Here is a 128,225-nt window from a genome sequence, read left to right on the forward strand (position 1 = left end):
TAAGTTTACATAGGAACAATGCAAAAAAACTGAAATTCCTTTATAACGAAATTTCGTTATAACGAAGTGATTTCTCCGGTCTCTTGGAGTTCGTTATAACGGGATTCGACTGTACTTATATTAGATGGCAATTCAAGCATTTATCATCTTCAATTCAAAATACGAAACAGTGATCTTGAGTGTATGTGAGCGATCAAAACAGTTTATTAGCATGTGAGTGACCAAAACGGTGCCCTGGAGAGTGAGGGACTAAAATCGTGACTTAGAGAATTCATAAGTATAGGAGTGACAGAAATAGTGATCTAGAGAGAAAAGGGACAAGTCAATGAACGGCTTAAAGAGTGACCAAGCATTTTTTAAAGCATGTGAGTGACGAAAAGTAATATGGAGCGTGTGCAAGCATGTGAGTAACCCAAATAGTGGTGAAACATGTGAATGACCAACATAGAACGTACACAATCATGTGAAAGACAAGAACATCCATAGTATGCTCAAGCTTGTGAACTACCAAACGGCATTCAAGCACGTGAGCTACCAAACGGCATTCAAGCACGTGAGCTACCAAACAGCGTGCAACTATATGAGTAATCGAAAGAGTGACTTAGAGTACGACCAGATAAGTGAGCCAACAAAAAGAGTGACCCAGATAGCCTGTGAGCATAGGAGAGGTCTGGAGAGTGTGGAACCAGGTCAGTGAACAAGCAAACGAGTAACTAAAAACGACCAAGTAATTGTTTATGGGTGATAGTTAGCAAAATAGTGACTTGGAGACATAAGCATATTTATAGGGGCGGGAGGGGGGCTACGCGGGCGATGTCCCAGGTCGGCGTATTCGAAGATCGATTGGTCAAGAAAGTTGGACTAGAATGGGAGAAGGGTGGCAAAATTTATGTAGCCCACAGACGACAAAGCCATGAATCCAGGTCTGCAGCTAGGCCATGAAATGTAGTGTAACTCAGATTAAATAAATATTACTTTGAATGTCAGAACTATTATTTGAATTGAAAAATAAATAAAATATGTACTAAATATATGTATGAAGAATATTCATACACCGAATACAATACATACATTCATTCATTCACCGAGCATTTGATGATAAACAGTTTCTTGTTCCCCGCGAGAAAGATAATCAAGTATTCTTTCAAAATCAATATAAAAATACACGATATTAAGAGTAATGACACGGCAAAAATAGCATCTCTTCGAGACAAACATTTTTATTAATTACTTCGCGTACGGAATTAAGGTAACCTTCGCGAATATACATTCAAATTTTATTCAAACAGTGTGTATCACCCACTAATTTATTCCCACGTTGGTTGGTATATTTTTCGGTACGTCATTTCGTAGATCAATAACATTATACGTATGTACGCGACATCTACCTTGGCCATACGTATTTTATTGAACAGTAGTATCGGTGAAAAATCTCACCGAAGAGTATCCAGCCTGCGATTAACGCATATGGACATCGATTCAACGATTTCGTGGCTATCATGTGCAGCAACTGATACTATTTTTCACGGGGGAGAAAAACATTTTTGTAAACTTTTCTTCAATTTTCGGATGACATGAGAACTGTTTCCACCAAAAAATCGATTATCGATCAATTTTGTACGATTTAAACGTCCATTGTTTGGAAATTGTTTTAACGCATTTCCAAAATTATAAATGATTTTATGTAAATGTATTAAATTATCCGTGCCTTTCAATATCAAATTCTCATCGATATTGAAATTTTCTTCACGATAAACAGTTTTGTTTGTTGCTTCCCGTCTACGGTCAAGGAATAAACGAAATTCACATAGTTTTTGATGTTATTTTTTTTATATAACGTATCATTAATTTATTTCATTAATTAATTAATTTTTCAACAGTAAATCTTATGAGCGATGGCTTTCTTCTCAGCCCAAGATATCAAGGAAACGTATATCTTCTGGATATTGTGCCGAGGTGAACTCGAAAAGAAACGTCACCTGGTCTCTGCCGGTACCTGAACACAGGCCCTCTTGCAAATCGGGCAAGCATGCTACCAATTACAACACTGGAGACACGACCCTGCCTTTCTAATTTCACGCACTGTGGCGTGAGGCGCTGAAGCAGTCATCTGCTGGAGTTGAGAGGCTACTATTGCCACTACTTCAATGACTCGGCCTCCAGGGCGTGAAATAAGGAAGACGGGGTCGTGTCTCCAGTGGTGCAGATGGTAGCATGTGTGCCCGGCTTGAGAGAGAGCCTGGGTTCGAGTCCTGGTGGAACGAGCTGGGTTTTTTTTCCCGAGTTCACCTCGGTCTGATATCTAGAAAATATGTATTTCCATAGTAAATCTTGTGTTTTACAGACTCGTACCATCGTTTTAAAAACTCGCCTCCTTGCGAAGCTCGTGTCGTCATTGAAGAAGTTATTTCACCTATAGTCATTGGATATACTGCAAAAAAATTTAAAGATATCGCATGCGCCCGCCTGCTATATCCAATGACTACAGGTAAAATAACTTCTTCAGTGACGTCAAAGCTTCACGTGGAGGCCTTCTGTTATAGATGGTGTTGCACACACACACGTACGCGCGTACGATTCTAAAATAGACTTGAAAAGCTCGAGTTCATTCTCTTCTGGCATTTATCTTGTACAGTAGAGATCTGGATTAATTTTCATGATTTTTCCCCTTTATTTCCCCTTTGACCTTTTAGTTTAGAAATATCAAACGAAAAGTTCATGACAAAAAATATTTTCTGTACAGTTTCTGAATTTTCCCCTATGCCCATAGAGAAAACATTAATATTAAAAAAAATTAAATTGTATTCTTTCTTAAAATGAGTGATTAAGAAATATAAAATGTATGACATAAAAACAGAAACAAATGAAATTTTCGTTTTGTAAATTGAGTTCGGAATCTCTCACGTTTTCAAGGGGAAAAAATAAAATGCTTCCATGAGTGAAAAATATTTCTTTCCTAATTAAGAAAATGATTGATATTGAATTTTATCATTATAAAATGCAGTTTGAATAAACTTTTGCAACAGCGTTGCAGCTTTATTGGCGAAAAATTTGTATAAAATTCCAAGGCTTTTGAATTGATTTCCAATAGAACTTCGTCACTGTGTGATACCTGGCTTATTACAACACATTTTCATCGGGTTTATGCAACACGAGTTTAATAGGAGTCACAAATCGCGTAAGTTGTTCTCTTAGGCCGGTATCACACTATAAAAGTTTGATAAAATCCATTTTATAAAACTTTAAAAATCTAACCAATAAGGATATTGGTTACATTCTAGAAAATGAAATCGTTGACTTTATTGGCTGCATTTTTCAAGTTTTATAATAGGACTTTTATCAAACTTTTATAGTGTAATACCAGCCTTATACAATGTTTATTGTAAAACAACCACGCCAGAGGAAATTTTTGAGCATTTAAATTTGAAATCAAAATTTCTGACATTTAGTTTCATAAAAATGTTTCTGATCATTTTCATATTTTTTTATTCATCTTTTTAATGAGATGATGAAACATTTTTCTCACCCATAATAGAATCGTTAGAGAGGAAAAGAATGAGAAATATCCGTATGAATGAATACAATATCATAAAGAAGGTCTTAAAACAATAATACAGCTCAAATATTTACAGTAGATTGTTTTATTTGATATTTATGGCAGATTTTTATGAATTTTATTACAGGGTAGAAAGAGAGAGAGAAACTGTTTTTTTAAAAAAAGCTAGAATTTTTAATGACTTCGTCTGCTTTGGTTAAATAAAAGAAAATGTTATTCAACTTTGTCGTTAAAAAAATTAAACCGTAGAAATACCGTATATTGTATTGTGAATTTTGTCTGTTTTCCAACAAAAAAAACCTCTATATATTATATGTATAATTATAATTATTTATTTACTTTTATCTCGATTGAGTTGAATCGGTTCAATGTACACAAAGTTTTCTTTTGAAATTATTATTTAAAATCAGATAACGTTACGTTATTAAGTATTTATGCATCCAATTAGCATTGAATAATGTAGCACCTGTATGTATCTATATATATACAGTCGAATCCCGTTTTAACGAATACCGTTATAGCAAATATTTCGCTTTAACGGACGCTTTTCTAATCCCACAAATAAGTTTACATAGGAAAAATGCAAACACCTGGAATTCCTTTATAACGAAATTTCATTATATATAACGAAGTGATTTCTCCGGTCTCTTCGAGTTCGTTATAACGGGGTTCGACTGTATATATATATATATATATATACACACACACACACAATTGACTTTTCTTATAGTTCCCTGTATATGTTTTTATTCATCTATTTATTCATTCACTCAGTACAAATATTTTATACATGTAAAATCTTTTTGATTGACCTTCGCTAATTCTTGCTTATGTATCAAACAGGATTCGACCTGAACGATGAGCTCTGGTAAAACTTTTGAAATCTCGGTATATGTATCTCGAATTGTCCAACAACTGTCGACAGTAACGGTTTCTCTGCTTCAATGATGACTTAGGGCAGTGGTGAGCAACCTTTTTGGAGGGCGACCCCCTTTTGACCAAAAAATTTATCGGGACCGCTACATAGGCTGGCCATATGTCTCGATTTCCCGGGACATCTTCAGTTTTTGCCGGTAAACGTTCTGTCGCGAAAGCTCTTTTCGGAACGCGTGTTTCGATTTCGATTAAGCGATATTAACTTCCAAAGATATTCAATATTTTTAAATATCATATAAATATTTACTTTGTTTTTGATACACTTAGTGTCCCTTATGCACGACTGAAGTGTAGCGAGGTGTATAGTCCTTGATATTCGTATACAGGGTGATTAAGGAAGAATCATTCGATTTCAGAATGATTCTACATTTAAAATCGACCATTAAGAAAAATTGTTCATAAAACGTAAACGTATTTTCCCCCGTATATTCACATATCATTCCCGTATCATTCTCTTCTGTGTTTTTAATTTTTAAGAAATATACAATTTTGAAATAGGGTGATTCTAAGTCACCCTGTGAAAGTACTAATTTGATATCGTCTGTCACATGCCAGAAGCACGAATGTACAAATTTTCCTCTTTTTTATCAACTGTTTGAATACCTTGTTTTGCTGTCCTAAGTTGTTGGAACGCGAATGTAAATTAAAAATGTAACGTAAAAACGTGAATGTAACACACGTGTGGTTCAATAATGCCCTAATTAAACACACGTTACAAACATTTTAGGAAAACAACTTGCATAGAGTAACATGGGTAAAGTGAACATTCAAACGTCATTTCCCACGCTCTTTTTTTTTTTTTTTTGCAAAGGACATTGCAAATTCGTGGATCCGGCATCTGACGGAGCCGATAATATTAATTATTGTAGAAGTAGAATTTGTTAAAATTACCTTGTTTGATACATGGTGAATAGCTCGGCTGAATGAACGCATTTTGACATATTAAAAAAAATGAATTTCTTATTTGGAAATTTTTATTTTGGATAATCTCTTGCGACCCCGCTAGTTCGTTGACCGACAATCATCAATTCAACCCACGGTTTGCGCATCACTGACTTAAGGAATGAGTATTATACTAACAAAATTGTTTTCAAACAATAGTTATCTAACTAAACGATGCAGGGGCGTATGTCTTTTTAACATCGGATACTTACTTTTTTGATGCTTCTAGTTAGCGGAAAACCCGTGTAACTCATGGGATTTTTCAGTAGTAGTAGATAAAAATTGAATGTTGTCACTATGCATTCGTGTTCATTCTCATGTTTATAATATAATTTATAATACTAATAAAAATAAATAAAATTCATCTGGCTCTACTTTGAAAAGTTATAAAAAAATTATGTATAATAAAAAAAATCTCTCAGAATATTTCAATTGGTTCATTGGCTACACACAATTAAGTCATGTTAACAGTTCCATAATTACCACTGAACAGGATCTTTCACTGAACGTAACACACACTAAATATCAATACACATGTAAATTGCACTTAATAAATGTTACCTGAAGAATTATGGTCAACAGTTAATATAAAGTATAAAAAAGTTGAGGGAAAATAAATAAAAAGTTAACGTTTATTTTTTCATTAGGATAATTTATTTTAAAAAAGGAAAAATTTAATTACGTTAGAAATATTTTTAAATTCAAAACAAATGTCTTACGGTTAAAAAAACGCCTGTTCATGAATCTAATTATGAATGTAATTATTTTCTCGATTAATTTTATTTTTTCTACAATTATGAAGAACATTGATTTAAAAAATCACACAAAAAAGCGAAATAAAAAATCTCTGAATTTTTGTTTTGAATTGGCTTGCAAAAAAGAAAGATGCGAAATTCGTTGTCATTCACTCGATTTCTTTAAAATCTGCGAGTTTCGTGAAATCGAAATCAGGTAAAATAAATAATAATTTTTTTATTCAATTCGAGCAAAATAAATATTTTTTGAATTTATTAAAAGACAAATCAATCATTTCGAATCAATTCAACTTCACACGCCGCGAATAATTAATCAAGAAATAACCAATATCCAATACGTTCTGTGTGTGAGACAAATAAAATATTATTCCCTCCCTCCTCCATAGGAGCTTTCACAAGCGTCCGATCAAATAAATAGTTTGGAAAAGCAAAGCGCCAACCAGAATCCAACGGAAACTTAACAACGCACTTATACTTAAAATTTTCGCCAGGGGTTTCCCATTTTTTTTTCTTTAGCCTCGGATAAATAGATAGAAAATTGATTTGAAGAGTTTGGCGACCTTCCCGCCGTTGTTTTGGCGAGACGATTCTCTCTCCGCCGATCTGCGAAAAACAGAAAAAGGAGGGATGACCCTATGGAAGACCTTTACCACCATCAAGCAGCAGGATTCATAACAAACTAGATGCCGCCTGTAGGCCGACCGCGTGCTAAATTCTCTCTCTCATCTCATCTCGGATGATAAGCGCGGAAATGCCTGACAGTGATCAGGTGGTTTGATCTTCGGAAAAAGATTTTCAGTGTTAAGACATTAATCATATAAGAACTCATAATATTATTCATTGGTATTTCGTGATTGGATTTGCTATATTCTACCGCTGTTTTTTTCCTCTTCTTAAATTGGAGCGGCTGTGTTGTTTTATTTTAAAGAAAGGTATAAAACTTGAGAAAATTGTCTCGTAGGGACACTGCCGGTGTTATTATGACGAGCGCGGCAGACTTGCCGGTGCCGCGCCGCTTCAGACGTGGCTATCCCCGGGTCGGCGAGAGGGACATGTCCGTTAAGCAAGACCCTGATGATGACATAAAGGTAGGACACCTTAACTAATCACACATCGTTATTTTTAAATTCACTTTAAAAGTGACTTATAGAGAATAATTAAAAATTTTAAAAGCGACAAAACATTCGGAAAAAAAGATTTCTAATGTTCTCTGGAATTTTACTTGAAATCATTAACCCTTTAATTGCCAAGCATGGAAATATGCAGGAGAGAAAAATTTTGATGGGGGGGGGGGGGGTTATATTAAGCAAATGAGGTACCCTGAATATTTTTCATGACAAAAAAAAAATTTAGTGTCAATATTTAAAAAAATATGGTGTTTGGAGTTTTTTAAGCAATACACTGTATTTATATGGTTTGCATAGATTAAAATAGTGCAAAAATGTCATTTATTGCTTGTCATCTTACTTTTCTATAATTGTTGAAATGCAAGGGTTAAAAATCGCTTTTGCTTTGGCTTGTCAAGAAATACGAGCCACGTGTAGCTATGAGCCATTCTGTTGGTAATTTATAGAAACTGCATGAACAACTAACTCACAAGGAATGTTCGGGAGTTGCTTAGACACATAAATGCCGAAACAAGCTCAAAATATAAAATGCCTTTATTTAAAAAATAGGAGAAATCCGTGTTGATTTTGAGAGCAATAAGTCAGTTTATGCAAAAAAAGTTTGATTTTAATTGAAAACCTAGGTAAAAAATTTATTACAGCTTTTTTACACTTACTAAAACAGCTCCATAATGATTAATAATAATTGTTCATAAATAATTAGAATCGAATTCGCAGTTAAATTTATTGCACATGAATTCAAGTAGAAAATGGGATGCATTTTAACCAGTCTTCTCCTCATTAAAATTTTTAATAATTTTTCTCTAATGGAAATACCAACGCAAAGGCCACAGCAGGGATTCAAATGGTATAATAAGGTCACTAAAATAAAATTAAAAACAATTTAATTAATTAATTTTTGATTAATTTTTTCAAAAATTATTTCTGGGGAACCATGTCATTTTGAATTTAACTTGTCTACTAACAATATCAACTCGTATAGTTAGGGTGGAAAAAATATGTAAAGTCGTATCAATCAAGTGCTAATTTTATGATTAAAAAATTTTTATTAACTGTATTAAAAGAAAGCGTATAATTTTGAATAAATATCAGCTATAGCTATTTATATGCTATTAAGTAACATAGAAAAAATATAAAGAGTTCAAGTTGTGTGTGCAATTTAAATTCAAACATTCAATTTAAACCATTAAAACTAATTGGAATGGAATATATTGATAAATTGGGGAAAAAAATTAAATATCATTCGAAAGTGAGCAAATAAATTAATGAAGTGTCTTATTATCAAATTTTTTATTACAAATACAAACAACGACCGCAACGAACAAATTTCCCAATGAGGAGTAGCTGTAATAAATAAGAAAAAAAGGGGATTTTAAGGATATCGAATTTTAAAAATAATATTTTTTCTTTTATTAAATTTCAAGATGAAATTAAAAAACGAAATTCAACAGATAGTCAAAGCATAGAAGAGTATCTGCTGAGAGTACACACATTGCGTGTTTTTTTCCCCCGATAGAACCTTATGTTCTATTTCGTGGGAGAAGTTATTGTGCTTGACCTATGGCCACTAGATGGTGCTTAAGATGCTAAACAGCAGTCACGCATCTAAACCGATAATCTGGAAAACTCCGGTAAATAATAATAAAAAAAACATTGTCAATGATAGCTTATATTATACTACAATAGAAAAAAAAATGAGATTTCTCATCTTGAAAAACCGATTGTTGAAGGAAAAGAACAAAAAAAAAACTTTGGGAAAAAAAACAATAGCACATCACGCCATTGACCCAATCTTTTATAATATTTACAAGTACTTTAGCATCAATAAAACAAGAAAGAAAAGTAATCCTATAAAAAAAATGGCGTGAAAATGCGAAAAAATTCAGTTTTTATACTTAATTAATCTTGGGTCTATATTAGCTTAAAAATTTAAAATAAAAGTAAATTCGGATTCTAAAGAACCAAAACCGGTCGAAATAAAATTTATTTCAAACTTATTGAACGTGTTAAGTATTTTTCACCTTAAAAATTTCTATCTCTTGAATAAAAAAAAAATTTACAGCGTAAAAAAAATTGTTTCATCAAAGATTAATAGCACAGGAAGTCACATGGTTTGCAGATCAAGCACCGGTTTGACATGTCTTAGTTCGAATCTCAAAAGAAAAATATTCATTTAAAGAGGTTCAATCTAATTAGAAATGACTATGGTATGAATGAGAAACGATTAAATGAAAATCAAAAAAGTATCTCACTTCTCTAACACCGAAACTGGGAAACCAGTAGTGATATGAACATGAAATCATGCATCTTTAAAATAGTTGAAAATAAGCAAAATGCACGTATTCCAAAACTAACTTCATTGCATCCACTAGAGAAGGAAAAAGACACAATATCTGATATTATTGAATTTGAAAGGCAATACTTAGGGAAAATTCTGTATGCGCTAATGATTAAAAGAACTAATAAATATGTAGTATAAAAGTACGTACTTATATTTTCAAAATATGTAGTCCATGAGATTTTAGTATACAGTTTTTCATATTAATTTTTTATTTTTGTCCATTCATATAAAAAGAGTTTTTAATTTAATTTTCATTCCGTGAAATACTTGAAAGTTGGACATCTGAATGAAATGCTTCTTTTCTTTTTCAATTCAATTAGACGTATTGTATAATTAATATCAACATTATTTCTTCCTTATTTTGAAGAAGAATCTTTGAATTTCCCATTTCTTATTATTTTCAATCTAATTTGATTTTTTTTCGTTCAAATTACTTCATTCACTGATTTATGTACGTATACAAACGATGGATATATTTTCTAAATAGAAGCTAATAATAACAGTCGAATTACTCGTCAAAGTTATTTAAACTTTAAAGTTTCCTTTTTTCTGCTCTAATTTTTTACTTGGTATCTAGTTGATTTGGAGTTTCGTTGAATCCTAATTGAAGAAACCTAATTGCCTGCATATAAATACTCACAATGAACCAAACTCGAAAAGTTATTTCCTATTTTGTATTACGGATATCTACATAATCTATTTGATACTCACTTTTTTTTCCTCAAATGGTATATCTTGAACCATTTTATCAAACCTGATTCCATAGTTAAAAAAAAATTATAAAAACAGTGTGTTTCGTCTTCCTTGATTTTCATTTGATCTTCCCATCTCTAATTGGCGTAATTACGTGTTATCGGAAATAAATGAATTTGTTTATATGAATTTTCTAACCGAATTTTACCGTAAACGAGGTTACTAAGCATCTTATTACGACTCTGAATAGTTTTTCTTTCAAAAGCTTTTCCTGAACTTTAAGATACCGATTTTATAACTTCATGTGGACTTGTGTAAATGATAAAGTACTACATTGAGATGATAACAAAACATATTTTCATGTGATGTTACAAAACTTTTACAGAATTCGAATGGTATTTGTTATATGCACTATATTTTTCTAAACACATCAGCTATCGATTTCTTCAATTAATACCAAATATTCTCAATCTAAGAACTGAAATTTAGTAGTGCGAGCAATATTTTCTTGAATATTCAGTAATATTCTAGGATCAATTATTTCTTTTAACTAATATCAAAAATTATTTTTACTTAATTTCTTGTATTGTAGTCTGTATAAAGTAATAAATTTCGAATTACAAAAAACATGATAAAAAGTTTTGTAAATTACCATGGAGAAAACGTGGTTGAACATGGCAGATTATAAATTGTGAAATAGAAATCCATGTGCATCTCGAAGGGTTAAAAACTTGAATTTTACCGAGGAAATTATGTTTTATATAAAAAGAAAATTTTTTATTTATTGTATTATCTATGTATATGAAATTGATTTTCTGTCTGTCTGTCTCTGTGTAATGTTCCCCATACAAACCTACAAAATTTTAGACTGATCTTCACTAAATTTAGCATATGCACTAAACAGGATCGAACTTGAACGATAGGTTACTTTAAAAGTTCATCAGACCTGGGCAAGCCCGAAATGGGCAAAAAACCTTCGGGCCACAATAGTTCGGGGGCCTGAACTTTTGGAATGTTTTCTTTGGTTGGCGGGGTTCCCAAACAATGCGTTTCAGACGTGTTTATTCCTTTACTTATGTTTTAGTCCTAATTGTTTGCAACTTCTTTAACGCTCCCAGTAAAAAAACAGAAAACTCTGGCAGTGCCGGGTATTATAGCTAGTTACATAATAAAAATAGACAAATCTGTGGAAAACCTTCAAAAATAAATTTAATTTAGGATTCATTTGACCGTTTGATGACATTTAGACTGATATAATTCAAGAAAATTAGGTGATATTGTAGAATTTATAGATCTCGTTAATGTCAATCTGTTTTAACTTCTACAAAACAGTTTGGTAATTAATTTTTTTTTCAAGCAAAGAATCAAGATTTACAATTTTCTGATGTGCAACAAGCCGACAAAATAATTTGAAAATCACACAATATCATATTTAAAATACCTATTTCTTTAAGATTAATTTACGTGCAGTGTTTTGATTACAGATCATGTTTATTTTAGCAATGACGAGCCCAGATATTTTGCAAAGTTGATTTTTTTCACATTTCACCTGTATTCCTAAGTTTGCATCTACTAAAAGTCGTGGAAAGCCTGAAAAGACTATGACATTTTAAAGGGGAAGGTTTAGTGGTTTCTGTTATACTGCTTAAAGGGATCAAGTCCGTGTTTGGGAAGAGGACTCCGCCTCCACGGAATATTGGAAAATGACATACGCATATGCAATCACATAGTAGGTCTTTGTGAATTACTGTACTCTCAGTTCACTCTCCCTCCCCGATAAAAATTTCTGGCAACTGCCCTCAATTTATTATCACATCAGGATGTGGTCGATGACCGTAAAACATTTTGATCAAAATTTTTTATAAATATTTACCATATTGAACATTTTTCTTGCGAATTTATTATTTATTGTTAATTTATCTTTATACAGGGTTCATAGCTAACTCATCGAACCGCAAATTACTAGTGAGCCGTTGACCCTAAAGGCATACTTGCAGTTATGAAAAGATCCATATAACGTGTGTACTTCAGATACGTTATTTATATTGCACAAGGTTTGTATACAACAAAATAAATTACCAATTTTCTAAGTGCAATATTCGCTGAGGTATTTGAATTCAGAAAATGGAGAAATATTTGGAAAAAATTTCATAAAATAACGAAAAATATTTTCCCCTCTCATTCATGACGTTCCTCCGAATTTTTCTCATTTTTAAATTCAAATATCTCGGTAAATATTGTACTTAGAAACGCGGAATTTCTTTTGCTGGCCTCCGGAGAGACAGGACATTGGGTATTTGAGCATAGGGTGTCCGTATATAAAGTCAATTTTCAAATTTTAATAGGTATACAACCCCCCCTTGCAATACGAATGGCGTATCTGAAGTCCACAGTTATTTGGATACTTATTTTTTTGCCTGTAGGATCAACGGTTCGTCAGTAATTTGCGGTTCGAGAAGTTAACAATGCACCCTATATAGACCGCAATCGATTTCTAGCTGAAAATAACGAAGTCCTGATTCATATAAACGAGAATCTCAGTAGTAACAGAAAATTTCGAAAACCATCGTATATGTCATTGATCCCATAGCATGAAAGATCAATCGGAGACCGATTGGGAACCAAAAAAAAGAACAATAATCAAAGGGTAGAGAAAAATCTTTTCAAATGTCTCGCACAGTGGAGAAAAAAATAAATATTTTTGAAATTTTCACATTCGAAAACAAGACGCGAAAAAAAAGGAACATCACACATCAATTGATGGATTATCATTGCAGCTTCGATCTGAAGCATTTTCACGCTTCAAGTAATTTTTAAGAATGTGGGAAACTTTTTAGGGGTGAAATAAACATCCGTAAAATGATAATAGAATATACATGTATATATTAAAAAAATACCCATATATATACGGGGTATCGTTTCTTTTAAGTGAATCAAGAGGTTCACAGACACATTTTTTTTGTCGCCTTCAACTCGGGTGGTTTCACTGAATGATAAGCAGTTCTGTGAACGAGGACTAAACACTGAATAAAATTAAAAATAGAAAATAAGCTGACATATATAGCATTAAAAAAAAAGTGAAGTCCATTATAAGAATGAAAATTTTCTTAGTGTCTCCGTGTCACGACTGGTTGCACAGAAAGAGAGACGTACCCTAGTCTGCGTATTCCACATGTTAAACTTGAATATACAGAGGCAGGTGAACGATTTCCGAACAACACGACGCCTACCTTACGGATTTCGAGGAAAATGTAGCATATGGTTGAATAGCTTCGGGATTTAATTTAATTTCTGCTCTTGCAAATTCGAATGCAATTAATCTTGTGACAGAAATGATTATCTATGGTCATCTGAAACGATTTCCAGCGAGTAGTTATTTTTTCTTAATAATCAAATTTTTAATTTAAGTTTGAATGACATATTATGGCTATATTTTTACTAAATTGTCATTTTATCATTTTTGAACATTTAGTAGAGAGAAAAAAATAGTGGTTTTTGATGGATGATTTTTTCCACGATTTGATGGTTTTTGGTTTGAATCCAACATGACGTGTCAATGTCAATTCTATTTCAAAACCCTCACAAAAAAAGAAAAACATGCAAGGCAATCATAAAAGAAATTTGAAAAATAAGTTTTACACATAGATAAATTACTTACATGTGAGTTTGTAGTACGTACTATATATCGTTTTTTAAGTACGTTTGTATTTATCTTTTAAGTTTTTTTGTAAAGTCCAAAACCTAACTCGTCCGGCAGATATTAATGAGATAATACAGTTTCCGCCAAGCACATCAAAATGTCTATTCCAAATGATATGATCACCACGGATGCCGTGATCTGTGTTTCAAGGTAGGCGAAATAGAAATAAACACTATAAAAAACAGGGGTTCTTAACCTTTTTTAGTCCAAAATCCAACGACATGACCAATTTCACGACCCATCTGTAAATTTTTAATTAAAAAATTCTTAGTAAATATTTCCCTTGTGATGTAAGTGAAACCAGACCATGATGTCTTAACAGGTGGGCCAGCGGGGCCTGAATCCAGGGACCCAAATCAAACTGCGGGGTCCCCAAATCATTAAAAGCTCTCTCTATTCCTAATTTTTCATTAATTTTAGAATTCCTTTTCAGTAATTACACATTTTAATAAATTAAAAATATATAATTAATTAACTACTATTCATTCACTAGTTATCAGTAATTTGAAAAAAAAAATTTAAAAAGTTCTTTCTCTACTTCTGAAGTTATTTCATTCATACAAATTCTGGAATTTTTTGTTCTTTTCATTTAAGGATTATATTTCATTAATTAATTTCTGCAATTTTAAAATGAATTAATTTTAAAATTCATTAATTTTTATTTTTATTATGGTTTTGTATAGATAACCAATCAGCAAATTTGTGCATTCTATAATAATGCCATACCATCTTGGATGTCGAAAAATACTTTACATGAAATCATGACTCGAGAGGGCCCCGGAGTCCAGGCCAGTGCACTAAAATCCTTAAGACGCCCCTGAAACCAGTGGTGCAACAAATGGATTTATAACTGGATTATAGGCGGATTCATGCGATTCATCTCATTAGCCCCTGCAACCCGAATGTGGGTCGCGACCCATAGGTTAAGAACCCCTGATAAAAATAGATAGGCTCAATTCAATTCTTTTCAAGATGGTGCCCCGTGTCACCGGAGTATAAAAGTTGGTGAACACACTTCGATGAAAATCTGTCTTGATGTTCGGATAGGCCAATAATTAAACACGAAGGTTATGCTGACAGGTTTGCCTCAAAGAATAAGATATCTATGAAGGAAATGCAAATGCAAAGGCCACAACAGGTTAAAAGACCAACGAGGTGGCTGAAAAAAAAGATGCCTATTAAAAAAATATGGCTGTCGACAATGGCGTATTTACGGAGGGGCTTAGCGGGCTATAGCCCTGGGCGGAAACTTCAGACAGGTGGCAAATTTAAGGAATGAGCAGTCAAGAAAATCAATAGAATGGGAGAAGGGCAGCAAAATTTTTATGGCCCTAAATCAGTCCACCTCCGCCGAGACAGTAAGGAACTAGGTCAGTGAGTGATCAAGAGAGTTTGCAAACACATGAGTGAGGAAAAGAGTGACTTTGACTTGGAGCGTAAGCAAGCATGTGAGTGAGCAAAATAGTGACCTAAAGAGTGAGTGACCAGGTCAATGAGTAACCTAGAGCATCTGCAAGCATGTGAATGACCAGAAGAGTGATCTAGAGCACGTGAAAACATGTGATGACCAAAAATATGTCATAGAGCATGTGTAAACGTGTAAATGATCGAAACAGTAACCCATAAAGCAAGGAACCATATCAGCGAGTGATCAAAAGAGTGACCCAGGGCGTATGCAATTATGCGAGTGAATAAAGAGTGTGTAATCATGTGAATGACCAAAACAGTGTGTAATCATGTAAGTGACCAAAACCGTGTAATCATGTAAGTGACCAAAACCGTGTAATAATGTGAGTGACCAAAACAGTGTTTACGCATGCGAATGACTTAGAGAGTGTGTGAGCATGGGAGTGAGCAAAAGAGTGACTTAAAGACACGGGTGTACTTGCAGGAGTGGTGGGGAGAGGGGGAAGAACCAAACAGGGTTGCGAGTTTGAGGAATGAGTGGTCAAAAAAATTAGACTAGGTTGGAGGAACGGAGGCAAAATTCGTGTAGCCTAAGGACGACAAAATTATAATTGTGTCCCTGGTTAACCTAGGTTACCCTGGTAGTTTAAGGATCTCCACCAAAGACCTACGGACGTTACATACTGTATCTATCTTTATAGTGTTCTGTGGATGACAGAAATTCTACCCCGCTCACTTAGTTTGAATTTTTTTAACTATGCTGAAATTCAGCAACCAGCATCACAGCAGCTGAGGCGAGTGCAGAAAATGAAGTGGTCAAGAGCAAAGATTTTCATCATTTTAGTTCATCGTGGGACTATTAATGGTCTCATAATGAAATACTTCTCCAGTATAGATATTTTTATTACGTTCTCCTAAGTTATGATTTATCAAATGCTACAATTTTTGAGATGACATTTTCTCATAGCCCAATACATCGAGAAAATATACCTTTACTGGATATTATGTCGAGTAATGACCTTTCTGTATAATGCACTCTGCTTAATATCTAGAAAAGGTCTATTTCCTTGTAACAGTGTTTGATAGAGTAGAGTCAACGGCAGACACTCGCGAATTCCTAAGGTTTCCATGGAGTATCAGTTGGAATTTTACGCTTTAGAAGTGTCGAACAGAAACTAGATTATTGCATTGATATTGGCCAGGTGACTAGTTCGAAAATAAAGAACATTTATTTGTAATTGACTTAAAAAAATCATTAGATTCCACATGGAATTTGAATCTGTCTTGAAAAAATCCAGCGTGAATGGGAAACGATAATTTACTGTTTGAACCATATGGCAAAAATTTGAATAGAGTATACAAGCGAATTCAGCTAATTTGAACTGGATTAATTCGAATTTAAGGAATTCCCCTTGAGTTATCCGTTCAATTCGAATGTTTTCCATAATGCTTTGGATAATTCAAAGTTTGATTCAAACACGTCACTTGCAAAAAGTTTCTTTTCTACGAATTCTTGGATAACTTTGTCATCTTTTTCGTTATTCCGTGGTTTACTAATATTTTCCAGAATATAACATGTAGCCTTTTTTTTTTTTTTCTAAACCGAGCACAACTCAGGTCTATTGCCATAGGCAATTTACTACCTAGTGAGTTGTGCCGGAAGTGTAAGTGCGTGTACCTAACAGTCTGAGTGCGTATCTAGTGTTGTGCATGATTTTTCAGTGCTGCCATCTATATCTCAGAAGTGATGTGTAGTGACTGAATATTTGTACTGTTTGTAGGCCTGTTGCTCTCTGTGGCGAGACTTTTTAACGGGGAGATCGGCTCACATTTGCGCCTCGAAGTTGGGAACCACAGAAAACCAACTTCAGCCGACCACCACTGTGGTGACGGTGGAGCTCGAACCCGGGTCCCCGCGATGCGAGTCCGTCACTATGACCACTCGACCACCACAGCGGCAACATGTAGCCTGCATTAAAAAGTTGCAGTTCAACAAAATTTGATGCTAAGAGGCTATGATTTTGTTACTAGTTTCGCAGACTGGCTTTTGTCTTCCAGCTGTAGCTTGTGTTTTTACCGGATCTTGAATTCCTTCTTTACACCCACCAATGTTAGATTCATTACTGGATGATGGTATTGTACTCAGGGAATACGAAAGTGTGTGTGGTGATCTTTGAGAGGTTGAGTGCTGAAACTACAGTTTATTGACTGATAAAATGTGTTGAAGATTCGTGTCTCCCTAGAGTTATTCTTAGTTTATTTTGGAAAATTCGATGCAACTTAGAAACACTTTTTTGCCATTCCCAAACGAGGTTCATACTTATGTTCAACAAGAACATACGGATATTTCTTTCGGACATTTCTTTCTTTTCTCCTGGAGAAAAGAAAATGTGGTTAACTTACGGATACGGACGTTGTTGGAGGAGTAGAGAATATAAAGTAACATTAAATGTCCTCATGAAGAGGATGAAAACAAATCTAAGAAAATAACGAAAGTCCATATTCCAGCACTTTCAGAGGCTACGGACATGTTTGAAAAAAAAAAAACGGCTGTTGAAGCCCGAAAATCGTATCTTTCCTTTTCTGAATCGACTTGAAGGTTTTGTGCAATATTTAAGAACATCCAAAAGATAATAAATTACAAATGAAATACTTGTAGAAAGGAAAGAATTTTTTCTGGATATTATGCCAAGCTGTGAACTCGAAAAGAAAAGTCTACTGGTTTCCACCGGAAATCAAACCCGGTCCTCTTGCAAACCGGACAAGCGTGCTATCCGTATACACCACAGGAGACAATTCTTTCCTTATTTACGCACTGTGGCGTGACTCGCTGAAATAGAGGCTTAAAGATGCTTAAGCTCTACAAATACTTGCAGTTTTCGTGATCGTTTGCGTTTTATTCAAGTATTAGTTACAACAACGATGAAACTGGCACAGAAAGTGGTAGCATTCAATACATTATTATAATTATTAAAACGTTTAATTTTATTAAATTACACTTACCTTATATTAATGAATAGAATATTTCGAATTTTGAATAATTTGAACTTTTGCTTTACTATCACTCCAACTACATACTATAATATTTATGAAACATTAAAACTTAATTTTTTTACATTAGAATAATTTCAAATAGTCATCCATATGATAAGATATGTAGGTCGTCCCTGTAAGTGCTAATGCGGCCTTTATCTCACCAACCATTGTGTAATAAAATGAAAAAAATCTAAATTTTTATACAGTCACCCTGCCCTGTAACTTCCAGTTGAAAAGTTGTCGCCCTGTCTCTCCTGAAGCAAACAAAAGAAAATCCAATTTTCCAAGTGTAATAATCGCTGAGATATTCAAATTCGAAAATCGAAGAAAAGTTTGGAAAATGCAGCAATAAATAACGGGAAAGAGCGTAAAAACTATAAGGGGTTTTGCTGTTCTTTCATGACGTTTCCTCGATTTTTGAATTTATACATCTTAGTGAATATTGAATTCAGAGACACTGATTTTTTTTCTGTTGGCTCAAGGAGATACAATGCAGCAACTTTTTAACTGGAAGTTAGAGGACAAGGGGGATCGTATAAAAATTTAATTTTTTTTTTGCTTTATGACACTGTATTTTCACTCTCAAAACTGGTAAAGGATGATTTTTGAATGTCTTTTGAGAATTTTTTTAATTGGAATCATACCACGCTGACGGACGGTTGATGAGATAAAGGCTGCATTAGCACTTACAGGAAATCGAAAAAGAATATCGAAACAGGATATCTATAATACAGGATATCGGAACGAAAAAAGAAAAAAGTACTTATAGGACACCCTCTGCATGACAGTTACATTATTAGTTATTTTTCTTAATTCTCAATATAGAAACTCACCAATAGAGTACTTAAACCTTAACGAAAAAAAAAAGCAAACAATTTTTTCAGAGAGTATAATTCCATCTCATTTCTCCCAAAAAAAAAAACGAAAAAACAATCAATTTCACTTATTATATTATCAAGCTTCAAGAAATGCAAAAAATAAAAATATAGACGCGATATTGATATCATGTTCACAATCGACTACAGTTACATGCGATGACGTACTTTAATAATGTAATATCAGAAGTAGAGGGAGGGAAAAGACAGAGGCTGAGGCAAAAAAAACCCAATATTTTTAATGCTGAAATCTGCATATCATAACTTAAGACTCAATAATTCTGATTGTGCCATATGATGCTACGAATTTGAGCTCCAAAGGAGCAGAGAGAGAGAGGGGGTGGATGAATGAAAACGAAAAAAAAAATGTGGAAGGGTTTTGGTGGAAAAATCTAGAACGTACACAACTCATAGTCCAACCTCCATCCATACACTCGCTCTAGAATCTTAGAGAGGGGGGTTCAAATATCGAAAGTTTCAGATAACTTCCAGAAAATCTTCGAAAGCAGTGGCAACTTGAGAAGACCAGCATCACAACGGGCAAGAGAGAGAGCGAATCCTTCTCCCTACTACGTCCACCTCAACTCCTACCAAACTAATGAGACATCAGATATCCAAGGCTAATGTTGCCATCCTCAGAAGAAGAAATATGGCAGAAATCTCGTCTGGTTTCAAATCACTTAGCGGGAGAGACGGCAAAATCGTAACTGTAAACCACCACCCTACAAACTCTCTCTCTCTCTCTCTCTCACAGTCCTTATATATATACAGTACTACCACCACCAACCAACCATTTCTTTCTTGTACCTTCCTCACTCTCTCTCCCTCGCTCTTTCTCAGTCTCTTGAGCTACACGTATTTAGGTTGCACAATTGTACATTCTAAGGCAAACAAAATCTTTCAGTAACGTAAGTAGTAGAAAAGACGGTGGGTTAAGGTGGAAGAATCAGTGTATACAGTACAGTGTATATATACTGTGAAGAATGGGGGGGGGGGGGTGAGTATAAAAAAAAATGAATGGTGTGGTGGAAGGGGTAAGAAATAGGAAGAAGAAGTAGAGGTAATAAGAAAGAATGGAATAAGAAGACGAAAAAAAAATTCCTTGGAAATAAAAATGGAATCTTTTCAAAAAGGTCCGAGAAATGGGAAACCTTTTCAAAATACTGCTAAGAAGGGAGTGTAACCCAAGAACTTTAGGAAAGTGACGCAAGAGGGTGAATGGAAACGAGATACCACTCCGCAAATATAAGTCCTGGAGAGAGGAGGAAGGAGTTTTGCCCGGACATTAATTTTAAAGTATTTTATTACTCAGAGAATGGAACAAGGATAAGATAAGAGAAAAGAAGAAGAAAAAAAAGAGATCTTTTTACGATTTTTTTCTTATTTTTCCCCTTTTTTTAATCTTCTCGGAGACTTTTATTATCATTATTATTGTTTCGAATTGTTTCAATTTTTTTTAAATATTGATTAATGATTTTTCTTCTCTCACTGGCCGTTATGCAAAGTAAGTAATTCGAGGAAAAATTAAGAAACATGATTCGTTATGGATTCGAGATTTTTTTTTTTTTTTTTTTTTTGAGATCATTTCGCTACGTGTTTTGTAAATTATGGAAATTCTTTGAGTAATTAGAGTCGATGATTAAGTGATTTTAAAATGTTTTCTAAGACTTACGTAGGTGTGTAATTATTTCCCGAAATGAGACGAAAACTCGGTGAGAAATTAGAACAGATATTTTACGCGAAATCTTAATTTGATTTAAGTTTTATCCGAAATTCTATCAAGTTTTTGTCAGAGAGTGACACTTTTATCGATATTTTGTGATTGTCTCCTTTATTGGTGCATGCGTAACAGTCTAAGCAGGGTAAAATCAAAAGATAACATTTTTGAACATAAGCTCCTCATTTTCTTAAGATTATATTTAAACAAATATTTGTTAGAAAATGCTTGATTAATACTCAGAATCAATTTCTAAATAGTTAAAACGGCAAATGTAAAGAAAAAAAAGATCTTTTTTACGATTTTTCTCTTTTTTTTAAAATTTTATCGGATATCTTTATTATTATTTCGAATTGTTTAAATTTTTTTTACATATCGATTATATAATTTTTTCTTCTCTCACTAGCCATTATGCAAAGTAAATAAGTAAGTAGTTCGAGAAGATATTGAGAAACATGATTCTTTATGGATTCAAGAATTTTTATTTTTATTTGAGATAATTTCGTTACGTGTTTTGTAAATTATGGGGATTCTTTGAATAATGAGTGTCGATGATTAAGTGCTTTTAAAATGTTTTTAAGATGTATGTAGGTGTGTGATTGTTATTGGAAATGAAACGAAAGTATCTGCGTGAAATCAGTTGGAAAGTTCCACGTGAAATCTTTATTTTATTTTAGTTTTTCCCGAAATTCTATAAAGTTTTTGTCAGAAAATGACACTTTTATCAATTCATGAATGTCACATTTATTGGTGTGAATGTCTAAGAAAACAAAAATCAAAGATAACATTTTTCAACGTGTGAGCTCCTCTCATCTCTGTCTCTCCTTAAGATTATATTTAAACAAATATTTATTAAAGAAAACGCTTTCTAAATACCCAGAACCAATTTTAATTAGTTAAAACGATAAAAGAAAGAAACATTTTTTTCCGTTTTTTTTTCTTTTTTAATCTTTTTCTCACAGACTTTATTATCATTATTATTTATTATTCCGAATTTTTTTTTTTAAATATGTTTTGATGATTTTTTTTCTCACTGACCGTTATGCAAAGTAAGAAAGTAATTCGAGGAAAGATTAAGAAACACAATTCGTTATGGATTCAAGAATTGTTATTTTCTTCCTTTGAGATCATTTTGCTACATGTTTTGTAAATTTTTGAAGTTATTTGGAAAACGGAAGTCGATGATTAAGTGATTTTAGAATGTTTTCTATGATGTATGCAGGTGCGTAGCTATGATCGGAAATGAGACGGAAAATTTGGCGTGAAATCATGTGAGGTGTTTCATATGGAATCTTAATTTTATTTTTATTTTTTTTATACGGAATTCTATCATGTTTTTGTCAGAGTGACACTTTTATTGACGTTTTGTAACTTGGTGTAAACGTTTGTCAAAGAAAACCAAAAACGAACGTAATATTTTTCAACGTGTACTCCTCATCTTTCCAGAATAAAATTTATGGGTGTGTGTCTCATACCTTTTAGTTCGGTGAAAAACTATGGTCTAGCACAGTGTTTCACAACATTTTTGATATCGTGGACCCTCTTGTAGCAAAGGTCACTCACCGCGGATTCTCCCGTAGAGTCCAAAGGTCAATTTCGACGCGCGCCTTCATAAAATGCGCCTGCTTTTTTACAATTCGCAAACCATAAAAAAAATTGAAAAATTACAATTTCACAGCACAAAATATGTCATTCATGCAATAGTAGCAAATGGAAATGATCCGGTGGATCCCTTACAGAGTAGGTACTCTCGGAACCTCCGAGGTCCGTGTACAACAGGTTGAGAAACACTGCTCTAGTATAAATATCATTGAAGTTGTTGGGACAATATTTTAACTCAGAATAAAAACAGGATAAGATGAAAGAGGAAAAATATTTTGTTACGATTTTTTTCTAATTTCTCCCCCTTTTATTAATCTTCTCATTCAACTTTTATTATCATTATTATTGTTTCGAATTGTTTCAATTTTTTTTAAATATTGATTGATGATTTTTTTTTTTTTTGTCTCATTGGCCGTTATGCAAAGTAAGTAATTCGAGGAAAGATTAAGAAACATGATTCGTTATTGATTCAAGAATTATTTTTTCTTTTTTGAGATCTTTTCGTTACGTGTTTTGTAGATTACGGAAATTCTTTGAATAATGAGAGTCGATTAAGTGATTTTAAAATGTTTTTCAAGATGTATGGAGGCGTGTAATTATTGTCGGAAATGACACAGAAAATTCGGTGTAAAATAAGTTGGGGGTATTTCAGGTGAAATCTTAATTTGATTATTGTTTTATCCGCAATTTTTTACCAAGATTTTATCGGAAACTGTCGCTATTATTGACATTTTGCAATTTTCACATTTATTGGTGTGTGAAAATTACACAGTGAAAAATATTACATGGAAGATAACATTTTTTAAATTCGTAAGCTCATGTTTTTTTTTTAAGATAAAATTTAATCAAATATTTGTTAACTTGCTGAATACGCAGAGCCAATTTTATATAAATAGCTAAAACGAATTCAACTAGTTAGTATTTTAATGTTTTATGATAAAGTTCATTTTTATAGTAGATTTCTTAGACATTTTTTTAACTGAAGTTAACGTAGACGACTCATTAGTGCAAGCACCTTTTAGTTTGTGTAATAAGCAATAAGTGTCATTCGGGGGATCGGGATCCTTAACTCAGTTTAAACTTTGAAGTCATTATGTCTTTACGTTAACAACCTTATTGGGGGGGGGGGGGGGGTCTTTGATTTTGGGGGGGGGGACTTCTGCAATTCACAGGGTCCCTTGAATAGTTATGAGGTTAAAGAACGCTTACTTATCTCGATTTTGTCTAAATTAAAATTTCGACCGGTATTATGGTAGGGCAATTCTCTGCATTGTTGTTGTTTTTTTTCAATAAAGGCGGGATAACCACTTGAAGGTAACTTCTGATTTGAATATAATACCACACTGATGTCTGAAAAACTATTATAACGGCACAGTGTCACGTCTCTTGAACGTCGTTACAACCAAGTTAGACAGTATTATATTTATAGCATTCAATGCCACGTACTAACTCATTTATGATCAAATATTTTAACTGTTATGCAAATAACATGGTATCATGTTCGCAAAGCTTGTATTACGATCCGAAGGCCGCGGGGGTAAAATTACAAGACGCTTTATGGGTAAGTTGACGGCCCCACAGAAATGGATATTCCATTTGCACATCCTATGTCTCTAGCTCCATATACGTGTATATATATACACAATATCTTTTTTTTTCTTCTATTTTTCTCATGTTACGTAACATGTGTTCAAGGGTAATACGAAACCGGCAGTCGATCATATTTCGCTCTATACGAGGGCCAGGGCGTATTTCAGAGGAAAAAAAAAGGAGAGAAATACTGAAAGTGTTGGCTGTGGCTGCTAGTGAAATGTCTTGCTCTCTTGACGTGCGCACACACATACACACATTCTTTCCGCTCCTATCTTTTATTTCCTCCCGCATCATATTCGGATGGTATCGCTATTTTCATTGCTGAGAAGGTTGAGAGGTTATAACGCACAACCTAGCAGCGAAAGGTAACGAGGGACAGAGACAGGAGCGATGAGAAGGTTCCTCGGAAACTGATCCGTAAGTGTCATTTTCCCCGCGGTACCAGCGGATTTATCCCGTTTCGGGGTCAACTGGATCTTGCCGAATTATATATATATATATATATATATATATACCCATTTTCGAAAGATAAATCCGTTTCTCTGCCTTGTGTTTCTTTTCGTGGTTTCTTCCAAGTTATCTGGTGTTAAGTGATGTCGTAGCTTTTTCCTTGTAAAAGCGTTTAGTTGCACCTTGGACACTAAATTTTAAATATTAACCCTTCAATTGGCAAACATTGCAATATCCAGAGGAAAATTTTTTGAGGAGGTTATATCAAGCAAATGAGGTATCCCGAAAGCAATAACATGACAAAAAATTTATTGTCAAAATTAAAAAAAACATGGAATGTTGCACTTCAGTTGAATTTTTAGCAGTAGCTTGAAAACGTAAGTGCTGAAACGAGCTCAAAATATAAGATGCGTTTACTCGAAAAATACAAGATGCGTTTACTCGAAAAATACAAGATGCGTTTACTCGAAAAATACAAGATGCGTTTACTCGAAAAATACAAGATGCGTTTACTCGAAAAATACAAGATGCGTTGACTCGAAAAATACAAGATGCGTTTACTCGAAAAATACAAGATGCGTTTACTCGAAAAATATAAGAAAACCGCGTTGCTTTTGAGAGAAACATTGCCATACAAAGGGTTAATACTATAACTGCTTAAAGAGGATTTGCAATTATTTATATTTTATGTGATAAAAAATAATTCATACAGAATATTTAATTTTTTCTACTTCTGGTCAGTTGATGTAAATTGAATAAAAATTCGTACACATGGAAAAATATTCTTAGTTGACATTATTAAAGATAAATTAAAAGCTTAAACGTCGTGGAATGACGTGGTTTTCCATTAAAAATTTAACTCGGGGCGAAACATCGCATGAAAAATTAAGGCAAAATTAATGAATCCCGGAAGGAAAGGAATGAATGCATCTTGCGCGGAAAGGGGGGGGGGCTTCTCTGATGAATGATATTGCGGGACTTTCGAATCAAAATTTAGCTTCTTTTCAGATAGTCTCTTTACTTCAAGGCGCAGGGAAGAAAGCATTTCTCTTTCTCGAGAGAGAGAGCACGTTGTTCACTTTTGTCCGCGCCACTTACTTTGCAGAACAACTCTTTTCGCGTCCATCAACGAAGTATATTTTCAAAACTTTTCCAAAAGCCGCGCGCGTTCTGCAACACAAAGCAAATTACCGCGGCACACGTAACTCTTTCGCCATCCCTCCACACCATCCGCGACTAAATACCGCTCGCACACACACAACAAGATAGAGAGAAAGAGCGCTCAATTCCACCCAAAACTAAAGAATTTTCCATCTGCTTCTGGTAACCTTTCTATAGGCAAAAGGCTTGTTTATCCCCAGCCCCATCCCTTTTACCTTTTACACGCGATTCTTCGGGGCCGACAGCAAACTCTTTCTCCACTCTCTTCTGCCTACACTGCAATGTGCACACTGAACTGCCTGCGCTACACAACACTACTAACAGCCTACGGTTCCATTTAAATAGTTTGGTATTTCCAAAACGTAGTTCGGTCTCTCCTCCGTGTCTGAACTTTCAGAGCGAGTTTGTGAATAGAGGATGACCGTGGTAGGGATAGGAGGGAACGGACCCCACCCTACCCCTTTCAACTATACATTCCTCATCAGAACTCTATCTATATATCAGGATGAAGGACTTGCTTGCTCCTCCCCGCCATCTTTTATCCATGGTCCCAACCGAACCATTTGTTTCCACCGAGAGAGAGCTGCTGCTGCTGGTGGTGGTGTTAATGATTCCGTGGTGGTCGGTGGGAGTTTTAGAGAGAAGAAAGCTCTTTCTCTCTCTCTCACTCTTTGGGAAACGTCTCCCCTCCCCCTCCAATCTCTTTGAATTATGAATCGAGTTGTTGGTTTTGAAGATGTTTTCACAAAGTTCGAAGGTGGGTGAAGAGAACTAGCACTTTCAGAGTGGGTCCGGAGGGAAAGGTCTTTTGCAGTTCATCAAAGAAGAGGATGACCTGCTGAAAAGGGCGACCTGTTACGAAAGCCAGTAGACAAATCTTCCCAGCCGACCGAAGATTCTTAAAATTTTTTCCCTCTCTTTTTCTCTCTAATTGAGATTTTCTATTATATTTTCTTATTATCATTAAAAAAATATATACATAATACAGTACAATGAGATCTCGATATAACGATATTCTGCAGACAGAGAAAAATATCGTTGTAGAAGGATTATCATAATATCGAGGGGCAACATCATCATCACGTATCATCAAAATTATGCTGCTGTTAGCATCATTTCTAAATCGGCGATGTTAGTACCACAAAAAAAGTGCACTTTTAAGTATTTATACGCCTCACAAAGTTTTAATTGATTAGTTGATAAACAAAATTCAATTTGATGTATTGCTCTGTAAAGGGATTTATCGTATCGGCACTGAAAACTTCGTCAAAACTTTTTATGTTCACACACACACAGGTGGTATCAAATACCGATATTATTAGACGTCCTACTAGTACTACTTGACCGTATATGCACCTTGAACACATTCTCTCTGCGGAATGTGCAATGAAGCGGTGCATGACGGAATATTTGCGTATCCGAGTGTGTGTGGCCTATAACGTATTTATGTTATTCGAGTTGTGCTTCATTCGTGTTCGTGCTGGTGTAGCCACCTGTCTTCCATATTTTGAATTGAAGATTAGAAATGTTTGAATTTGCATGTTATGTAAGTATCATGTTAAAGGTCTGCCTGCTCTCTGCGGAGAGCCTCTTTTAAATGGGAGACCGGCTCGCATTCGCGTCTTGAAGTTGGAAAACCGCAGAAAAACCAAATTCAGCCTACCACCACTGTGGCGTCAACTGAGTTCAAGCTCTCATCCTCACAATGAGAGTCCAGCACAACCCCAACACGACCGCACAGCAGCTATTAAAAGCACAGCAGCTACTAAAATATGTGATGGGTATAAAATATACTGCAGGATATTTTCCGAGCAAAATATAAAAAAATATCGTTATAATATATAAAAAAATATATGAAAAAATATTTTGTATAAAAAAATATCGTTGTAGTGATTTCAAAATCTCCTCAAAAAATATCGTTATGAAGGGGTTTATCGTGATTAAGGATATCGTTGCGCCGAGAAGATCCTAGTGATGGCCACACGATCGCACAGCGGTCCAGATATACACAGTAAATACTGTATGTGCTGTCAGTTTATGAGTCTCCTAGTAACGGATTGGTTAGTGTGTTTCCTCCAATACTAGCTTTGGAGGCTGTCAGTTTATGAAAAAAAAATGATGGAATTTGAGCTCAGAGTAAGCTTGATATTTGAGCTTTTACGACAAAATTGCCCGTGTTACCTTTCACGATATCAAGCATGGTGTACACAAATAATCGAGTTTTACTAATGCGCTGCTTATACGCCAGAGAGGGCGTCGAAAAGCTGCCTCGCACAAGGAGAATTTAATCTAGAGTTGATCGTGGATGTTTATAGGTAAATTTCCTGACACGATTGTGTTTTTTCTCTTCAAATCGACGTAGGTGCCGCTGCAGAGTAAACGCCACAGTTACTATAGTAGTGCAAAAAGTTTCGTTTCTATAAACGTAAGCGCCACAAGAGCTTTAAATACGGTGATTCATTTTTCTGAATTTGATTTATTATCTTCCAGTTGAAAAATTATACATGTGTGTGTGTATATATATATGTATATATACTGTATATATTTATTTATTTACACACACACAATTCAAATCCTCTCACCCAAACATTGCTGCCAAAAATAGTTTCGAATTATTACAGTTTATGGTTAACACCATTTATGCTTTTTAAATTCGGTATTCATGAAATTTCTCCTGGTGTAAAACACCCAGAAAACATTTTCATTTCTCTTCACACTTACTACACTATTAACAATTGCCTACTAGGAGCATCATAGTTGAAATTGTTCCGTCGTTCCTATCCTAAAAAAATTTTCAGATCTCACTGAACTTATTTTAATATAAACCAGCTGTACAACTATTTCTCTTTGACATTCTTTCCGGAGAAACAGGAAAATGTAAATTGAGGGAGAAACATTTCATTAAGCCACCATAGCCGTTGGTTGGAGCGTGTCTGCTCTCAGTATAATCATTATTATTATTTTTTTTACATCTCTCGTAACTGAATATCCGATGGTGGAATGGGATGCGTGTAGGGATAACATTCCATTTTACGGAAGGAGAGTCTCACAATGCCCTCAAGTATGTTGTCGTTAAGATTTTAAAACCTGAGAATCTGAGGTAATGGAAGCTTTTGTATGGAAGAAGGTGGACCGGAGAAGAAAAAAAAACGAAGAGAAAGAGAGGATAGGAGAGAGAAAAAAGATGCTTTCATCATTGGGGGCTCTTCGGGAAAACTCCTAGAAAATTTTCCAAGGCTTTTCTTCAAGAAAGAGAGAGAGAGAGAGCAAAATAAGGCAAAAATCCCGATTGCCCATCACCGACCTCCATCATATCCACCCCGTATTTCCTCAAAGCTGGTATCATTTAGCACGAATTTACATTAGCGCCATAATTTGAAACATGAAGCCCGCGCAAACCAGTCAATAATAAACGGGTATGGGTGTTCTCTTGGATGGTGTGCATGTAGATAGAGTGGAAGAGAAAGTGAGAGAGAGAGAGAGAGAGAGAGAGAGAGACTATTCCATACACTTCCACACACACACACACACACACACACACACCCTACGTCTGAACTCCATAATATAACACCTTCCTTCTTGCAACCTCACTGCGAAAAGAGTTTTCGAAGAATCGTCAAATTTCGTAACTGGAGAATGTTCCAGTAACATGAAGCCAAACCTAGACTCGGAGTGAGAAAGAGAAGAGTCCTGTGTGTGTATGTGTGTGCATGGTATGCATGTGTGTGAATGACGCAGAAAATAAGCGTTAGCAGCAGAACATAAGGGAGTCTCGTGTCATCAATTTGTCGACATTTGACTCTGTCCTAGTAAACCGAGTCGACTTCGATTAACAGCCAATAACAAGCTACACAGTATTGGCCGGAGAAAGAGAGAGAGAAAAAAATACATAAAAATACAGTATACATAATAATAATAATAATAATAATAAAAAGATGGAATATATTGAACGAAAAAAGATCAGTCTTTTTTTCCGTACTAGTAAAAAGAAACTATTACCATACGCGTCTTTTATTATTAAAGGAAATATTGAAAGAAAGATTGTTTTATCGGGGCTTGAGAAGGTAATATTGTTGTGAAGTAACGATTACGAGAATCTCGTGGAAATGACTAATAACTTGTTGTTAAGTGATCCCATCATTGAGGAATATTTATTATTCATGTTGAATTACCATACTTCCACGAAACTGCAATATGATAAAATTTTCATAATTCAATTTCGACAAGGCAAAATGAGAGAGAGAGGGCTGTAGAACGCAAGATGGATGTTTGTTTGAAAATTTATTGGCACGACACGACTACTACTACTGCTTTACCGTACACCAACTCCGGTCATATAGCCATAATGCCATAAAGCAATTTACTACCGATCGAGCTTAGTAGAACATGAATTCGTCTTCTGTCGGTGGTCGCCTCAGGTTCGGCAAGGAAAGAACTCGTTATCTATGTTGTTCCCCGGGATCGAATCCAAGGACTTGACAGCTGCCTTCACGGTGGTAGACGAGCATCTTGCCATTTTACCGAGTCGACTTCAATTAACAGCCAATAGCAAGCGACACAGTATTGACTATAAAAAGAGGGGGGGGGGAGAAAGAATAAAATACATAAAAATGTTATATACATAATGATAATAAGTAAAAAAATAAGGAATATATTGAACGCGAATACAATGAAAAAAATCAGACTTCTTTTCGTTTCCCCCGTTACTTGTAAAACAGAAATTATTAATATATATATATATATATATATACATATACATATATATATATCCTTTATTATTAAAGGAAATATTGAAAGAAAGATTATCTGTTTCATCGAGGCTTTAGACAGTACCGCTTTAGTACTTTTTTTTACAGTATGATAATTCTGTATTGTTAGGAAGTAACGATTATACGATTATGAAAATTTCGTGTAAATGTTACTTATTGGTAAGTGAACCCATCGTTCAAGAACTATTTACTGTTCGTGTTGAATTACCATACTTCCACGAAACTAAAATAAGATGAAATTTTCATAATTCAGTTTTAAAAACTTGTGAAAATGAACAACATGGATGTTGGTTTGGAAATGTACCGACATGACTAGACAGTCTAAAGCAGTGTTTCATTAAAATTTTTTTGTCTTTACGGACCTTTCCCCCCCCCCCTCCCAAAACAGTTTCCACGTTCCAAGGCGTTTTTGAAAAATACAACCATTTTCAACCAAGAAATTCTTAAAAGTTCTACCTGTACTTAAAGAAATATTCTTATAAAAGGTATTCATGATTAATAAAAGTCCCTGTAAAAGATATCCACAGATTGAGAAGTTCTTACGAACGATATCCATGGCTCCAGAAATGCTGAAGAACAATATCCATGGTTTAAATTTTTAAAACGGATATGTTGTAATGAATTCTTAGATGGCTATGTTCGAAAAATTTCTTAAGAATATGTTCTACGGAAATTCATATTCTAGGTTACCCTTGAACTGATATCTGTGTTCTAGATCCCTGAAACTCAAGTTCTAAAGAGTTTTCAAAAGGATATCCATGTTCTAAGGAATTCTTTAAAAATTTATTCATGCAAGGACCATGAGCAACATGTAGGATCACTTGAAATTATTTAGATATCCTCGAGGGCCTTTTGAAAAATCATTATTCGTATTCAATTATCAAAAATGATATTAATATTCTTGGAAATACTTGAATCTGTGTTCTAAGGAATCCTTGAAATAATACTAAAGTTTTTTTTAAAGGATATCCATTTTCTTTAAAAAGATGTCTATGTTCTAAGGAATTCTTTAAAATGATATTTATGTGTTCTTAGAAATTCTTAAAAAGATCATCGAGGGAATCCTCATCTCTATATTTAAAAAATTTCCGAAATAATACCTATGGGGAACCCTTGAAACAATATAAATGTTCTATGCCATTCTTTGAAGTAGGTAGGGAACCCTTGAAGTACCGTAGATGTTCTAATAATAACCTGATAAAACTTCATATTCACGACAACTCTTGGAATGATATCCGTATTCTCTACAAGATATACTTATTGGGCTACTACTACTTAATCGCACATGCATCTCGTACACATTCATCAACGACGAAATTTCTAACGAATTGGTACATGCCGGAATGTGGGTGTACGTGCTGTGAACCTAACGTGAGGTTTGTTTCTCTGTACCGCTTTGTATGTGTAGTGATGCCATCTGCTATTAATTTTTCTAACTATAAGTGAAGTGTAATGATTGAATAATTTCTCCGTTGTCGTCCGGTTGCTCTCTGCGGTGAGACTTTTTTTAAAGGAGAGATCGACTCATCGACTCACATTTGCTTCTCGAAGTTGACAACCACAGCATATAAACTTCAGCTGACCACCACTGTGGCGACGGTGGGGTTCAAACCCGCAGCTGCACTTATTGGGTTGCTAAAGACAATCTAATCCTTCTATTAACACAAACATAAAATCGAGACTATTCACAAAACAGAAATAACTGATAAAAGTCAATCATTATTTCTAATGAAAAAAAAATACGAATTATTTTTTTCCCCGCAATCCGCGATCTCATCGACAGCGAAGTATATTTTCCATTATGTAAATGAAACGAAGTTATTAAATTAGTTGAAAAAGAAAATATTTCCCAATATGCTTAAAACGAATGAAAGAGCTTTTCAATAAATGGCGACTATTCTTTAAAGACATTTCATTCATTTTGATATTTGCATTTTTTTTATATATATACTATTGACATAACTTTTTAAAATTCAGATCTTCAGTTTTTTCGGGGGGGGGGGGGGAAGAAGTTGATCGCACGTTTTCTTCTTACGCCATTTTATACGCATATTCCTTTCGCTCTTTTTTTTTATCTCTTATTTCGATCGTTTTTCCATTTTTTTTCCTCTTCTTGTCTTTCTTCATCTCTATTTCTACAATTTCTTTTTTACTATTTTATTTTATTATTATTCCAGGACCGATCATCGGCAAATGGGCGTTGCTCTCATTTTTCACTCTTCCATCTCCTTTATGTTTTACCACTGGGGTTAGGGCACTAACGAGAGGATTTATCGACTCAGCTCTCTCTCTTCTTTATTTTATTTTATCTCTTTCTTTTATTTTTTACACGCATATATATACTCAGTAGATCATTCTTTTATCTATAAACATATGTGTTCTAAAACATTTGAATCTTCCACTCAAAGATGGCGTTGAATATTTTATTGATATGGTTTTTTTTACCTATTCCTAATTCCCATTTCCTAAACTTTTGTTAGGCTTTGAATGGTTTGCTCTGTGCGACCAAGATTGACCAAGTCGTATTCTGAGAGAACAAATCCTTCTCTATGTTTTACGTGGACGATTTTTTTTTCGCGTGAGAGATCTCTTTGTAATTAGTTGAGAACGGAAGTTTAGGAATTAAAAATGATTTAAATAGGCATTCAGAGAAGCATTGAAAATTATCAAAATAGTCACTATAAAAGGCATTTGCAATCAATGAAAAAGTAAAAGCACCTGAAGCTGCGATATCAAGGGTAAAAAAAATTGCTGCACTACTATATCTACCGTATCAATGATAGCTTATAATAACTGATTTTATCAGCAAAGTTAATATTATTATGTCAAAGAAATGTTTCGTGGTCTTTAAAGGTTAGGTCAAAGTTCGATTTAATCGAATACTTAATATGAAATCAGCTGACATGCAAAATACTGTTATGCTGGCTGGAATTAGATAATAACATGTAATAACTGTAACGTTTTCATATGGAATTATTAAAAAAAACCATTTCATAAAATAACGACATATTTTATCGAGCTTTGTATTCGATCGTGTATTTGGATTTGAAAAAAAGATCCCTCAAACTCTCGCGAGGATTTTTGTATGTCTAAAATAACTTGTTATATAATTTGCAGTGCATTTATTTATGGTGTAAAAAATTTAAATAAAAACAACTTGGTCCCCCCCCCCTCCAAGGGCTAAAACCCTGTCAGCTCTCATCCCTCCCGGTTGGAGCCATGGCGCTAACCAAGCCTAGTTAGGGCCACACATATACTCAGAACACAAAATTCCTGCATGTGCCGATTCGTTAGATATTCCGTAGAGGAATGTATGCAATACTGAGCAAAACATGATCAAGACAAGTTATGTGAAACATGTGGAGAAACAGACTTCTAATTTTTGCTTGAGGGGTTGTAAATTAAATCAATGTCGTATGGAGAGGATTTGAAACCGGCAAGTGCGTTATCAAACCAGAAATAATATTAAATACAATATGTGTGCGCAAAGGTCTGAAAAAATTGAAAATATTGAGGGGGGGGGGGGCGGCTCATACCCAAATATCTCTATAGATATTGTCGAGTTGGTGCCCAATACTGAGTGGGCTCGGGTTCATGGGCCGGATACAAGTTTACACCTACGATAATTCGGCATTATATAGTTTGTTATAAGTTTATTTGTCATTGTATAGTTTTCGTTCATTATATTATACCTAGAAAAACGTAAATTTCGCCAAAAAAGTTTTAAAATCAGAAATTTTGCATTTATTCGCAAAAAAAATTTTTTATTCAGAAATTTCGCATTTATTAAAGTTTTTCTTTTTTGAATTTATTCGTAGAGTAACGAATTTCAAATGACAAATTTCACATTCATTCAAAAAAAAAAACCTCTCGAATACATAAGACATAGCTAAAATAAAAAAAAATCGTATTTTGAAAAAAAACTGGCCGTATTACTGGAAAGTGTTAAAGCACTTAGTTGAAATCCGTTGCAGTAATATATCTCTATTTTCTTCTAATTTAACATTATTTTTCTCATGCTTTTATAGCATCTTTTCTCGAAATTCCAAAAAAATTGCATATTCAGTCGAGTACACTTATAACATAACCCGGATGTAACATATGGATGTGGAATTCTTAAAATTTAGCCCATTCACGTCTATATATTTTTACCTCAGTTATAACATACTCTGCTTAACATAATATGCACTGTGGATATAACAAACCAAAAGAATGGTCTTAACCAAGAAAATAATCCGGATATAACATGCTGCAAAAAAACCTGGAAAAATCACCCAGGTACTATGACCTTATAACCGAACTCGACTGTATTCACATCTATTTTTTTTCTAATTTCCCCATGTTTTCTTCATTTTCAATAGTTTTTCATATTTGATTCTGATTACAGAACCAAACTGTAGAACATTTCTCTTTTCCAAACACTTTTCACAAAACTCATTGTTATACTGTTTTATTACTCGGCCAACCAATATTGAATGAATAAATAATAAAAATACTTTTATTTATTATCTAGCCAAGGTTTTCAGCATAAAATAATGACCATTAAGAAAATATACTAAAACATTTTCATCATCTAAACCAGCGGTTCTCAACCTTTTATGACTCGCGCGAAGCACTTTTAAGTAAAAAAATTCTATGGAGGAGCCCGTAGGCCAACTTTTTAATTATTCATCAAAGTCACTGATTTCTTTTTACTATTTAAAAATATTATAATTATATTTTTTTAATTTTCGGCCGCGGAGCCCCTAGAGAGTACACAAGGAGCCCCAAGGGCTCCGCGGAACACCTGTTGAGAACCACATGAGATCTAAACATTTAAATTCAATAACACAAAAGTCACCTTGTTTAATGATGACTTTTACTAAAGCACGATTCCGATTAATCATAAAACACAAGCCTATATTCTAAATGGAAATCTGAAGAGAAAAGGCTGATTAATCACCAAATCATGAAATGGCTTTAAATGGTCGGAATCAAATTAAAAGATGATCATGACACTTTATTATCATTTTTTCCTTGTTGATTTCAAATTCATAATGAAATCGGAAGAAATTGTACCATCCGGCAAATGATTAAGACGAGGATAACTCACAGATAATAACAATATAACGAAATAAATAGATGAAAGTAGCGCAATGGACGCTGCGCTATTCTCTAGCTATGGCAGTAGTGCTAGATGATCATTAAGAAGAAATCAATATAATCTTCAAACTTGCCAAATGATATTTCCCCCCCCCCCCCTCGTATTTTTTTTTATATTATTTTTTTCTATTCGGTGATGGACTCTCATAAAAGCTCAGGCAATAGCAATATGTATACGTACTGACGAGTAGTGGGAGCCGCCCAGTTTGGCCCTAGCATGATGGCTTTCGGGAGGGGTCGAGATGCAATTGTGATGCCAAATACCCCGAATTTCCCCCCTTTTTTTTCTATCTCGGAATACAGCATTTGGTAATGTTTTTTTTCTTTCTTTTACCCGATGGCCACGTCATACGAGATGAATATAATTGTTACGTTAGTAATTTTCAATACTTAAATAGGATTGTTATTCATATTATATTTGCACTAAGTGGCCCAAGATGAAAAACAAAACTTGATACTGATTTGAATTCGATTTGGTGAAGAAGGGTAAGGAAAAAGTTCTGTTGAAGTTTTGTGGAATGCGATGGCAGTTTAAAAAAAATTAAGAAAAAAACTACATTAGGAAAGTTAATTATAACTTCGACTGAGAGAGAAATGGATCCACCAATCTCGACGTGCTGACCAATTTAAAGATTCATTTTTTGATTGGCTTACGGATCTCAGATACAAAATCATTAAATAATTTTTTTTTTCACTTTCCTGTGCCCTTATTTTCGTATTATAATCCATAGCTATTTTAAACTGTTCAGCGCACTGATCTCGTGTACAGGGTGTGAAGAGTCATGTTTTATGACATTTTATGAGATTCAAACTGGTGGGCCACTTTGGAGAAAATGCATTGAACAGTGTTGCAGGAGTCATAATCCTTGACAGAGAGTTTTATACTCATGAGAGTGAGCATTTTTTCTCTTTACTGGTGGGGCCAAATAGAGATAGATGGTGGGACAAAAACCTCACCAGTTAACATGTTGATCATTTTTGTCACTCAACGGTCAATTTCTGCACACGAGGGCTAATTATCCGGACAAACAATTTATTGCTGATTCCGAACAGCAGCATGTAACTGATAGGCGGCATCTTCATGAATGAACAAGGAGCAAACTGGTACCGATGTACGAAATATTGGTGATTAAAAATCAACCTATGCCAAAGATTTTTTTCCTCATTATAAGCCGTGGATTATACGCTAAGAAAAACCATCTGAATTTCTTTTTATTATAAAAGCTTCAATAATAACCCCCGTTTTTATAGTCACCCCCCCCCCCTCTTTTCGGGTCGAATTTTTTTCCAGGTTGTGCGATTAACATCTCATTTCTGAATGTTCCCGTTATTGGCAATTACATAAGGTTTTCACTGTGAAGTTGGCATTGGTGGATGTTGACGTTACTGGGGAAGTTGTTTTCCCGAGCCACAAATAGCCAGCTGAAGCTTTACGAATGTTTCGGACACATAGGAGTTTGAAGAAAAATTGACGACACCAATCATCACGCCTAACGGACTGACGTGCTGCGCTCTCTACCAAAAAAATTAAAATTTTTTTTTCTTCCTCTTCCGTGAGAATACATTTTTCGCAAACCGCATCCAAATATACAATTTCCTGCAATTTGTTTGGATTCTTGAACTCCTTAGGAATTTATTTGATACCTGTATATACTGAAATTACAGATAGTATATAAATGCGAGAAGAGTCAAATACTTGATTTTAGAATATAGGACTACATGGAAGTACATGGAAATAAAATTTCATCTTAAAATAGTGCAGTACATAGCTTAATGCATATTTTTTCAATCCAATGAAAAAACAATATATTAAATTTCTTTAAGATTATGTTTTTCGAAACAAAAACTTACGCATGCGCATCGGAGTAGATGCCGCAGAGATCCAAAATCATACATATTTCGAAACGCAAGTTCCGCAGCACTTATTCCAATAACACGGTAATCCTTTTTAACATTTAAAAAAAATCTTTCGTGTTTATTAGACCTATATATATATTTTTATACAGTCGAACTTGGCTAATTCGAAGTCCAAAGCCACTGAAAAAGTTCGAATTATCCGAAATTCGAATTAATACAAATACAACGCCACAACAGGCAAATTGCCCAACGAGGCGGCTGAGTTAAGAACATCATGGATCCCGAGCCCCTACCTACTACTGCTACCCACACATGCACCCCCCCCCCGCGGAACCCCCCAACGAATCGGTACATGCGGGAATGTGCGTGTACGTGTAGTGCTACCTGACGTAAAGTTTTTTGTTTCTGTGTAATGCTTGTTATGTGTAGTGCTGTCATCTGCCCCCAGTTTTACAAACTATGAGTGAAGTGTTATGGTTGAATGATTTACCGTTGTAGGACTGTTGCTCTCTGTGGCGAGACTTTTTAACGGGGAGATCGGCTCGCATTTGCGCCTTGAAGTTGGGAACCACAGAAAACCAACTTCAGCCGACCACCACTGTGGGGTTCGAACCCGGATCCTCGCATCACGAGTCCGGCACTATAACCACTCGACCACCACAGCGGCACTCGACCACCACAGCGGCCACCACATTCGTAAAATTAGACAATTGCGACTTGAGCATCAACATTAAATTTAAAAAAAGCCGCAAAATTTGCAAATTGCCATTTTCATATTTTCCTATACTGAAAATTCATTTTTTTGAAATATCTCACTCATCATTCAAGCACTTTTGTTGGATTTATTCAACACTGATAGGCTTTTTATGGAATTAGATCACGGAGTTTTACCGGTTTCGATCAACAATGGTAATTTTTTCTGTCGAACTGAGTAGCCAAAAAAATAAATCTAACTGAAAAGCAAATTAAATTCTGACGTACGTTTCAGCATACAAAGGGCTTCGTTTTCAAAGAAAGAAGTATTCTTTTTTTTTTTATCGAAGTCTATCATAAAATACTTGGCTACACAATACTTCAAGACTGGCTCCACATTTCATTTCACGTTGATCAACAGACAGAATGTTAGCATGGCAGTTCGAGACTTTAAGATCGAAAAAACGGCATCCACAGTGTGCTGAAATTACATCCGAATTGCCAAATTATGTATTTTTGGTCTAAAACGGTGTCGTATAACAACTTGGTGGAGAGAAACAGTCTTACTGCTTGTATAATTTTTCCAAACTAAATGTTTGCTCATACAAAAACCACTATCTCTTTCCTCCAACTTCAAATTATCAGGAATCTTAAAAAATCGAATTAAGCAAGAAGTTTCAGCATTAAATTAGATAGGGAAACTCAAGGGAAGCTCGTAAAAGTTCGAATTACCCAAAATTGGAATCAAACAAGTTCCACTGTATTTATTAGTATATATAGCAAATTTTACTTTCAAATCTGCTTATACTAATAAAACCCTTACTAAAAATATCGAATGGTTATTTCAAAATTTAAATTTTCTATACAAAAATAAATTACTTTACACAATTTCCATTCAGCACGGAACAAAAAAATAATAATAACCAATCCAATCAAAGATACCAATTATATATAATTGATAATCTTCCTCCAATCCTCATCCAAGTTTTTTATGTTTTTTTTTTTTTTGACTTCCTTGATTGTGAAATTTTAACGGCATTCGCTTCTGATTAAATGTAAAATAATACGATAGATATAATTTTACACTCATTCCAAAAATAATAATAATACAAAAAACTTCCCTCCAGTTGATTAAAAACAATTCATTAGTTTTTCAGTTCGAGAAATTTATTTCATATCAATTTATTTGTTTCGTAATCTTCTAAATTTAAGTTTCTAATCGGAATTGTCGGTTCATCATTAGTGAAAATGTATTTTTAAATCTATTTGTTTAAATTATAATTTTTTTTCCTTATGTGCTGTAAATCTGATATTTCATACTATAACAGCTCCGCGATAAGATGGAATCTTCGAACTTAATGGTTCGTGAAATTATTTTGTTTGTCAGACACACATTTTTTTTCCTCTTTTAAATTTAAAGAAAAAAAAATTTAAGCATTTTTTTTTCTTTAAAGGGAATAAAATTTCTTCAAGCGTACAGACATTGAAAGGGTGGACAATTGATGGTTTGGGACAAATTTCGAGACTATTTTTTTTTTCTTTAAAGGGTCCGGCTACTACTTCTTCACCTCGAAAGAACTTGTCTGATTTTTTCTCAACTTATTCATCAAACCACGAAAATGGTTCTTACATAGCTTTTATTTAACATTCTTGTTCGTCTCGTCACCTATTTAAAATATTTTTTTTTCACATAAATATATTCAAAAATTATATGTAAAATTTGAAAAAAAAAAATTTTTTTTTTTGGTTCTCTTCTGGACCAAACAAAACGTTCTCATGTGTGACGGCTATTCCTCTTTCAAAATTACTAGTTTTGTCGTAACTCGTGTTGTTTTGGGGCTGAGAATCAGCCTACCGTAAAATACTCATCCTTTTCTTCACGAAAGAAATTTTTTTTTGTATAGGTATTGTAATATAAAAAAATATATATATTTAAAATATGTGGTATCTGTGAAATTTAAAAAAAATAATATTCTTTAAGTTTGTAGTCTTTAAATTTTTTTTCTAATGATAAATAATCCTTCTTAAATCGAAATGATGTTTTATTATTTTCAGATGAAAAAAAATGTATTTGAATAGTTAAGCATATAGTGGACTTAATTTTTTTTTAAATCCCCAATATGGAACGAAAAAGAAAAAAAAAGAAGATAATAATGGTTGAAGGACATCTTGAAAATCTAGCAATCATCTATCGCTATTATGGCACGTTCGATTTTCACCGCATTCTAATCTTTTTTGAATTCCAAGATATCGTAACTTACCATAGTTATTATATTGCGTATGGTCTTTTGGGTCTGTAGTGTACATTACATTATGTTGTTTGTGTGTGTCTCACGAGAAGTTGTCATTAGGAGCTGGAGTAATTGGATTTGTTTCAAGGTCGTTGGTTTCCCCATTTGTTGTTTGTATGGAATTATAAATTGTTTTTTGGCATTTTTCTTTTGGGGAAACATTTTCATTTGAATTATTAGAAATGAATATTTTTTGTTTGAGAAGAGTCTTTTTAATATGGAACCATTTATTTATTTCAATTACAAAAATATTATCGGATTACGATTAAGACAGATCCAGGTCTTGGTAAACTTGGAACGTCAAGGTATAAAGCACTGTAAAATCTTGACTTTAAAAATAAATTATGAAAAAAAATATTACTTTCAACACAAGTTCTAAGAGATGTAAGAAAATTTTTCACAGTAATGCGGTTTAGACAAGATACATATACAATCGATGCTCGTTATAACGATCCCCTTCGTTCCACTCAAAACGGATCATATATTCGGAGGTCGTTATATCGAACGTTTCGAAAAATCATAAAGTTAACTTCTCCGGTAAATAAATAAATAAATATGTTGTATATATATATTCACCGGAATACAATATATACACAATATATATTATATATACTGTATAATAGAATAAAAGAAAAATATTTTATTTTGTTGCAATGTTGCAAGGAAAATGTATATCACGGGAAAAAATTTAAATACATCATACACTATGTACTTTTTACTTACGAAAATGCTATTTTTGGACTAAACATGCGTTTATTTTTTGCTACATGCAGCAAAATAATAAGTTCACATGTCTGTGCATGCTCACATTGAGAAATTAAGTAAAATTTCGCATTTAAATTTAGAATACGATAGTAAAAAATCAACCCCGTGGAAAGTGGGCCTGAGCGACCATGTGAGAAATTAAAACTTAATTGGGTAAGCAATTATTCACATAATGTGATGAAGAAAGCTGGGAACAGGGAAGGGAGCAGTCAGAGGTTCAGGTGTTTCATTCCTTTCAGCATAATAAAAATTTCGGAGACTGTCACTTCCAGTTGCATCCATCCATCGGAAGGATTCAAACTCGCGTAAGTTATGGAAACCTTGCTGCATCTGGTTCTTTCATCGACTTATATGTATGCGATATGAAAAATACTTGTCTTACAACTTATCAACGCACATTAACCCATAACACATTCTTGAATGGGACCCTTGTTGTGTGACGAGGTTCTTAATTTTATCTGCCTCATCTTATTGATATTCAATTAAATTAAACTTAAAAAAAAATTAAAACATATAAGATTGATCAGTGGGCACCCCTAGGCTATATCCTCATCAGTCACTTCCGTGTGAAGGTTATGGTCTTAGCAGCAGCATTACATCTCTGCTCTTCTACTTGAATGAAAACTCCGATCAACCCAGTTCATAATCTTGTTTGATGTATGACACATTGTTTTGCTTATGATCCTGTCAAGAATAGACACTTTTTTGCACGTGATCAATCAGGTAAGCCTATGCGTTTAAGACGACCCTGCTTGCAGGAACCCTCTAGAATAGTGTTTATTGACGATTTCTCAGAACAAGACTTTTAACGGGATCTCTAGAATGATTTTTTTGGTAGACAGGAAGAGAACTGAAAATAATTTAGCACCCGGGCTTCTAGGCTAGAGCCCTGTCTCATCCCTTGTTGAAAAAAAATGCCTACCCACACGATCCCTAAAGGCCAGTAAAACCATTTCAGCACCTGCCGAACAGCAAGTTCAGTCCTTGAGAAAGAGAGATAAACGTCCAAGTGGCGTGGTGGTAAAATGTTCGTCTACCACCGTGAAAGTTGTCGTCAGGTCCCAGTTTCGAATCGGGGGAAGAATAGAGAACAAGACATTATGCCCCTAACCTAACCTTGAGGGGGAACCAACGTGCCTTCATTTCGAATCCAACTCTTTAATGGCAAGAAATTACCGTATAGCGGCAAGGCTGAAGTTGGTGTGTGGTGAAGTAGTTCTTGAGAGAGATGAGAAACGCAAATCAGTTCCTACCCTCTTTGCTGTATCTCACATCTCTGCGATGTGAGAAATATAGAGATTATGAAAGAAAGAGGGAGAGAGATCATGAGCTATATATTTCATGTCTTATCTCTCTGAAAACCAGAATGAATAAAAAAATTCAGTTTCCTTGTAAAACCCTTCAAACACGCAGTTTTACCTCGAAACAAATTTGATCAAGTATTTCGTCACTCACCGTTTGACAGAATAATATGATTTTTGGTTCAAATGTGCGGATAAGGGACAGAGGAGAGAGCGTCATTAGTTTGTTACTCTCACAGCACGAAGCCATTTAATTAGGGTAAGTAGTAACGAAGTCTGATTGTACCATTTCATGCATCCCCTAACCGTGCGACGACTATCACGTCATCGTTCAACTCATCATTATTCATTGAACTCTTGATATCAGATACGCTGTCCGTTTTTGGGGAGGAATTCCGGTCCCCCCCTTGATTAGGAATTTTGCTTATAAATGGCGCCGATTACATCTTGCTCCGTGGTGGAAGAGGTAGTATGCGTGTATGTATATTATACAAATTTGTATTTATAAAGAGAAAAGGAAGAGAAGAACCAGTACTATTACAGGGCGTGGTTAGCACTGCATGATGGGGCGTATTTAGTCCTGACGTCATTCGCGACAAATGCAGGAACACGCCCGAAATTCTACATTAAGATTTCGACCATTAGTCTAGACAAGACATTTGGAAACGGAATTCCACCCCCCATCATTTTTTTTTCTCATGCGTATATTATATGTGCATACAAAAGCGCAGAACAATCATTTACTCGCCCCCCCCCCCGCCTTTCTCTCATTCTTTTTTCATATATTTTCTTGGGCGAGTTTATCAAAGCGACGTTTACTTTGACGTAGGTAACGACATTTTGTTTTTTGTAGAGGGGACGAACTGACGTAATGTGACTATTAGTCCCTTTGTTTCGTACACACATTGCGTATAAATATTGTTGTACTACCATGTTTTTTTCTACCATATTGTGTCCAAAAGTAATCACATTTCCGACAAACAATTTTGTATTCAAATCGATTATATGAATTCAAATCAGCAGTCAAAACTGCTACAAGTATTGAATTTATTAATTTATGATAATTTTTAACTGCAGCGAGAAAAATTAAATTTTTTTACTTCAAGTTGGCTTTTTTTTTCCGAAGAACTAACTGGACTGGATATTCTGTTATGAGACACTCACTGTCGTTTCTAGCACAAAAGTAGAAAAAAAATAGTATTCGCAACGCGTGATACACCGAACAAGTGCAAAAAAAAATTCGCACCTTTTCCCGCGTAAACGAAAAGCAGTAAAACCTGACCTTTGAAGCCGGTATATATTTGCTGTCTAATCTTTACTGAAAACTACTTTCTTTCTTTCTTTCAAACCGAGCACAACGCACGCCTATCACCACCTATGGGCGATTTATTACTGAACTACTGGATCCATCTTTAAGAAACACCGAAAACTAAAAAATGTGAAAAAGCTGGGAAATCAGTGAATTGGCGTAGAAAAACAAGCTGCCCGAGCGGCAAACGAACAATTTAGGGACGTCCCCTTTTTCAACACCCGAACGGTGTCCGGGCAAAATTGTTAAGTCGTCAAAAGGCTATTTTAATATTACAAACTAGTATTCAATACAATGATACTACCACAACTACTTAACCTGTCTCTGTTTCTTTCTTTCAAACCGAGCACAACTCAGGACTATCGTCACGGGCGCTCCCTAGTCAGTTGTACCGGAAGTGTGTATGTACCTAACAATCCGAGTGCGTATATACTGTTGTGTTTTGTTTTTGTGCTGCCATCTATATTTCAGAAGTGAAGTGAGTAAAGTATAACGATTGAATATTTGTACCATTTGTAGACCCGTTGTTCTCTGTGGCTAGACTTTTCAACGGGGAGATCGGCTCGCATTCACGCCTCGAAGTTGGGAACCCCAGAAAACCAACTTCAGTTGACCACCACTGTGGCGCTGGTAGGGTTCGAACCCGGCACTTCGCAATGCGAGCGTCACTATGACCACTCTACCACCACACCAGCTAACTACGTTGTAGGAGGTAATGGCCTATGGTCGAGCAATTGCTTCTTGCAGGTTCTAGGATATAGTGGTGACCGGGGCCTTCTGTAGTATGGACACCATCAGATTTTTCCATCATGACCGCACATTCTTTTGAATGACCAGCCTATATCTCTTGCGGGGACAGAGAGGAGTCATGAGCTCATGAGCGGCTTGTTGCCGTTTACTTTCATATTTTGAAGTGAAAATGGCAGATTCCCGAATTTTTGTGTTATGTATACATCGTGTTGAAGGTCTGCCTACTCTTCACTCGTATTTATACCTCGAAGCAAGAAAATCACAGAAAATCAACTTCAGCCAACCGTTACTATGCTCAGTAAAATGTTGCAATACAACGCAACATTTTTTTTTGGCTTTTGTGAAAGTTTGTTTTCATTCTATAAATATGAGAGAAATAAATTTCTATTGACACGTAATTAGATTGTATTTTGTAAAATCGTTTTAAGGGGTCTCATACGTTTCAAAACATCAAAAAATCTATGTTTTTCAACTATCGGAAACTTTTGCTTTCACTTTATTGCCAACTATGAAACCGCTTGCAAAAATACTGCCTAAAACGCGAGTTATGTGTGTGTGTGTGGGTGTGTGTTTAAGGTATCCTACTACCTTTCTTGCCGCTTTTCTTTAAAATGGTATTGGGGTGAGCTGATAATAATAATTTTGGATATAAAGTGTCTCAAAATAGTGAAAAAAAAAATAATTTTAAACTATATACCTATGTTACCTCATCTACCTAAGTTTTCATTTATGACTTTTTCGTAAATGAAAATTTTTATGTCAAATTTTAAACAAAATCGATTCAATTTTCGAAACACGATTGCTTTACTGCAATGAATTGATTCAATTAAATCACTTCCATGAATTGATTCCAAAAGAAATTGGTTTCATGAATAAAACCTACAGAGGAAAAGGTTCTTTCATGAATTAAATTTAAAACAAATCTAAAACAATTATTTCATCAATTGCATCTACAAAAAATTAATTTTAAGAGTTGAATCAAAAACAATCACCTCATTAGATTTATCTTAAAAACTTAGTTGCATGAATTGATTTTAAAATACAAATATGAATTAATTCTAAAAAAAATAGTTTCATGAATTAATTCTAAAAAAAATAGTTTCATGAATTAATTCTAAAAACTATCTTTATCAATTAATTATAAAAAATGGTTTATGAATTGAATCTAAAAAATAGCTTCAGGAATTAAATCTAAAAAAGTAGTTTCATAAATTTAGTCAAAAAAATATATTTATGAATCCAAAAAAAAATTGTTTCATGAATAGTTCATAAGCAATTAGTTTTATGAATTGAATCTACAAAAAATACTTACACGAATTCATTGTAAAAATATCATTTCATGGTATAAAACCGTAATCTCATGAATTCATTGTAAAAAAACATTTCATGATATAAAACCGTAATCTCATGCGTTCCTTGCAAAAGATCATTTCATGATTTTATTCGAAAAGAGTAATCTCATGAATTCATTGTGAAAAGATCATTTCACGAATCGATTCTAAAAAATTATTTCATGAATCTACTCTAAAAAATTAATCTCATGAATTGAAATTACAAAAAAATAGTTTCATGATTTCATTCTAAAACAGTAATATCATGGATTCATTGTAGAAAAAAATCATTTTTTTGAATTCAGCCATATGAATTATTAAATAAATAAATATGTATATATATATATATATATATATATATATATATATATATACAGGGTGATTATAAAAAAACTATCCCGACATATGGGCCCCTAACTATCATACCATTCACAGAAACTGAATGAAATTTTGGCATAAGGTATTTTGATGTATGCGCTCAAGAATGATATGGAAAACAATAGTGTCAATCTAACAGTTACGGTTACAGTGAGAAAATATCAAATGGCAACACCAAGTTTTTTTGTATTGGAATGTGATCTCCATTGTGAAAAACCCTGAACAGCGTTCGAACGGCAACTGTAGCATGAAAATCACCGGCGGTAGATAGGCTAAAAGTGAAGACAACCAATAAGGACAGAGAAGCAGCATAAAATAAAGCATTTTATTGTGTTTCACAAATTTTCCACATGACCTTGTGGAGGACTAATCAGGCTGGGATTTCAGCCGAAGAAACGGTGTGACGAATGAAACGAACATTAATGCTCTGGTGCACGGCAAAGTCCTTTTTACTTTTTCCTTGCCTAGCTCCGGGGATTTTCGTGCTACAGGTGCCATTCCAACGCTATTTAGTGTTTTTCAGTATGGAGATCGCATTCCAATACAAAAAAACTTGGTGTTGCCATTTGATATTTTCAAACTTTTCTCACTGTAACCGTAACTGTTAGAGTGACACTGTTGTTTTCCATATCATTCTTGATCGCATAACTCAAAATACCTTATGCCAAAATTTCATTCAGTTTCTGTGAATGGTATGATAGTTAGGGGCCCATATGTCGGGATAGTTTTTTTATAATCACCCCGTATATATATATATATTTAAAAAAAATAATTTCGTGAATAAATTTATTATTAAGTCTAAAAATTTCGAAGATATTTGAATTAAAAAAAATCCGAAAAAAATCCTACTTTTAAAAGTAATCTTGGCTGTTTTTTTAAATTATACTTAAGAAATTAAAATACCTTACTTTTTTTTCCTTTCATACTTTTTCTTCATCATGATCTTGGATAAAATTAAGACATTATTTTAAATCGTAAAAGAAAAAGACGATTCAATTTTTTGATTAAAAAAAAAAATACTTGGTAAAAAAATACTTTTAGGGACATAAGAGATGGCAGATCGTTTTCCAAGAAATTATTCTTACTTGAATCTGATATATGTCATTCTTTTATTTAATTTTAAATACAATCTTTCTTATCCTACAATGCCTCCTACTCAACTATACGAAATAAATAAACGCAAGCATCGCATTGAAGCTCAAGAATACGCTGCTATCGAGTTTCATCTTCTAGCAATGACCAGAATGTTCTAGAGAAACGTCTCTCGTGTCCTAAAACCGTTCAATGGATGTGGTTTTTTTTATTCCTCTTTTGTTCCCACATAACATGTAATATCCGTGACTGATTACAGTAATTATTATGTAATTCACGATGATTACTGTATGCATAAATAACTCTAAGTATAATGTGATGATGGTTATCAGTGTATGTATGTGTGATGCGTTTAGAACTCCCCGATTGTTGCCGAAATTGTTCGTTATCATTGTTATTATATAATTATTAGTGTTGTTTTTCTTTTACACTTTCGACGTCACAGGACTATGCGGAGACGACGATGAATGAATTGCTCGGTTGGTACGGTTACGAGAAAGTCGACAGCAAAGACACTCAAGGACTGAACTTGACGCATTTTGCATCGACGTTAGAATCGAACACATCACCTACGAACTCGGTCCAGCAGCAAGACACACAACCGAGTGACGACGAGTCCGGTGGGGACCAGCCCTCCTCGCGTCCACCGGTCGCCGCGGTCAATGGTAACAACCGCACGCCGTCAACATCGAGGGCGGGCAGCGCTAGTCCCGACGGTAAGTAAACACTGAACGAATTTTTATACCTAATCTCATCATAGTTTGTTATCAGATAAATCCATATTTAACCATGAAATTCGAAAAAAAATAGAGGGTAATGAAAAATCGCATTCTTATTTCTACGACTGAGATTACGTTTAAATGAGCGGATTATGAAATTTTCGTTTGGAAATTTAATGAGACTATTTAAGGGTCCACAGCGCTATCGACTTTAAAGCGACTGCCCTCCTTCATGGTACTTTTTTTAAATGCAATTTTGGGTAAAATGCACGTGGTTTTGGTTTGGATATAGCATAAAATTAAAAAAATAAATACTATTTCATGAATATTTTGGCAAAAAAAAATTATATATATAAAACTAGCATATTTTCAGTACTCCTGATAGATATTGTACACTAAAAACTATATCAACATGTTCACACAAATTATTGCTATGACATTTTTCTGTGCCATAAACTAAAAGTTCTAGAATAGTATGAAAACTTTTTTGAGGTATGACTATATACGTGAAAAAAAATACATATTTTTTGTTAAAAATACTTCATATTCTCAATTCAAAACATGTAAATCAAAAAGTTACCAACATATTGGTTAGTTTTTATTTAATTTCACAGAAAAAATAGTTAAAAATATGGTGGGAAAGTTTCAGAGATATTTTGAAAAATTCTAGAGACATCGAGTTTTTCGTGAAGTGAAAAAAAAATCACGCAAATGTTCAGAAAACGCATTCAAAGGTTTTATTTTCAAATAAGATCATTAAAGTCGTTTATTTAATTGGCAGTAACTTCGCTTTCAGTTATTGTACAGATTGAAATTAAACAGTTTTGGATTCTATGTTAACTTTATTTGTTCTTCCGAATGAAAAAATGAAAAACATTTCAAAAATTTTGACGAAATTCATCGTCTGAAGGAGGGCAGTCGCCTCAAGTAAAATTCACATAAATCAATTGACCGGTCAAAAAAATAATTTATCGAAAACGCTGCCCACCTCAGTTCTTTTCTAACAATGATGATTACTACTAAACCACGCATGTACCTCGTCTATATTAATCTGCGGAACCTCTAACGAATTGGTACATGTTGGAGTGTTCGTGTCCGTGTTGTGAACCTAACGTTAAGCTTGTTTCTGTGTAATGCTTATTGTAGTGCTGCCATCTATCACATATTTTTCGACTGTGAGTTAAGTGTAATGTTTGATAATTTTACCGTTAACAATGATGATTGTATTTTGCATTAATATCGAATATTTGAGAAATGTTTTAAAGTAAAATTGTTATAAATTAACTAATTAATTCGTGATAATGAAATGATACCGAATGATATATAGCTAGGACTAGCCAAAAAAATTCACGATACCTCTATTTCCTTTTTTTGATGTAATTTTTTTTTCCCACGAACAAGTATTTTTTTGAAAAAATATAATTTTATTCAAAGGTTTCCCAGTGTTCTAAAAAGTCAGGGAAAATGTAAAATATTTGCAAAAGGCAGGGAAAATGTAAAATATTTGGCAAAAATCACAGAGAAAATGTAAAATATTTGGGAAAAATCACAGAGAAATACGCGAAATAAATGATAGAAGTTGGGGAAAAGTTCTGAAGGGAAAAAACTGAAACGAAAAAAATTCGGAAGGTTAAGATTTTGAATTATATTTTTTTCTTTAGGAGTTTTGGTCAGGAAAATGATGAAGCAAATTTTGCTGGGAATCCTGTATAATCAAAATGATCATGTGTCAAAAAAATGAATTTTTTAAAATAAAATTTTCTAATAGTCAAATTGTTAATTTTAATATTTTGTGAAAAATTGTCATGCGTATTTAGGGCTTTCAGGAGTTAATTGAGAGCAATATGAATTTTTCTTGAGTTTAATGTTTAAGATGTTATTCATGCATCTTTCTTTTCTTTCACTTTAAAATTCTTTTAAACATGTGCAAATATGCAATCGAATGCTTTTTGTTTCAAATGTAAAATTTTAATACAATGTTTTCTAATACACGTTACTGATCACATGTCAATATCGTATACAGGGCGTCTTATAAGTCCTAATGCGGCCTTCATCTCATCGACCATATGATTTCAATTTAAAAAATGCTCAGTAGGTGTCCAAAAATTATCCTTTACCAGATTTCAGAGTGAGGATAAAGTGTGTTACAAATGAAAAAATCTAAACTTTTCTACGGTCTCCTTGTTCTCGAACTTCCAATTAGAAAGTAGTTTTCCTGTCTTTTCTGTGCCCAACAAAAAAATCCCATGTTTTTAACTGCAGTATTCACTGACATATTTTAATTCAAAAAATAAAAAAAAAATATGTTTGGGAAATTACAGCTAAAACTAACGGACAACGCTCTTTTCCCCCTCATTTATGCTGTCTTTTCCCAAGTTTTCTCCGTCTTTTTAATTCGAATATCTCAGCGAATACTGCCGTTAAAAACATAGGATCTCCTTTGTTAGACTCAAAAAAGACAGGGCAACAATTTTCTAACTGAGAGTTAGAGGACTAGATAACCGTATAAAAATTTAGATTTTTTACATTTTGTGACACACTGTATTCTCAATCTTAAAGCTGGTACACGGTAATTTTTGAACGTCTTTTGAACATTTTTTTTTAAAATTAGAATCATATCTCTATGACGGATGGTTGATGAGGTAAAGACCGCATTAGAACTTACAGAACAACCTGTATATTAAATTGGTATCGTGATATCCTCGCATCGCGTGATTTGATCCCCCGCAAGCGACACAGTGGTAGACTTCTCAAATTGATTTTTCTTGATACGTTAGGTGTAAAACATATACATAAAACTTTTTCTGGCATGCACTATTTCATCAAAAATTCCTCAGAAGAATATTTATGAGGTGTATGTGTAGTTAAGTAGAGTACAGTAAACAGTATACAAAGTGATTCTATAATTCCTCCCTTGCTGCACTTTACTGGCAAACCACTTCCAATTAGAAAAGGTATCCAAATAACGTGCAGAACTCAGAAACGTCATATATGTCGCGAGGGGTATCATAGCTATTAAAATATAAAAAAAATTAACTTTTTTACGGACACCCTGTTCTAAAAAATTCAATTAGAAAGTCATCGTCTCTTCCGATGCCAACAAAAAGAACTTCCACGTTCGCTAACTGCAATATTGCTTAGATATCTGAATTTAAAAAAAACGGAGAAAAGGTGGGAAAGAACAGTATAAACGAGTAAAAGAGGTATTGTCCGTGTACTCATGCTGTTCTTTCCGAACTTTTCTCCAGTTTCTGAATTAAAATATTTCAACGAAATATTTGATATATTTGAATATTTCCTTTCATTTTCCTGTGGAATATCGAATCGGCTTTGTTAAATACGGCTTGCACTTGGAAACAAAAAAAAAATTTTGGCCTCAGAAGAAACAGGGCAACGACTTCCTATTTAGGTTTTTCTGACAGGGTGTTCGTATAAAGAATTAGTATTTCATTTTAATAACTATACAAACCCGTACAACAAGAATGACGTATCTGGGTTCTACACATTATTTGGATACATTTCTAATTGGAAGATTTAATCAGTTTTGGTTCGGTGCTTTATTTTTCACGCATGTACGATACGAACTAGTAAAAACTATCTCTTAATCAGAAGAAACGATGGATATAAAAAGTACCACATGATTATTTTTTTCTCCAAATTTGGTAGATATGTACGTGTAATTATGTATGTACAGGTCAGTATATACTGTATCAATGAACGCCTTTCATTTTCCTGTGGAATATCGAATCGGCTTAGTTAAATACGGCTATGCATGTAAAAACGAATGATACATTTAACACTATAACAATTTATCCCAAATATACTCAAATAACGTGCTTGCGTGAACCTCTTCAATTACGTTAACGAGTCTATCGTTATGATAATTATTTACATATTTCTTTACAAATATTTAAGTTTTGGGTCAAGTAAGTGCTCTATAAAATGCACTTGTAATGTATATGTAACAAAGAAATTTTCTTCTCAGCAAACACGTTCGTCTTGCAACAAAACGGCTTTCCCTCACATACTAGTAGTCAATCTTTACATTCCCCGTAATTGAACATTCTGTGATATAACAATCGATTTTCCTTGGTTATTAATTAACTAGGAATTATTCATTAGTACTAAGCAGACTACCGGTCGCTGAATGCTTTAAATCAGTTGGACTCAAAATGAAACCATACGTCCCGCCTCTGCAGCCGCGAGGTATTCGCATGCGTGAAAACCCAATAAAAACCGAGCGATGGCAGGCGCTTGAAGGAGCCAAAGTGCTTTGAAAAAATATATGTGAAGAAATAAAACATTTAAGAGGAATATAGTAGAAGAAAAAGGTATGACTCTACTTTATATAATTCAATAGAATTCACTAGAGACAGACTGAGAGGTAGACCAGTTCTCCTGAGATCAGCCTTATTTATACAATTTTTGCAAGTTATAAATTTAGTCAGCGGGAAACAACAAGAATATCCTGTATAGTAGATAGAAAAGACAAAAAAAAAACAGTGCTTCAAAGTATTTCTTTCTCATGAAAAACAGCCGAAAGATGTGAAAATGTGAAACGATCAAACTCTTGAGTAGATCTCGGGTTATATGCATTAAAAATGCCCCAACTTTCACTGAAAAATCCATAAAAATTCATTAAAAAGTTCAAAATGCGCACTAAAAAACTAAGAAAATTATGCCTTTAAAAATTAAATCCTCCTCTCACTCCTTACAATGTCCCTCAATAAAGTCCCTCAGTAAAGAAAAGCAAACACGTTTTTAAAATACAAAGACTTTTCTGCCGATCATTGTTTTCGTATGTGGGGAAGAAACCGATTTTATGCGTATACTGTTATATATAGCATTATGAGTAATGTTCATTCGTTCATTCGTGTGAAAATAAAATCATATAAAATTGTGGCTTTTGTAAAACTTCAAAAATATGCACTCATTCTGAAAGCTGTTCAATTTTTTACGTATTTATATGCATTTGTACTGTCTACTCATAATATTCAGTTAGTTCTTGCCGAAGTGAATCAGGGAATAATTATATTTCTATTCCAAGAAAACTCAGTATATCTTGATCCGATTCATATACATGCGAACATTACTAAACATCTCCAAACAAATTGGAATTTCGATGAATATCATCATGCTCACCATAGAAGAGGAGAATCGCAACTTAACCGAAGGGAAGAACCAGAAATATGATCCTCGGAAACATTAAAGACTTTGATGCCTCCCTTCATTGTAGGAGTATTAAGAATAGCGACTCGAATTACCATTTCCAGGATAAGTAATCCTACGTATCGAAAATCTACGCAAGATAATAGAACATACAGACATAGTTATAGCTATTATTATTATTAGAAGTTGAGATAAAATAACTACATACAATTCTGGGAAATGGAGATACTACTATACAATAGACACTCGATATAGTAACAAGCTGAATGAACTGAAATTGTAGCAGTTATTTTCCAAGTATTAGAGCGCTTATAAAAATTGTTAAATACAGCCTAAAATTATTTATTATTATTGTAGTCTGGTTGTTATTATTTTTTACGTATGAAACTGCATCACAACCAAAATGGAGGTAGAATATCGAATTGAGTAATGTTGTCGAAACACACCACTACCAGCGCCATAGGCAGCTAAAATATGTAACGTAGTGTATATATATATATATATATATATATATACACGTACACACGTTGTAGTTAATATGTATTGTAATTTGTATTTTAACGAGGTTGTTAACCAAATTAATGATGACATAATAGGAATAAGCAAAAAAACTTATAGAAATAATTATTATGATGAGATATAGAATTAGAATGCAAAATAGTGAAGAAATGAATCTCATGCAGAATATGAAATTGAAAATTATCAAAGCCAATGTCCAAACTCTCATCGGAGGGGGGGGGGGGGAACACACCCACATAGAGTGAAGGCAGAATGTTTCTGAATGCACTTTAAGCATATAGCCTAACGAAGCACTCGAACTCCTCGATTATATGCTAAAAGTGCTCTCGGAAACGTTCTGCCTTCACTCAATGTCGGGATGTTCCTCCTGATGACAGCCCATAGATTGGCTTTGATAATTTTCATATTCTGCAAAAAAAGAAAATTTCATTGCTTCACTATTTTGCATTCAAATTCCAAGTCTTATCACAATCAATATTGCTATCAGTTTTTTTGCATATTCATTCCATGTATGACATCATTAATTTTGATATCAACCTCACTAAAACACAAATAACAATAAATATTTATTGATGCTTGAATTGTGCACCTGTGGAGTTAGAGCCTACTGGCTTGCACAGGTTTTGTATATGATAAATAAATAAATAAATAAACAATAAATAAATTGTACTTGTAGAAAGAAAAAGTAAATGTTTTTACATTTTGAGTTCAGTCAGTTCCTTTGATATTATTTGATTGCATTAGAGAAACGGTTACAACGTCCGTGATGTCAACCCTTGCTATATCTTGATCTGGTGGGTAATATAATATTTTCTCACCTCCTCTCCTAAGGGAATTCACATGGTAAAAGTTTTTGTTGGATGCATCCCACACTGTAAACTTTTTTTTTCGAACAAATTTAAGCAGGGAATAATCAAATGTGGATGGAAAAGGAGAAGTGGGTGTAGCTAGTTTTTGCAGGAGAGAGGTATGGGACAAATATTTAAAGTATAAATTGCGTTCAAACGCAAAAGATAAGTATTAACAATTAGTGTAAGTTGAGCTTTCCAAGGTAAACTCGGAAAATTTCAAGTTTTATGCTATTGCAAGGTACAATATTTTTTGTTTTAATATCAACTAGCTATATTACCCGGCGTTGCCCGGGTTTTCTTCAATAAGGCTTTTTAGATCACGTGATATCTCCCTCTTTCTTTGAGAGACGTACAAACTGTGTCCAAGTTAACCAGTATGGCAACTTCCCGCGCGACTCATTCACAGTGCTTGGTATGATTGAAGACTCAGTATGATTTATCAGGTGACCTGCAAATATTATTATTATTGAATACTTATATTAAACTTGCAATGTTAAGAGGCAAAAACTGAAGTAGGCCTACAATTTTGTTACTCCAATGTGCCTACTTCCAAAATCTCTGTCATGGTCACAGACAATGAGTTGAAACAACATGAGTTGTAGGGTTATGTATTTCCATCTCTTGAATTTCCGAAACATCAGCTTAAATGCAATAATACTCAAAACTATTTCAAGTGGTCCATGGTTTACTATGGTTAAGGTACGACAATTTCTTCAGTTTTCTATTGCTTAAGGTTAAGCAATAGAAATTATTCATTTCATTAATTATGAAATTATTTCTTTAATTGATTCTAGAATTATTTCTTTCATATTGAGAAACTATTTCTTCGACTAATTCCGAATTTGTTTCTTTCATTTATTCGGAGAAAAATATTTATTCCCATTAATTATAGAATTAATCGTCTTTCACAATATTAGCAAGCATTTTCAAAAAATGGACGGTGGGCCACGACAAATAGCTCCGAGGGCCAAATGTGGTCCGTGGGCCATACTTTGAAGACCCTCACTTTTAGTGGTTTTTTTTTTCATTTTTTATGAAAGCTCCATTTCTTGTAATTCCAAAACCAGGCCTTGTTTTGTTTACATGACACATAGAACCGAAGTTATGCTCGCTTTAGTGTTGCGTTTTTACATCGAGTAATCTGTGAATAAAAAATTTCAACGCATTTCACGAAGAATGCTATTTTTGACATTTTACTTGAGTTTGAAACAAGAATTTTAAATATCTTGATTGTTTCACCACAAAATTTTGTGTTGTCCACATATTGTTAAAATTAGAACATAGAATCTAAAACTTTCTTAAGTCTTCAATCCATGGCCCGTGGACCAAATGTGGCCCTCCAAGCTTCTTGCTATGGCTAGGCGGACTATTTATAGAAAATAGCTACTTCTCACATAGAAAAACGATTAGATTCCAAAAAAAAAAAAAGAGAAAATGGCTAAAGAGAGAAAGCTCTGGCCACTGTACTGCTGTAGTACAGATTTTGAGATTCAATAGTAATGATGTGCATTTGATACATTCAAAGGGCCACCGTCGTAACGGCAGAGGGAACCTGAGCCAAAACTGTTTCTGAGGCGTGTGATTTCTTATAGACTACATATTTCGAGAAGCCAAATTCGGCATCTAATAAGTATACGTTGTGACAGAATTTACAGAAATGCTGGAAGAAAACTTCTTAATGAAAGAAATGATTTCAGAATTATTGAAAAAAAATTCATAATAGATGAAAATTTATAGTAAAAGAAATATTAGGTAATAAAAATTACAGAAATACTGATAGAAATAATTTCAGAATAGTTATAAGCAATAATTCCATGGAAAAAAAATAAACAATTTTTGAAAGAAATAATTTCATAATTAATGAAAATTTGAAATTGGTCAAAAAATAAGTTCAGAATTATCGGGACAAATTTCAAGGTTAATTAAAGGAAGAAATAGTTGATTAAAAATAATTAAGGAATTAATGAAAGGAAGTTTTTTACAAATAAATAAAAATTCAAATTCACACACAATGAAAGAGTTAAAAACGAAAGTGTTTAATAAATTTGGAGGACATGGTTTAATAACCGAAAAATACCACGGTATGACTGGGTGGCCCGCGGGCTTCGTGGAAAGTTATGTGTGTTACTTCGTGTCTAAAATGTTGAAGACCCCTGATCTAAGGTCTGTCACAGTGTTTCGCAAAGTGAACAATATTTTCCCCTGGTGGGCGGTGGAACGGTCCGGGGGGGTGCGAGAGAAGCCACGAGTATACCATAGGTTCCTATGGGTTCGCTTGAGTCGGAGGTGATGACAGAAAACATTTTAAGGAGGCTATGGAACAAACAGTTTTGGAAACTGGTCTATCACATGTATTTGTCAACTTAGTTAGAGTCTAATTAGAGTCTAATACATGGTATGTTGAATGAAATTTCAAAAAATTCACAACAGATTTGGGTGTAACTTATGAGCACAGCCCGGAAGTTCAGGCAAAAAATGGCATACGTTTTTTTTTTTTTTTTTTTTTTTTTTTTTCTGGCTATCTTCAAACTTTTTTGTAAAAATGCTTCTTTTTCCTACCGTAAATGCCTATTTTGATATTGCTTCATGCTTATTCGTGAATTTTAGAGGCCTTATTCTGTATAACTTAGATATATATAGTATTGAGAACTTCAAAAGAGTTTTTATGAGTAAGATCTTCAACCCTTAGTACGAATTAATTAAGGGTGCTCTGTCGATTGCTATCAAAATGGAAGGGTTTGAATTTTCGTGTTGAATGACCCGCCGATCGGTCGATTTTCCGGTCTGATTTTCATCACTGTAGGCGATGAAGGAGGGGGGGAGGGTGGATTTAGAAACTTCTCAAACGTTATTCAGGTAATCATATGTAAAGATAATGTGCAGTTTGGTTAAACAATTGGAATAGCGATCAACGGGTTGATGCATGTGGTCAAGAAAGGAATGTTTTTATCAGCGTCCTCTGTCGTTGGTTTATAACACTAATTTATGAATTCATGCCCATTACAGAAACTTTTTTTATTTATTTTTTATCCGAAAAAATAACTTCGAAAGTTATTTTACTATTTCAATAAAATATATTATAGTTGAATTTAATTATAGGGAAATCTGATGCAGTCAAATATCGATTAATTTATTGTTATCTTATTTTGTTGCGGTGGACAAAAATATTATTACCTTTCGAAGCAGTTTCTAGAGTATATTGTCAAAGTGTTAAATGTTTTTTAGAAATAGTTTCGAAATTCTTTTGTTGCTGGTATTTTCATCATTGAGCAGCTACAACAAACTGAAAATGAAAAAAATGCCTGAATAAAAAATATGTAGAAGTTATTTACATATGCATATTACATATTAGAAAAGATGCAGTTTAAACACATTTTTTTTTTGCATGGTAATTTTTTACTGCATATTTTCTCACTTTTGGAACATATTTCGGAATTTTACTTTTTCAAAATATCTAGTTCATATTCAGGGGTACTTAATGCATATTTTAGGATTTTCAGTATATATTTTGGTATTTTAAGTATTTATTTTTGCATTTTTAAGTGCATATTTTTGCGTGTTTAAGGGCATATTTGCATATTTTTGCGTGTTTAAGGGCATATTTGCATATTTTGCCACTTTTTAGTGCATATAATCCGGGCTCTACTAATTACTATGTTTGGGACGTAGGAAACATCGCTGAGCAAATTTCCTGACAAGCCCAGGTCATGTAAAAATTTTGACAGGGCATACGTTCTTTTATATGCCTGTGCGTCCGCTTCGTTCGATACATAAATTTTCCATATTATACTTACTTGTATATTCCCAATCATTAACAATATTTTTGCATCACGAGAAGCACTGATTTCTTCACGGATGATTTTCCAAAGACTTCTCACCGCTTTTCTTTCGTCGTCATTGTATACACTCGATCCCGCTTATAACGTTAAAACTGGTACGTTTTCATGGGCTTAGTACGACTTATTTTCATGGTCTTAACTTTCTATAACACTCGTTGAAATTTCCCGTTTAAAACATTGCCCGCTTATAACGTTTTTTCATGATGGTTTTTTGAAAAACGTTATAAGCCAGATCGATTGTATTACCTGTCTCGAGGATATCTTCCTGCTTGTGATCATGAGCTAATTCCAAATTGTAAATTTCTTGTACCATTTTCATCGCCGTGGACTTTCGATATTTTTGTACTGTTTTTCTATATATTTCCTAAGTATATTTTCAATACTTTTTTTTCTTATTTACACTCTAATTATTATAATATATTATTGAAACAGTAGATTCAGTGAGTATTTTTCAGACCAATAATATCGTAGCTTTTCCTTTTTTCCATTAATTATAAATGTCTTTTTTTTAAGACGTATTTTAGCCATTTTTAGTACCTTTTTGCCTGCCTATTTTAACCATTTTCAGTGCCTTTCCACGTGCCTATTTTAACCATTTTCAGTGCCTTTCCACGTGCCTATTTTAACCATTTTCAGTGCCTTTCCACGTGCCTATTTTAACCATTTTCAGTGCCTTTCCACGTGCCTATTTTAACCATTTTCAGTGCCTTTCCACGTGCCTATTTTAACCATTTTCAGTGCCTTTCCACGTGCCTATTTTAACCATTTTCAGTGCCTTTCCACGTGCCTATTTTAACCATTTCTAATGTCTGAACTACCGGGCTCTACCTTACCTAAATTAAATTGTCATGAAATGCTTTAAATTTTATTTCACGACATGCAACATCACAAGCACAATGTACTATGAAAGCAGCAACTCATTTCATTCATAGAATTTTTTGCAATTAAGTTTTGAATATCACATGAATTTTGCTTAAAATTAGGCATTAAAAAAATGCCTTTTTCATAGAAAATTACATCAGGTAGTCCAATTTTTTTTCCTCCACTATTTTGAGACGCTTTCTATCAAAGAAAATGTTTTTTTAAGTTTACTCCAGTATCATTTTATGGAAAAGTGCTAAGGAAGGTAGTCGCATACCTTAATGAAGAATTTATTGAAATTTATGCGTATCTCCACTCAGAGTAGTTATTCACCGATCGTAATTCGGTACAATTTTGGAAGCCGCGTGAGGTATTTCGCGTTCCGTCTCAGATATATATACTTGGATCAGTCGATATATGCATATGTATAGGTAATAGTACTTCTAAACAAGATTTAGACAATAATTGCTTCGAATAGGGCTTCTTGCGTATCGTTATTCGTGGAATCGGCCGAAACACGGAGAAGAAAAACAGCAACAACAACATCAACCCTCTTAGACTCGGCAATCAGAGCAAAATGTGAATGATGAATGAAAGGACGGTGATGTGAGATGTAATTCGGCAGCATATATTCGGATAACGCCCGAGGTCATCCACTTAGTGATATATACGTACAGGGAAGACTAAGGAGAGACATTTATTAGACCTTACCCCCCTACTGTCTTACGCGAAAATTATTCTTGGCTGTAGCCGTAAAAACGATCGCCGGACGTCTCTTCTTGAGGTCGATGGTGCGAGAAGGAAAGGGATACGATGCAATGGGCGTTACCTGGCTGTAGTCCACCATATATACACGTGTATGTGTGTGTGTGTGTGCTTCTTTTCTTATTATTCTCAACATAGACCCCTCCTTTTTTTAGAGAAAGACACCAGGCACCGGCCTGGTATACAAGGGTAGTATGCTCAACGGGTATGTACGTACCGAGAGAACCATGTCCTGTAGTTAGATGTCTTGGCACCAGTAGCCAGTGATCCCTCCCGCCGCTGCCGCCATCACGAGTCTGTAATTAAAGTAATTATCATGAGAAACTTAGTGGGAAAAATAGTAATAATAGTTGGAGTAACTGTGTGCGATTTCTTCTCCTCATCTTCCCTTTTTCATATAAGAGGTGATTCTTTTTTTTTTTTTCTGTTCTGGTTAATGACTGGATCCTTTCGTAGTAGACGTAGACTTCGCCTGCTATGTAGTGGGGCAATATCTCTAATAAGAGGTAGTCTACTTGTCAAAGTATTATAGGGGCTTCCATTCATTTTGCATCTGCCCTCTGCCTGATTATTTTTTTTCCTGTCTCTTTCGGTGAAAATAGGCGTTTCAGCACTTCCCGTATGAAATTCAATGTTACCGAGTGACTTGTCAGTTTTTCTGCTGTATTATAGAGATTTTTTTTTTTCCTGCTGGATAGTTATTTACAGTTCCGGTTAAGGGTTTTGGGCCGTGAAAAAGATGTATTGGTTTCTATAAAAAGCATAACAAGCTAGAATAAAAGGCACCAAAACCATGATTTTATAGAATCTCTTTTGAGTAGTAATTAATTTGTGAAGATACACCTATGAAGGATTATTATTCGAAAAAATATCAGAAAGTTATGCTACGTATGTAGAATGGGTCGTACAATATTATTAAATTTTGATCTAGTAATCGATATATACCCCCCCCCCCCATATATACACAGGGTGATTCGGAAAAGATGGAAAAAACTTTGAGGTGATAGTACACACAAAAACAAATAAAATAAAAAAATTAATTAAAAAAATAAATATATATATTTGTGTGTGTGTGTGTGTGTTCTATCTATCACCTCTTAAAGTTTTTCCCATATTTTCTGAACCACCCCGTATCCTGTATATATATATATATATATATAAAATCATGAGTCTTCATTTCTTGATTCGTGATCTGTTCTTCATTCAGTTCTTCATTCGTGATCTGTTTTTCATTCAGTTCTTCATTCGTGATCTGTTCTTCATTCGTGATCTGTTCTTCATTCATGAGTCTTCATTCGTGATGTTTTTCGTAGATAGATAGATAGAACCGCTCACAACCCCGGACTAATACAAAGCAACTTATTTCCGTTACCTCAAAAGAGGCAGGGTTGTGTCGGGAAAAGTTAGCAAAGATTTATAGCAGTGGCATCCCTTGTCCCGTGCTCGCAGGTATCGAATCATTCGCGTTGTTCTCCCCATGAAGACAGCTATCAAGATGTTTCGTAGCTATCCGTCGTATTTGCATCGTTATAAAATAAAATGGTCAACCCGTCACCATCAAAAGTATATCCACAGACAACAACAGGCCGGCAATGTAAAACATCATTCATTTAACCATTCATTCACATGCCCCTTCCCTGATTTCAGATTCTAAAGACAGATGGCAGACTATAACAACTGCAACGTTGATTGGTTTATTAATGATGGTTGTAATTCGAGTAGTTTCCATGGCTCATTCACCAGAGTTTGCTTACCCTAACGCAGGGCTATGACTTGGGGGGGGGGGGCAACTGCTTTGGAGGGCAAATTTTAGAATTAATAAAAAGATACTGGTTTAAAATTATCGAATTTTTTACAATGAAGGTGTGTGTGTGTGTGTGTGTGTGTGTGTGTGTGACAAACCAAAAAAAAATTATTCCACTCAACAACTTTCTCTCGCAAAATTTACAAATACAAGTTATAAAATCAAAATATATTCTTTTAAAAGAATATATGTAAAACATTATATCAAACATATAATATCAAAATATATGTAAAACATTTCTTCAATTAATTTCTAGAAAAAATTGGCTGTTGATGAAGTAAAATCAAAATAAATACCTTCTGATGTCTTACCTTAATCGATATTTTACGACTGAAGTACCGAGTTTCGGCACTTCACGAATCGGCCAGGTTTCGGACATTTTCCATGACAGATATACGTCACGCATTTAAATAACAAAAAAAAAAAAACTATTACAAAAATAATCATGAGATTTACTCGGTTATAGATATACAGGACTCCCTCACGTTAATTCAACCAACATCAAAAGAAAATTCATAAATTCCTCTAAATCCTTCATCGTAATTGTCCGACTCTCATGGAAAATATTTCACATCGACAAATTTTTCATCCATTATCTTGTAACGAATCTTCCATAATATATTTCAGATCATTTCTCTTCGGACACGACTGATAAATTTGCGTCTGATAATAATAATAATAATGATAGTAATAAATGACAACAATAATGATCTCTCGCCATTTACCTTGATTAAGGAGAAATGAAGGAATTTCGTCCCGAGAAAAGAGATGGAAATTAAGATATCGTTTTACCAGAGAAATTTGTAAAAGTTTTCCTCGAGGAAATTTCGGGGGGGGGGGGGGGGGATGGCGAAAAAAAGAACCACCATATAGACACGTATATTACTTCTAAAAAAACAGGATATTCATTAAAAATATAAATAAACAATAAATATAGGAAGGAAAAATAAATTTTAATTGATGGTTTCGGTCCACACAATTTTTACTCTCACTCGCTTCATATCCCCCCCCCCCTCTCCTTTAAATCCGAAGAATTATGAACATCGCAATTTACTGAAAAGTGATTAACAATCTTTTTCTCAATGAAACAATAGTTACAACTACTTAGATGATGGATCCTCTGGATCCTCTAAATTCTCGTCCTGAGGATCCAGGTTCTAGCCCCGTTGACGGCACAATGGTGGTCTGCTGAAGTTGGTTTTCTGCGGTATTTCAGCTTCGATGTGCGAATGCGAACCCGTCTTCCATTTTCAAAAAGTCTCTCCGCAGAGAGCAGGCAGACCTACAACACGATATTGACATAACGTAAAAATTCTACATTTCCATCTTTACTTCAGAAAATGGAAGACTGATGGCAGTATGAACACGAAACAAGCGCAACTCGACAACATAAATAGGTTAGGGCCATGCATACACTCAGAAAACACATTCCGGCATGTGCCGATTCGTTAGAAATTCCATAGAGGAATGTGTACGAGGTGCATGTACGGTCAAGTAAATTCTTAGATGATGACTTTTGGTTTTTATATATAATAAAAAATAATAATAATGAAGGCAAAGCGGTTCTAACATTTTGCTTCGATATTTAAGGTGTGAAAATGAAAGCAAATCTACTCTTTGGTAGATACATAGCTCCACCACGTGTTATTCAAACATATAATTTTGAAGAGTAATTTTACTCCTCTCCAAAAGTTCAAGAGGTGTTTTTGTAAAAAGAGAGTTGTATTTCTTTTAAGCAATGAGAATAACTCGATTTAAAAACATTACCTAAAATTTGAAGGATTATTTTGACGCCTCAACGTATTTTTGAGGAGTGAAATTGAATTTTGCTGCGTGAATTGGCATCTAGATGCACATTGGTGAACACTAAGCTCCACATGTTATTTCAACGCAGATCAAATTCATAAATGTCATGAAATACTTAATCATAATCATCCGACTCGTACGGAAAATTCACAAATTTTTTATCCATTATTTTGTAACAAATCTTCCCATAATACATATTTTAAATCATTTCTCTTCGGACACGACTGATAAATTTGCGTCTAATAGTAATGATAATAATAAATGGCAACAATAATGATCTCTCGTCATTTACCTTGATTAAGGAGGAATTTCGTCCCGAGAAAAAGAGATCGAAATTAAGATATCGTTTCACCAGAGAAATTTGTAAAAGTTTTGCTAGAGGAAATTACGAGGGGTGGCAAAAAAAACCATAGACACGTATATTACTTCTAACAAAAAACAACAGGATATTCATTAAAAAAAATAAATATAGGAGGGAAATACATTTTAATTGATGGTTTCGGTCCACACAATTTTTACTCTCACTCGCTTCATAGCCCCCCTCCCCTCAAAATCCGAAGAATTATGAACATCGCAATTTACAGAGAAGTGATTAACATTCTTTTTGTCAATGAAGCAACAGTTACTACTACTTAGATGATGATTTTAGGTTTTTATATATTATAAATAATAATAATGAAGGCAAAAAGGTTCTAACCTTTTGCTTCTCTTTTTCCTTCGACATTTAAGGTGTAAAAATGAAAGCGAAAAAAAAAATATATTCTTACATGGAAAGGTGCTCTTTTTTTTCCCCTTCTTCCCCTTATTGCCAACGAAAGGTTCTATGTGGCTTTTGGCACCCCCTCCCTCTTATAGGGCCGTCGGTGGTGCAATTAATGTAATTATGGTGGGATGCCCGAAGCCCAAGGTTTGATCTTCAGGTAGGAAGATAACTGCTAAGAAGGAGAAAAAATAATAATATATATATTTAAAAAAAAAATAAGTAAAAAGACTAGCCATATATGATGGGGATCCATGGGGGCAGGGTTTTTCTGGCTAGCCGCCAGCTGGCCTCAACGAGGGGCGTATACCAAAAGATACACGAAGTGGTTGCCATGTGAGGTAATTTTGGTTTTTCTTTTACTTTTTTTTTATTTCTTATATATATATATATATAATTTCCTCTTATCTCTGACTGCTACGTAATAACCTTGGCTCTTTTCTTTCTTTCTTTTTTTTCCTCGGGAGTCAGATTCCTTCACCAAAAAGGTCTGATCCTTTTAACAATAATTTCTGGAGAAAAAAAATCATTATTCAGAAAGTTTCTACCTTAACGTGATCGATTTTTTTTATTTATTTTTTTGCATACGGATAATATCGTGTGAAAAAGTTTTCAGAGACTATCATGTATTAAAATTTTATCTCCGTTCGTCACTTTGCTTCTATATAGGGTGACCAGATGAGGCACCTGTAAAACCGGGACAAATCCCGGAATTCCAAATTAGAAACCGGGTCAAAACACGGAATTCATTAATAAAAATCTGGACAAAGCCGGAACATTTTACAAACCCCCTTTTTTTGGGGGCGTTACAGTATAAAATCGCAAACTTGTAATGTATTACGAAAATATTATCATACTGCTTCTCTCTACACAAAAGTGCCAAAATGAGTGAAACACCAGGATAGGGCTATGAATGTCAGACGTCCCGAATATATGGACTGAAGGGCATAGTACAACATGAAGGGGAGGGGGATTTCTTTTTATTGCATCCAAAACTTTTAATTAATTGGTAGCACAAACAGAAATACTTTCTTTTCGCGATCTTTTTCCTAATTTCAAGATATTTCATGAAGCTATGGCACTTAGCAGTGTCTTTTGTGCAGATTTTTTGAGACTTTTACTTTCATTTGAATATTAGCGCCCTCTATTGGCTTTACAGACAACAGAAATTAGATGAAGTAATTAAATATATGTACTGAAAACAGCTTAGCCCAGTGGTTCTCAACCTTTTCGAGCTCGCGGCCCGGTTTCATTCATTTTTGTGAGTCTAAGGCCCGTCAAATGCATGACCAACGGAAAATGAATAAGTGAAAATGAAACGCTAATATACTCGCGGGATAGAAATATGAATGAGGTCAGTACCCGGTACCGGGTCGCGGATCGGCGGTTGAGAAACACTGACTTAAACACTTCAAACCCCTAGTCTAGGTTTTTTATAAGTCTTCACTGGCAATATATTTATCATAATTTTCAAATGTTTTATCCGATAAAAATATGATGTACATATATAGTGATTACTATACATTTACACTTGCCGTAAGAATCTTAACATTCAATTAAGCGGGAAAGAGTTCATATTTTATTAAGAGGGAAACCATAACATTGTCTTTATGGAAGAAATTTTGGTTGCAGAAGATTTTATCCGTTATTCAATTAAACGGGATGGGCTATATTTCAAAATGATTCTATTTTTTTAGATCTTTAATTGCGCAAAGAATACCCGGGATGAATGGACGTCCCGAAAGCCTTTTTCGGGACAGTGAATTTAATAGCGAAAAATCGGGACATCTGACCACCCCACTTCTACATTATAGATTACAAAGTTTATTTTATCATTTCATAAAAACAAATTTAAAAAGAATGAAATGTTTAAGGCAGGGGTTCTTTACCTATGGGTCGTACAAAAGTACTTACAGCCCGGTTATAAATCCATTTCTTACAGGCTTCTAGTTTCAGGGGTGTCTTAACAGTTTCGGAGGACTACTTCATCAAACACCAACTCTGGCCATATCGTTATATCGCAATTTACTGCCATTAGTGAGATTGGCTGGAAGCGAAGGCGCTGTCTATCGGTGGTCACCTCGAGTTCTTTAAGGAAAATATCTTATCGATATCCTCCCTTGGATTCGAACCCGGGACCCTGACAACAACCTTCAGGATGGTAGACGAGCATCTTACCACCATGCCACTCGGGCACTAACTTCGGAGGACTGGGATCCTGACAATTTTGGGGGCCCTCTTGATCCGTGATTTTATGTATAGTATTTCTGGGGAGAAGACAAAATAGTGAATTTCGGTGCATCCGAAAAGATATAAAATTATTACAGAAAACACAGGAATACTGAAAAATATGAACCTGCCAGTCAAAAATTAATGAAAATTTAGAATTGATGGAAGATCTGAAATTAATGAGAAAAATACATGATTCCAGAATCAAACTCATTTGTGCCAGAAACATTTTTTTTTCAGCAAATTAGAACTGATTCATACATTTGTTTTATTTATTTCAAGAATATGACAAATTTTTATTTATTTTTAATGCATTTTGCATATAAATCTGGCAGGGGTCATAAGCAACTCTTTGGGAACGAGTCCGTTCCAAAACGTGTATTTATGCGTGGGTTGAAAAAGACCCACTAGGCATAAATGGGGAAAACGTTTCCAAAATTAGTGGAAAACTAGGGAAAAAACATTTCCAGAATCAACGGAAAATAAATTCCAGACTTAAAGTGATAGTAGTACTTCCAGAATTGATGAAAATATAGAATTTATTATAAAAATAATTTCAGAATCCAAGAACATAAATCGGGACTCGTTTTCTTATCCGTCAAGACCCTCTGTACTCAAAAACTCTCAAGAGTTTGATGAAACGTACGAGTACATCATCAAATGGAGAGTTTGATGATACCATCTTATAATTTTAAATACCCCAGTATGACTTGATGGTCCGCGGACTCCGTGAAAAGTTTCAATTTAGCTCGCAATCTCCAAAGAAAGAAGTTTCTGCACTAAAAGACTGTTTAGTCCATTTTGGACTTCTGCAATAATATTATAGAATATAATAATCTATAATATAATATTATATGGAATATATATAAGCGCTTTGCTTGTAGCGCTGTAGATTGTCATTGTTGACACGTTGGTATGATTGAATGCAACATCCTTTGCCGTTAAAGACTAGCATCAGCTGTTTTGAAAACACAAGTTTAATGCTCAGAGGAATGTCTATATATGTAGTATATATATGGGGCCCAAATATCACCCACTTAAGCCATTATTTTAATTACAGGACTAATTCATGTGCAATTTTTTGTAAAAATTGTTCTATTCTATTGTCTAGACTGGTATCTAAAAATAGTCTGAATTACAACTCTAACAGATAATTTTAACACACACACAAAAAAAAGTTTTTTTGCGACCTCTGAATTTTTCGCATTAAAAAATGTGTTCCCAATATCGCCCACTATATGTCCCTAATATCACCTACGTCTAAAATGGGTTGAAATAAAGTTTAATTTATGTTATGATTATACTTTCTTTATTAAACGGGAAAATTTAGACACAACAAAATCGAAAGTAATACAAGACAGTTTTTTTTGTATTTTTATAATTAACGTACCCTTTCAACACTTTTCCTAAATACATAAAACAAAAACACTTAGGAGTTACTTACATTCTACACAAACAGAACGTTTTGTTTTCTTTACTTTCGTCTTATCGCATTTTTCGTGGGACCATTTGTTACATATCAAACATTTTAACCATGTTTCTCCATGACAATCGTTTGAGTAAAGTCCTCCACAAATGGAGCATTGGGCATCATTATCTTCTTCGCAACAACTTCTGTCGTTGTCGTCAGTTGACACATATGGAGGTTCTTCATCTTCTGAAGAGATCCTTCTTCCTTCCTTTCGTTTTTCCGATTTGCGTTTTTTCGGAACTGGCTCCTTTACAGCTTCGCCTGATGGTTTTTTTTTTTTTTTTTTTTTTTTTTGCCGTGTCTTGCTAGAAGGTGACGAACTTTCAAGTGATAGTGCTTTTCCTTTTTTTTTTCTTTTCCAGAGACAAGTCAGAGTATCTGTTGCAAAAAAGAGGGAGGCATTTCCTAAATACGGGTAAAACGGTTTTTCCGCATTTAACGCTGTTTTCTCCCAACTTTCATCCGTTTTTCGAATTCGAATATCTGTGAATATTGAACTTAAAAACAGTGGAATTTTTTTGGTTGGCATCAGGAGAGACAGGGCAGCATTTCTCTTATTGGAAATTAAAGAACAGGAGGACCGTATAAAAAATTAAATGTTGCATCTCGATATGTATGCGGCCACTGGTAAAATAAATGACATATCTGTGATGGACGTGTTATTTGGATATTTTTTTCTAATTGAAAGTATTCTCCTATAACCAACGATTCAAAACTTCAAAATATAAAGGGTGGACATAAGTTTGGATGGACTTTGTTTCCATAAATTACATAGTTCTCAATCCAAAAAAATAGACTGTATAAATTAAAATTTGCGCCTCTACCTTATGCATTCGTTGAAATTCATTCCGTAGGATTTTAAAGAAAAGTCGAGAAATCGATGATTGATATTCTTGATTTTTATCACTTTTTAGCAGCTATAAATGGCGCTTTCTGGAAAGAAATGGTACGAGGTTGGTTAAATGTGGAGAAAAATCAAGGATTCTCTCTCTCTCTCTCTCTTAACCATCGATAACTTTTATTCAATGGTTTTGGTGTGAATTACTGAAATAAATCATATATTGTCAATCCCACTTGGAACGTTTTCCTGCTTAGTACGACGTGATCCCAACTCTCAAAGTAAATTTGTTTTCTAACCGGGCAGGATGATATTCATTTTGGGCAGTGTTCTGAGATATTTGTGGAGCTAATACTAACACTCATAAAGATTGCACGTTTAAAGCGTTTTGCTGGCTACAAGGTTTTTCATGGTGGTTTTTCGAAAAACATTATAAGCAGGATCCACTCTATTGCAATATATTACCAGACCAGACCAGCTCCAAGGGGCTGATAGTGGGAAATCTAGACGGGTCCAGGTAGGCCTATGAAACAATATATTATAAATGAATTACTCGTACATAAAAATAATTATGGCTTCAGTGTACCAGAAAAAAAAATCCGCGAATTTTATTGGTTAATTTCTTTTTTTTCGATTTAAGGCAAAGAATGTTTAGTGTTATATTTTCCTGGATTACTACAGGATTGGGAGTTCCCATAAATTCTTAAATAGTTTAAAAATTCATAAAAATTGAAGGAATATGTATATTTGAATGCGGTTTGCGCAAGTTATTCTCACGAAAGGGGATTTTTTTAGTACAGAAAAAAACGTTGTATTTCAAATTTTTGTCAATAGAGGGCAATGCACGATAACAAATCACGGGGAATATGCAAATCGGAGTCCTATAAAATGCAGGGTGTACGATTAACAGCTCATTTCTGAATTTTCTTGTCACTGGCGCTTCCATGGGGTTTTCATTGTGATAAATCACTATTGCTGAAGTTGTTTTACCTCAGCCACGATCGGTGGTTAAAGCTTTACTGACCTCTTCGGACACAGAAGAGATTAAATAAATGTTCAGGTCTAATCACTCCTGCCCCAACGCCTTCTATCGAAAAAAATCTGTGTTTTAAAAAAAATCCTCTTTCGTGAGAATAACTTTTTTGCAAACTGCATTCGAATGTACCAATTCCTTCAATTCATGACCTTTTGAACAGTTTACGAATTTATGGGACTATTTTAATTAAAGAGGCACAAGAGCTTTTCACTTATTTTTGCCACCCATTTTTTTTAAATATTTTACTTTCATTCAATTTCTAATTTTAGAATCAACTGTAGAATTTTTATTGCTTTCGGATACCTTTCGTCAGATATTCCGTACGTGTGTGTGTGTGTGTGTGTGTGTGTGCCAAGTTTCGATTCCTGATATCAACTTTCTGATTAAAAAATGGTAAAGTTTACTGAAGAGAAAAAAGAAAGAAAGTGTTACATTATATATTTGTATATAAAAGTTAAGTTGAAATTTTGACAATACGATCATAAATCATTGGTGAATCACACCATTTTACTTACCGTACACAGCCCAAGCCTATCGATTTTACTTCCGAAGAGTACTGTTTCGGAATATTAATTATTATGGAACCTAACTGTGTATAAATGAAAGTTTCATACATGTAGGCCTATATTTTCAGGTAGATGAAATATACTGACGGTATTAGAAAATCCTAGGAGGCGTTATAGGTCCTGAAAAGGTCCTCTAGGTTATATAAAAATATATAATATTTGAACAGGGGACACAGACATTCAAGCTAAAAAAAAGTTAGTGTTATTGGTGGTTGCAAAGGTAGTTATTTTGTGGATGATGATGATGGTGATTTTTCGAGAGGAGGTTGCAAATGACGAAGTTTGAAATGTGTTAGCGATGGTGGTGGTGGGGGGAGGGGGAATGGAGAAGACACTGTATGCATGCTTGAAGGATAGGTTAAGCAGGTGACGTCGACAGCGATAGATGTCAGGTTGGTTGATGCTGCTGCTGCTGCATCAGATGAGAAGAGAGATCCTGAATCCCTTTTCTCTGCAGAAAGTCGTGATCGGAACCTCCTCTGTGAATACATGTTCTCTCTGTCTGTAGATGATCCTTGATCCTTCCTTATAATACGTGCTGCGTGTGTGAGTTCTATTCCCTCCTTCGAAGCAAAGGAAACGCCCCTTTTAGGCTTTGGCTACTGCCCGCTAGATTTCACTGCCCCAAAAATAGTCTCTCTTCTTTTTATTTTTTGTTTCTTATGATTACGAAAATGGTTCGCACCAACAGACCCCCATCCTTATATCCTTATCACTAATAATGCTAGTTTAGGGTACTCATGTATATATTTCGTACTAACAATGCGGAACTTGAAAAATCTATTCAATAATGAAATAAAATGTTTGTGAAAAAAATAACGAGGCAAACTTTTTCGGATTGTTTCATTTTACACGAAGTCGACTCTAGGTCAGGTAGGTCTCTCGTTCTAGGTCAGGTAGGCCCTGATAGCAAGACGACCAGAGTTCGATTCCCGTTGGAGACAACAATTCTTCCTTTTCAAAATTCATCTTAGCATTATAATATCCAGAAAAATCCCTCTTTGATGTTTGGTAACAATGAATGTATCAGTCAGATATATGGAAATAAAATTGGAAGAAGCTCGCTAAACAGGAGTGGTTCTTAACCAGGAGTACACGAAACCCTTAGGTATGATTGAGGAGATTTTAGGGGGTCCGGAAACGCAGTGGGAAAAAACAACTAAGTGATTATTTTTTCATTATTATATGCTGAATATTAATTCTGTAAAATAAGGATGCGCAACTTTAACGAGACTACGGGCCACTTCATTGGTTTGAAAAAGTGCCGTGGGTGACGTAAGTGAACTGAAACAGTGCCGCGGGTAATTCAAGCAACGTGGAACTGCGCCGTGGGCCACATACGTGCTCTGTAACTATGCCGCTGGCAGTGCCATCTTAACGCATGGACCGTTAGGGCACGCCCCGGGGCCTCAGAAAAACAAGAAGTAGCTGAATGTTTCGAGAAGTTACCAGATAGGGCCTCAGAAAAACCACTTGGCCCGGGGGCCCATGATGCTTTTTAGACGGCCCTGGCAGCTGGTTATTTAAGTGAATTGTAAATATGATGCGGGTCACTTAAGTACCCTGTAAATGTGCCGTGGGTCACTTAAGTGACCTGCTGATGTGCTGCGCATTGCTTTAGTGATCTGGAAATGTGACGTAGGGTCACTTCATTTTTCTGTAAATATGCCACGGATCGATTAAGTTATCTGGAAATGTGCCGTGACCCACTTAAGTTATTTGCAACTGAGTCGCAGGTCACTAAGTAACCTGTAAATGTGCCTCGGCCACTTAAGTGATCTGGGACTGTGCGACTGTTCACTTGAGTGATTTGGAACTGCGCCGCGTATATCTGTAAACGTACTGCTTAGTTCATTTTTATAAAATTAAATTAGAGTTGAGCATGTATGATCCAAACAGTTCCTTGGTGTTCATCTTATTGGCATAAAGTGTCCGTGCAAAACGATAGGTTAAGAACCCCTCCGCTAAATTGAAAGTCGTTCAAAAGCGGAATTCTACATTTTGCTTCGATCACGTCCCAGAACCATTTCGATCTTTATTATCCCTTTTTTTAAAAAAAAAAGAAATGTGTATTTCACAATTGTCATCACGAGACAAAAGAAAAAAAAAGGGATATTTCTCGCTTAAGAAGAGCAAAAGAGGATTGGATGTTAGTAAAAAAAAACCGGGAAAGGTCGAAATAAAAGAGTTTTCTCTAAAATCAGTCGAAGAATAAGAAGAGGACCGCATTCCGAACGTTGTCAACAACGTACCGCGCAAAAGAAAAGGAGGAACAAACATGGCAATGGGAGACGCCCAGAGCAACGACTGCGACCGAAAGTTGTCTATGTATGCATGTACGTTCCGAATGAAGCTTCTTCTTCCAGATAAAAAAAAAAGTAAAAACCGAAACCACACGGAAGAACACAAAAGCCAAAGAATAATAATAATATAAAGAAAAAAAGAAAACGGGTTAAAGGAAGAAGTACTTTTGTGTGGAAGGAGTGAATCTGGTTGGAGTATCTGGTGTCTTTTGCTACTTAAAACGTGTAATCGGAACTCTAATGTTCGAGCATACGGCGCGCACATACACACACACTCATACTCATTAGCCTGGTTGTAATGAAAACGAAAGAGGCTGAACACTCCACTCCAATACTTTCTTTTTGGACCCGTAATGTGACTCTCTCTCTCTCTCTTTCTCGTTCTAGTGACCTAAACTTCGGTAGTGTAATGGTCATTAAGAGGGGATGCCGCCACGTCTTTTGCTTGCTTTCTTCAACCCAAACTCTCATCTCCATTTCTTCGTCGTATTCCGCACTGGATAAAGCAGGAAAAAAAATTGCATAATGAGTGTAAGCAATGCCATGTAATCGTAATAAAAGGAAAGCCACGGGATCCTTTTCAGTTAGAAAAGACAGAGGAGAAGACGCGAACTTTCCGCCGTCCCTAAAAGTTTATTTTAAAAGCCCCCGTGTTTTGTTTTAAAAATTTTCCGAAAGGCCAAGGTGATTAGCATCCTGCGAATTAGCTGCCGGTTTCGAAGCATTTTCTTTGTAACATGGGTCTGGGAACTCGTACTTAGAACGGTCTAAGTACGAGGACTAATCGTTTCTTTTCGTAATTGTCAATTCCTAATCACTGTTTTATAAAGTTTCTCCCCTTAACTTTTCCAGGAAAAAAAAATTCTTCAAAATATATACAAGGTGTTCAGAATAACTAATTTCTGAACATTTGGGGAAGAACAGCAGGACCTTCTTTGACGTAATAATTTCCAATTACAAGAAATGCTTCAAATCATCCTGGAAGCTAATTCAAGTGGGGGGAAAAAATTCTTAAACATAAAAATTCATTTTGTATATGGTCCGTGGGTCCCATGTCATGTTTACTGGGAAAAATCCTTTATGCATAGACACGTGAAAAAAAAAAAATCTTTAGTGACCGACACTGACTGAGTTATAGCTCATTATTGTCGAACCATCTTTTTGGTGAGAAACGGGGTCATCCATATAGAATTATTTCAGAGATAAATAAATTTGACTAAATTAATTTATTTCCCAAGAGTACCCTAATAAGCTTTATTGGGTGGAATATCAAAAGCTCACACTATTATCAGATATAATTTTCTTTTATACTCAAAAGTTTGGTCAAAGTGATTTATTTTCTACCAACGATCGCGTTATGCATAAAATTAAAAAAAAAATTGAAGTTTTACAAAGTCAATCAGTCAATTTTTGTCGTGAAATTATAGGTTTTTCCATTTGCTTTGGAGCAGTTTCAACAAAATGGTGCTTTGTACTCAAAGCAGAATTAAAATCCAATCCAATTAATTTTTCTATCTAACATTTCAGTGCATCAAGTTTTTCTTTTTTACTCAACATTGACTTATATACAAGTCCCATGGGGTGCACAAAAAATTCACAGAGAACAACAGGCCTACAACCGTACACATATTCAATCACTGCACATCACTCATAATTTGAGATATACGTAGATGGCAGCGCTAAAAAAAACACACACACACACATACGACACTAGATATACATTAAGACTTGAGTATACACGCTTTCAAGGAAACATATAGTATTTTATGGATTTTTTATGCCGAGGTGAATTCGGAAAGAAAGAAAAGTCATCCGGTCTCCAACCCAGGCCCTCTTGCATTCCGAGCAAGCATGCCACCATCTACACCACTGGAGATATGACCCTGCCGTGTCGAGGTGGAGACCAGGTGACTTTTTTTCCCGAATTCACCTCGGCAAAAAAATAAAAATAAAATAGCTGATCAGGGGAGTTCCCACGAAGATAATAAAAATAACACTTTTAAATTCCTCTTTCATGAAGAATGAGTCTAGTCTAATGGCACAAATCGTTTTTCTTATACTACTATGTTTTTTCCTCTGTTGTACTTTTTAGGTCTGTCGATGGCATCAGATGAAGTGGCCAGACAGCATCAACAAATGGTATCAGCTCTATCCTCCGTTCCGAAACATCCTGGAGCACCAGGTGAGCTAAATAAAAACTGAATTTTCTGCATTTCTTTTTTTCCTCCTCCGTTTGAGGATTATTCTATTCCGAAGAAATATCTGCGAACTTATTCCAGAAGAAAAGTCTCTTCATACAAAAAGTTATGTCTGGCAAATGCATGTTAAAATCCACTAGAGACAAGTGAGACATAAAGCATATTTGGGACAGAATTTCACTTACACGGCGAATATTTTAATAAAATTATCTCCGGAGAAAAGAAAATCGTCTTTATCTGTAAAAGCAACAAACTTTGAATTTTTATCAACTTTTTTCTATCGATTGGACAAGAAAAAACATGCTTGAAATATGACACGTTCTATATTCTTTCCTGGATCATAATTTATTATTTTTGATGTAATTATATTCCTAACTTCTTTATTTTATCTTAACTTCTTGTGTTGAAAATATCACAAGAAAATGCTTTAAAAAAATGTCATTTTCTGCAAATTAGTACTTGAATCGATTAGGAATCGATTCAGTTTCTAATAAAAATTCAACCTTAATGGTACCAGTTGGACAACCAGAAATGAAAATATTCTGATATAAAGATGAAATCGAAAATTTAGTGTGTAAGATTTTACCATGTAATTTAAATTTGCTTGTTCAAGCTCATCATCTCTAATCCTTTTAACATCATCAAAGGAATCCTATAGGGCTATATTTATCCAAAATTTAAATTTCTGTATTTATTCCAAATTATCAAACTTTTAACTTTAAATTCGTTTTATACGAGTGTCGGTCAGAACACGGCAGTGGTTCTCAACGTTTATGTGCCTAGAGAGAAGTCAGTGTTAATTTTTCTCGAATGCATCTGGTTCAAATGTCTCAATTCATTATCCAAAATGGCTACTCCATGACTGAAACCAGCGCTACCTTAACCAGACTTGGGGCCCGGTGCAGAAGTACTAGTGGAACACTTACACTGTACGTATATGTGTTTTCCTAATTTCTCATACAATGTAACTTTAAACAATGACGCGCACATTAGCGGACACCTCTAGTTTACGGCTACCTCTCATGTCCTACGGCAGGGGTTCTTTTTCCACCCTTCCCTTTCCCCTACTCAATGCTTATCCGCGAACTCCGCTGGCCCCTCAGAACTGTTTAACAAAGAATATTTTCGAAAAACCTTTGTAGGCGCACCAGGGCCCGCGGTGCACACTTTGAGAGCCCCTGTTCTACGGAATAGGGCTTTTATAGTTACAACAGTAGATACAGTTTTGACTCTGAATAGGACAGTCACTTTCGCAGACAAAATTTTCAATCGTATGAGTTTACTTTAACGAGAGGGTTTCGCTGCGTTAAACGTATGCCTCAATTAATTATTATTTTTTATTCAATGTCACACATACTTTACGAGAAGCCATTCGGTTTCATTATTATTTTTTCAATTATTTTTTATTTTTGTTCCTATTGTACGGGGTTGTTAAAAGCAAGAGGCCCGATGCTGCAGCCCTTTTAGTACACCTTCGCCTTCCTAAGGGCGACTCTGACCGCAACGCAAAATCTCTTCGGTTTCTGGAACAATTTTAACAGAAAAATTATTCTCTTATGCTAAGAAAATTCCAGTTTAAGGTGCACACGCAGCCATCGTGCTTTCATAAGAGGAAAATTCAAGCATTTGCCATCTTTACTTCAAGATATGTAAGTCGGATAGCACCAGCAGAACACGAAAAAAAACACAATTTTGACAACATAAATACGCTAATGCCACGACGTACATAAACAGTATGTTCCGGCATGTACCGATCCATTAGAAATTCCGCAGAGGAATGTGCACGAGATGCATGTACGGTCAAGTAGTAGTACTAGTAATAGCGCTTCACATTCGAACTTTGTTTCTAAAAGAGAATTTCTGATTTTATGGAACTTTGGCCCATGAAAAAAAAAATTAGTTCCGGCCAAAACCATCGTTACATATCCATAATATAGCCATACGTTATAAGCGATATTTTGAACATTTTGATACTGAAAGTTCACCAGGAACGAAAAAAAAAATCGCTATAACCAATACTTCATAGCGCCTAGTTTCGTTAGAAGCGGCTTCGACTGTACCAAGTATCGTTCTAACGAGGTTTCACTGTATTTTATAAAATTCAAAGGGATCAAAATCGAAGATAATCAAAAAAGAAATCAATTATCACGTTCACCAAAATATTATGTGGATGAAAAGATCATCCGAATTTTCCACTATTCAGTTAGAAATAATACATATATAGTTTCTTAATTTTTTTTTCTCCTCATGGTTATCCGTCGCCTCATACCGGAACCACGTATAGCAAGGTTTATAAGTTAAATATTGAGCTGCAGATTCTATTTGTTTAGTTGCCTGCTCGAGGAGAAAAGGCAATCATTTTCACTTTACTCTGCAAGTTGCACCTCCCAAAAACTTACTGTAAAGCAATCAAGACGTGCAGATCGAACATGGATCGAACGGAGGTCTTCATACCAGGGCCACGGGTTGGGTGGATAGTAAATGGGGTGGCCGAGGGGGGTTTCAAAAGAAAAGATACTCACACGGGGCTCTCTTTTCGGACACTCCCAACTTCCGGTGATTAGACCTTTGAAATCGCCTAATTAGTTGAACCTGTTTAATCAAAGGAGGTGGTCTCTCTCTTTCTCCTCTCTCTCTCTCTGTTATTTTTTTAATTGACGAAAAATCCTGTACTAAGAGAGAGAGAGAGAGAGAGCAACGTATTCTTTCATTTGCAGCTTTAGTTAATTACTGCGCCCCCACCCCCCTCCCTCGTCCTTTTTGGTCGAGGTGTGTCCGTGTTTCGTGGGCAATACTGGGAGCATGTGTTCGAATGATTTATCTGATGACAGTGCTCGCCGCCCCTCCCGTGCTTTACTCGTGCATTGTCCCGAATCCAGCCCTTTCCGGGCGAAATAAAAACTAACTGTCAGAAGTTAGCTCTGCAAGCATTAATTATGAATGTTGAGTTGTGGGTGGGTGGCAGAAGATGGCAGAATTGTGTGTGTGTGTGTGTGTGGTAGGATGGCAACGGTGCAAAGAAAGGCTTTCACATCATCATCATCATCATCATGCACTGTTGGATGGGCGTTCTGCGAGGTATCGATCTTCGGACCGGTGCTCTTTTTGAGTCAAGGTGCGGGTGTTGGGACCGATATCTCTCTGTGTGCATGCATGTATATGCAGACGTTTGTTCATATGTACGTACGTACACCTTACTTTGGCTGGAGATCGATTACGTAACGCACTCGAGAGACTCGAAACTTCTTTTTCTTGTGTCTTTCTACGTGTCTTACATAACTCCGGTCCTGTCTCATCATTCGTTTCTCAACTTCTGTGACCCCTGCGAGTTTTAAACTGAAATACCACATGACGTTGATTTAATCTTCCGGCGTCAGCCGAACAAGTATGAAGTCAAGTCGAAGAGAAAATGAAACCATCTCCTCTCATCACAAAAAAAGGGGGTCGTTCAATGGAGGAAGCCGGTAGGAGCGGCCCTTTTTAAACAGCGGAAAAACTTATATCAATCCTATAGGGGGCGGGGGAATCTAGGAAAATCTTTGAAATACACTATACTTCCATACCAAAAGTTAAAATTTACGCATCCGTCATTTCCACTTCAAAATATGGAAAGTAGGTGGCAGCACTAGTAGAACACGAAATATTCATAAGTCTGACAGCATAACTATGTTAGGGGCCAAACATACACTCATAACACACATTCCTACACGTGCAAATTCATTAGAAATTCTATAGAGTTACGTTCGGGAGGTGCAAGGGTATGGTTAGGTAGTATGATTGGAAATTACCGTATGGCGATATATGACCGGAGTTGGTGTGTGGTAAAGTAGGTGTTATGATACAGTCAACCCTCGGTTTACAAACTCAATTAGTTCGAGAAGCCTGTTCGTAAACAGAATTGTTCCAAAATTTAAATAATTTTTTCCACTGGAATCATCGCAAGTTAAAATGGGTTAATTCGTTCGCGGAACCATAGGATTTCTAGTATGAACCAAAGCGCCACTGTGCGGTCGTGTGGGCATCGTGCTGGACTCTCGTCCTGAGGATCCAAGTTCGAACCCCGTTGACGGCATAATGCTGGCCGGCTGAAGTTAGTTTTCTATCGCTTTCCAGCTTCGAGGCACGAATGCAAACCAGTCTCCCACAACACGATATTGACTTAATGCGAACCCGTCTTCCATTTTCAAAAAGTCTCTCCGCAGAGAGCAGGCAGACCTACAACACGATATTGACATAACGTGAAAATTCCAACATTTCCATCTTTACTTCAGAAAATGGAAGACGGATGGCAGTATGAACACGAAACAAGCGCAACTCAACAATATAAATACGTTAGGGACACACACACACCAAGAACACACATTCCGGCATGTGCCGATTCGTTAGAAATTCCGGAATGTGTACGAGGTGCATGTACGGTTAAGTAATAGTAATATGAACCAAAGCAATTCAATCAGCGTGGCAGGACGTTCTGCTAGCCTGGACGTTCAGCGAGGCAATTGCCGTGATTTTAATGAATCGTTATACATGTATTAGTATTTGGTCGATCGCCATCTTACGTAATTTTGAAGATTTATTTTTTATAGTTTGATTTTATTGAATAAAAGGCGCTCCAGATCTACCCATGTCCGTAAGGGCAATGACCGATATTGTCGTAGGGCGATGTTTTCACGGTGCCTCCTGGCTCTAAAGTATGAACCAAAGCTGCTCTAAGAGTACTCGTAACGAGCTTTGGTGTGAACTTTCACAACACTGCTTTGCACTCAAGTGCTTAACGTAAAACCAATTGGAATCTTTAAACTAACACTGGAAACGCTTTTCCCTAGAGACAATCAAAGCCAATACCAACCTTATGAGATAACAGTTCATTCCAGGGCAGAGCCGGGGGGGCCACGTCTAGTTTCATTAATATCATCTATAATCTCATTGTCAAATCCCTTCAAATTTCTGCTTTCAAAGCAACCTGGCCACAATTCCTTCCAAATCGAATTCAAGGTTCTGTAAGTCGCTTCTGTCAAGCTTTATTAACAAGCACCATGCTTAGGGATACGTAAATTTTGTATTTACGAAATAAATGCGAAATTTGCCAATATATACATTTATATATATACAGTATATATATTGTTGCTTTTCTCAACAAATATGAAAACGGTTACTCTACCATAAGTTTCTTAAAAATAAGTTTTGACAATGAAATTCCAGCTCCTAAAATACGGGTTCAGTTGACTTTCGTTTCCGAATTCTGGAGGAAAAAACTTCCATTCGCACATGTTTTGTGGAGTGAGTTAGTAGATTTGAAGTCTTTTGGGCTCAAATTTCAAGGGCACTTTTACGAAAAAAAAATTGACAAATGAGTAGTCTCGCTTATCCGAAATAAACGGGTCGGCAGAACTGTGGCCTGGGTATCTTTCGGTTTGACAGTCGGCAGAAAGTCGGATAATACGGAAGTGTTGAGGAAAAGCCTATCAAACGTCAAACTATGTCATAATTTTGCACATTACGAACCTAATAACCATGTTTTCAGCAAAACAACAGAAAAAATTAAGTGAGAAAATGAATGAACTTATAGTTACAGAATATTTTGAAGTTGAATACAGTACTTAGAAAACAGTTCAGTCCTGTGATGATGTAAAAAAAATATTTGATCGCATTCGGTTTTTTTCCTTGACGAGTGTCGTTTCTCCGCTGCCGAATCTCGCCATTTTTGCAGGATCATTATGGTGGGAAGTCGGATAATATGGAAGGTCGGATAAACAAGACTCTACTGTATGTTGGGATTGATGAACGGCATAATTATTCTGCTGAAGACACAGCAGCAGAAAAGAGTTTAAAAAAATTGACTTTACACATGACATCCAACCAGTGTTGCCTTAATGCATTGCTCCGACCGAGCACGACCCAGAAACCTCGAGTGCAGAGGGGGCCTCATGAAAATGAGATCTGATTCAAATTATCGAAAGTGAGCATTTCTAACAAGGTAGCGAGAGGAGCCTCAGAAAAATCATTTTAGCCGAGGGCCCATGAGAGAGAGAAACTTTTTTAAAGTTCGAAATGACCTGCTGATCCATGGACTGTATATAACAGGAATCATATATGGCCGGGAAAAAAAATCGCAGAGTTCTAAATTTTTCTATTGTGTTTTGGGAGTTGGTCTGATTTTCTCTGGCTTGCGTATTCGTAAACCAAATTGTCCGCAAACCGAGACGCTCGTAAATCGAGAGTTGACTGTAGTGAAATATCTCTGAAGAGAGGCACCTTTCTTCAGTACCGCTTTTCATTACTTAGGAATTTTTCCAGACCAGACCAGAATTAAACTCTTTAGCCGATTCCTAGCCCATGGGGCCAACTGCCGGCATAAAAACTGGCCGAGAAGACCTGTGAAGAGGAAAAAGGTGATAGTGTTGTGAATAGATATAGGCTGCATGTTTGTGTAGTGCATGTAGAAAGAACTGGTCATAATTGGTTAAAAGTCATGATCTGGCGAAACAGGCAAAAGCCACCACAACCACAGAAGCAAGTCCCACAGTCTGAAGTCAGCATCATCTGTTCGAAGTGGAATGAGGGAAAAAACATCACATGGGGACCGCGACGCAAAAAACCCCCCAGCAAAATAAAAAACTAAAATGCATATAGGTAATAAAGTTCTGTTTCAACTCAGTGCATCAGAAATTAAAGGGGAATAGTTGGTAAAGTTTATGTCAACATCACAAGTTCAGATAAAAAAAAGAGACTTCGCTCTTCCCCCCCCCCCCCCCAAAACATATACAGGAATTTTTCTTTTACAGACAAAATACTTATCAGCTTTCCTGCTATTCAAAGGCCACTTCTAAAATTCTTCCTTCCTATAGGTTACATTAGATGAGAGGAGATCGATCCATTTTCTTCTTCTTTTCCAGGGTTAGGAAACGAAACTCTGGTTTGCGAGAATAATTCGTTCATTTATCTATCCCCCAATGCTCTTGCAATTTCGCCAAGCGCATCAACCAATATAGCACGAGACACGACTTTCCTTTCCTTATAAGGAAGCGCACAGTGACGTGTCCTGCGCTAAGTAGAAACATTGCAGCCTTAAAGTGCGTCTACATGAGAACGCTATGTTTTGTCACGGAGTTGTTTGCTGGGATTTCCCATTCACAAAAAATTCATTATCACGAAAAGAAAGGAATTATTATCATTATTTTTTTTTGTAAAAAAAAAAACATTATTTTTTTTTGTAAAAAAAAAAACAAATCAGTTCCGATTTTCGTAGAAAGATTGCATTGCACGGAATGCAAATCACAGGAAATGTACAAATCAATCGTATAAAATGCAGGACATGGGACTGACAGCCCATTTCTTAATTTTTCTGTTACTGGTGCTTGCATAAAGTATTCATTGTGATATTGACGTTGATGAATAAAAATCACTACTGATGAATTCGTTTTACTTCAGCCCCGAATCGCCATAATTTTAGAATTATTGAGAGTAATTTCGGAATTGTTAAAAAAGGTGTAATTCGTGAAAGAAATTGATGAAAAAATAATTTCAGAATTATCGGTTGAATTTCAGATTCAGTAAAAGAAATTATTATTTAAAATTAATTGAGCAATTAGTTAATGAAAGTTATTTGAAAACAAATAAGAAAAATTCAAATTTAACGAAAGAAATAATTTCAGAGTAAATTAAAATGTTCAATAATTTAGGGATCCCTGTCTTTCACTTGGTGGCCCGCAGGCATGATGGAAAGTTTTAGTTTGGCCCGCAATACCCGTATAATAGAACATCCCCTGATTTATTGTCTGAAATATGGTTTTCTCTCAAAGCGCATCTATTAAAAGGCCACCTCTCTACAAGACCGTTTTTCAGAGAATCCAAGGTTAGCTCCGTAGAGAAATTTTACTGCAATTTCAAAATCCTTAAAAAGAAGAAATTTTGAAATTTTTCGAATGTAACCGTAGGATTCTTCTCTCTTTGCCTTCTTCTCATTTCGTGCTACTTTTCTTTAATTCTTCTCGGAATCTTCAATGAAAAACGTCTAAGCGTGGAAGAAATAATGAAATCGTGACAGCCTATGATTTATGAGACTTCATTCCTAAAAATAAACTGATTTTTTTCCCTTTCTTTGTTCTCGTTTTGAGGAAAAAAAAAGGAATTTTTTTTTCTTCCTTTTTTTTTCAATCTTAGATATCATCTGTTCCATTTCGGTTTCATTAATATGAGGTCTAAAACAAGCAAACAAAGAATAATTGCTTCGTTTTGTAAAGAAATAACGAGTTCTCTCATGACAATGAACCAAGTCTATTCCGAAAATGAATTCGTTTTACGAGTTGTAAGGACACTTTCAGAAACTGCGATTTCCTCATGTTATCATCAAATATTTCATACACGTCCAATTTTTCTTTAATGACAATAATCCACGATGAAATTCGAATCGGTTTTATTGGTTTTTAATTTTTTTTCCATTATTCTATGGTGGATAATTATTTTCTATATAATTATCATTTTGTTATTGTTTTGCCTTTTTTACTGTTTTACAGTTCCTAAGTCGATACTTGGCTCGTCTTTTCGATTTTGGGCCTTTCTCGATTTTAGTATAATAGTAAGTCTTACTTGAGAGGAGTTATTGTGTCTTTTATTTATCCTATTTTGTTATTCTTTTTTTTCCTGTGAGTTATCCTCATTCCTATTCATAAATTATTATTTTGTCTCATTTTCCTTCATCCCTCCTTTGATTCGATGTCATCTTAAGACATTATATCTGGAATCGTATATATTTGGAAGATCTTATATATATTATCTTATATATTTGGATCAACTTTGACTAAGAATATTAAGAAGTCACCAACGAATAAGGCAAATATACGAAAAATACAAAAACACTTCATGCGTTTCGACACACACCGGGTGTCATGATATTAAAAAAGAATAAAGATCAAACAACCTTGAAACTCAAGTTTTAAGAACCCCCCAAACTATCAAAAAACACTTTATGTAAATGTATAATGGAAGCTTGGATTATAACGTTTCTTTTTTTACTGAAAATTAACATTTTCTGAACAACAGTCGATTCGCTGTAAGTCCAACTCCGATACCTCTAACAGCTGTTTAAGTCAAAGTATTCACTCAACCACAGAACTTTTTCCGCGTATTTTAGTGTTTTCCCATAACTTTTGATGTGTTCTTCCTTTAAGTCGAAATTTTCAGGAATGGAAGAAAAATTTTTAAAAATATCATTTAGCCTCTGAATTTAACAATGGAATTTAACATTCAACAATAAAATTTAACATTCAACAATAAAATTTAACATTCAACAATAAAATTTAACATTCAACAATAAAATTTAACATTCAACAATAAAATTTAACATTCAACATTAGAATTTAGCAATTAGCAGTAGAATTCAGCATTAGCAATATAATTTAGCAATTAGCAGTAGAATTCAGCATTAGCAATAGAATTTAGCAATTAGCAGTAGAATTCAGCATTAGCAATAGAATTTAGCAATTAGCAGTAGAATTTAGCAATTAGCAGTAGAATTCAGCATTAGCAATAGAATTTAGCAATTAGCAGTAGAATTCAGCATTAGCAATAGAATTTAGCAATTAGCAGTAGAATTGATCATTAGCAGTAGAATTGATCATTAGCAATAGAATTGATCATTAGCAATAGAATTGATCATTAGCAATAGAATTGATCATTTAGCAACAGAATTTAGTGAAGGAATTTGGCATTTAGCAATGTAATTTAGCAGATTCATCTAGCTGTTTCACTTCTTCGTTCGGCTTGTAAAAAGTGAATGAAAGTAGGACACAACAGGGAGAGAGGTAATCAAAAATCACTGCATTTTGACAGGAAACAGTCTTGTATACTCTTTATTTACAAGTGTAAGTCCTTTCGTTTATAAGAGTATTATATATGTGTTCGCTTCCATAATATTGTATGTACGTCTAGTTTATTTCTGAATATTCTCATGCAATAATTAAATATGAGTGAATTATAATAACTCAACTTTTCGAATTTCTTCATCTCCAATTTAGACACATGCTTTACTTAAACGATATTCTTAAATAGCCCTCTGTTATATTTTAATAAATCTTTCTTTTTCGCACTCTGAAATCGGAATTTCCGATTAGTCGAACTAACGATAACAACGTTTTTTGTCGGCCGCTGCACATTCGACCCCTTGAAAATCGACTGCAGTTAGCTACCTCCAAAATATACTAGTCTCACAAACGGTTCGTTTAAGAAAAATCACCCACTTAAACAAAAATTACCTACGCGTAGCCTCAGTGTTACAAGAGTTGGTCTTTTTTTTCTTTTTTTTTAATGAGAATCAATCCCCGTTTAAAAACGTGGTAAAATAGCAAAATAGAGCGTATTTGGTCTAACAAGCAATGATGTTTAATGGCTTGAAGGCCTCAAGCAATGGCAACAATAATTCGTTCCCAGAGAAGATCAGTGCCATTTATTTGACTGTAACAAGCAGTTACAAGAGGGAAGTTCCAAGAACTGATCATTTAATCATATCCAAAGCCCGGATGTTGATGACATTTGCATTTTTTTTTAATCTTTTGCATTTGTCTACTTTTTTAAATGTTAGTGAATTTTTTTTTAATTTTGGAGAATGTTTTGGCATTTTTACGATATTTTTTCACTTTCAAATTTTTTTGACGATGGAAAAGATTGAAAAAAAAATATACGAATGCTGATTGCATCGAGCGCTTATGAAAAAATATGCTTGAATTTCTTGTAAAATATAAAACAAAAGATACTTTTGGGTTTCCTAACCATAGGCATCCACGGGATTTTTTCTGGGGGTCAATTTTTGGTTTTTACTGCATGCGAAAAATCCTATTTGCCCCCTAGTGTGCCAGTCATGCCCCCCCATCTAGCAACAGGGTCCGCCGACCAGATTCTTCACGGGTCTCCTCTCAATAGTAAATCTCTTGTGAAAAAACATAAAATTATTAGAATCGTCTGAGAGGCCACCAAAATGGAGTCTTGTTAGCTCCACTCTTTGGGTGGGGGGGGGGCATAACGCCAGTTTCCTAACCGATTCATGAATTATAACTCGTTTATTAGGAAAAATTATTTTTGATGAAATCTGAACGATAGAGAAAATGGAAACTTGAGAAAAACATTTACTATGATTTTGATGCTGTCAAAATTTTTTCTTTCGTCATTCAAACGTACCCGGTTTTTTTAGAACTTTGTTTTATTGTATCGATGCATTTTTTCCAACTTTTAGGGCATTTTTGAAGGTAATTTTTTGAATATTTTTTAGAGACAACATCCGGATCTTGATCATAACCATTATATTATAATAATATTAACGATCATTACATCGTAAATTATTATTTAGTCTCATATTCTTCAACCTTCCTTTCATTCGATGCCGTATTGTTATTATGTTTGGAATCTTGTATATTTTGTCCATATATTCATTCGTTGCAATCTTGGTGAAATAATAACTGAAAATTCCATGCCAAATGTTAATGTAGACCTCGCTTATCGCAACAGATACTACTAAACCACACACGCGCCTCTTCCATATTCCCCTGCGGAACTTATCCGAACAGCTCAAAGTATGTGTGAAAAGAATTGTGGAAAAGATCCACATATCTATTTGCCGGTATATCTTTATATCTTAAACATTATAGGTCACCACCACCCACTCCCGTTCAAGAACCAGCAGGCCTACCCCAGACTCGAGATCGTTACACCGGTCAGGATTTTTCACGAACCCCTGTAAAGTAAATTTTAGTAAAATTTAATTCATTCAAGGACTCATATCTTTATTTTAAACATAAAAGTTGTATAGATCGTGATACTAAAGAAGAATAAAAATTGATCAGCCTTGAATCTCAAGTTTTCGGAGAGAACTTCCAAAACATCAAAAAACGCATACTTTAACCTTTCTTTTTTTTTCAGTTAAAGCTTCAATTATAACGTTTCTTAGGAAAAACTTCATCGCATGATTTTTTAAAGTAGTTAGCTGCAATCAAAATTTATTAAAGCCTCCAAACGGTGCGTTTAAGGGGGTTGAAGCGCGCAAATTTACAAAAAAAAGAACCAACACATTTTCAAATTTTTCCATTTTCAAACACAGAAATTTTCTGCATTTATGTTCATGTTTTTGTTCTACCCCCTACCCCCAAACTAGAGAGAATTTTTTTTTAATTTTTTTAATATAAACTGCTGGTAGACATTACACATGATAATGTTTTCCACTGAAATACTCTTTTTCTCAGAACCGTTTTTTTGTTACATAAGGGACATTTTTTCAAGCACCACTCATTCAAATGTCTTGAAACTCTTTGTGTGTCTCTCAACACTATTATGTTGCATACTTTTACATGAGTATTTTTTATTTACATTATTAAAAAATTTTCATGGCACAAAATATAGAAAAATTTTGGTGATTTTTGAAAAAGTTGCATGTTGTTAAAGTTAAAATTTGGGGAAAAAATAACCAACATTTCAAATTCTAAATTCTCCTGTTAAATTGCATAAAAATACCTATATTATTTGAGAAAAAAAATGAGTGCCTAAAGTGAATAGAAAACTTTTAAATGTCCCTTACAGAAAGGTGATTTTTCCCGTAGGAAAGCATGGGAAGCCAAGACCATGCACCAACTCCGCTTAAGAAAAATCACCCACTTACTTTCTACAAAAATTCTAAAAAGTATTTACGCGTAACCCCAGTGTATACAAAATAGCCTTCCTTTTTTTTTTTTTTATGCAGAATCAATGCCCGTTTAACAACGGGGCAAAACAGAACGCATTTGCTCCAACAAGCAATGGTGTTTAATGGCTTGAAGGCCTCAAGCAATGGCAACAATAATAATAATCGCAATAATTCGTTCCCAGAGAGAAGATCAGTGCAATATATTTGACTGTAACAAACAGTATAAGAGAAAGAGGGAAGTTCCAAGAACGGGTCATTTATTACATTCGATTCACTTTTCTTTAAAAAAAAATCTTAAAGAAGAGGCAAATAAGGCAGTTCAAAACAGCCTGAATGACGAAATAACATAATTTGGTTTAATAGCATTCGCACAGAGGGTGACTGAGATAGATCTGCCGCCGCAATGAGTTACAAAATGGAAGAGGAAAAATGGTGGGTCTTCTTTAAATGCTGCAATTATGTTCTTTTTTCTCGAAATGAGACAGAAGTAAAGAACGAAATACTCTCGTGAATGTGTTTGTGAGAGGCCAAAAAATCATCAATTGCAGATCCAGGCAATTCGTGCCATTCTGCCAAATCGGTCTGTGAGTTCGAGAACTCGTCTCTTTTGCTGTATCTCTCTCTCTCTCTCTCCTCTCTTCAATAATAATCTACTACAATTATTATTCCTCAGCAACAACAATGATATATAGAGAAGAAAAATTGTTTCTTGAAAATGTCACTGAGTGATTTGTCTTTCGTATTTGATAGGCTATTGCAGAAGAAGAAGCAAAACTGGTAATAAATGGAAAAATAGGCGTAAGGTTAAAAATACAGTGAATTATCCGGATCATTTTTTGGCGTCGGAAACTATAAAAATTATTTTTCCGACGATTTTTCTGTCAAGACGACCGTGGGAAAAGTTTACGGTAGTAGTGAGAAAGGAATCGGGAGGGTAACACAATCGATAACGGACACCAATGAGACCGAATATTTTGTCCCCGTCATTAAAGCCAATTGGCATTACTCTAAAAGAAGGTGTCCGTTAACCGAAGGTGTCCACTAACGAAGAGTGTCCGTTATGCGAGTTCTCACCAGACGTTATATTTAGCCTATCAGTAAAGAATAAAGCATTGGTCACCGGGGGGGGGGGGGGTTACGATCTTTCCATATCGTTAATTATGACTTTCACAACAATACACAGATTTTCGAAATCACTTCATTCGCATCTCAACACCAAGGGACATACAGGTTCTCTTAACCTAAGGATGGTCTGAAGCCACCGAGGGATGGTTTACGTACTAGCTCGGTAAAGGTGCCAGAAGGACGTGTTTTACAATAAAGCAGGGGTTCTGAACCATTCGTATTCTAAGGACTATTGCGCAAATAACCGGAAGGTCTCGGACCACTTTACAAAATAATATTCAGTACTTCAAGTGGCAAGGTCTACCTACATGTACAGGGTTTCTTGTAAGTTCTTATCCAGCATTTATCTCATCAACCGTTCTACGTAGGGATATGGCTCTAGTTTCAAAAATGCTCAAAATGAGTTCAGAAATCACTCTGCACCAGTTTCGAGAGTAAAAATATAGAACATCACGAAATTAAAAAAAAATCTACATTTTTATACGCCCCCCCCCATTCTCTGACAACTTCCTATTTGAAAGGTGTTTCCCAGTCTCTTCTGAACCCAACAATATAGTTTCATGATTCTATTTGATTCGCTGAGCCCATGATTTGCTGAGTTATTTGAATTCAAAAAAACGGATTAAAGTAGGGAAAGAACGGGGGGTGGGGGGAAATGAGGGAAAGAAGCGTTACACGTAAGTTTATGCTGTTCTTTCCCAACTTTTGAATTTTGGAATTCAAATATTTCAGCGAATATTGCAGTTAAAAACATGGAATTTTGTTGTTGTTGTTGGGTTCAGAAATGACTCGGCAAACATTTTTCTTCAACTTTGAAAGTTAGAGTAAAGTGGCCCGCCGTTTAAAAATTTAGATGTTTTATTTTGTGACATACTTTCTTTCATAACGAGTTGTGCTCGTTACAGCACACTTGAGTCATATTGCCATTTTCACTCTCAAAACCGATAAGGTGGATTTCTAAACACATTTTGAATTAGAACTATACCTCTGTAACGAACGGTTGGTGAGATAAATTCCGAATTAGGAGTTACGGGACGCCCTGTATAAAGTGAAATGTATTTCTCGTAACTGCGGGAAATATGTCATGCAATACCACCGTGATAAACAAGTGAATGGAGTTTTATTTCTCATATAATTCTGTAAAATTCTGTCAAAATGTCGTTATAAAAGCGTCTCTCACGTGACGACAGCTAACGCGCCTCTCAAGTTGATTGTTGATGTCATGAGATCCTTCTCACGCGTGTCTCGAGAATCTTCCACGATACGCTGGCCTTTCTTGAAACTCTTCTCGTGACAAAGATTTTTAATTTGCTAATTTTCGATATTCTCGTGTGATCCAAACATGAGGATGCAATGTTGTAGCCTTTAATTTAAGCCACAAAGGTGTTACAAATAAACTTTCAAAGCGATCAAATCAAAAATTAATTTCATTTCCAGATTCGAATTTCGAGCAATCCTAATTTTTGTCAGCCATAATGCATCTTCTTTTTCTTCTCAAAGTGATGGTCATTTGCACTAAGTGCAGGCCGGTTAAAATTAAAATCATCCCCCATTCAGCACTCTCTCGGGAGCAAACAAGTGGGCAAACCTTCAACGAAATTATAGGTGTTGTGCATTTCAGAGCATGGAGAAATTATATTTGCCTACAAAGTTATAAATAGGTGGCAAATATGGCTAATTTATTGCGCCTCGGGTAAAATATGCATAATTTGCTAACAAGGAGGGACATATAAAAAGCGTTTAAAAAAAACCGTTTAATGGGCTACATCAGCGGTTTTCGAAATGTGCGTTGCGGCTCCTGGGAGGGACGGAAACCTTTGTCAGGGGCGTCGCGAGGAATTGATGTACTGATGTGTGCCCATTCAGTGCTTTGAAGTGATTCTTTTTTTAGACTGTTCTGGAGAGCCGAGGATAAACAATGATAAGAACAAGGGAGTCGTGAGTGGAGAAAGTTTGAGAATCACTGGGTTACGTTATTCGACTATTACGACGGTGCTGTCGTTCCTGAACGTTTGTTACAGCCAAAAGAAGGGTGACAACATCAGCATTTCCAGATTAAACTAATGCAATTCACGTTCTATCCAGGGCCAACATGACAGCACCATTGGGCTCCTCAACAAAGTGATATTCTGGAGCTCCTACCTACTTGGAAGTACCAGTCTACTAATTCACATTTTTTTTTCTCAAAAAAGCATTGTAACAAATATAAATATCACGAGAGTCCTCCCCCCCCCTACGGCAGTGGTACTCAAACTCTTGCCATCATCGTCTCCTTTCCCATGACAACGTTTATCCGGGGATCTCTAGAATTGCCCAAAATAAAAACGCTTCAAAGTACTGAACAGGGAACCATAAATGTCAAGAGCTCATCCCCACAACCCTTGACAAAAATTGGTGGCGCATCTAGGAGCCGCGCCCAGCGCCACAACTAAGGGAGGGAGAAGCAGGCAGTTCTGGCGCCCCAGGCGCTGGACCAGAGGAAGCACCCTTTAACTGTTCTTCCTACATCGCACGGGGGTTCCAAAATGCGGACTTGGCCCGTCTGACAAAGTGTCTAGTTACGGCCCTGTTTAAGTCCCTAGGAGCCTCGATGCACTCTTTAAGAAAAATCGCCCTATGCATTTGATGCGTTAAGACGGCTCTGGTTCAATCGTTTATGGATGATCTTTATAATAACCACTCTCTCGCGTACCGTTTCATTACATATTCGCCTTTCCCCCTTGCTATATAATTTTAGGAACTAATTTTTTTTTCCATTTTTTTGTTATGGCCTGAAATACTCATTACCAAGTTTAACGCTGTTTCACCCGCTGATTCCTTGTCTAGAATATAAATACCTCGATTAGAACCACCCAGTATATATCACATAATTTGAGAACATAGGTTATTTGAAGTAATCAAATATATCCCCAAACTAAAAGGATATTAAAACTCAAAACACAAAACTCAACACAAAAATACAGCACAACGCACAATTTATTATTATGATCTCAAGCACCATCCTTAATCACTTCCATCATAAAGAATAACATATAGATCTCTCCTCAACATATTTACATTCAGAATCACGCCAAGGAAAGTGAGAGAGAGAGAGATTGAAGACACATGAAAATAAGAACGATTCATATATGTAAAGCATTAAGTTTTCTCAAGACCAGCCCTTATACCATTCACTGTGCCATTAAACCACCTCGTTTAATATTTTATTCTTATCTTACATTACTTGCGCCCCCCCCCCCTCCGTTCTCTTAGAGAAAACAGTTTAAGATCAATTGGGACCCGTTTATCCACCAATCGTTGCTAAGTCACGACACAAGCCCTACGTATGGAGCGAAAGAAAGAAAATGACGCGGCGGGCTGTAATGTGGGCCGTAAAATTGGAAGCAAATTATAGCAGAAACAAGATTAAGAAAAAGAAAGGGGGCGGGGTAAAATATCTGGTAACAACACTAACTGGTCATGGGCTTCCCTTCCCCCTTGTTTATAAGCGATTCTGAAGTTTTAAGAGACACTGCCTACCGGTTTGGTATTCAACCTACCTCTTCTTTTTAGTATCTTCCCCAAAAAGGTGAAGCGCCCTGTCATTTGTGCATGATTTATATATATTGGTAGATGTGTGTGTGTGTGTGCCCTCTCTCTCTCTCCCTAAATGACACTATATCCCTCTATGAGAATTGAGATGTGGTCCGGAATCAGCAATGAGATAGATGATTGTCTGTGAATATCTCTCTTCGTACATATCTCAACCTTATCGAACTACCGAATCTCGCTTTACTTGGAATCGTGAGATGGTTCCATGTTTTCTGATGGTCACTAATACACATACTCACGTGGAAAGTATACCTGTTGTATACCTGTTTCGAGTGTGGTCGACTTTGGTGTGTACGCGTATGTGAGATAGCGACTGCTGGTTTGAAGAATCAAAAACTTCTGTTATTATTCTTGATCTTATAGCTGTGGTGCTTCAACTGGTAAAACTGAAACTAAAAACGAAAAATGCAAAACTCAGTGAAACTAGTAATTTCTTTATGGCAACAAATACGAGAACATCTTGATTTCGTGGACTCGTGGCTTAAACATTTTCTGGGGTTCCCCTTAGGGCCCGATTTTTGGTAATTTTGGGAGAAGGGGAGGAAGAAAAAAAGAGAGAGAGAGAGAGAGAGAGTCGACATCTCCTAAACGATATACACTATTACAGAATATACAGTACAAGAATGTTGAAAAATGTTTGCATAAAAATATCAACGTAGCAATTCATATAAAGTCTCAGTTGACGAAAAATCTGAATCAATAACAATTCGTGATTGATGAAAATTCTGGATTAATGAAACTCTACTTGGTAAAAAGTCTGAATTAACAGAAATTCATAATTGATGAAATTTTGAATCAATAAAAATCCGTAATTGAGGAAAGTTCTGAATAAATAAAAATTCACAACTCAATTGATAGAAATTCGGAAATACGGTAACAAAAATCCATAATTGATGAATATTTCAAATCGATGAAAGAAATAACTTCAAATCTCTGAACATTCTGAATTAATAAAAATTCTAAATTGATAAAAATTCAGAACGAACAAAAATTTTAAATCGGTCAAAGAAATAAATCAGGAATTAATGAAAATTTCGAATATTAACCAAATTCAACATTGATGAAAGAAATAACCTCAAAATGAATTTAAGAATTAATTGAAAAAGTGAGTGAAATAAGTAAAATCATTAAAAATATTAAATTTTTAATTATTCTTTCGATAACTTGAGGGCCCCGCCCCCAGTTGATTCGACAGCCCCGGGACCAGTTCCGCCGTTTCTCGATCGAAAACGAGAAACTAAGTATTTTGTATAAAAATGTGTTATATCGTTACAACAGAACCACATATAGGGCAGAAGTCCTCGATTCTCCCAGTGTTTAAGGGCTTCTCGTTTATGGAATTATCAAGAAATCGACAAACGTTCATTAAAATTTCGAAAAAGAGAAATAAACATTCCAAAGAAATCAGCTAAGCTCTGTGAAAAAATAATTCCTCGAAATGGATTTAGAAACAATATACGATAGAATTGAGGTATTTCAATTTATTTCTAGGAAATGATTAAGAATTAAATAAAAATGAAGTATTTATATTTAAAAAAAAGGAAATATAATTCGATAAAACGCTTTCACTTCATAAAATGTCTCCATCTTTTTCTTAAATGCTGATTTTCAGTTTGATTTATTATTATTTTTTTAAAATATGAATGATCATTTTTGTTTGAGAGACATAATTTATAAGTAAAATTTTAGACAAAAAAAACTACACGAAATATTTTTTTTTCACTTTATAATAATCACATCTTTTTCCGAGAAAAACAATACCCTCCTGTTCATTTGTTTCACGGAATAAAAAAAAAAAAAATTTCCAAATCACTTACAATCTTCATTATTTGACTTTTTAAGATACTTTATAAGCACAAAAAATAACGAATTAGTTCTTACTGAAAAACTCACTGGGATTTCTTTTCACTTATTTGTATATTTCATGAATTTTTTTATTTTATTTTATTTATTCATTTATTTTTGGGAGGGGTGAGATATTCGGTTTTATTACAAAGAATTCGAATTATAATGAGCTCCATTAAAATAATCGCAACTTATCATTAAAAATGAGAATTAGCTATGGTACAAAATGATGTCATGCTACATCATAGTTTTCTGCGAAATTCCAATTAATTCAGAAAGATGAAGTGTGAGTACGTATTTTAATTATTATATATTTTCGGATTAAGACTTGTCTTCTGATTTTCGATCTTATCAGTAGTAGTCTGCTTAATGCAATGCATTAACGAAAATATATTGAATTGAAAGACGATATGTTATTTCCCAATGAGACGAAAGGAAATGTTTGATAGTACTATATACAGTCAAACTCGTTCAGTATGAGCACAGTTAATACCAGATTACGGCTACTGCGAGCATTTCTAAAACTGTGTTTGGTTCGATATTTCATTGCAATACAAATTCCAAGCTTTCTTCGGGTGATAAAATGGAAAAGTTTAATTAATACTAGTAGTTATACTTTTAGTAATACTAAACTTGCAGTTCAGTTAATAGTTTTATAGGTCTCAAAAACCTCATAGTAAATTTCTTAATTTCTTTTCGACTTCGTGAGTATAAATATTTCTTTTAAAGTTTATAAATTGATGTACAAATCATATTTTATAAAATTTTCATGAAGAAATAAAAAAAATCGGAAATCAGGGAATTCTAGAAATATATTCTCTCTCTCTTTCTTTTGCTCTTTGTTAATACCGTGTGTCTTGACTTATTATTTGTTCGTCAACATCGTGCTTCAAAAAACGTGGACCAAAAAAATTGTTCAACTTAAGTGCCACAAAACTGCGTATCCGCCGCACACAAACCAGAATGAATTTAACTTTTCATGTAATCACTGTTTTCTCTCGTATTCTGAAAGTAAAGAATTGCTACAAAGTACTTGATTATATGTTGAAATATTTTTTTTCTGTGTACTTATTGAAATGCTATTTGATTAGTGGGAATTCGAATAGTATGCAATAACTTTTTTTTCCATAGTCAATTTTTATGACTGCTTTTCGAAGCAAATAATATCATAAGAGAGGCATTGGTGTACGTGCCACTGGTCTCCGAAATCGTGTTTTTAAAACATGTAACGTATGTGCCGCACCGTGAATAGGACAAGAAATACTATTTAAAATACAGTGTGACACATAATCATAAGACGATACGAATATTCACGAAAATAATCGGAAAGACTTCCCATATTAATGAAACGCAAGTGAATATATCGATCATGTTGTTTACCACTATGAGTGAAATTACAAGGACGTCAAAGAAACAGTTTTTGATATTTTAGCGTTTTTATCTCAAACGCTAAAATATCAAAAAGGGGACGTTTTCTCATTTCCACTATTTTACAGTAGAGTATCACCACGTTACTTTATGCAAATCACTTTTTTACGTCATTATAGAAAGCATTATAGATAGCAAACTAATAAAAATATACTCTCTTTTGCAACTCTCCTCATCAGTGGAAAAAAAAAAGACACGGGGTACAGAGCTGCAGGAAAGTGATATTCGTGAAATTTGGCGTTCTCGATGTGACGTCACTAATATATATGGGGTTTTGTTAAAAAAGATCTAGTTGCACTTTATGTCCTTGTCTGCCCGAACAAAGCGAAATGTTTGTGCTCTAGCGGTAATGAACAAAATGTCATTCAGAAATGCCTTACAACTGTAGTGTTCACAGCGAACAAAACCATTTAAACGCATTAAACCTGAGGTTCCACAAAGTGCAATATTCACAAAAATATTCGAGTTCGAAAAATGGAGGAAATTTGGAAAAGAACAGCATTAAATGCGGGTAAAACGGTTTATCCGCATTTAACGCTGCTCTTTTCCAAATTTCCTCCATTTTTTTGTTGGCACCAGGAAAGATAGCGCAACAGCCTTCTAATTGGAAGTTAGAGCACAGGGAGACCGTACAGAAATTTAGATTTTTTATTCTGTTACGCACTGCATTTTCACTCTCAAAACTGGTACTGGGTAATTTTTGAACGGCTGTTGAGTATTTTTAAATTGGAATTACACCTCTATACGACGGATGGTTGATGAAATAAAGGACGCTGTAGCACTTACAGGACACCCTGTATGTGCACCGTTTTCTGATTTCTTAATATATTTTCTCCCTTTTTGATACAGAGATCTAAAGGTAAGAAGTTGTAACTGTATATCTAATGCACGGTAATGTCTTCAGATAGAGTATAATCACCGATCTCGAGCATGGTCAATGCCTCGTGGCCTTAAATAGGGGGGAGTTAGAACTCACTGCTGCTGCTGCTGCGATTCTGAAGTAGAAATTCTGCGACCTCATCACTTTCCTACGAGTTGATGCTGCCGCGAGGGATGCGTCTTTACCGTTATGAGCATTAAGCAGACTTCGTCAAAACCATCGTCACTCATCCCTCATCATTAGAATTTGCCTCCTGATGGGGGCGGAAGACGTTTTCCAATGTTATATATAAGTTCCTCTCTCACTCTTTCTCTCTGTACTACCAACCACTACCACCTCAAAATCGAGATACGTTCGCAAATGTAATTTTGATGATGGTTCGATTAAAAGAGCATTAACGTCCAGGAAACGACGCATGTTTAAAACGAATGCTTTTCGACACCTTCCTCAAAATGAAGTGAACACACACACACACAACGTACCCGTCGTTTCCCGCCCCTCAGTCCATTTTTGACCTAAAACAAGATGGAGTAGCATATTAACCTGAAAGGGAGCGAAACGAGCTTCACCCCCCTACGATTCGTCGTTCTCTTCTCCGAGGACATGAATGACTAATTCAATACTTGATGGGCAAAAGCCAAACTGGACTCGGATTATAACTAAATGACCAAAAGTCCGTTCCGAAACGACGGAAATTTCGGACTTTTCGAGGCTGTAATTAAAGAGGGGGGATAATACGAATTCTGTACCTGATCCGCGGATGATGGATGAGCGATGGCCATTCGAGTTATGATTTCACGTTGTGTTCCCGAAAAGTTTTACGTAAAATGCAGATACTCATCATTGCTCTCGCGACGAGTTTGTCCATTAAGATTTCCTCCGTATTGAGAGATTTCCTTCGATTTTGCTCAAGTATAGAAAGGGACTCGTGATTAATCGAAAATGGTGGAGCGACAGTGTCGGTCAAACTTTGAAAAGTCACTAAGCTATAGTTGAAATTGTTCCCAAGAGGGATGGAAGGGTACATTGCACAGTTAATGAAAATTATTAATTAATTATTTTTCAGGCTTTCTTCCTATGCGTGTGAATAACTATGAAAAAAAACATAATCTCGAAAAACACTCAGCATTTAAAGGTTAATACGGTGCATTAGTTTGTTTTTAATTGAATAAAATGAAAAAAAAAAAATCTTAGTACATGAAAATATTTATTTTTCAATATATAGAATAACAGTGGAATACCTCTTAACAGTCAGTCATCAGATTCGCTCATCCTTGTTTTGCGGCTGAATAATAATTTCCCGAGAAAACGCTTATATAAGTATTCGAACCTCTGCTTGAGAGTCACCATCCGTTACGGTCGTGGACATTATTTGCATTCATTTCATTTGGTTAGAATCCCTGTACCGGACACAAACATTCAGTATTGTTCGAATATGCTTAATCCGGCAACCCCTCCCATGAATTTCTCGCATTATAACCGCGGCTTACATAGCTTTTCGAAAGTTAATATTAACTTCAAGAGACCCCACACAATACGAATACAAAATCTGAAGCAACAACAGAAAAATTGCCCAACAATGCAGCTGGAGAAAAAAGGAAAAAAGGTGAAATATATTGAGAAATAAAAAAAATGAGCAGCTTATTTTTCAAAAGGGAACATTTCCACTCTTTTCCAAAATGCACTATTAAACGGTTTATCTTTGGGATGAGTTCTGTCGGATTATGCATCAGGGTTTATTCAAACGAAATGTTAGTGTTTTATCAGTTCTTGAATAAAAATAACTTGCCGCTTGTAAAAAGTCTCGACGCGACGTCTCCACGAAAACAAAAAGAAAGTTCTTCAGTCGGTTTTGGATGCAGATTATTTACCGGAAAATAAGGTTCCACTTTAAAGTGCGTATTTCTACAGAAGTATGTACTGATAGGTGCTACACATAATCTCACTTATGTATTAAAATTGTGATGATTTGAAAATGAATTATTTTAAAGACTCAAATAGAAGCCCTCTTTTTTTGTGGTTACTCCTCTTTTACGGGCGAATTCTTTTGTTTCTCCGGTACGGTGTACACAAAAGAGGGGAAGGGGTATCACTGTATTTTAATGATAACAATAACCAATACTTCAGTTATTTCAAGAAAAAACTATTTCAGAAATAAAGGTTGCATAAGATTTCCGATCAATCACATTAATATAAATTAAACGTCATATTCAATGATAGCGTACTACTAATACAGTGGAACCTCCTACCACGAAGTAGCTTCCACCGTAGCCTCCCGTTAATGGATACTTTTTACTTTTTTTTAATTTCGTCAACGGGCATAAATACATTATCAAAGTTTAGATTACCGTAGAAAATATTGTATAGCATGGTTAATCGAAAATTAGGATTAAATGTTGATACGGGGAATTAGATTCGTTTTTAATTAAATAAATGAAATTAAAAAAAAATTTAGTACATGAAAATGTTTATTTTCAATTAAATGTATTTCACTACCTATTAATGGGCACTTCACTTTTGCGGACTAATCTTTCGGTCCCAAGGATGCTCGTTATCGAGAGGTTCTACTGAATGAGATTTTGGAGATAAGAGAAGAAGCAAGTACTATGGCTCTTGGGTTAGGTAGCTAAATTTAAACCCATAAACCTGAGATGAAATTTTGAGTATCTCTCTTGCAGAAAAAAAATTAATCAAACTTACTAAACACTAACCATAAAACCACATACTTGCGAAGATTTTAAGGACAACAGAAAAACTACAACATAAAAATGTGAATTTCAATTTCTGTAGATGACTTAGAGATTTCCTATCATCAACATGATGATAGCATATTTTATCGTATATGCAGATTACTCAGTCATTAGGTCATTGCCATTCATCATCAAACCAAATTCCACGTATATACGGACCCTGCAATAAGAGAACCTTTCATAATCATATTAAACTATCATTAGAGAGAGCCATACTTGCATAAATCACTCTCGTTATAACTTCATTCGGATCCATTGACTTCACGAAGTATATTTCATTTTGAATCATGTACACATGGAACGATAACTTCATCGACGATCTTTCTTCCCCCACCAATACCTAAATTCATTGCATTAGATAATGTACATTTTGATGGAGAAAAAAAAAATTACTAAAAAAAAACGAAAAATATGTCGGCAAATTTTCATTGAGTTGTAAAATATCATCATCATTAAGGACGGGGCAATATTTTAGTCTTTTTTTCCCCCTCTCTCTCTCTCTTTTTCCCTATGCAAATCATTTAATTTAAGAGAGTGCAAGAAACGGAAATTAGGTGTCTCTCTCGACGAGAGAAATTACTTATCAAAAAAATTTCTTTCATTTAACAAAAAAACTCTAAAAAAATCTATAAATTTCAAATTTATTTTCCAATTTTTTTTAATATTTTTATTAAATGAAAAAAAAATCATTTCATGTATAGATTCATCTTCGAAGACTAGAGAACACATGCAAGGACTTTTGAAGAAAGGAGCTTAATTAATCTTCTATTGACTGTTTTCTTCAAATATATATACATATATATATATATTCCACAAATCCCCATTTTTTATTTCCAAGTTTTATGACAACTTTCTATTGTTTTAATTTCTGGAAGAGGGGAAAAAAAAGAAAACATGAAAACTTTTAAGAATTTTCTTCATTTCTCTTCGATCCATCGCTTTTTTTTTCTTTCATCTCTTTTGATATGTTTGTAATATTTTTTTTTCATCTACTTCATAATTCTATGTATTACAACGATTGGGTTGGAAGTATCTTTGAAAATAAGAAAAATAGGAAATAAATATTTTTATTAATAATAGAAAAGAATTTTTTTACATCGTTCATGTCAAAATATTTGAAAAAAAAATATCTGTATTCCAGATATTTGTTGTTTTTTTTCCTTTTTGTAATTCCCCGTTATATTTAAATTTTTCCTCTGAAAATAATTGAAATTTGTTTTTTTTGATGTATTACCTCTCATCTAGCCATCACATAGACTAGATTATAATCTAAATTTTTGTATTTTATATTTTTGAGTTGTATGCATTCGTATATGTTGTAAAATGAACTTTTCTGTTCAAAATTATGTAGAAATATTATGAGGAAGTCTGCTTATATGTATGAAATTTTTCGTCAGTGTTTCTTATAATAAGGGAATATTCGAAATAAGATCTTAGATGTACTTTAGAAAATTCGTTTTCTAAATTTTTCCCTGAGAATATATAAATTTCAATAATCTTAAGAATTATTAGGAAAATTTTCGAAACATGATTTCTATTTGTGTTAAGAAATGTTTCTAAACCTTCAAAATTGCCTAAGATATATACATTTTTTATCGTTACTCTCCAATTCTTTGTTTCCTTATTTTTCATTTGTATTCGCAATAATTTTTTATTCTCATTTCAATTTTTTATTCTCAATTCTTATTTTTATTCTTAATTCTTTATTTTTATTCTTAATTCCTTATTTTTATTCTTAATTCCTTATTTTTATTCTTAATTCCTTATTTTTATTCTTAATTCCTTATTTTTATTCTTAATTCCTTATTTTTATTCTTAATTCCTTATTTTTATTCTTGTAATACTTATTTTTATTCTTAATTCCTTATTTTTATTCTTAATTCCTTATTTTTTTCATTCTTAATTCTTATTTTCATTCTTAATTCTTATTTTTACCCTTAATTCCTATTTTTACACTTGATTCTTATTTTCATTCTTAATTCTTATTTTTACCCTTAATTCCTATTTTTACACTTGATTCTTATTTTCATTCTTAGTTCTTATTTTTATTCTTAATTCCTTATTTTTATTCTTAATTCCTTATTTTTATTCTTGTAATACTTATTTTTATTCTTAATTCTTATATTTATTCTAAATTATTATTTTCATTCTTAATTCTTGTATTTAATCTTAATTCTTGTATTTAATCTTAATTCTTGTATTCAATCTTAATTCTTATTTTCATTCTTAATTCTTATTTTCATTCTTAATTCTTATTTTCATCCTTAATTCTTGTATTCAATCTTAATTCTTATTTTCATTCTTAATTCTTATTTTCATTCTTAATTCTTATTTTCATTCTTAATTCTTATTTTTACCCTTAATTCCTATTTTTACACTTGATTCTTATTTTCATTCTTAATTCTTATTTTTACCCTTAATTCCTATTTTTACACTTGATTCTTATTTTCATTCTTAGTTCCTATTTTTACCCTTAATTCTTGTTTTTATTCTAATCCTTTACTTTTATTTCTAATCCTTTACTTTTATTTCTAATCCTTTACTTTTATTTCTAATCCTTTACTTTTATTTATAATTCTAGTTTTATTCTTAAATTTTGTTTTTCCCTTTAATTCTTGTTTTTATTCCTCATTCTTTATTTTTACTCTTAATTTTTGTTTCGTTCTTAATTCTTTATTTTTATTCAAAATTCTTACTCTTACTCTTAATTCTCATTTTTACTTATTATTCTCATTTATGTATATTTACCCTGCCAAATTTCAGTTATTTTAGATTATTAAAACGAGTGAAACTATTTGTTAAGGGAGAGTCACGACCAATGAATTCGATCTTTCAAAAATGATATTAAAAATATTTTATCCAATTCCAAATCAGATGCAAAAAAAAAAAATTCCGTGTCTCAATCGGTTAGTTCTTTCTTTTTCTTTCTATAAGAAAGATGTAAGGAATTCTATAGTAAATATTTATGTGACTTTCTCAGATTGCAGTGTTTGAGCTCATCCGTAAGATTGAGAAAAAAACTGTTACACCAAAAATTCATTTTTCATATTTTGCGATATTCTGATCCATATTTATCTTTGTTTGGATGAATTCTAGTCGAATATTCGAAGTAACGAGGAAACCCCTTCTCATAGGCGGAGATAGACTTGGAAGTCTGGGGGGGGCACAGTCATTATTGCTGGGGGGGGGGGGGCACGATGATGATGATGTCAATTCATCTATACATATATGCATTAGATCAGTCGACTTCAACTTTGATGTGGGGGAGGGCAATGCCCACCCACGTCCCCACACCCGTATCTCCGCCCATGCCCCTTCCACATGAATATCACATCTGACCACGTAAACGCCTGTCGATAAATGATTCAATGATGTTTCGGGCTTATCCCGCACGCAATATTTGAGCAACGTGCATCTGTGTTTACCTACATAATATAGTTATAGTCCACGAGGATCAAGGTAATGACTTAAAACACGATCGCCACAATCATTGTTATTCACATTATTCACACTAAGGAAATTCCTAACTGGATGTTAGGAATTCCTAAAATCCAGTTAATGCGTTGTTTGGTTCGCCCTTGCGGCTGCATGTGCACTTCTTAGGGGCTCTACGGCCACTTAAGGGGAAATAATAAACATTATTAAATACAATAAATAGGTAAAAAAAAAAGGAATACGGGACTTGGTCATAGAAATTATATACTAAAGAAGGGCTCAACGAGTCAAAAATGGTTGAGAACCACTGCTCTAAGGAAGTTCTAACGAATTGAAGCATGTTGGAATGTGCTGTGTACCTAACGAGAAGTCTGTTTCTGAGGAATGCCAGTTATATGTTCGAGAAATTGCTGCCATCTGCCTTTGGAAACAGAAAATTAGGCCATTTTTTTTTCCGTTTTAAACGTTGTTAGTCTGATAGCGCTCTGTCAGGAGATTCTCTTTTGAACGAGACACCGCGACTCGCTCGCATTCGCACTCCTTGAAGTTGTAATACCAACTATATGCAGGCGAGGAAAGTGGGTTCCCGCGGTTCGAGTCCATCACGATGGCAACATGATTACATGTAACACTATGCTCTCATGCTGTCTAAAAAAGTGTCTGTAAGAATTAAAATTAATTTTTAAAAATGTGTTGTTTTTAAGAATTTTGTGTCAGCGTGCGCTAAACTTGCACTATCTAATCATAAGTGTCGGGACACATCGATGTTACAAGTTACCAGCTCATGAAATAGAAGTTAGTAATGCGGAAACAGATGAGAATTTATGGTTTTGTCGCCTGTGGGCGCAACGCGGATTTTGCCTCCCTCTTTTCCCATTCTAGTCTAATTTTCTTGACTATTTTTTTCCTCGAATTCGCCACTGAGCTATAAACCATTTGGCCTGCTTCCCCCTCCTGAAGTACACCCTGTGTCTCTGAAGTCACTCTTTTATCATTCACATGCTTGCACACTGTTTCAGTCACTCACATGCTTGCACACTGTTTCAGTCACTCACATGCTTGCACACTGTTTCAGTCACTCACATGCTTGCACACTGTTTCAGTCACTCATATGCTTGCGCACCTTCTAGATCACTCGTTTGGTTATTCGTATGCTTGCTCGTGCTCTAAGTCACTCTTTTGCTTACTTACATTCTTGCAAACTCTCTAGGTCATTCTTTTGGTCAGTCAATTACCTAGTCCCTTGCTGTTCGGAACAGAAATGGATTTATTGCGGGTTATACAAATTTCTACTAATTTTCTTGGCCCCCCTCATTCCTCAAATTTGCCACCCCTTTGAACTTGCCGCCCTGAGCTATAGCCTGCTGAGTCCACCCCCCCCCCCACAAATGCCCCACTGCGCGGGGACCATTTTTTTCCGGTACTAGTTGCCACATTTTGTCTCGGGAAAGCTATCCACCAATTTTGCTATGTTTGCATCAGAATAGCGCGCCATTCCTGTAAAATAGATGACGCCAGTTCTGCCACCACAGATTATGTTGTGGAATGACCCACAGTCGAAGTTCCGTTCCATCTCGAAAGTGATCAATATAATTTAGGTCAGGGCCGTGAGTAGCCCAGTCATATTCCTGAAGAATCATTTCAACGAAGCAATAATATACGCTTTCACACGATCATGTCGAAACATAAACGGACCGTCGTCGAAATCTGCTCTTCCTACACTGAGGCAAGGGACACACAACAATACACAATTTCTACAACCTTTAAAGAAGAGAACATCCCCTACTTCTCCTTTAGGAAGGGGTGTTCCAAGAGAAGAGTTGTCTATAATTTTATGATACCTATTTCATAATATAGCGATATGGTCCAAATATGATGCACAGAGAGAGAAAGAAAACCAGGAGAAAGACAACCACAAAATCATTGATTAAAACCGCTAAATATTAGGGATGTCCTGATTTTTGAAACTTCGGACGCGTAAAAGCAGTTAAACAATTTCGCTGACCGGCGGAAATAATTTGTGTACCGGCAAAAGAAATATGTAACTATAATTCACAGACCGGCTAACAAAAAAATATGTAAATATAAAATATAGTCATTAGCCGGATCATCACAAACCCGGCTAATGGCTAAGACAAAAATAAAAATCAATCAGTAGAGACGGTATAATATTAAATAAGTCTTAAATTATGCTGCTATTAAGTGGCTATACATGAATCGGTCGAAATGTTTCGCGGACCGGCTGGAAATTCCCACGGATAAGCACCGGCACAGGGTGATTCAAATTGTTTGTCCATAGAACTGTCTCTGCAACGATTGACTTTAGAGATATAGTATACTTTCAGTTACAAAGTTTCCAAAGGACATACGGTTTCCTAAAATGCCGTGATTTATTTTATGGGCGGTATACATAAAAGATAATAATAAGTAAATAAACTATTCACACAGTTTTCGTGTGCGAAGAAACCCAATTAGAAAGTTGTTGCCCCGTATCTTCTGAGACCAAAAAAATATATTCAACGTTTCTAAGTGCAACATTCACCGAGAGATACTTCAATTTAAGAATCGGAAAATTTTGGGAAAGAACAGCATAAACTTATGTGACTCACGGCTGTTTTTCCCTACTTGTCGTTTATCCCCGTGGCTACCCAGAACAGTTTGATAGATATTGTGGATTCATCTACTTTGAAGCACGAACGACACTTATATGAATATCGTTAGTTCACCGCAACGCACATATTTATGCTGTTCTTTCCCATTTTTTATCCTATATTTGAATTCAAGTATCTCGGTGAAGGTTGCACTTGGGAACGTGGAAATGTTTTTGTTGGTCTCAGAAGATACGGGGCAACAACTTTCTTATTGGGTTGTAGCATCAACTTTTTTATTACTTTCAGCACACGAGGACTGTATAAAAAGTCGATTTCTTTCTTTTTTATGTGTACGACCCCCTCAAATGAATTACGGCATTTTAAAAAAAACGCATGTCATTTGAAAGCTTTTTATAACTGAATATATACTTCTAACATCAATGGTTGCAGAGATATTCCTATGGGCAATTAATTTGAATCACCCTGTATGTAACTCGTAGACATGTATCCAAATTGAAGCATGCATTTTAATAATTTGCCATGACCATAAGTTCTTTTAATAAAGCGTGTGTATTTCATTTCTTCACGCAGATTCCCCGAATCTCCCTCCCGGCTGCATAGTGTGCGCATGGTGCCAAAAAGTCGGAATGAAACTGTTCACGCTCAAAACGCCGAACGGCTGCAAGGCATTCTGCAGCGAGCTGTGCTTCACCCAGTGCAGGAGAGCCTCTTTCAAGAAGAACAAGATCTGCGACTGGTGCAAGCACGTCCGGCACACGGTCAACTACGTAGACTTCCAGGACGGAGAGCAACAGCTTCAGTTCTGCAGTGACAAATGTCTGAACCAGTATAAGATGAACATATTCTGCAAGGAAACCCAGGCCCACTTGAAGATGCACACGCACCTGAAAGAGGCCGCTTGCAAGATGGCCGCCGGCGGCAACGTCAACCTCATTACGCCTGAACTTTGGCTCAGGGATTGCCAGTCTCAGGGCAACGGCGGTAGCCTTCTGTCGCCAAAAGACCCCACCGATGTCATGGATGGCGCTCTCTCCGACGAAAACGTGACGTGTGAGACGCCGAAAAGTCTCGAGATTCGACCACCGTCACCGGTAGCGATCGAGAAGAAAATACGAACCGAAGGGTACGGGCGATTGGACAAAGTCCGGCAGAAACATTCGAGGAGATCCGGCAGGTCTCACTTGAGACTACCCGGTCAGAAAGTGGACCACGAATCTCACATCTCCCGGCACAAAAGGAAAGAAAAGAAAAAGACATCCAGCAGTCATCACAATGGTTCCGGAAGAAACCACATAGTACCGCCGATACCAGGAGTGAAACCGCTGACGAACGGGTTGTCACCGTTATGCAATACCCCGAACGTGCCCCCGCAGATGCGCCCATCCCTGAGTCAGAACTCGTCCATAGTCGATCATTTCCGGCCTCCGTACATGCCACCTGGTGTGGTACCGAACTCATTCCAATTCCTAGCTCAGCATCACATGGAAAACATAATGAGGAATCAGAACAGGATGAATATGAGACCGAACGCCCCGCCATTCCCACTTCCTCCATGGGGCATGCATCCTTTTCCGCACGGTCCGCAGCTTCATCCGCCACCTCCACCACCACCGCCACCTCCTCCTCCTCCGGTTCCATTGTCACAAGCACCGCCTTTAACTTTTCCATCGCAACACACCAACCATCACCCGCAGCAGCAGCACCAACAAGTGAAATCCCAGAGTCGTAATTCAGCTCAATCTCATTCTTCTTTAGAAAATTCCACGCCTAAGCCGATAAGCAACAAATCGAAACATTCCTCCTCACATTCAAAACCTCCACCCACTACGTCACCGGCATCTTCGACAAAATCAGCGGCACCGATACCAGCTCCAGCTACTCTGCTGCCTCCGGTCACCGTGATGGTGCCGTTTCCCGTCGTATTGCCCGTTCCCTTTCCCATACCGGTACCAATACCCATCCCTGATTCGATCTTCGAGAAAGTCCGTAGCGAAAAATCCCAAAATAACGCTTCTCCAAACGTTAGACCCGAGGAACCGAGCATGCACTCACCCATATCCGAGGCACAGAGCGAAGAACAGGAGCAGGAGCAGGTGACGGGTGACTCCGACAAGGACCGGGACAATCTGATTGACGACGCAGTAACCATGGACCTGTCCATGAACAAAGCTGACCGTGTTGCTGGGAGCAGCGATATCGACGACGCTGCCGCTTATTGGACAGACAATCGGTATCACAAGACTGAAGACAATCGACGCATGTCGGTGCTGTTCGGTGAACGCGTTTTCGGGACTGGTACGCCAACGGAAAGGCGAGTGGACACCGATCACGATTCGAGGAGCTTCTCCTCGCTCTCAGAGGCCGTCAGCGTCGATGAGTACGACGACGAAGACATGGGACCTACAGTCGATAACGACTCCATGAACAATAACAACACGGTGGTAAATCACGCGTTCTTCGATCCGCAAAGATACAGTTTCAGTCCTACATCTAACACTACAGCCACTACTAGTCTCGTGACACCTGGAGGTCTTCCCGAAAACTCCTCGTCGTCGTTGCATCGTGTAAGGAACGAAAGAACGATTTACGCAGACGCGATACCATCGTCCGAAAAAAGAAAACAGATCCCCGTAATGTCGGCGGGTCCCCGGAACTGCAAGAGGTCGTGCACGCAACAGGGTCTGAATCTCGTCATGTATAAAGAGAGCGCATAAACGTCTATATGAGCGTACCTCCAGATATGCGTAAGAAGATCCAGAGGTTCGTGAACTTGGCGTAAAATTTCGTTCCTTAAACAAATTATTTGCGTGTTTCTCAACCTTTTTTTCGAACATGCCCCGGACAATTTTTTTTTTGTAGCCCCCGTCTATAACACCCTCCTCCTCCTATAGGTATGAGATCCTTTCTATTTTCGAGTAGATATTTAGTGAACAAAAAAATTTTAAGGACCCCTAGGCAAGTATTGAATGAACTTTTCTCTAATAGGGGTTCTCTACGCAGGGTGGTTTCAAAGCAAAGATATGTTTTCCATGCCCCATACTAAGCTGGAAGTAACAGCTTGCAAATTAACATCCATACTCATTACATCTGTTGGCTCTCTATGGACATTAGGCCCCTCCTGCGGCCATGCCTAGATAGGCCCTGGGTTTTGTGTGCAGGTCTGCTGGATATTTCACCATATTTCACTTAAAAGCTTTATTTCTTTACTAGGGGGGAGGGGTCTCTCCCCACACACACACACACACTTCTCTTCACAACATATCTTGTTCATTTCGTCCCACTTCATCAGCGTGCTATGGAAAGGGACGTGTGAAAGCAACAGCTTACTGAAGTAGCGAATTTTAATAAAAATAATAATAAAGCAACAAAAAACAAATGAGATTCATCAAGTACCCCCAGAAAACCTAGCCTCCTGGATACTACAGGAGGCTTCCAGGAGGCTTTGGTGCTACACACATTGGTCTTTCTTTTTTTCCTTTCTTTTTTGAAAGAAAGAAAGCTACATTGGTCTGAGAGAAATGTCCGTATACTGAACTCCGTGTTTCAGACAATTCACGGTAAAGAATTCTATTCTTAGTCCCCGAACTTCTGGATCTTACTGTTGTGTTGCAAAACATTTCTACGAGTATGTATAGTAGAGAGCTCTGTGTTGATGATGACGATGACGTCTGTCAATGTGCCCCACACTTCGTTCATGTATCAAATACGTTATAATGTTCATACCGACGTCAAAATCGTCGTTAATGTTCCAAACGAAAAAGAAATGAATAATGCAGTAATTTATGTGTTACATCATTCCTGAATACATACCGCATATCAGTGCCATAAATTGACTAACAACTAATACGCATAGCTGTGCTGGTGTGAACTCAATAATTAAAATCATAAATGTTTTTTTTTTTTGTTACGAATGTTATCGATTGAGAAATGTATACCAATTTATGCTTTACTAGTTGTGATATTTAAATTTTTATTATTATTTTAATTATGGTTGTTTTTTTTTTTCATTATTCGACTCGAATTTAATTTGAGGTTTTTCTGATTCTTTACTGAAAATGGTTGTTGTAATAATTTAGCTTGTGATAAATTTACCGGATGGTAGCACAGATACACACACAGGGTTATTATAATTAAGGTTCCCGTACCTTGAGTAGTTTTTCTCAAAAACTGCTTATCCGAATACAACTAATTTTTTAGGGTATCTTAATGAGATCATGAGAGAGAGATTTATGAAATGAAAAAAAGTTCAATTTTTGATCTCCAGGTGAAAAATTGGCGCTTTTTTATTGAAATTTCCTTTTTTCTCCATGGTCCATCTTACGTATATACCAAGTTTCAATAGAATATGTCGTCCAGAAGAGCGCTACATAAGTCGGAGTAGTGTCACAGTGTGTCAGTATACTAAAACTACTCAGACCTATATAACGCCCGTTCTGGAGGACGTATTCTGTTGAAACTTGGTATATATATGTTATATGGATCATAGAAAAAAGGAAATTTCAATAAAAAACGCCAATTTTTCACCTGGTGATCAAAAAATGATTTTTTTTTTTTTTTTTAATTTCATTATTTTCTCTTTCCCATGGTCTCATTAAGATATCCTAAAAACTTGGCTGCATTCGTATAAGAAGATTTTGGGAAAAACTACACAGAGTTTTCGTGAACTTTAATTATAATCACCCTGTACATTCGTGGGAAATAATTATAGTAAAAATCAGACATATCTCATATAGAAATTTCTGTTCGAAAATCGTATACATAATATAGTTGTTTTATACAAAATATATTGTCTGTTGGATTTCGGTTGTGAAAAGATCCTGTCAAATGGTTTTCCCGCCTTCGTTAATGAGTGAAAAATCCATTCTATCAATTAATTATAATAAACTTCCCTTGGTTGTATAAAACGTTGTTTTACGGTATTTTAAACCGTTATCTGGGGGGTGGGAGCGAACAGTTTTCATTCACAGCTTTCGTTGACATCACAATAATATGTAAATCCCTTATTAACCTTTTAAGCGGCATTAAAGAGATATCTCGTCTCCCAGAAATCCTTTTACTTTAGCATTAATAAGCCCAGATATTTTGTGAAATCTGTTTCTCAACGGAAACACTTTCCTCTATACCTCTTAGTTTGAACCTGCTGAAAATCAAAAGTAAGCCTACTTCATTAGAAAAATATATGACATTTTAATGGGGACAATGATTCCTAGTACCTTGGCCGCAGAAAGTTAATCCAGTGGTTCTCAAACTTTTGTCACCTGCGGCTCCCCAGAATAGTTTTATAGATATTTCCACTTATAAAAGAACCACTCCAAAGCATAAACAGGCACACACAAATGATTATGTCCAGCTCGCCGTGTCGCCTCGGATGAATGTTGGCGACGCCCCAGAAGCCGCTAAGCACACTTTGAGAAACACTGAGTTAATCAAATAGCAAGTTCTACAGCAGCGAAACAGCGGCAAGTCCAATCGTAAGCAGGAACGACAAAGCATGGACTCATCCGTATACGGCCAGAGGGGCCGCGGGTGCAGATTTGGGGGGGGGGGGGGTCTCCATCAAAATCAGACTCCGTGGTTTAACTATCACTCCACCCCCCCCCCCCTTCCTCTCCGAGGATCCCCATGCTCTTGTGACGGACCTCGTCGTGAATGCCGTCTGTACCCATCATCAAAGGAAGAGGGGCCTATGACACGTGCTCAAACTCATATCATTATTCTTGAATCCAAATTGTATGAGGAATTTAATGGGAAAATTCGTTCAAGAGAGGTACGCCGTCGGGAATTGCGTTGAGCACTCTTTGGGCGTTTCAGTGAGCGCCGCCATGTTGAAAGTGCCATACGTGAGATACGATTGATGATTTTACTATAAAAAATTCAACTTTCACTTCATTCTCTTTAAATTTAGATCTGATTTTTCTTTTAAAATCAATCAATCTTTAATATTTGACGAATTGTTGATATCTGATCTGGACGAGTTCGATCCGTGAAGTGAATTGCTATCTCTCTTTCTCTGCGCTCCAACAAACAAAACCGGTTGAGCCCATTCCTCTGAAGATTTACAGTCGGACCCCGATTTAACAAACTGACCCTTAAGCCATTTTTTTAGAGACAAACAAAACACAAATCTTAAAAGACAATAAATGAAAAAGAAAAATCCTTATTTTTTCATGCTTGTGCAGACAGCCGTGAATGCAACGGTTAGAAATATTCAATCATTACAATTCGCTCATAGTTCGAAAACTAGATGGCACCACTATAACAAGCATTACACAGAAACAAACTTCCCGTCATGTTCATGACGACACGTACACACACATTCCTACATGCACCAGTTCATTACAAGTTCCGCGGAGGAATATGAACGAGGTACATGTTTGGTTTAATAGTCGACAGCCCTGTAAAATTTTAATTAAAACGTTTGACGAAATCGTAGCTGTAAATTTTGATGGTAGGAAGCCCTACAATCATTCAACTTCCATTGGTTGCCAAACATAGGTTGATGTATCCGCTGCATAGACAACACACATACAAGCACGATTACTGACGTATCTCGATCAGATAACGTCGGTTTTCAAGAAAAACCTCCAAAAATGCAATTGATATATGCACGTATATCCGTAGTATCCGTGCAGTGCCGTCTATCGGTTAAATTTTAACTGAGGTTTGAGGAAAAAGGAGGAGCCGCCAATAAAACTCTTGTCAAAAGTGGGGGATGGGTGGGGGGGTCATGCTTCAAAAAGTTTGGGAACCACTGATTTACAGCAAGAACTCTCGGACAATCTTGTCTAATTTTAAATAAACAACAATTCTCACAGATGATAGAATTCTAATAACGAATGAACAAAACAATAATACACTAGAACAACAATAGCTATTCATAGTTAAGTATATTTTCACAGCAATACCCGAACAATAATCGTTTATGACGACGACACAAATAGCTGAGAATATTTTCTAATAATGCATAAACAATTATGATTCATCGCAACAATACCCAACGATAAATTGCCTCGAATGCACCGAACGAAGTGGCAAAAAACTAGTTTTCTGCTCTAACTATAAGCAACGTTTAATTGTATGAAAAAAAAAAAAACACACAGGGAACAGCTATTAGCTGTAGTGATAATATTGACGTTACACTTTGAACAAAGGCGGCGGATAAGTCAGCCTGAGTTTTCCAGGGGCTCTACCCATAGATAATTTTCTGACAATATATAAACAATAATTATTATTTATGGCAATAATGCAAATATATAGATGAGAATGTTTTCTAACAATACAAAAACAAATATGATTTATTGCAACAACACTCGCGCTGATAAGAATATTTTCTAAAAATGCATAAACAATTATAATGCACTGCACAACAATACCGATATATAATTTCTAACAATTCATAAACAATTATGATTCACTGCAACAGTACAGGTTTTCTAACAATACAAAAACAATAATTATTTATGACAACAATACAAAAAAAGGCAAGGAAATTTTCTAAAAACGGATAAACAATTACCATTCACTGCAACAACACTCACAGATAAGGATATTTCCTAAAACTGCATTAATTGATATGATTGCCCGAGTAAATCCTGAACAATTATGATTTACTCTCGGGTAATATCTCAATACAATAATATCAATAATAACTTAAACAACAATACTCGACACACCAATTGTTTCATTCTAAATAGCTCTGAAGCTGAGAAACACATTTTTTTTTTGTAAACAATGCCCCAAAAAGTTCCTATGACTGTCAGCTAGTCTATTTCATTGTTTATTATGTAATAATAGAAATACGCGAGAGGGGGGGGGGTCCATTTTATTTTCTTCTGTTGTGTCTTATAAAATGTGTGAAAATTTACCGTAATTTCTATTGAAAAGCCTCCGACTACTAACTGCAGATGTAATTCTGGAATATCATAAGTATTCAATTATTTCTCCACGCATTACTCTACAAAATAGCATCTAAATACTCACTATGCGAATTATTGTGTATCATCAATATAAAAATTCATTTTAACTAATTAAAATATTTGATGACATGAATTAAAATATTATTTACTTTATTTCTGAATGCACTGAATATTGAAAATACGATGCATGAAGGTTATCAAAGATACTCATGCCTAAAAACAAATATATATATATATGTATGACAATGTGATAATAACTTTTTGTCTTTTTTCTGTATAATACCCAAAGTCATATATATGATATATAAATATGTGTGATTAATTAAATACGTGTTTTATAAAGCATGTGGATATGTATGTGAAGTATGTGTACATACCGGCAGTTTGATCGCTCTTGGTTTCAAGAAAAAAACACGTTGTTTCCGATGGAGAAAATCGAAGAAATTGCGTACGCGCGTGTGTGTGTGTATGTAATATAATATATATATATATATATATATCGTTGTTGAATTTTTCCCCTGCGATGTGTGATCAAACATCATGTGAGACAATTATAATCTCACACACATACTTGTAATAAATTATTAACGGAATACTAAGATGTGGTACATGCGTCATTTTCTTACTCAAAGTGAACGAGTGATTTTTTTTTTTTCGATGGTTGTTGTGGAAGAAATCGAGAAGTGTTCGTTGTACCTACATACGTACATTTTATGTATGTACGTACAGTGAACACATACTGAATTAGCACGTTGATAATTTGCATCATTGATGAACTTTGATGCTATGGTTTCTTGAGCTCCGACCCATTGGAATTATTTTTTTATCCGGCTCGTAAGAGAAATTAAGTCGATTCAATTAGTGTCTTTTATTTTGATTTAGTCATCGAAGAAGTAGTTCAGCAATTAAACCACCATCGAAGAAGTAGGCTTACATATGGACCTTAGCCAATTGTTCAGCTTTCATATGGACCTTAGAAAAGTTTTTCAGTTTTCATATGGACCTTAGACAAATTGTTCTGCTTCCATATGGACCTTAGACAAATTGTCCAGCTTTCATATGGACCTCAGACAAGTTTTTCAACTTTCATATGGAACTTAGACAAATTGTTCAGCTTTCATATGGGCCTTAGACAAATTGTTCAGTTTTAATATGGACCTCAGACAAGTTGCTCAGTTTTCATACGAACCTCAGACAGTTGTTCAGCTTTCATACGGATTATAATCCATTAGTTTTTCTTTTCTAATTAAAGGAAATTTTGGCATACACAATAAACACAAATCAATCAAAAATATACTAACCCTTTCACAGGCAATCCCGAGATATCTCGTCACGGTCTCTTTATTTCGATCACCTCAAATTATCTCGTGTTCTTAACACGCTTTTATTTCCAATGTGGCAGTTATAACGTGGATAAGAAAAATTTTAAAAACCGCTTAAAGGGTTAAAATAGTTGGTTTGGACTCATGTTCGAAGAGGTTGTACCAAGCCTTTTTTTAACACAACTGGCGGGATTTTTGGCCCACCAGCCTTTCTATTTGGCTCACCGTTTTGAGGAAAAGTTTTCACTCGTGGACAGCAACCTATTGTTTTTTTCGTCAATCATTACAACTCCAGCCAAATTGTTGGATGCCCTTTCTTCAAAGTGGCCCACTTGTTTGAATTTCCTATAGGCCTTAGTTATACGCGCCGAAAAAACGTCATACAAATAAAAGGGAAATCTTGGGATTTTTTGAGGATGTTCATATATTTTTCACCGTCCCATTTTTTCAAAAATAAAAATGTCCCTTTTTTTCCGTATTTTCAATGAAGCCTACTAAAATTTTCATCCTTCTCCTGGCCCTGCCCAAATTTGAATGCTCAGAAAGAAAGAAGTTAAGAAATTTATTCCATGATTTCAGTAAGAATCTATTCAGCGCCGATGATACTTTTTTAAAAAATATATATATGTTAAAATTTCTAGCACAAAAGCGATTTAATATGAAGCAACGTTGCTATTCAGCTAATGTGAAAGTTGGCGAGACTACAGAAACAAGATGTCAGCTTTATGGCAAGACTTCTTCAGATAGATATATATAACTATTTGTTTTTGATTGATTTGAAAAGACAGTTGCTGGTTTCTTTAAATATTTCTTAAAAGTAACTAAATTTTAGCAGTTGTTTTTTTTTTTTGTTTTTTTTTTTGTTTTCTTTTGAACATTTCAAAATATATTTCATAATTTAGTGCAATTCCATAGCGTTCTAAAAGAATAGTGATTGCGTTAGCGTGGTTTCCATTTGAATTCTGAGTCAGATCGTTTTTAATTAAAAATCATTTGAATTTTTCTAATTAGGTTAATTGATTGTTCAGTTTTTCATTTAATCAGATAAGATGTATTAACCGAAAAAGAATATATACGTATAAAGTAATGCTGAAAATTATAAGATCATATTTTTAGGTTTTTAGGTCATAAATGCTTGCACATTTCTGAGATGTTTTGGTCATAAAAACCGAGCCCTGCTCGTAATATAATGCATATAATACTGAAAGCATCAGCTGATTGTAAATAAATAATGGTACATGAAAAACGAATGCCAAACGTAAATTTTGGTCAAGAATGGAAATAAAGTCCACCAAAATTGTGTACGAGCATGTAAGAGTAGAAATATCACGTGATTTCTCATTATTAAAATGATAAAATTATCACATTCTTTCAAAATTATATATACGGTGTATTACCAAAGAATAATGTGACTTATATATTAAGTCACACAACACGATAACTTTCCTATAAAAAAAATAATTTTCTTATTCTCATAACATAAATGACCGTGGTTCGACGAAAAAAAAAAAAGACCACATTATGTTCATAATAACGTGAGATATATTCTTTCCTAATATAGCTTCTCCTTTAATTTCTCCTGCCAATGTAGATCCATGTTTTCAAGACGGGAAAAAAAAATGACTTGTTAGACACGGCATCCCATAATTTAATCGTGTTTGGCTAAAAACTAAGCAAACTTTGGTGCCAGCAGCAAATAATTCTGGGCATAGAGAGAGAGAGAGAGAGAAGTACATACATATTACGGGAAAACGAGCTTTTCTCTTACTTCCATTTGTTTCCTAAACGCGGAACTTAACGCTGTACATACAGAGGATAGGCGTTGCCCCTTTTCTCTAGCTCTCTCTCTCTCTCACGTACAGCAAGTCCATCTCCTCTACCGCCCCAAAAAAGACAACGTAAGCACCCAAAATGTCGGTTATTACGCAAAAGAAAAATACCGGAGAGAGAAGCGCTTTGCAGATGAAAACGAAAAAAGAAAAATATATTCTCTTTTCCATTTTTTTTTTTTCTTGTTTGGTTCCCCTTCATCTACGTCTCTAATTTTCTTTTTACACTTCGCCCACTTGGTGCCCTCCCACTACTCAAAAGGTATGCGCCTACCTACAAGATGCTGCGCAACTTGAAGAAAAGACCGTCCCGCTGCAAGATTTGGGCCCCTCCAGCTCCAACAAAAAAAAAAGCACGCGCTCTTTCTCTCTACTTTTCGGTACAGGCTCTGATACCACGCCTCCAATGCATTTTCCGTAATTATGAGTTCTGTTAGACGTAGAGAATAGAAACAGTAAAAGAACTTTTACCACTGCTTGAGAGACACGAAGGGGTTGAGTAAAAATTCAGCCGATTTCGACTTGAGCGAAATTATGTATTATTAAAAAAACAAGAGAGAAGTACAGTAGAATCCGGACTGTCCGGGCTGAGGTGGTGGAAGTGTGGGACGGGTAACGGAAAAGCCGGGTAGGCTGGAGTTCTATAAATGCTCACTTTCTACCCCCGACACACATAATGCCATCAAAAACACCATTTCAATACCAAAGACAGCTCCCATTGATATTTTGTGACCTCTTGTGGTACAGGTCAGTACTATATACATAAATTTAATGTACTTTATACATAAATTTAATGTACTTTATACATAAATGTCATGCGCTTTATACATTAATGCCATGCGCTTTATACATTAATATCATGCGCTTTATACATTGTCATGCGCTTTATACATTGTCATGCGCTTTATGCATTAATGTCATGCGCTTTATACATTAATGTATATGTTACTGCCAAAGCCCGAAACTGGCCAGTTCGCGAATGGCCAATGTCCAAATTTCGGACTTTGGCCAGCCAATTCAAGAACTGGCCAGAGATCCCTGGCCACTATAGTCCAATAACAGAAGACATGATTCGGGGTAACCAAGTCGGCGTATTTTTTCGTGATAATTATGTCCGCGTTAGTTATGGTAGCCCATCAAATTGCAATCACAATGCGGTAATCAATTTCCCCTTCAAAATTTGAAGGGAAAAACTATATTATTATTTTTATAGTTTTTCTTCACAAATTTCTCTCCCCCCCCCCCCCCGTCACGTAAAGCATTTTCAATACACCTACTATATGTAGCGATGTGTCATCACACGTTGGCGATGAAAAAAATTGTTTGGCGCCTACCGGACCCTCTTACATCAGCACATCGAAATTTGGCCAGGGATCTCTGGCCACTTCACGAATTCGCCGGCCAAAGCTCGAATCATTTCTGAAAATCTGACTTTTGCCAAAACTGTCGGCCAATTCGCAAAGTGGTCGCACTTCGGGCTTTGGCAGTAACATTTACGTAATTTAAATAGTTTTTAAGTATACTGTAGTATACTTTTAAAAATTTATTACAGGAAAAAGAAACCAACAATATAAATATTGTAGCGAAAATTATGTACATAGTTCTTATTTATCATTTATTATGTCATTTTTCGCCTGTAAATAGCTATTATCTTATGTAAAAATGAAAATTAACGCATTCCTCTGCAAATATTGCCGAAGTGCCAATAAACTTGACGAAATTTGGCGACATCATAACGCCAAGAGGCAAGTCCAGATGGTACGGAGGCCAGATAGTCCCGAGAGCAGGATAGTCCAGCTTCCACTGTTTTTCGAAGGAAACGTCATTCGAAATATTTTTCCGATTCGATGACTACATTAACATAAATTAAACTCCGGTGACCAACGATACAAAGCCACCACAGGCTCATATGATTTTTTCTTCATTCTAAATTACAGCTTAATTTGAAAATTAATCTTCAAATCTTTAATCCGATTCAGGGTTTCAGTCATGTTTAATTGCTGCAACGCTTCGAACTTCACGAGAAATAGTGATCAATAGAAGCTCAGTTTCTCGTGCAAACTCGCACGCTGTTTACACAATGACTAATCAATATTTTTTCTGTAATCACTCCCAATATCTAATTATTCCTAATGAAAATAATATGAAAAAGGAAAATTCTTATTATTTTTCAATTTATATGAAACTTGAATCATACGTGATTTTTTATCTTATAATGATTTTTTTTCATGAAATAATTTTCCATTTTACAATGCAAAAAAAAAATGGATTCTTGATAATCGGCGCTGACCAAGTTTTCTCCTTCACTGGGAGCAATTGAAAAGCTACAAACCATTGTAAAGGAGCAAACATGTCTGAAACTCATATTTTAGGAACCAAGTAGAACATTCCGAAAGTCATTGTAGAGGTCTTTAAACCATTGTTGCCCGACAGTTTATGCCCGTTTCGGTCACTTGTCCAGCTCTGACGAACTTTTAAAGTCTATTGTTCAAGTCGGTTCCTTTTTGACTCGTATACTCAAAATTTGTGACGATCGGTCAAACATTGTAGATTTGTATAGACATCATACACACACAGACACAGATGGAAAATCAATTTTATTTTTTACTTTTATAAAACCTTAGTTAGTCGGCTTATACTCGGGTCAGTTTTTGATGAGAAAATATATATACCCCCGCAATAAGTAGTCATTTTTGTAGCAGTGTTCGAGAAACCGGCATTATTGGTATGGGATATGTTGAAACCCCACAGAACCGATAATGTCAAAGCCGAGGCAAAGAAATCGAAAACATCATTGGCTTTGATACCAGGTGGGCTAACGTTGATTGTACAGCTTTTAGATGTGAGCATCCACAAGCCTGTGAAAGACTATTTATGGAATTTGTGGATCGAATTGATCCGACAATAAAGAAACTACAAAAAGTGGTGCCTTAAAGAAACCTGACATTGGCCTAGTGTGCTAATGGGTACATGAGGCGTGGAATTCTGTGTTTCCGCCGAAATTATCATCCGATCCTTCAAAAAGTGTTGCATCAACAATGCGATGGACGGAACTGAAGATGATATCCTCTTTCAAAGTGACAATGGCGATGACAGCCCAGATGAGGATAAAAACGAAGATACCGCACCCCCATGATGATCTGATAGGTTACCATGAGCTTGGAGACAGAAGAAACGGATTAAAAAGTTATAAGCTATTCATTTTGCATGAAAATATAACAATTTTTCTTTCCTCTAAAATGCAAGGGATTTTTTGGGGTGGGCTTATATACACGAATATATACGGTATATTGTCAGTGTTTCGTGCACTCTTAGTGCTGCAATTCGCCTTCCATATTTTGAAGCAAAAACAGAGTATGCTTGAGTTTTTGTGTTATAATTTATTAGTGTCGTGTTGATTATCTGCATGGTTCGGATGATTTTAACTGCCGAGCAAAGCTTAAAAAAAATTATAGACATTAATAAAATATCAAAAATATGAGTTTCACCACCCACTCATGCGTACATTGTAGAGGGCGTTCTGCAAAGTCATTTCTGATCACGATTGTGAGTTGGTTCTGTTCAATTAAGTGTTGTATAAGAATTGAAATAATGAAATCAATATTAACAATAGACAGTTTTCAATTTTTCCAATTAAGTGCAGTATATCATTCCTGTTGAATACTTTTTTGAACAAAACTAAAAATGACTGACTGATTTGTAACTTGACATGGTTTTCACACACGCAAGGAGGCAACTCTCCTTAACATCACTATCACGGCGGGGAACAAACACGACACTACAACCCAAATCTCAGACAAAATGTCTCGGTGTTATTTTGGATGAAAAGCTTTATTTTAAAGCTCACATTCATGAGGCGAAAGTTTGAGCTGCGATGGCTGTAGGCCTTCTCAACACAGTCTGTTACTCACGCTCCGCCCTCAAAAGCAAAACCATTATGTATAAGTCAGTCATTAGACCAAGTTGGTTTTCTGTGGCTCCCAACTTCAAGGCGCGAATGCGAGCCGATCTCCCCTTTAAAAAGTCTCTCCTCAGAGAGCAACATACCTACAAACATTACGAATGAAATTCAATCATAGCACACCACTCTCTTCACTTCTGAAATATAGATAGCAGCACTGAAAAATCAAACACAACACTACATACGCATTCAGACTGTTAGGTACATACACAGTTGCACTTCCGGCACAACTCACTAGGTAGTAAATCACCCGTAGATGGTGATAGACCTGAGTTGCGCTCGGTTTGAGAGAAAGAAAGTATTAAATATGGGACCCGGGTTGAAACCCCACCGTTGTCCCAGTGGTGGTCAGCTTAAGTTGATTTTCTGTGGTTGCCAACTTCGAGGCGCAAATACGAGCCGGTCTTTCCGTCACAGTCTCGTCACAGAGAGAAAAACAGACCTACAACAATACAATTATTCAATCACTATACTTAACTCGTAGTTAGAAAAACACATGATAGAGATGGCGTCACTACACATAACAAGCATCGCACAGAAACAATCTTCACGTTATGTTCACAACAAGCACACGCACATTACGGCATGTACCAGTTCGTTAGAAATACCATAGAGGAATGTGTACGAGGTGCATGAACCATTAAAAGTAGTAGTAGTAATAAATATGAGAACAACATAACGGGTTCTTCTCTAGACAATATCATCAGTCTGAAGGGTTTTATCCCGAAAAATCCAAAAAACATCGTGCTCTCGCGCGCGCGTGTGTGCGTGTGTGTGAGTTCTTTACGCGGGCAATAACAGCGTCGGTGGTTTTTCTGTAGATTATAACTTCTGATAGAGATTTCCCGGCTCCTTCGGACTTGGCCTAGCTCTCCAACTTCCGATTCTTGTGAGCCACACAAGTTATTGAATTCATATTTTCTTAATTGATTCTACTTGATTTAATTTATACTAGCTCCCTGGGCACAGTTGCGGCTGCATATTTTATTATATTTTATATTAACGCACCTCTTACACAAGCACACACCCAACTATATATCATATATACAAACAATTTCTAATCTTCTTCATCCAGCTCGTACTGAGTAGCATCGAACAGGGAAGCTCATGGGAGTCGATTTACTTGGTAGGCCCTGAGAAAATGCATCTTCCTTAGTCTAGAAACACTGAAAATAAGCTAAAGACAGAAATTATGTGCAGTATTACATTTTAAAAATGTTGAACAATTAGTAGTACTGTATTTTTACAGATCTCCGGCATGTCTTTTTTTTTTTAATCACATCAAAATGAATTTTTTACTCAATTAATCAATATTTAAATTGGTAGTGCTTTCATAAATCAAATGTTGGCAGCCTACTACCTCATTAACATTAGTAATCTGACTACACTACTAGTGTTAATGGAGAGCAATCCCAGACAAAAATAGATTTCAATTTTCCCGTTTCTGAAACGTTTATGAGACATTAAACCTCCGATACAGAACTTTTATATGCTGCAGGATAATTTGGGAAATAAACTGGAATCTAACGGGTTTTTTTTTTTTTTGTAGACTGATTCCAATAGAGTAATCTGAACTTGGTAGCCGTTAGTAAATCCGATAAACCTCAAAACGTCTCCAATCACTCTGGAATCGTTCTCGTCTTTGCGTATTCAAATCTCTTTTAACCCTACGAGAACTTTGCTGTGTTTTGCATTTAGATATGTGCACGTTCCCTTTGAGTCATCTCCAACAAACCTTTTATTCCCATGACTTTACTCCTCCCACTTCCAGTTTACGGAATAGGCGTATACACACAAACAGTGAAGAAAAGCACGCAGCCAGATAAAAGAAAAACTTTTTTTTTTCTCTATGAATTGCAAACAATAGTTTTCATCGTTTGCTTGATGAAAATAAAAAAAAAATATATATATATATATTTTCAGGTGGGAGGAGGATCGGGTACGAATATACATACGCACACACTGTTGAGAGAGAGAGGGGGGGGGGGGATTGGACCACAAAGCACATGTCATTGAACTTTTCTGGTTGACTGGTCTACGAACCTAAACAAGAGCATGCACTAACTGAATAAATAAACACATACCAGAGCCTATAATACAATGATCATGCAAACATCGTGTGTCTGGACATGGAAATTTTTCATTGTACAGTAATTGCTACCGAAGCACTCATGTAACGTATCATGTGTCGCAGTTTTAGACAATGTGTCTGTAAGGGATCTGGAGATAGAGCAGTAGCCTATGAGAAAATACATCCGAAGGGCAAAAATTCCTGTTATTCATCAAACTTTCCAAACACTTGAAAACCATTTCGAGAGGGGGTAGGCCTACTACAGATAGTAACATTTCTCTCCGCAAGGGGGGGGGGGCCTGATAGGTGTCTCCAGCGCGGTGGCCCAAGATTATTCTTGCCATTTCTGGATTTTTCACATTGTAAATTCATTATGTAGAGGCCCGTAAAAAGTCTGGCTACAGGCCCACCAAAATTCCCATCCTAAGGGCTCCTGCTGCTAGTACTATTAAACCACACATGCACCTCGTCCATATTTCTCTGCGGAACTTCTAACGAATTGTGAATGTTGGATGTGCGTCTCCGTGTTGTGAACCTAACGCAAAGTTTTTTTCTGCGTGATGCTTGTTATGTGTAGTGCTGCCATCTACTATCTATTTTTCTAACTGTGAGGAAAGTTAGAAACTTAGAACTAAAGAACTGATTGAATAATTGTATTGTTATAGGCCTGTTGCTGTCGGTGGTGAGACGTTTTAACAGGAAGATCGGCTTGGGAATGTTTACCACAAAACATTTCCAGTCAGCTGAAGGCTCGTTACAGCCCAATGCAAAACATTCTGCTTTAGGGAAGGAAAGTCGTCAAAACTTGGACAAGTTCTAGTGATTGAAGTGTAATGAATGAAGATTTTACCGTTGTGTAGGCCTGTTGCGCTGTATGGCGAGACTTTTTAACGGGGAGGGGCCCTGCTCCGGGATGGGGAGCCATTCATAGTACGATAGGAGTACTACAGATATATCTTATTCAGCAGGATTTTTCAAAGAGCATGGCCGGCGAGGCTTTTCGATGTGGTCCGCCAATCATTTTATTAAAATGACAAAAGAAAAATAATGTTAAGTTAGAAATAATTATTTGATAAAGAGATGTATATGAATACGTATAAGATAATTCTTATATCGTGTTTAATGTGATAGAAAAATAATCGTTTCGTAAAATCCGCCTTCCAAGAAACTACGAATTTTTCTTTCATTTTTATTATGGAAATGTTCTCGAGAAAAGAGACCTTATAAAGATACAGTTTTTTGTATTGTTCTCTTTAATTGAAAATATTTGACACCGAGAGAATCGCAAAACGCTGCTGCCATCTTTTGCCATAATATTGCATTTTTAGTTTCGAAATCGTTACTGAGTCTGTGTATATCAACATTTTTCAACTTTTCTGAACACAAAGATGAGTAGAATGTCTGAAATAATTCGATGGACCACTCGTGTCCCGTATTAGGTCCGTTAAACTGGGGTCTTAAATTGGCTGAAATACGGGACATTACCAATTGCCAGAAGTAGGCACAGTAATTGTTGACAAATTGCGAAAAAACAAACGTTGAACCTGAAAAATGTCTGAGATGAATATTATTCGAATAATTATCATAATATAATTTATATATATATTATGAAAACACTGTGGATTCATAACCCCTTGGTAAATATTAGAGAAATCCAGTTTTTATTATATAAAAAAATCGGAACCAAAATTAAACGAATGTCCTGTAATACGGGACACAAATGGTCCGTCGAATTGTTTCAGACATTCGACATTTCAGACATTTTGGTTTCTTACATTCTTCAAGAATTTGCTTTAGTTATGGTTCCACAAAAATTCCATATGATGGCCGCGACCTCATCATTTATACAAAATTTAATTTTGTATAAATGAACTAAGCCCTGCATAAGCAGATCACCAAGTGACCTGGAGCACTGTTCTAGATTACTGAAGTGAAAGTGACTCGCAGCACATTCCCAGACCACTTACGTGCCTCGTGGCACATTCCCAGACAGCTCAAGTAACTCGCGGCACAATTTCAGATCACTTCAGCTGCCCGCGTGTAGTTCCACATTAAATAATAATTGGCCCACGGCACATTACGTTATCACTTAAGTGGCCCGCAAAATGTTTCCAGCCGATGAAGTGTCCCGCATTCGCCTAAAGGTTGAGAACCCTTATGTTACACCATGTGTGTCTGTATTTATTTCACTGCCATATGTTTATTATTTACTGAAACCAGGGCCGCAACTGGGGGGGGGGGGGGGGCTCGGGGGAGATCTGTTGTTATGGGAGCTAGAAGAGTGAAGAGTTTAACGTTTTTCCTTTCCAAATTACAGGGAGGGGGGGGGCACCAAAATGGACGCTTGCCTCCGGGCAACTGAGTGAATTTTCGTTTCTGATTGCGGCCCTGGATGGGCATCATCAAAGTCACGAGGGGGGAGGGGGGTTGCCAAAATGAATATCAGCCCCGGGCGGTAGAATAAATTTTCGATTCTAGTATCTGTGCCCGGCCAGTGTTTGCCAATACGCGTCAAAATTCCATTTCACTCCTCCAAATTTTGTTGAGGAGTGAATATACTCCTTCAAGTTTTAGGTAATTTTTTTTTTCAATAGAATTATTCCTCATTGATAAATAAAAAAATACGCCTCTTTTATAGAAATACCGCTTAAAATTTTGCAGTGAAGTCAAAAATTATTCTTCAAAATTATATTTTCAGATTACACTGGCAAGGGTTGAAATACTTTTTTTTCTCTAAATTTTTTCTGGCATCTGAATAATGTTGTAATTGGTCTAGCTTGGAAGGAGGGCCTAGAATGGGCCTAAATGGGCCAGAAGGGGCCTAAATTCAAATTCTTGCAGAGGACACGGGAATGTCTAGCTACAGCCATGTCTGCCATGAATCCCTACTTTTTGTCATTGAACTTCGGATAACCTGGTGTCTGCAATGGATCCCCGATTTATAGTAGCTGAAACTACAGCCATTTAACAGCGAGAATGTTCTCAAACAATGAAGGACATTCTGTCGAGTACTAGTTAATGTGTCCGAGTGGCGTGGTGATAAAATGCTATCACGGTTCCAGGTTCAAACCCAAGGGAGGATATAGATAAGATAATTCCCCTAACGAGCTTGAGTCGACCACCGATAGACAGCGCTTTCATTTCCAACGCATCTCATTAACGACAGTAAATTGCGATATGGCCAGAGTTGGTGTTTGGTGAAATACTACTAGTAAATGTGATGCGATATAGCCATGCCATGTATCTAACATCTAATCAACTTCAAAAGAATTAAAGCAATGTTTCATACTCCTACCGAAAGATGTCACACACAAGTAGAATTTTAGTCAAATCTCATAACAGTATTACTATTCCAGTTTACCAACGTTGCAGCAGTGCTTTTGCGAGGTAATTTAATTAATACTTTTCTTTTTAAATAATTTTTTTTCAACATAGCGATAATATCTTTTGTAATTCTACAATTATGTCGTGGACCCCTTGGGGGTCCAGGCACCAGCGATTGAGAACCACCGGACTAACTTATCTCACAAAAAAAAGTGATCGAATGTAATTCATAGTTGTGTTATTTGTTATTTCCTTGAAGCCAGCCAAATTCTGTAAGACACTTACTGCCAAGCTTTGTCAATAATAACTATGCAATGTAGGGGTATTAAAAATAATATCTTCAGAATTCTTTGGGTGTTAATTAAATGTTTTCTTACATATTAATTTACATATACAAAAAAATTTTGTGTGGAGCTTCATAAAGTTTAAAATGATCACCCATGTCCACGCATGGGATGGAGAACAGAAGTCATGTTTGGGAGCGGGAGCTTTACTTTGATGGAATTTAATGATTCAGCCTCTTTTGCCAAAAAAAATCAAAATTGGCATGTGGCCACAGATATCTTCAATTTGGATTTAGTCCGCTTTGCATGTTTTTGAGACTTGAGTGTTCGTAAACCAATAGTTCGTAAAACGATCATTTTGTGTTGTTCGAAAAACCTAATTTTTCGCAAACCTAGACGTTCCTAAACCGAGGGTTGACTGTGTAACTATATATATTTTAGAATTTAAATAAATTTTTTTAATATATCTAATAATTTAAAATGTTTATTTATGTTTTAAATTATTACATTATGATTATATATTTAAACCACTGCAAAAAAACGGCATTTTTTAATAATTTTCTCAAAATCGTTTTGAATTCGATTTTAACTTCACTTGTTTTCGTTCTTCTGAATGCGTCTCTGAATGGTATTTTGCACCACATGGTCACCAAAAGCGCCAAGAAAATAATCGGTACAGTGGAGCCTCCCATAACGGACACTCTTCTGTGATCGCCGCTCCCGTGGAATAGGGGTCATTCAAGTATTACGTCAGCATCGGGGAGGAGGGGGGGGGGAGTTTCGGATTTGCTGACTTTTGTTGACAAGGAGGGGGGGGGAGGGTTGAAGGTTGCTTACGTCATCAACCACCCCTTTTTAAAGATATGAAATATTCTAAGCTGCCGACGAAATATTGCTGGGGGGGGGGGGGAGGTCAAAAACGGCTGAAAATCTGCTTACGTAATACTTGAATGGCCCCATAGGGCTTTAGTATATTTCACTCCCCGTTAGCGGACACTCTCGATAGCGAACAGTAAGATCAGGAAAACTATTTTTTTTTAACTCTAATTTTTTAATTTTTGGTTATAAACCGAGAATTTGTCATCTTCAACTAAGATTATGCTTAGTCCAAGCTCGTGTTGGTAAATACGATAAATCGTCAAAAACAATGACTTAATTAACTGAGCGTAACTGTAGTCCAGGATGGTGAATTCAAATGGTAATGTTAGTTTCGTTTGTTGATACGTGTGAAGAAAGCCAACATTACAAAAATGATAATGTTATCAATGGTTTTATCTTCTCTACACTTATTTAAATTTAACTTAATTTTTATTGCAAAATATGAGTGTAGTGCATATCGGGTAATCATGTACGGGTAAAAATAATTGATTGATTTAATTAAAAGAAGAAAGATTATAAAATTTTATATATTCATCAGGCTTTGCAACTTTATTTGGGAATTATGCATAATCGCCGATAAACGTGATAGTGAAATTTAATCAAACTTTCTTCACCCACCGGTGTATCACTTTTACAGTAACACATATACACACATAGAAACTAAATGCGACCGAATTCAAACGTCGTATAAACACATTTCCACATTTTATATCGTATTTCTCCATTAGCGGACAATATTTTTGGTCCCATGGGCAGAGCCGTGACTGGGGGGGGGGGGGGGAGGAGCAACTTCCCCCCCCCCCCAAGGCGAAGTGAATTTTGGGGTGGCAATTTTAGGTGGGAACGATGATCCTTATGAAATTATCGAATTTTAAAGTTGTGGGTGGGGGGGGGGGTGGCAAAATAATGTCTGCCCCGGGCGGCATAAATCCCAGTTGCGGCCCTGCCATGAGTGTCCGTTATCGTGAGGTTCTACTGCATTGATACTTCCTGTACACGACAC

The 128,225-nt window shown here is 35.4% G+C and overlaps 1 protein-coding gene across 1 annotated transcript; it reads left to right on the plus strand.

The window, feature by feature from the left end:
• The first annotated feature begins 6,831 nt into the window (after nucleotides 1–6,831).
• On the plus strand, nucleotides 6,832–110,181 carry LOC149076417 (uncharacterized). Its single transcript, XM_089243972.1, has 4 exons — nucleotides 6,832–7,277; nucleotides 48,015–48,285; nucleotides 75,198–75,287; nucleotides 106,207–110,181. Exons 1-4 carry the CDS (start codon nucleotides 7,170–7,172, stop codon nucleotides 108,348–108,350), a joined length of 2,613 nt encoding a protein of 870 aa, XP_089100098.1. The 5' UTR covers nucleotides 6,832–7,169; the 3' UTR covers nucleotides 108,351–110,181.
• The last annotated feature ends 18,044 nt before the right edge of the window (nucleotides 110,182–128,225 follow it).

Source organism: Pholcus phalangioides, unplaced genomic scaffold, assembly GCF_987345545.1.
Source record: "Pholcus phalangioides strain wild (caught in Gottingen) unplaced genomic scaffold, Ppha-v1.0 ptg000015l_1, whole genome shotgun sequence".
Lineage (NCBI taxonomy): Eukaryota > Metazoa > Arthropoda > Arachnida > Araneae > Pholcidae > Pholcus > Pholcus phalangioides.

Excerpts from the sequence above, each read along its gene's own strand:
- LOC149076417 (XM_089243972.1), top strand. The coding sequence starts at position 7,170 with ATGACGAGCGCGGCAGACTTGCCGGTGCCGCGCCGCTTCAGACGTGGC. Across the intron at positions 48,286-75,197 it reads GGGCAGCGCTAGTCCCGACG|GTCTGTCGATGGCATCAGAT; the intron begins GTAAGTAAACAC and ends TGTACTTTTTAG. Across the intron at positions 75,288-106,206 it reads GAAACATCCTGGAGCACCAG|ATTCCCCGAATCTCCCTCCC; the intron begins GTGAGCTAAATA and ends TTCTTCACGCAG.